Below are 125318 nucleotides of genomic sequence, written 5' to 3'. Positions count from 1 at the left end.
TTGTCTCAGCTCAGTTGGAGCATGGATGAACCCTATACTATATCAACATAGGAACATGGGTAAAACACTATACTTCATCAGTAGGAACATGGGTAAAACCCTATACTGCATCAGTAGGAACATGGGTTAAACCCTATACTTCATCAGCAGAAGCATGGATAAAACCCTATACTTCATCAGTAGGAACATGTGTTAAACCCTATACTGCATCAGTAGGAACATGGATAAAACCCTATACTTCATCAGTAGGAACATGGGTTAAACCCTATACTTCATCAGCAGAAACATGGATAAAACCCTATACTTCATCAGCGTCCGCCCGGAGAGCGGAAGGTCCAGGGTTAGATCCCGGGCCGCGTCATACAAAAAGACGTTAAAAGATTGTACTTGTTGTTACCCTTGTTACTGCGGCATGGTATCTCAGTGAGCTAGCACTATAAATCGGCATCAGTCCGGACTAGTACAAGCAGCCACACACACACATACACGTGCATGCACGTCGCTATATAAGTGCAATAATCTTGGACGCGACGTTAAACCCAATTTCACCTCACCTACACTTCATCAGTAGGAACATGGGTAAAACCCTATACTTCATCAGCAGAAACATGGATAAAACCCAGTATTTCATAAGTAGGAACATGGGTTAAACCCTATACTTCATCAGCAGAAACATGGATAAAACCCTATACTTCATCAGTAGGAACATAGTTAAACCCTATACTTCATCAGTAGGAACAGGGGTAGAACCCTATACTTCATCAGTAGGAACATGGATAAAACCCTATACTTCATCAGCAGGAACATGGATAAAACCCTATACTACATCAGCAAAAAATTGGATAAAACCCTATACTTCATCAGTAGGAACATGGGTAAAACCCTATACTTAAGCAGCAGGAACATGGATAAAACCCTATACTTCATCAGTAGGAACATGGGTTAAACCCTATACTGCATCAGTAGGAACATGGATAAAACCCTATACTTAAGCAGCAGGAACATAGATAAAACCCTATACTTAATCAGTAGGAACATGGGTTAAACCCTATACTTCATCAGCAGAAACATGGATAAAACCCTATACTTCATCAGTAGGAACATGGGTTAAACCCTATACTGCATCAGTAGGAACATGGGTAAAACCCTATACCGCATCAGTAGGAACATGGGTTAAACCCTATACTCCATCAGCAGAAACATGGATAAAACTCTTTATTCATCAGTAGGAACATGGGTTAAACCCTATACTGCATCAGTAGGAACATGGGTTAAACCCTATACTTCATTAGTAGGAACATGGATAAAACCCTATACTTCATCAGCAAAAACATGGATAAAACCCCATACTTCATCAGCAGTAAAAATGGTAAAACACTATACTTCATCAGTAGGAACATGGGTTAAACCCTATACTGCATCAGCAGGAACATGGGTAAAACCCTATACTTTATCAGTAGGAATATTGGTAAAACACTATACTTCATCAGTAGGAACAGGGATAAAACCCTATACTTCATCAGTAGGAACATGGGTAAAACCCTATACTTCATCAGTAGGAACACGGATAAAACCCTTTACTTCATCAGAAGGAACACGGATAAAACCCCTAACTTCATCAGTAGGAACACGGATAAAACCCTATACTTCATCAGTAGGAACATGGTTAAAACCCTTTACTTCATCAGTAAGAACACGGATAAAACACTATACTTCATCAGTAGGAACATGGGTAAAACCCTATATTTCATCAGTAGGAATATTGGTAAAACACTATACTTCATCAGTAGGAACAGGGATAAAACCCTATACTTCATCAGTAGGAACATGGGTAAAACCCTATACCTCATCAGTAGGAACATGGGTAAAACACTGAACTTCATCAGTGTGAACACGGATAAAACCCTTCACGTCATCAGTAGGAACATGGGTAAAACCCTATACTTCATCAGTAGGAATACTGATAAAACCCTATACTTTATCAGTAGGAACATGGGTTAAAACCTATACTTCATCAGTAGGAACATGGGTAAAATCCTATACTTCATCAGTAGGAACATGGGTAAAACCCTAACCTTCATCAGTAGGAACAAGGGTAAAACCTGATACTTCATCAGTAGGAACATGGATAAAGCCCTATACTTCATCTGTAGGAATATGGGTAAAACACTAAACTTCATTAATAGGAACATGGGTAAAACCCTATACCTCATCAGTAGGAACATGGGTAAAATACTTAACTTCATCAGTAGGAACACGGATAAAACCCTATACTTCATCAGTAGGAACATGGTTAAAACCCTTTACTTCATCAGTAGGAACACGGATAAAACCCTTTACTTCATCAGTAGGAACATGGATAAAACCCCTAACTTCATCAGTAGGAACACGGATAAAACCCTAAACTTCATCAGTAGGAACATGGTTAAAACCCTTTACTTCATCAGTAAGAACACGGATAAAACACTATACTTCATCTGTAGGAACATGGGTAAAACCCTATACTTCATCAGTAGGAATATTGGTAAAACACTATACTTCATCAGTAGGAACAGGGATAAAACCCTATACTTCATCAGTAGGAACAATGGTAAAACCCTATACCTCATCAGTAGGAACATGGGTAAAACACTGAACTTCATCAGTGTGAACACGGATAAAACCCTATACGTCATCAGTAGGAACATGGGTAAAACCCTATACTTCATCAGTAGGAACACTGATAAAACACTATACTTCATCAGTAGGAACACTGATAAAACACTATACTTTATCAATAGGAATATTGGTAAAACTCTATACTTCATCAGTAGGAACAGGGATAAAACCCTATACTTCATCAGTAGGAACATGGGTAAAACCCTATACTTCATCAGTAGGAACACGGATAAAACACTATACTTCATCAGTAGGAATATTGGTAAAACACTATACTTCATTAATAGGAACACGGATAAAACCCTATACGTCATCAGCAGGAACACGGATAAAACCCTATACTTCATCAGTAGGAATATTGGTAAAACACTATACTTCATCAGTAGGAACACGGATAAAACCCTATACTTCATCAGTAGGAACATGGGTAAAACCCTAATTTCTTTATCAGTAGGAATATTGGTAAAACACTATACTTCATAAGTAGGAACACGGATAAAACCCTATACTTCATCAGTAGGAACATGGGTAAAACCCTATACCTCATCAGTAGGAACATGGTTAAAACCCTTTACTTCATCAGTAGGAACACGGATAAAACACTATACTTCATCAGTAGGAATATTGGTTAAACACTATACTTCATCAGTAGGAACACGGATAAATCCCTATACTTCATCAATAGGAACATGGGTAAAACCCTATACTTCAGCAGTAGGAACATGCGTAAAACCCTATACTGCATCAGTAGGAACATGGGTAAAATCCTATACTTCATCAGTAGGAACATTGGTAAAACACTTAACTTTATCAGTAGGAACACGGATAAAATCCTATACTTCATCAGTAGGAACACGGATAAAACACTATACTTCATCAGTAGGAATATTGGTAAAACACTATACTTCATCAATAGGAATATTGGTAAAACACTAAACTTCATTAATAGGAACAATGGTAAAACCCTATACTGCATCAGTAGGAACATGGGTAAAATCCTATACTTCATCAGTAGGAACATGGGTAAAACACTTAACTTTATCAGTAGGAACACGGATAAAATCCTATACTTCATCAGTAGGAACACGGATAAAACACTATACTTCATCAGTAGGAATATTGGTAAAACACTATACTTCATCAAAAGGAATATTGGTAAAACACTAAACTTTATTAATAGGAACAATGGTAAAACCCTATACTTCATCAGTAGGAACATGGGTTAAATATTATTGAAATATTCTTTGATTGTCCTTTTTATTTTATGTAATTTGATAGATAAACTTCTGTGATATTGTATCAATACATTGGATGAAAAAAATGTACTTGATTATAAGTATTTTGATGTATGTTTTCTTCCCACATGGATGTTTTGCTCTTTCAATATCATCTGTCCATACCATACATCAGGTGAAGCAAATCTATGTCTTGTCTAACTAAGCAGAGTGAAAGATGTTTTGTACGAATGAAACGAACTAAACTGCATACTTTAGGGTATTCCGACCTGTGCCTCCGTCACATGCCAACAAAGTGAATCCTTACAACATGGAAGCCATAAACAGAACAAACACACAGAAGGCATTGTAAAGAAACATTGTGTTTCATGGTCAAGGTCACTGTAGAAGTGGCCTCGTAACCCTTGAGGGATATCGGAATGTTTTGATCCTGGCATATTTGGGTTTTTATGCTTATGTGTGACACATATTTATTTTGTTGAATCACCTTTCCCAATTTGTCGTGCTTCTGTCCAGTAATAATCTTGATAATTAACTTTAATGGGTATAGAGCAGTCACTAAAGAATGTTGATGATTAGTTGCATGTTGTTTGGGAGGAAGCTGCTCCATCCCATGCCACAGATAAACATTGGGTGAAAGAGTTACACACTAGGATAGTGAGTTCCATCTTCCCGAGGAAAGGGAGTAAAAGTCCAGTTTCCGTTGACTGCAGGATTTGCAAAGCATGTGTTCTGTCAACTGGGCATCGACAGATATTTTCAAAATCTTTTCATGTTTTTATTCAAGGTGCTCAAATGATTTGATGCACTTCTCAAGGTAAGACCCATTTTATCACAATATAGATCTTGATTATAGATCAAATCGTCTTGACTAGGCGCTGCCATTTTGTTTGAAGTGCAAGTGCAATGCAAGTGATATGAGAGGTGAAATCTGATTGGTCAATAGGATGGACAGAGAACGGACATCACTCTTAATAGCGGCTGGTGGCGCTACAATCGACCCACGACGTCCAGCGTAGTTCGGCAAGGCTGAAAACTTTACTTTCATAGTCAGTTAACACCCTTGCCTCGGGAGTTCAGAAGGCAGCACAAGCTGTGAACAACCCACCCCCAGCACCACAAAAGAAGACATTGATGCCATCCACAAGCTGGTACTCAACAACCTCAAGTAACTGAGGTAGTTGAAATCAAGTTTTGCTGATGGATGGGTACACTAACAGTAAGAGCCCACATGATCGACTCAAGAGAATACTACTTCATATTGTTTTGAACGTTTGACCACATTTGACTCAACTTAATCAGACAGGCTGCATGTCATTGTATTTGAAATCTGCAAACAATGAAATTGATGCCTTAAATTTAAGTAACATTTTCAGACAATTACCTAATGGTCCCCACAATATTTCAGGAACCACCATCGATTTAATTCATTTCATCCTAGTTGTTCAATTGTAGGAACGTGTTGTAAAACGTGGACTTTGCAGCTCATGAGGTAAATTCCAATACGTGTGGCTGCCAAGACTTATCATACTGCTACCAACTTGTAGGTCCTCCAATCACTGGTGACTTTATTGTTGACAATAACAACCGTCGTCAGCTATTCAAATATGGGCCAAAATATCATGAGCAGTCTCCTAGCCTCCACCTCTAATGCCCTGTTTACCAGATATAATCCCATCCCAAAGTTCATCATCACAATGATTCCGAGAGCAAACAAGAATCCATGGAGTGGAAACACTTCGGGTCTCTCAATACCAAGAAGTTTAAATAGACAAAAAGCACAAACATCCACGAAGAGTGTTACGGCCACATTCTGTTGGGACATCAAAGGCATGATACACATCGAATGTTTGCCACGGGGAACAACCAGGAAAGCTTAGTATGCTCTTCAAAAAAGGAAACTTGGTGACACTGACTTTCAAAATGTAATATAATGCGATTGTTTTAAAATAGGACACAGAAACCATAATTGAAACACTGTTTGAAGATCAATGTACACAATGTTCAAAACATTAATCGTGTCACCTAGACAGACACACGTTACGATACAGTTAATGTCACAGGGGTACAGAAAATGTCAGTATCGGTTGTGCCCACCATGTGCAGCAATCACCGCTTGACACCGACGACCCATAGATGCAATCAAGTTGTCAACAACACGCTGTTGGATGTACTGCCATTCATGCTGAAGTGCATCAAGAAGCGCCGGAAGTGTTTGGGGCGGTGGATTCCTTCTGCGAACGCTTCGATCCAACTCGTCCCACAGATGCTCAATCGGGGACAAATCTGGTGACCGGGCTGGCCAAAGGTAATGTCTGGATGTTGCTGTAAGAAGTCCTGACTAACACGTGCAATATGCGGTCGAGCGTTGTCCTGCTGGAACTGTCCGCCATGAACGTTGACGTGAGGAAGAACGTAAGGCTGTAGGATCAAGTCTCTGTAACGCACAACTGTCAATGCACCTGCCACATGCACGAGAGGCGTCCTACCACCGTGATGAATTCCGGCCCATACCATGACACTCCCGCCGCCAAATGGGACAACCTGCCGCACACAGTTGGGGGCGTAACATTCACCCCGACGTCTGTAGACATGTGCGCGCCAATCAGCACGTGTGAGAAGGAAACGGGACTCGTCAGTAAACAGTACATTTCTCCACCTTGCACGTGCCCATCTAACCCTCTATTGGCACCAAAGCAGACGGTCCGCTAGATGACGTGGGGTCAATACATGACGTCGAACAGGTCTTCGTGCAAAAAGTCCAGCCTCCCTCAGTCTGTTGCGTACCGTTTGATCTGATATTCTGAGTACCCCAGGGATCTGTGTGGTTGTAGACGTGGCTGTGGTAGTGCGGTCTCGGAAGTGTCGCAGCCGGATGTATCGATCTTGTGCTTGGGTTGTCAACCTTGGTCTTCCTGACCTTGGTCTGTCGTCAACTCTGTTGGTGTTGTTGTATCGGGTCCACAGTGCGGAGATTGTCTGTCTGGATACGCCAAAGTGCCTGGCCACTTCTTGCTGAGTTGCTCCAGCTTGTAATCTCCCAATGGCGTTGTTCCGTTGAGCTGCATTCAGTCTTGGCATTCTGTCACCGCCTCTACTGCCGTTATAAGGACTGTATGAACAGCCGTTGATGTGGATTTTTATACCCATTCAGCAGGGGGGCCTGCATAGCTAAATGCAGGATCCTGTGCTGCACGTTTTTTACAGGCGGTTGCGTTTGGATGAAGCTGTAAAATTGATCCCCAAACGCTACGTTTATGTGCTTTGCATGTGTTTTCGCGAATTATAGACACATCATCTTTCTATTTGACTTATTTGGTTCTCATTTAATGTAATTATTTTAGATATTTGGCAAAAAGTGGTTTTACATCTATGTCAAGTTTCTTTTTTTGAAGAGTATATTATGCTAACATATTGAACAGATTGCGCGTATCTATCAAAGAGAAGCTAGTGTCCCGGGAACTTGGACGTGGTGATCTCCACCAGGGCAATACTCCAGTTCACACCAGTCACGTATCTCTTTACCCATCTGAACTAGAAATGACGGAAACCAGTGAGACTGCCTCATTTGTGTCATATTTAGATCTATGCATAAAGATTCAGATCGCCAAAACACTCTCCACAAGACTGTATGACAAGAGGGATGACTTCAACTTTCCAATAGTCAACTTTCCCCTTATGTTGAGCAAAATACCTGCAACACCCGGCCTTTGGTGTCTACAACTTCTGAGATACAATCCAGCATGCTCTTTCTACCAAGATTTCAAAGAACGTCATACAACTCCTGCTCAGAAGTTGTTTGATCAAGGTTACAACATTCAAGGCCTCAGTACGGCTTTCAAAAAGTTTTATTCCCTATTTTGACTTGAACCATATGTTCCTGTGTATTTTTAGGTGATCATCTGTCTTGACTTTGTACGACTTTGTATACTCATCGTGTCACGAACACCTGGTATCATCACTACTATTGGATAGTGATTCAGAAAAAAACATGCTCATAATAAGGTCGGAATCGTACAATTGATTTTTGAGTGAGATTTCTTATGCATATGGAAATAGTTTGTCGCTTTTATTTACATATCCCAGAGCATATAAAACAATAACCCCTATTCCTCCCCTCATCCCCCCCACAGCTCTATCAGCCAATACTCAGCCATTATCAGCTTTGAAATTAGGAGACTTAATACACGGGGGTTCCCTTTCAGAATTATATCTATTTAACCTTATACATAACTTTATTTACGGGACTTTATGTTAGTCTAGAAAATGTGGAAACGAGCTTCTAATAGTTTACCTTAATGACCAGGTCTGGCCAAAAGTGACTACCACCTGTCTTCAAATTTTAATATAGACACTTGTGTGGTAAGAGCTTTTAATGGGGACCAAGATTTGGTTGCTGCTGTGGAGGGGTGGTTGACAAACATAGATTTGACCTACAAGACAGAGATAACGGACCTAAAGTTTTGTTTGTTTGTTGTTTAATGCCGCACTCAGCAATATTTCCGCTATTAGACGGCGGTCTGCATTTACCGGACCCGTGAAGATCTGGATTTATAGAATAGGTCTTCAGCAACCCACGCTTTCCGTAAAAGCTCGCTGACTTGGTTGATGCATGTCATTTTATTCAAATTGCGTGGATCGATGTTCGTGTGGATGAGGACATGTGTTGGATGTGGCACGTATTTATTGTCAACAGAAACATAGGTTGGTATTACGGCTATTTTACGTGACAGGCACATATACCTTCTTTACTGAGCCTGCTATGTGGATTGATACTATGGTATTCTAGAAGGGACACTGTCGTGTTGTAATGTTGTCCTTACAATAACAAACAAAAAGTGTCAAAACTAGCCGAAGCGCAACAACCTGACACTGCCACATTTTCCAAGGTCATAGTATGTGGCATTGTCGAGATTGTTTGAGACGGAATTAAATGAAATAGAAATGCAAAGAGTTGTTTCCCTGCTGTGAAAACACGAAAAGGACACAGACAATAACGATAATTGAAATAAGTTCTGAATAAAACCTGACCAAATCTTTGTTTTCATTTTCAGCGTAATGGCATTTCTAAGAAGTTGTATTTACAATGCGGGTTATCTGTACAAGCAGGCAGATATTTGGACTTTAACATCAGTAGTATAGGTGATGGGGGTTCTGCCGCAAACCACCCTAGACCCGGCCCGAACTCTTTCTTTGCTTCTGCAGAGGTAATATTTGATGTAAATTATGCGATGCGATCCAATGATCGTCAAGGATCAAGATGCATATCGAGAAAACAATTTATTCTTAATCTCCAACCAGTAGTTTGGATTTGGCACGGAATACTTGGCGCGCTTGCTGTCTCCCCTGTTCTATGAACTTTGTTTTCTCATCTTTACTACTGCCTCTGGTCTTACGAGAATTTGATCGAATCTCCTGCTTCATTGTGTTGTATTTGGTGAGTTCTAACAACACTAAACGAAACTCCTCCTCGGATATCTTTGCATCAGCCAATACACGAATAGCTTTCTTTTGCAACTTACAAGAAATATATTTAAGAGCTATTCCTGCAAGTCCAGGGACTCCGGCTGCTACTTCCATGCCAAGTATGATAGGCGCGGCGATTATAATGGATAATATACCAACACCAGCTTCACTAAGTCCCATGCTAGTTGCTACAAGTGCAGTGTCAACTCCATCAAGAGCATTCCCAGCCCTGCAATAATTTTTATATAATCTAAGTCTAGAATCACACTCCTTCTCTATATGGTGTATAATTTCACTTATTTGATGTAATCAAAATCCATCAACAATATCCATCCTTTCAGATGCTACATCGAGCGCTGGATATAAACGCATAATATATATTATTATATTATACAAGAGTGTTTAATTGGTCGTTCAACAATGTCTTGAGAATATACATCAGTCTTATTAGATGTATATTGTTAAAGAAGTCCAATATAAACGGTAATTGTAATCAGAGTACATTTAGTAAACCTTGTCCATCATAAGTGTCACCTATTTTCGTTATAACACGATCTATCTGCAAATGTCCATTCACAATTTTCATATTAAAGCAAATGATAGGATTATAGTATGATAGATAATTACCTGAAAATGAACTTCATCTATCTGAATCAACTTTGTGGCATGGGTCATGTTCACTGCTTACTTACTTACTTATATTAGGAGATTTTACGTGCGCTTTCCGACTGGAGCGTATTTCGCACACGGGCCCGGCCGGGCCATTTAGTGGTATAAAAGTGGTAGCGAGAGGAGTGCAACCAAGGAGGGGGGTTTAGTGGTTGCTTATATAAAGTTTTGAAATTTTGAGATTTGGAATACATGTCTTGGGGGAGTGGTTGGGACTAAGGGAGTGTGTGGGGGTGAGTTGATGTTTTTTGGATGTTTAGTGTTGGTGGTTTAGTGAAGTTTTAAATACGGTTAATTAGTTCTGTTTTGGTTAGGTAAATGCCTAGGGCTTTGAAGTTTTCTATTTTATTTTGGGGGTTAAGGATTGCTTCTAAGGTAAGAGCGTTATTTGGATTTAGGTTGGTTTGTAATGTTGTACGTTGTGTGCGGTAGTGGGTGCAATGTAGTAGTACGTGGTCTATTGTTTCTGGGTGAGTGCAGTGTGGGCACTTCCCGTTTGCGTGTTTTTTTAGTTTTAGAAGGTGGTTATTTAGTTTGGTGTGTCCTGTTTGGAGTTTGGTGATTATTCTATCGATTTTTTTGGAGGGATGGAGGATTTTTGGTTTGGTGAGGGGTTTTTTGAGGGTTTTTAGGATTTGGGTTTTTGTGTTTTGATAGAGGTTATGCCATTTTTGGGTGATTTTACGTTTGTTTATACTTTTGATTTCTGCTTTAGATATTGGTAGCTTAAGGCTTATGTCTGGTATTTTTAGGGATTGTTTTGCGGCTCTGTCTGCGTTTTCATTCCCGTAAATTCCTACGTGAGCTGGTATCCAGATAAGTTGTATGTTTTTGCCTGCCTCTGTTAGTTTGTTTACGCTTTTGAGAATTTGGTTTATTAATTTGGGGCGGTTTTTGGTGTTTTTGTTTTGGAGGGCCTGAAGTCCGCTTAGTGAGTCTGAGAGTATTAAGATTTTTTTTTGGTTTTTGGTGTGATGGCTGTGGAGCGCCGTGGCGATACCCATGAGCTCTGCGGTGAATATAGATTGGTTGTTTGGGAGTCGGAAGGATTGAGTATTTTTGACTGGTTGGGCTATATGGACTCCGAAACCTGTGTGATTTGTGATCGGATCAGCGGATCCGTCTGTGTATATGTGACACCAATTTGGCCATTTTTGATGGATGTAAGCTAGTGATGTGCTTTTAGCTAGGTTTGGGTCGGTTTGTTTGTTTATTGTGTTGGCTAGGGATGTGTCTATTTTGGGGATTTTAAGTTTTGGGGTGAATACGTTTGATTGTTTGCAGTTTTGTTGTTGGTTTCCTATTTGGTGTTCGTTATGGTAGTTTATTATTCGTTGGGATATTGGGGTGAGTAGAGGGTGTTTTCTAGTTAGTGCCTGGTTTTGGGGACGTATGTTTTGGTTTAGCATGTTTTGGAGAAGGGGGTTTGATTGAGATGCTGCCCAGAAGTTTAGTGTTAAGTGTTGTCTACGTAAATTTAGTGGCATTTCTCCTGTAAGGGCCTGAAGTGATGTGAGGGAGGTGCCATGTTGAGTACGTGTTACTAGTTTGAGGGCTTGATATTGTATTGAATCTAGTTTTTTGGTTAGGGTTTCGTTTAGGGTATCGTATATGGCACAGCCGTAGTCTAGTTTAGATCTGATTAGGGATGTGTAGAGGCTGAGGAGGGTATCTTTAGAGGCTCCCCAGTTGGAGCCGGTTAGGCATCTTAGTGTGTTTAGATCTTTGCTACATCTGGTGGTTAGGTTTTGGACGTGAGCATCCCAGGAGAGATGCTCGTCGAAGATTAGACCTAGGAATTTAGTTTGCTTTTGACATATGATTGGTTTATTGTTTAGTTTGAGGAGAGGGGAGGCCCGTCTCATATTTTTGTGTTTGAATACTATTCCTGTCGTTTTTTCGGAGTTTAGGGAGAAGCCCCATTTGTCTGCCCAGTTTTGTATTTTGTTTAGGGATTTTTGTAGTAAGTCCTGAGATGTTAAGATACTTTTGGAGCGGATCCATAGGGCTCCGTCATCCGCAAATTTTGAGGTGTTTATTTTGGGGGATAAGCCATCAAATAGGTCGTTTATCATTATGTTAAAAAGTGTGGGGCTAAGAATGCTGCCTTGAGGGGTGCCGTTTTCCAGGGGACACTGCTCTGACAAGGCCTGGTCTATACCCACTGTAATTTTGCGGTTTTGGAGGAAGCTTTGGATGTAGTTTACGATTTGACCTTTAAGTCCTATTTTTTTAAGTTTTTGGATTAATCCGTTATGCCATACCATATCAAAGGCTTTAGAGAAGTCCAGAAAGATGCCTGTTGTGTATTGTTTGTTTAGTTGACCGGTTTTAATATCCTGTTCGAGACGAGCGAGGTTATCTAGGGTGGAGCGGCCAGGAGTGAAACCGCTTTGATCTGAGTTTATTATGTTATTTTGAGATAGATAGTGTTGAAGTCTATTTTTGGCCATGGATTCCATTACTTTGCAAAGGTTGGAAGTAAGAGAGATTGGTCTATAAGAGTTAGCTTGGTTGGTTGGTTTACCGGGTTTGGGAATAGGTATGATTAGCGCCTCTTTCCAGGGGGTTGGTACATGGCCTTTTATGTAGATTAGGTTATATAGTTTGAGTAGTGTCTGGAGTAATTTAGGGGGGAGTTTTTTTAATATTTGGTAGGAGGTTATGTCTAGTCCTGGGGCTGTTCCCTTTTTCCTATTTTGGAGTACATAATTGAGTTCTTCTATTGTGTACGGCTGATTTATTTCTAGGGCGTCATTATTTGGGTCTTGGCTAGGTTTGGTTTCTGTTTTAAGTTTTAGTTGGAATTTGTCACTGAAATTGTTATTACTGCTTGTGGCCGAAAAGTGGTTTGCTAGGTTGTCTGCTTTTTCGCTAGGGGTTGTTGAGTTATTTATGTTAGGTGTCTTTTGGTGACGTTTTAGGCCTCTAACGGCGTGGATTTTACGCCAGACCGTTCTGGCGTCTGTACGGTTGTTTAATCCCTCACAGAATTTTTTCCAGTCTCTAGTTTTTGCTATTTTAACTAGGTTTTGTACCTGGTGGTTTAGTTGGTGAGCTACTGGTATGTGGTTATGGTCGCGTTTGGCTTTGTTGAAGGCTGTTTTACGTTTTTGTCTAGTTAGTTCTATTTCCTCGTTCCACCAGGGTACAGAGGGCCTACCCGATTTATTGGGTTTTTTAAAGGGGATTGCGCTTTTGGCTGCGTTTATTATGAAGTCCGTTAGGTTTTGGCAATATATTTCTGGGTCACTATTTTCTAGTTCTACTAGGTTAGCTTGGTTGCATATGTCTTGGAATTTATCCCAGTTAGCCTGGTTGTAGTTAAATTTAGGTTCTGAACTTTCGGATTGATTTGGGACGTTAGTGTTTCCTATGGTTATGTTTATGGGGAAGTGATCACTTCCTAGGGGGGCGTCGTGAACTTCCCATTGGGTACTTTGAGCTAAGTCTGCTGTACATATGGTTAGGTCGATAGCCGACATGTTTTTATTGTTTTTGTCGTATCTGGTAGGTTGGTTGTTATTTAGTAGTACTAAATTATTTGTTTCTATCCATTCTGATATTAGTTTGCCGTGATTATCTAGTTTATCTCCCGTGCCCCAGGAAGGGTGGTGGGCGTTGAAGTCTCCTAGAAAGATGGTAGATTTGTTGCCTATCTTTGTGAGTATGTTTAGATCCTCCGGTTGGATTTTCTGTTGTTGCCAGTGGTAGATGTTTATGATGTTTATTTTTTGGTTTTTAAGGGTGATTTGGATACCATTGGCTTCTAGGTTTGGGGTGTTTATTTTGATTTCCTCGTAGCTTATGTCTTCTCTAATTAGTATTAGTAGGCCACCTGATGCTCTTATTATTTTGGTTTTAGGTCGATCATGTCTGACTATGTTGTAGTTTGGTAGGTGAAATTTGGATTTATTGGAGAATTTAGTTTCCTGGATGCACGCTATGTGTGGTCCTTGTTTTAGTTTAAATCTAGCTTTTAATTCGTGGCTGTGGGAGTTAAGCCCGGCCGCATTCCACTGAAAGATATTTAGGCCTGTCATTATGTGGGCTTTTAGTGTTTGGAGATTACGATTTTGGTTTGGTTTTTGGTTTATAGTCCTGCGATTGCTAGGTTGTAACTATCGTAGAATTCTTGGTAGGTTTGGGTAGTTAGATTTAGTCTATGTGCTACCTGGTGTAGGTTAGTGGCTTTAAGGTCTGGTTTGATTTCTTTAAGCATGTATACTAGTAGGAGTGTGAAGCTATTTAGTTTGGTGGTTAAAGTTTCGGGTTCAGGTTGAGTTTGGGGTTTGCGTTTGCGATTTTTCAGGGTTTTGGGGGCTGAAAATGTTTTATCATTTATGTTTTGATCAGTTGTGGTTTGGGAGTCATCTAGGTTAATTAGATTGGTTTCCTCACTATCCATGGGAGTTGTGTGGGTGTTTGGTTGTGTTGGAGTAGGTGTACTGGGTATTTCAATGGGTTTAGTAATGTTTAGTTTTTCGTGTGTTGCTTGCTCGTGTGTGGTTGTTGTTGCCCTGGTGGCTGTAGATTGTATGGTGTTGGGGTGAGATATGGTAGGTTTAGTGAGTTTTGGTTTAGGTGCGGGTGTGGATGCGGCGACTGGTTTGGGTGTGGCGAATGTTGGCGGGTAGTGTTGGGTTTGGGTGTTTGTGGCTGATGCTTGTGGTGTTGGCATGAGGACGCCGTCGTACGGGCTCTGTAGGTGTGGTTGGTTGTTTGGTTGTGGTGTGGGTAGTAGGGGTGTTCTTGGATGCTGTGTCAGTTTTCGTGTTTGTAGTTTGGCCGAGTCGATGTTTATGTGTCGGTTGGCCTGTTGATAGCTAAGTTTATCTATCACTGAACGTTCGCGCGAGCAGCACTTGTCAGGCATGACCTGATTACCACTGTGTGTCACTACGCTATTTACACCCATGAATAATATACCTACTGTTATCATTATGCACTATTATTGTACAGGTTGATGCATTCCATGTTACCTTGTGATTATATTTGTTCGCTGTTTGGATTCATGATGTATTTTGAGTGATAAGAACAGTGTTTGTCAGGGACTATTTCTTGTATACACTCTTGCATCGTGGCTATTTTTAGACAGTAAGTAGACATTTGATCTAGATAAACAATGACCTAATACACTGGTTATTGAAGATTTTCCGATAACTTTCTTGCTCTAAAATGTTTCAAAGTATATTTCACTTTGGATATTAATGATAATTACACTTGATCGCTATGAATAACTAATTTGATCTGTTTGACATTTCTGAGGTTACGGTGACCTGTCAATTATGTTTACGCTTGGCATAGTGACTGTTTATTACTTGGATGTCCGTTTTCACATCAAAATCATTGATTCATGATAAAGTTTTTTTCTGCAGTCTAATCTAGATTTGCAATATTCAGACACATAGAGGACAACATATACGTTCCCACATTTCTTGCATTTGTACCTGCCATATGATAGTCGTTCTGTGTTATGACATTTCATTGCCGACAGTTCAAGGCAATATTGACAATCTGTTTGTCCGTTTCTCTGTTAATATTTGCCAAGTATTTTAATGAATCGTGTTACTGTCCGAATTATTAAAGGACATATTGGACAACATAAATACTTGGAATGAGGGCATATTTTCTCCTATAGGCCTGTATTTGTCAATGGTCTTAGCGTACGTTTGACGTCTGTCAAACTGTCCTCCCAGTCGCTTGGTCTGAATCTATCCTTGTCCTAAATATCATTGTATCAGATATTAGCACAAATTCTGTTTGTTCAACATGTTCGATCTACTCGGACACTTTGTACAGTATAAGGACAATACCAATTGATAAAAGAAACTGATTGTTTTGTAAATTTCACTTGTAACGGAGATGACCACCAACCAAGATGGCGGCCACTGACACTACGTTGGTGTAAAGATATTGTCCATTTAATTATAACAGATTGTCTCCATGTCCTTATTATTTCTACTGTGTCCTAATTGTATTCGGACAAAAAGGACAAAACAAGGACATTTTGTAATCACTTACTTGTGTTGGAAATGACATTACCTATGCCATACTTGTGATATGAAAGCCATCCAACTTGTGTTCTGATTGGCTAAGAAAGGTCACATGACCTGTTAACTGTGCCTATAAATACGATCACGGGTCAAGGTCTAGGAAACTTCTACTTATCATTCACTTCCACTAGGTACATATTTTGATACCTTTTTCGACCAAATTTAGAAGAAATCTCTTGACATTTTATTACTTAAAATAACATTTTCTCAAAACAATAAAGCTAATATAACTTAATATTATTACTTCTTTAGAGACTAAGCCCTGCTAATTAAATCTAATAGACTTAATAGTAGTTGATCAAAACTGGGGGTATTTATTGGCATCATTTTTCATCAAATTGTTAATAATTTGTGTCCACATTGTTGACATTTAAAACCAAAATTAAACATTAAGTTTGTAAACGCCATTACAAACTTGGACTGCCAAACTTCATCTTTGCTTGTGTTATTTGTGCTTTCACTAGCACCCTAAGGGTGTTACAATTTTGGTGTCAGAAGTGGGATACTAATTTTCTTAAATAGTATCCAGTGGTCTGAATCCACGGGTTGGTCGATTCCTGAGACGATGGCAGAGTCACCAGACCCAGATGTCCTATTCAAAACTATTGATGCTCTGGGGGAATCTCTTAGTGTAGATGATGACCAGATGTCCCAAATCTCCAGTGTCAGCCATGGCTCGAGTCTTAGATCTGTATCTAATGATAGGATACCTATGCGGCAGGGAACTCCGCATCCTGTGGCACAACATTGTCGCTCCGAGGGTGATGTGCTTCTTGGGTGTCCCAATTCATCTCCAAGGAGAGGACATAGGAACAATAACATAATAGCTGATGGTACAACTTACGTTCATAGCCATGGACAAATGTTGTCCCCCAGTTGAGGGACTGATGCCAGACTCATCTGAGTTATCCCATGTAGATGTTCCTGACGATTACTTACTTCTCCCTAGACCCAATCACCCACGGCTAAGACCTATGACTAAAGCAAACACGCAACACATTAAACCAAAGGCAGGTCTGAACTTTCATCCTGACTCATATGATGGTCATGGTTATTGGGAGGAATACCTGTGTCACTTTGAGGCATGTGCTGAGCTTGGCAGGTGGGAAGACCAGGACAAGGTTTTGGCCCTTGCAGCTAGTTTAAGGGGTCCAGCACGTACCTTCTACATAGGTCTGTCTCCAGATGAGAGGAGAAACTATACTTACCTAGTTAGGAAAATTGGTGATAGGTTTGGTAGCTCACGTCAACAAAGTCGTTGGCTCTCCCGGTTAGAGATGAGGCAAAGACGACCTAATCAGTCAATTTCTACTTTGGGCAATGATTTGAGACAGATGGCACAACGGGCTTATTCTAATCTTGATTTAAGGGCTCAGGAAGCCTAAGCTCTAAACCAACTATATAAGGCAATTGAGATGAAATGTAGATGCATGGACCGTGACTGTCGTTCTGTCTCTGAAGCTGTTGATGTCATTGAACGCTATAAGGCTATTATGGATGACATGAGGGAGAAAAAGAAGCCATCTGTGCGTTATGTTAGTCCAGCATCAGCTGAATCACCAGCTGATAAAGGTCAATCCCATGGTCTTGAGATGTATCTCAAGGACATTGCCTCTAGTATATCCAGTCCTGAACACAAGGAGTATGAGTCAGCCAGGTCCAATAGAGAACAAAACACTGTACCTACACCGACTGCTAGAAATTACACCGCTCAGGCTCAGAGACCTGCACGGCGTTGCCTTGTCTGCAACGAAAATGGGCATCTGCTCCAGAACTGTCCCATTTACAATCAGATGTGCCAAATCTTAAGGCAATCTCAGTTAATGTATGCCCAAACGCGGAGGACACAAACTATGCCTCAGATGCCAATGATGCCACCTGCAACTCTGGGATCCAGTATCCACAACAGAGTCAAAGGCAGGCAAACTCTAAGGGACAGGGAAACTTCAATCTGTCAAGGTAGAGGGCCGAACCTTGACAGGGGAACTAAGGCTTAGTAACAAAGCCATTCCTAGAATAGGACAAGTTGGCAAACCTATCCATAAATATGATAATGGTTTCTATGTAACTGGCATCTTAGACACAGTGGAGGTGAGCTTTCTGGTTGATTCTGGTTCCACAGTGACTATTTTGTCTAAAGCAAAGTATGATACACTGGCTTGTAAGCCAGAACTAGCACCATGGACGTCAGATATCCAGGGTGTCAATGGTTCTACACTAGATGTTTCTGGGAAAGCACTTGTTCCTAATGACTTAGGGGATACAACCTATCTTCATGAGGTTGTGGTGTGTGACGTAACTCCTGAAGGGATCATTGGTCAAGACTTTCTTACCAAATACATTAGTAGCATTGACTACAAGAACATGATGCTAAAACAAACCAAGGTTCACAACTGGTCTGTGGAGCTGGAGGGGAAGCTATACTCTCTTGTAGGGTACAAGTTAAAGAGGCGGTCACACTTCCACCTCACTCTGGGTCATTGGTTCCCGTTGTACTTCCTCTTGGTCTACACATGGCTAAAAATGGCATCATCGAGGCATCCGAGGACCTGTATGAAAAACAAAGCATATGTTTAACCAGGGGTATTATTGATACAAAAGCTCCCAGTATTGCTGTTAATGTAGTTAACATGGGGGAGAAGGAGGTCATCATACACCCAAAAATGAACTTAGGAGTATGTGAAGCTGTACTGCCAGAGACAAAGGAACCTACCTCAAGGGCACCTATTACTCCATTTGTTTATGAAATTCAGCAACAGTATCCATCTGCTGTTCCTGATCACTTGAAGGAATTGTGGGAAAGAAGCTCTATACACCTTTCTCCCACAGAATCAGATTCCTTATCACGGTTACTTATCAAGTACCAAGATGTCTTTTCAAAGTCTCCTGATGACCTGGGGCGGACTGGCAAGAGGGAAGCTGAAAAAGTTGAAGTTCACAAGATGTTGGAACATGGAGTTATTGAACCTTCAAAAAGTCCTTGGGCAAGCCCCATAGTGTTAGTGAGGAAGGATGATGACTGCTGGAGATTTTGCATTGACTACAGGCGCCTGAATGAAGTCACGTTAAAAGATGCATATCCTTTACCAAGGACAGATGAGTGTCTTGATGCACTGGCCGGTTCAACATGGTTTTATTGCATGGATCTGAACTCTGGCCTCTGGCAACTGGGTGTTGAGGAAAGTGATAAACCATAGACTGCGTTTGCCACCAGCATTGGTCTGTATCAGTTTACAGTAATGCCTTTTGGTCTCGTAAATGCTCCATCAACATTTCAAAGATTGATTGAAAATGTCTTTGTTGGCCTGCAGTGGGTTGAATGCCTAATATACATGGATGATGTGATCGTTCCTGGAAACAGTGTTCCCCAGTGCCTTCAGAATTTAGAACATGTTTTCCAGAGGTTGTTACAAGCTGGTTTGAAACTGAAACCTTCCAAGTGTTCATTCTTCCAGAAAAGAATAAAATTCTCGGGCCATATTGTATCTGCTCAGGGAGTAGAAACAGATCCCAAAAAGACTGAGGCGGTAAAAGACTGGCCAGCACCTACTCGAGTCAAAGAGGTGAGAAGCTTCTTGAGGCTGTGTTCCTACTATCGGAGGTTTGTGAAAGGGTTTGCTGACATTGCCAGACCGCTTCATAGGTTGACTGACAAGAAAGCACAGTTCAAGTGGACTGACGAGTGTCAAAGCGCCTTTGAAACTCTTAAGCTTGCTTTGATTTCATCTCCCATACTGTCATACCCCATCCTTGGCAAGAAGTTCATTCTGGACACAGATGCTAGTGACAATGCAATGGGGGCAGTACTGTCTCAGGAACAAGATGGGTCAGAAAAGGTTATTGCCTATATGAGCAAAGCAATGAACAGTCATGAGATGTCTTATTGCATCACAAGGAAAGAGCTTCTTGCAGTTGTTAGAGCACTAAAACACTTTCACACATACCTGTATGGACAAGAAGTACTGCTTAGGACTGACAATGCTGCAGTTTCATGGATGAAGAACCTCAAGAATCCAACTGGACAGGTGGCAGGATTGCTTCAAGAGCTGGGAAATTATAACCTGTTGGTCACCCATCGCCCAGGCAGACAGCATGGGAATGCTGATGCCCTCTCAAGATCACCATCTGCCACATGCACAAGGCAGAGTTCTAATCAGAGTCCAAATGATGTTGATGATGATGATGCTGAGCCAGCGCAAGGTAGCATCAAATTTGTTGCTGACAATGCTTCCACAGAGACAAGCAACCATGTCTCACGGGCTATTACAAGACAAAAGTCTACAGAGGGTGGATGCCTCACCAAAGCTGGTCTTCGTCTGCTCGATGGATGGCAGATAACACAACTAAGACAAGAGCAGTTACAGGACAAAAACATAGGTATTCTTCTTACTGCTAAAGAGGATGGCTTGCAAAAACCAGAATGGGATACGATATCCCATCTTACCTCTCCTCTGAAAGTTCTGCAACTAATAGTACCTGAATGAAAAAGGGATGACGTCTTGAGATGTTGTCATGATGTTCCTTCCTCTGGGCATTTGGGCTCTGAAAAGACTTTGGGGAAAGTCTGACAATCATTTTATTGGCCAGCAATGAAAGATGATATATCCACATACTGTTATGTTTGTGACCGGTGCTCTGCCAGAAAATCTCCTACCCTCCAGAGGTCTCCACTGGGTTCATACCAGGTTGGTGAACCAATGGAACGCATAGCAACTGACATAGTAGGACCTCTACCCAAATCTCGGAATGGTAACAGATTCATTTTGGTAATGGTTGACCATTTTACAAAGTGGGTAGAAGCTGCTGCATTACCGGACCAAGAGGCAAAGACTGTTGCCAAAGCCTTTATTGACACCTTTATTAGTTGTTTTGGTGTACCACTGCAACTGCACTCTGACCAAGGGTCAAATTTTGAGTCTGCTATTTTCAAGGAAATGTGAGACTTGTTCCACATTGATAAGACTAGAACAACAAGTTTGCATCCACAGTCTAATGGTTGTGTGGAGCGGTTTAACCACACCCTAAAACAGATGCTGACCACGTATGCAGAATCCGACCAACGGTCATGGGACGAATTCCTACCTCAAGTCCTGATGGCTTACTAAGCTTCAGAGCATTCAACAACTGGTAAGACCCCAAACATGATGGTCTTAGGCAGAGAGACTACTCTTCCAGTCCAAGCTCTGATAGTACGCCCCAAAGATAAGGATCAGGAGCATGAGACCCCCCGACACCTACATCAGTCATCTGAAGCATAAGCTAGTCGACATCCACAACATTAGCAGAGAATGCATGAAGAAGAGAACAACTCACCAGACGCGTCACTATGACCTCAGAGCGAAGAAGCGTGTTCTCACCACTGGACAACCTGTTTGGCTTCTAAATCCAGTTAGGAAGGTTGGCATCTGCAGCAAACTTACTTCACCCTGGAAAGGTCCATATGTTATCCTCAGGAAGTTAGATGATCTCACTTACCTGGTGAAGAAGTCACAACATCAGATGGCTAAGGCAATCCACATTGACAGACTACTTCTCTACCTGGGAAGAAATGTGCCTAGGTGGATCAGCAGACACAAACCAAGAGACTAGGCTCATGATGTTATGAGATTCTGCCGACTGTTGCTGTTAATGTTAGTTCAATAATCATTATTTGTCATGTGACCAAATTCTTGTTGTTCCTCGTTGTTACATATCTGGAGATGTAACATTGGCCACAAGATGAGGAGGCTATGTCATGTTCACGTGTTCCTGACTGAGACGATGATGTTATCCTGGACTGTACTGGAGAAGCAACTTTTTCTCTTGTTCATCTTTTTGAACATTATGGCTTAATGGCGAGTGCAACTCACTGGGACAAATATACCCTTTTACCCAAATATGTGAGAGGGCACCTACCAGGTTATATACATATCTGGAAGTAAAAATCGATATTATATTTGAAGCTTCTTCAGGGAACAGATTTTTGTTGTTGTCAGGGATAATGTTAGGAACAAACAGATGGTGTTGGAACTATGGAACTTAAAGTGGGCAAATTGAACATACTTCACAGGGCTCATCTCCATGAACATTACATGTGATGACTGTATCAACCATGGTCAACTGGTAATATTTTCCAATTTCTTTTGCAGTAATTGGGAAGTTCACATGTTAGTTATGTGATACCGCCTGTGCCTCCAGGAGGGAGCTAAAGAATCATGTCGCGCATGACGACCATGGTGCATTGCGGGTTTTATGCGTTTGATGTGACGACGGAAGAATGTTTCGTCGATCTTGTGATCTTAAGCTTCATGTTCAGGCTGAACATCATGATGAAGGAATCGAGGCAGCCCTACTCACAGAGGCCACAGGGTTTTAGTTTGCCTTACAGCCCAAGAACTACATGCGTATAGTAGATTATACACCAGCTACAGCTCCATCAGCTATCAAAGCAAGGGAGCTTGTTCTACAGTGACAGGATGGTAATGAAGATGAGCACATGCACTGCACGAGGAGGGACTGGGAGATTGGTTGGGACCTCTCCTCTCCGGATGAAGATGTTTTGTCCATCGAGGTCGCACCGGAAGATCTTTCAATAGATGAAGACATCCGCAGGAACCCTAGTGTAGAGGCTAACGATCCGGAGTCCCCAAACATGGAACGCCCAAAATATACCCTCCAGGCTCTACTTGTGGGAAAGGTCTATATAACCATGGATTACCAAGTCAGCAGAAGCCCGATCAGTTGGGTTCAGCTGGACTTGGATCTTACCATATTACAGGACACATCAGTGGGAGAGGTCCTGGCAAGGAACCTTTTTCACTTGGTTGGTAAAGAAGAAGCCCCTCCACGACCGTCAAAGCCTGGGATTCCAGTAGCTCTGATGCGGCTTGTGAAGATCTTGGAAGGTTGTAGCCAGGAGATAAAGTTTGGAATTCGACAAACCATCGTTAGACGGGCTTTCTCCTGGACGTCTAACAACACTATTACACCACATCCCACGAAGCGCCATGCCCAGAGAGAGAGGAGTGCCACAGGTTCAAAGAACTCATGCACAGTGTCTTCATCAGCATCTTCAACACCGTCTTCATCAGCATCTCCATCAGCACCTTCATCAGCACCTTCATCAGCACCTTCATCAGATATTCGACCATCAGCATCCTCTGAACCTAAGATTACCATTGCAAGAACATCACCAACTACGATGAAGAAGGCACAAGATCTTCTGAAGACGGGAGCTATGCCGCAAATCCCATCAGCCAGGCGGGAATGGACCAGACGTGGGAATCCCCTTCACCTGGAAGCAAGACTTCAATCCTTTGGCCACCGAAGGGATGGACGTCCATGACGCCAGTCAAGAAGTTACTTAACTGGGAGTATGCCGTCATGAGATTCGAAGAAGAATTACAGGGGTGCCCACCTACCATAGGCAGACAGGACCTGTTGGATAGATACAACTTTCTTGGACTACCTGGAACTAGCGATGCTAAAGTGGAGTTAACAGAACTACATAAGATGAGACTGTACCAATACAAGTTTCTCGTGATGGTAGCACATGGTGACCAGGAGACAGACCTGCCCCCCACAGCGGCCAAACAAGTTGACATGATGGTTTCTCTAGCCACCCTAAGGGATACTGACCTCGACCCTCTTGTGCAGTAGCTAAATGATGTTCCACTCCGCCTTGATGTTTAAGTAAAGGATTTATCCAAATGCAGGAGTATTTAAGATTAAGAGTATTTAAGAGTATTTAGTGGGATGGGGGAAGTGTTATAGAAGTCCAATATAAACGGTAATTGTAATCAGAGTTCATTTAGTAAACCTTGTCCATCATTAGTGTCACCTATTTTCGTTATAACACGATCTATCTGCAAATGTCCATTCACAATTTTCATATTAAAGCAAATGATAGGATTATAGTATGATAGATAATTACCTGGAAATGAACTTCATCTATCTGAATCAACTTTGTGGGTCATGTTAACTGTTGATAGCTAAGTTTATCTATCACTGAACGTTCGCGCGAGCAGCACTTGTCAGGCATGACCTGATTACCACTGTGTGTCACTACGCTATTTACATCCATGAATAATATACCTACTGTTATCATTATGCACTATTATTGTACAGGTTGATGCATTCCATGTTACCTTGTGATTATATTTGTTCACTGTTTGGATTCATGATGTATTTTGAGTGATAAGAACAGTGTTTGTCAGGGACTATTTCTTGTATACACTCTTGCATCGTGGCTATTTTTAGACAGTAAGTTGACATTTGATCTAGATAAACAATGACCTAATACACTGGTTATTGAAGATTTTCCGATAACTTTCTTGCTCTAAAATGTTTTAAAGTATATTTCACTTTGGATATTAATGATAATTATCATCCAAAACTGGCTCCCACGGGAGATATCGCTTGGATTAGATCAAGAGATATCTACATTGTAGATATCGCTGCAATGAAATAACATCACAATGCCTTGCAGACCATTGTGACGTCACCGGTTACCATGACGTCACAATCAAATGACATCACTAATGGCTCTGCTACTGAAGCTGTAAGCAGTACTTTTTACACTGAAAACACTGCTAATTACTGTCTACAAATTGAAAAAGTTGGAGGAATGATGTTGGATGATAAATAAAATCTCACCCTCGTGTCTTTTGATATCAAATATATCAACACTCGTTGATAAAAGTGGCAAAAATTCTCGGCAAGCCTCGGAATTTTCCCACTTTTATCAACTCGTGTTGATATATTTGATATCAAAAGACACTCGGGTGAGATTCCTATTTACAATTGATCGCACTGAATAACTAATTTGATCTGTTTGACATTTCTGAGGTTACGGTGACCTGTCAATTATGTTTACGCTTGGCATAGTGACTGTTTATAACTTGGATGTCCGTTTTCACATCAAAATCATTGATTCATGATAAAGTATTTTTCTGCAGTCTTATCTAGATTTGCAATATTCAGACACATAGAGGACAACATATACGTTCCCACATTTCTTGCATATGATAGTCGTTCTGTGTTGTGACATTTCATTGCCGACAGTTCAAGGCAATATTGACAATCTGTTTGTCCGTTTCTCTGTTCATATTTGCCAAGTATTTTAATGAATCGTGTTACTGTCCGAATTATTAAAGGACATATAGGACAACATAAATACTTGGAATGAGGGCATATTTTCTCCTACAGGCCTATATTTGTCAATGGTCTTAGCGTACGTTTGACGTCTGTCAAACTGTCCTCCCAGTCGCTTGGTCTGAATCTACCCTTGTCCTAAATATCATTGTATCAGATATTAGCACAAATTCTGTTTGTTCAACATGTTCGATCTATTCGGACACTTTGTACAGTATAAGGACAATACCAATTGATAAAGGAACTGATTGTTTTGTAAATTTCACTTGTAACGGAGATGACCACCAACCAAGATGGCGGCCACTGACACTACGTTGGCGTAAAGATATTGTCCATTTAATTATAACAGATTGTCTCCATGTCCTTATTATTTCTACTGTGTCCTAATTGTATTCGGACAAAAAGGACAAAACAAGGACATTTTGTATTCACTTACTTGTGTTGGAAATGACATTACCTATGCCATGCTAGTGATATGAAAGCCATCCAACTTGTGTTCTGATTGGCTAAGAAATGTCACATGACCTGTTAATTATGCCTACAAATACGATCACGGGTCAAGGTCTAGGAAACTTCTACTTATCATTCACTTCCACTAGGTACACATTTTGATACCTTTTTAGACCAAATTTAGAAGAAATCTCTTGACATTTTATTACTTAAAATAACATTTTCTCAAAACAATAAAGCTAATATAACTTAATATTATTACTTCTTTAGAGACTGAGGAGCCCTGTTAATAAAATCTAATAGACTTAATAGTAGTTGATCAAAACTGGGGGTATTTATTGGCATCATTTTTCATCAAATTGTTAATAATTTGTGTCCACATTGTTGACATTTAAAACCAAAATTAAACATAAAGTTTGTAAACGCCATTACAAACTTGGACTGCCAAACTTCATCTTTGCTTGTGTTATTTGTGCTTTCACTAGCACCCTAAGGGTGTTACAATATTATAGGGCATTGGTATCTTAGTAAGTGAAATGCTCCCACTATTAAGAACTAGGACCCCCACAAGGTTTGTTACGGACCTTCTTACTGACTGAATACTACTACTACAACGTTAACGTTCATGTCTTATAAACCATTCAATTGCTAGTGTTCAATTTGTTGTGAGACATGTCATTGTGTTTGCAATTTTTGGACACCATTTAGTTATTTGTCGGTGAAATCTGCATTGTAGATGTTTCCTCAAATATACTGAACCAAATTCAAAACTTCACAATCCTAAAATTTTAACATTTTGACCAGTTATCAATGTGGGCCCTTATTGTGTATTTAAACAGTAATGGCCACGTATTGTCTTCAGATAACACCCGTTTTTGTGCAGGTGAATCGACCAAAATCATGTGCACAGCACTATAGTGGCAAAAGTGGTTTTTCACGTGCAACTGGTCACGTGGCCATAATACCGCGCGTGTTTTCAGCCATACTTGTTAGCAGTCATTAACAAAAAAAGAAAAACACAAGAAAACAAAAGTCTTTACGGCAATTTGTCATGCCACGCCTTTCACATGTGCAACGTGAACGTGCCATCGGCATGTTGCAGACGGAAACGTCCGTAGCTGAAGTCGCAAGAACGATGGGTTGTAGTCGACGGACTGTTTATGATTTACAGACGCGTCTACAGCAAACGGGTACCACCGCTGATCGCCCTCGGCCAGGTCGACCACTACAAACGTGTGACGTCACATGCAGAGGATCGTCAGATTGTCTTACGTCACCTCCGTAACCGATTTTGACGGCTACATCAACCGGAAATGAACTGTTTAGGGGTAGACTGAGTGCGCAAACTGTTCGAAACCGTCTGAGAACTGCTCACCTTCAAGCATGACGACCATACTGCGGGCCGATTCTGACTCAATTACACAGATGTCAACGTCAATTGTGGGCACAGCGACACTTACGATGGACTCAGAGGAATTGGAATCAAGTCGTCTTCAGTGATGTATCCCGATTTATTCTTCGATTTGCTGATGGTAGGGCGAGGGTGTGGAGGCGCCGTCATGAACGTTACGACCAGTGTTGTGTACAGGAAGTTGACAGATTTCGAGGCGGAAGTGTCATGGTGTGGGGTGCCGTCTGTGGCAATGCACGTTCCAGGCTTCTTGTCATCCGTGGCAAGCTCAACGCTGCTGCTTACCGCGACCAGGTACTGGCACCAGAACTTCTGCCTTTTTATGGCAGCACATGGACCCGGTTTGATCTTCCAACACGACAATGCCAGACCCCACACAGCAATTTTGACAAGGAATTTCCTTCAGAATGCGGGAGTCAACGTCATGGCCTGGCCGTCAAGGTCTCCCGACCTCAATCCCATCGAACACGTCTGGGATGCTCTTGGCAGAAGTCTGCGCACTCTCCAGAACCAACCACAGAATTTGCAAGATCTTGGCACCATTTTGCAGCAACAATGGCGTCGTCTTCCCAATCATGTGTTCACAAGCATCACTAGGTCCATGCGGAGGCGTTGTGTGGCAGTTGTCAACGCACATGGTGGCCATACACGCTACTGAACTTGTGTGCCATCAGATTCTCGTGCTTGGGACTTATGATTTAAACTGTTGATGTTATTACCGAATACCGTAGGTGCTTGGAACAAATTATGGTTACAACCGTTAATTAAAATCCTTCTTTGGACATTAATGATTAAAAATTACCTTCTCTGATACATTTGTCTGTTGTATATCATATATGGGATTACTTTTAAAAATGTGAAGTTTTTAATTTGACTCAGTATATATTTAGGATATTAACATCCGCCCTGTCCATCAAAATCATTATTCATATCGACGACCAGCGACAAGTTTGCCATAACCTAACCAGTGTAAACTGAGACTTGCCACGTGATGCATGAAGTCTGCAACAGCACTTCACAAAACAAAGAAAATATACAACATGAGCCAATATTTTAAGCTTACCGTAATCTAAACTTACCTTCGTGATATTATTAATCTATTTAATTCCTAAAGATAGAAATGTTAGGTCTGGTGAGTATGGAGAGAGAGGACACTCCGCGAACCCACATTGTCGTACAGCAGCCTTTGCAAGTCGAGAGAGGTGAGAAGAGCCATTGCCATGGTTCCTCGTAGCTTTTCTTTGATAGGATCTCTCAGGCAATGAAGCAAATCAGCACAGTAGGCACCGGTAATCGTCTTTTGACTTTCTAAGTAATCAACAAGGATCACACCCTTTAAGTCCCAGAATACAGCGGCCATAACTTTCTTCACTGATCTTGAAGACTTGAATATCTTTGGTACCGGAGAAGTGGAATGGTGCCATTTCATGTATTGACGTTTAGAGTCAGGATCATAGTGGTAGACCCATGTTTCATCACCCGTTATTAATCTCTTTTTGAATTTGACGAAATCCTACTCATTTAGCTCTAAATTGTCTCTGGCAATTTCAGCTCTTTTTCCTTAAGATCAGAATTTAGAAACTTTGGCACCCAACGAGCAGATGTCTTATTCGTCTGTAAATGTTCAGAAATAATAGTTTCAATGGACACGTGGCTTAGACCTGTGTCTACCTTAGACCTGTAATACGTCTTTCTGACAGTAAAAGTTTTTCTATCCCCTTGATTGAAACTTCATTGATGGAAGTTGAGGGACGTCCAGGCCTAGGGTCATCATCAAAGCTTCTTCTCCCAGCCTTAAACATAGCTGCCCAACAGTGGACTAGCTAGGCGGCACTTATCCCCATACACTTGTGACATGCGGTCATGAATTTCTTGGGGAGTACTTTTCCCTACAGTTAAAATCTTGATGACTGCTCCTTCCTTTCCATTTATGTGTCTATTTGGACCCCTATCACGTTCAACTGTCACTAATATACAACCGGCCTCAACAGACCAAATACACGTGCAATGAACTACTCAAACAATGTACTACATTGACCAGTTCACTTTCTTATGGCCCATAGTTGAAAGTTAGTCATGCTTAGAACGTTTTGACCATGAAGAACGTTATTTTCCTCGATTAACTACAGTAAGGCCTTATTCACATACCTTTCATAACAAACAATTCCTCCATTAAATAGATTGTATTGCATGTAAAGATGTTGGACTTGAATGTATGGAATAATTTCTATTTCATTTAATTCCGTCTCAAACAATCTCGACAATGCCACATACTATGACCTTGGAAAATTTTGCAGTGTCAGGTTGTTGCGCTTTGGCTAGTTTTGACACTTTTTGTTTGTTATTGTAAGGACAACATTACAACACGACAGTGTCCCTTCTGGAATACCATAGTATCAATCCACATAGCAGGCTCAGTGAAGAAGGTATATGTGCCTGTCACGTAAAATAGCCGTAATACCAACCCATGCTTCTGTTGACAATAAATACGTGCCACTTCCAACGCATGTCCTCCTCCACAGTGACAGCTAATGTCTGGAGGTTCACTACGAGGGGGTATCAGGTTATTTTCAGCCTTGCAGTCATGTTTGATACATGTCATGTTGCGTAGATCGATGCTCATGGTGCCAGTCACTGGATTTACTGGTCAAGACTCAGTTATTAACTATTTTGTTTGTTGTTTAACGCCCCACTAAGAAATATTCCCGCTATATGACGGCGGTCTGTAAAAAATATAGTCTGGGCCAGACAATCCTCTGATTGACATCACGAGCATCGATCCACGCAATTGGGATACGATGACATGCATCAACCAAGTCAGCGAGCCTGACCACCCGTTCCTGTTAGTCGCCTCTTACCACAAGCATAGTCGCCTTTTATGGCAGGCATGGGTTGCTGAAGACCTATTCTATAAATCCAGATCTTCACGGTCCGGTTACTTGCAGACCGCCGTCTAATAGCGGGAATATTGCTGAGTGCGGCATTAAACAACTAACAAACAAAACTTTAGGTCCGTTATCTCTGTCTTGTAGGTCAAATCTATGTTTGTCAACCACCCCTCCACAGCAGCAACCAAATCTTGGTCCCCATTAAAAGCTCTTACCACACAAGTGTCTATTTTAAAAATTGAAGACAGGTGGTAGTCACTATGGGCCAGACCTGGTCATTAAGGTAAACTACTAGAAGCTCGTTTCCACATTTTCTAGACTGACATAAAGTCCCGTAAATAAAGTTATTTATAAGGTTAAATAGATATAATTCTGAAAGGGAACCCCCGTGTATTAAGTCTCCTAATTTCAAAGCTGATAATGGCTGAGTATTGGCTGATAGAGCTGTGGGGGGGGGGGGGGGGGGGATGAGGGGAGGAACAGGGGTTATTGTTTTATATGCTCTGGGATATGTAAATAAAAGCGACAAACTATTTCCATATGCATAAGAAATCTCACTCAAAAATCAATTGTACGATTCCGACCTTATTATGAGCATGTTTTTTTCTGAATCACTATCCAATAGTAGTGATGATACCAGGTGTTCGTGACACGATGAGTATACAAAGTCGTACAAAGTCAAGACAGATGATCACCTAAAAATACACAGGAACATATGGTTCAAGTCAAAATAGGGAATAAAACTTTTTGAAAGCCGTACTGAGGCCTTGAATGTTGTAACCTTGATCAAACAACTTCTGAGCAGGAGTTGTATGACGTTCTTTGAAATCTTGGTAGAAAGAGCATGCTGGATTGTATCTCAGAAGTTGTAGACACCAAAGGCCGGGTGTTGCAGGTATTTTGCTCAACATAAGGGGAAAGTTGACTATTGGAAAGTTGAAGTCATCCCTCTTGTCATACAGTCTTGTGGAGAGTGTTTTGGCGATCTGAATCTTTATGCATAGATCTAAATATGACACAAATGAGGCAGTCTCACTGGTTTCCGTTATTTCTAGTTCAGATGGGTAAAGAGATACGTGACTGGTGTGAACTGGAGTATTGCCCTGGTGGAGATCACCACGTCCAAGTTCTCGGGACACTAGCTTCTCTTTGATAGATACGCGCAATCATGGAACTCACTATCCTAGTGTGTAACTCTTTCACCCAATGTTTATCTGTGGCATGGGATGGAGTAGCTTCCTCCCAAACAACATGCAACCAATCATCAACATTCTTTAGTGACTGCTCTATACTCAGTTTTTTCCATTTCAATACAAAGGGGTGGAGACCATTAAAGTTAATTATCAAGAAAATTACTGGACAGAAGCACGACAAATTGGGAAAGGTGATTCAACAATATTAATATGTGTCACACATAAGCATAAAAACCCAGATAAGTCAGGATCAAAACATTCCGATATCCCTCAAGGGTTACGAGGCCACTTCAACAGTGACCTTGACCATGAAACACAATGTTTCTTTACAATGCCTTCTGTGTGTTTGTTCTGTTTATGGCTTCCATGTTGTAAGGATTCACTTTGTTGGCATGTGACGGAGGCACAGGTCGGAATACCCTTAAGTATGCAGTTTAGTTCGTTTCATTCGTACAAAACATATCCCATCTTTCACTCTGCTTAGTTAGACAAGACATAGATTTGCTTCACCTGATGTATGGTATGGACAGATGATATTGAAAGAGCCAAACACATTCATGTGGGAGGAAAACATACATCAAAACACTTATAATCAAGTACATTTTATTCATCCAATGCATTGATACAATATCACAGAAGTTTATCTATCAAATTACATAAAATATAAAGTACAATCAAAGAATCTTTCCATAATATTTCATTGACATTTCTGCCAAAACACATTGTGCAGCAGGTTAGCTGCAACAACACATTGTACAACATGTCTGCTACAACAACACATTGTACAACATGTCTGCTACAACAACACATTGTACAACATGTCTGCTACAACACATTGTACAACATGTCTGCTCCAACAACACATTGTACAACATGTCTGCTACAACAACACATTGTACAACATGTCTGCTCCAACAACACATTGTACAACATGTCTGCTACAACAACACATTGTACAACATGTCTGCTCCAACAACACATTGTACAACATGTCTGCTCCAACAACACATTGTACAACATGTCTGCTACAACACATTGTACAACATGTCTGCTACAACAACACATTGTACAACATGTCTGCTACAACAACACATTGTACAACATGTCTGCTACAACACATTGTACAACATGTCTGCTCCAACAACACATTGTACAACATGTCTGCTCCAACAACACGTTGTACAACATGTCTGCTACAACAACACATTATACAACATGTCTGCTACAACAACACATTATAAGGCAAGTCTGCTACAAAACACTACCTTGTTACAAAATATGCTATGTAATGTTTGTCCAATTCTATTTCTTCAATTGTTATTGTACAAGTAAACTCTATATTTTTTTTTTTCAGTTAGCATAAAGACCAGTGAAGAAACTTCAGCTGACAAGGTTGTTTTATCACAAACTTTCAGAATGAAGACTGGTGACTTGTTCATCAGACAGGTAGATCAGGGCATTCAGCTGTGACCTGGCCACACAAACATTCTTTCGAACAGCTATCTGTTCTAAGTGTAAAACTACATACTTCATGACCAAACCTATATTTGGAAATTATTAATCAATAAAGACTGCATTCCCATGAGAGCTCTTATATGTAAGACTGTACCAACACAGGGTAATTTGTATGAGGTTCTTTTCTGACAAACCTCAGTCAACAGAAACAGGTAAACTTGTGTTTAAGGTTGTATTCAATAAAATATCTCTTATATAGCAACGTGCATGCATGTGGCTACTTGTAGTGGTACTAATGGGCCACGGTTTAACATGGTTACCCCACTCTGACACCGACTACTTTACACCCACAAGTCCTTGTATCCACTTATATTAGGAAACAACAAGTACCACCTTTTAATGTCTTTTGGCATGATGCAGATGTGGATTATTCTTTCTTTGAGTTAAGTTGTGATAATATGTGCACACTTATCATGAATAGACAAGGTAGGCATCACACTAGTATAAGATGCTGTAGACCAAACTTAAACCCAACTTCTGAATTAATGAAGTTAATGAAAGGGAAATAATTTTAATTATTAAGAACAACACATCAGGGGAATATACAACCTTACCTTTTAGGCACATTTAATTGTGAATTTCTAAGAGTAACAGTGCCTTTAAATACTGTATGTGAAAGATCAAAACATTCCTATCTAATAACTCTAGTGGCTAAACACCCCACAGCACCAGTCAATAAGATAAACAGCATACTGCTACTGTTGGATATACAGAGGTGTGTATGTATACAGGTGTCACCTGTCACATGTTATGTAGCTGACAGCTACAGATGACACTTGTCATATTACACATGTGACAGCTACAGGTGTCACCTGTCACATTACACAGGTGAGAGCTACAGTTGTCACCTGTCACATGTTATCTAGCTGACAGCTACAGATGACACTTGTCACATTACACAAGTGAGAGCTTCAGGTGTCACCTGTCACATTACACAAGTGACTGCTACAGGTGACACATGTTATGTAGCTTAGAGATACAGGTGTTGCCTGTCACATGTTATACAGTTGAGAGCTACAGGTGTTGCCGGTCACATTATACAGGTGAGAGCTTCAGGTGACACCTGTCACATGTTATGTAGCTGAAAGCTAGAAGTGTCACCTAAGACCAAAGTTTTCCATTGGAGAGCTACTGATATCAGATGTCAGAGGTACACTAGTTTTACACAAAAGTAGACAATATTACAGCTATATAATCTTTGAGGGTAAATAATCAAGTATGGACTAAACACCAGTGGTCACATTGTAACATCCAGTCCCTGAACTGTTGTTAAGACTAGTTATCGTACATATATACTGCTCCCGAGGCAGTTTAGATCCAAATTATTAATCAGCACTTGACAAACCCACACTTGCAGAGCTCTGTGTAACCTTTAGGATGAAACTGGTCACACTGTCCCCAGGACACACCCCTTCCTAACCCTCTCACATACACACAAGTCCTATCACAAGGAACTGTATAAACTTAGTTGACATTCATTTAAAGTAGCTAAAGTTTCTTCTTTACAACTAACCATGTAGCTGCCAAACTTCAATTGCTAAATCCATGCCAAATCTGTGTACATTGTTAAGCAATTATCACAGATAATAGGAGGTCAACACACAATGCTAATATACAAATAAATAGATGGTATTATACAGTACAACCACATAACAATTAATAAACCTTTTCTAAAATCAAGTTATCATAAATTCAGCATATTATCTCCATCATAATAACATTTCTGGCACAGTAAAACAGGTGTACATGGCAAAAAACTACCCAAAGCATATGATATCAGAAGTAACAAAAATATCTTACTATTGTTTATGCATGGAATGGATGGCAATTAAAAGGATCAGTATATAGTAATATTCTCCACCACTACCTGATCAGAGGCAGAAATGTTGTAGGAATTTCAGGGTGCTTCAAGAATTCATGGCCTTAACATCTGTCATATTCCGAGTGGGGAAGGTGAAGAAAGGCCACAACTGCCTGTTGTTCTGATGGAGTTGGCTCATAACCAAATATGGAAAACACAGTTTTTGAAAAAAACAAAATACAAAGAAATCCATCACAGCTGTATCCTGACAAAGTTTTTTGAGAAAGCAAACACAACAACTTTACACCTGCATCATCATTGGACGGAATCACTTCCTTGAATATCACAGAGAAAATAATGAAATAAAATAACACAACCAGATTTACAACAATAATAATCCTACAGGACTGTAGTCAAGTATTCTTAATACTGTATCACACTAGGTATATAATACTTTGATACTGCTACAGTTGTAACACAGACTCAAGTACTGTATTTCAACAATATTTCCTAAAGGCACCTTTTATCTATTAACCAATTATCACAAATTATTGATTGAAAGTCTGTTGTAGAAATTATGCAAAACCTATTGTCTCTTCAGACTTCTCTCACCTTTTGGAGGACAAAAAGACAATTGTAGAATAACATTTCCTGGGAGAGAAAGTGTTTGTAACTATTTTCATAATTAGCAAGAGCCACCAGGAGAGTTTGAATCCCCCAATGTTTGATGAAGAATTTTTAAACTAATCTATTAATTTCTAAATGCACCTATGTTGTATGTCACATTATCACGTCAAGTCACTCCTTTAAGAACGAAAACCAAGAGAAATAATTGACTATAAGTACATAGGAAGCAGACATCACAATCTGTCCTTCCCTGATAGTGCTACAGTACATATTGTTCCCATACAGTAGACTCTCTGTTACTTCATTGGTGGAATTATTTCTCGTCTAAATTACAAAGAAGTTTCAGTGATTGGACATATCTCTCAAAAATACATGTTTTAATCGATGCTTCATTACTAAATCTCTTGTCTCTCTCTGCAGTCATGTGGAGAGCCACAGTCGCATTACACCAGCTCCAGGGAGTCAATATCCAAGTATCAAAACCTAAAACAAACAGAAACAATATAGCTAACTCATGCAAAGATATCATATCTGAATTTTCATACATATTGCCGAAACTCAACAAGTGTATTCAAACAGAGCTATATTAATGTTACATAAATTCAAAGATTCATGAAAACAGTTGATGAAAATGTCTTATGGAGTGATTACTATTCAATTAAAAAAGAGCCTCTATTCATCTGTGTAGAGGTGCACTGCCAGATGTTGACCTCCTAGGTATAACATGATGTGTCCCCCTGTTGACCTTCTAGGTATAACATGATATGTCCCCCTGTTGACCTCCTAGGTATAACATGGCATGTCCCCTGTTGACCTCCTAGGTATAACATGATATGTCCCCCTGTTGACCTTGGTATAACATGATATGTCTCCCTGTTGACCTTGGTATAATATAACATGTCTCCTGTTGACATCCTTGGTATAACATGACATGTCTCCTGTTGACATCCTTGGTATAACATGACATGTCTCCTGTTGACATCCTAGGTATAACATGACATGTCTCCTGTTGACATCCTAGGTATAACATGACATGTCTCCTGTTGACATCCTAGGTATAACATGACATGTCTCCTGTTGACATCCTAGGTATAACATGATATGTCTCCTGTTGACATCCTAGGTATAACATGACATGTCCCCCTGTTGACCTTGGTATAACATAATATGTCTCCCTGTTGACCTTCTAGGTATAACATGACATGTCTCCTGTTGACCTTCTAGGTATAACATATGTCTCCCTGTTGACCTTCTAGGTATAACATGACCTGTCTAATGTTGAACTAGGTATAACATGACATGTGTATAACATGACATGCCTCCCTGTTGACTTCCTAGGCATAACATGATATGTCCCCTGTTGACCTCCTAGGTATAACATGACATGTCCCCTGTTGACCTCCTAGGTATAACATGATATGTTCCCCTGTTGACCTTCCAAGTATAAAATGATATGTCCCCCTGTTGACCTTGCTATAACATGATATGTCTCCCCGCTGACCTCCTAGGTATAACATGATATTGCACCCTGTTGACCTTGGTATAACATGACATGTCCCCCTGTTAACCTTCTAGGTATAACATGACATGTCCCCTGTTGACCAAATAAGTATAACATGATATGTCTCCCTGTTGACCTTCCAAGTATAACATGACATGTCCCCCTATTGACCTCCTAGGCATAACATGTTATGTCCCCTGTTGACCTCCTAGGTATAACATGATATGTTCCCGTTGACCTTCCAAGTATAACATGATATGTCTCCCTGCTGACCTTCTAGGCATAACATGACATATCCCCTGTTGACCTCCTAGGTATAACATGACATGTCTCCCTGTTGACCTCCTTGGTATAACATGACATGTCCCCCTGTTGACCTTCTAGGTATTACATGACATGTCCCCCCGTTGACCACCTAGGTATAAGATGACTTGTCACCTGTTGACCTTCTAGGTATAACATGACCTGTCTCCTGTTGACCTTGGTTTGACATGATATGTCTCCCTGCTGACCTCCTAGGTATAACATGATATGTCCCCCTGTTGACCTTGGTATAACATGATATGTCTCCCTGTTGACCTTGGTATAATATAACATATCTCCTGTTGACATCCTAGGTATAACATGACATGTCTCCTGTTGACATCCTAGGTATAACATGACATGTCTCCCTGCTGACCTCCTAGGTATAACATGATATGTCCCCCTGTTGACATCCTAGGTATAACATGATATGTCTCCTGTTGACATCCTAGGTATAACATGACATGTCTCCTGTTGACATCCTAGGTATAACATGACATGTCTCCTGTTGACATCCTAGGTATAACATGACATGTCTCCTGTTGACATCCTAGGTATAACATGATATGTCTCCTGTTGACATCCTAGGTATAACATGACATGTCCCCCTGTTGACCTTGGTATAACATAATATGTCTCCCTGTTGACCTTCTAGGTATAACATGACATGTCTCCTGTTGACCTTCTAGGTATAACATATGTCTCCCTGTTGACCTAGGTATAACATGACCTGTCTAATGTTGAACTAGGTATAACATGACATGTGTATAACATGACATGCCTCCCTGTTGACTTCCTAGGCATAACATGATATGTCCCCTGTTGACCTCCTAGGTATAACATGACATGTCCCCTGTTGACCTCCTAGGTATAACATGATATGTTCCCCTGTTGACCTTCCAAGTATAAAATGATATGTCCCCCTGTTGACCTTGCTATAACATGATATGTCTCCCCGCTGACCTCCTAGGTATAACATGATATTGCACCCTGTTGACCTTGGTATAACATGACATGTCCCCCTGTTAACCTTCTAGGTATAACATGACCTGTCTCCTGTTGACCTTGGTTTGACATGATATGTCTCCCTGCTGACCTCCTAGGTATAACATGATATGTCCCCCTGTTGACATCCTAGGTATAACATGATATGTCTCCTGTTGACATCCTAGGTATAACATGACATGTCTCCTGTTGACATCCTAGGTATAACATGACATGTCCCCCTGTTGACCTTTGTATAACATAATATGTCTCCCTGTTGACCTTCTAGGTATAACATGACATGTCTCATGTTGACCTTCTAGGTATAACATATGTCTCCCTGTTGACCTTCTAGGTATAACATAACATGTCCCCCTGTTGACCTTGGTATAATGTGATATGTCTCCCTGTTGACCTTGGTATAATGTGATGTCTCCCTGTTGACCTTCTAGGTATAACATGACATGTCCCCCTGTTGACCTTGGTATAATGTGATATGTCTCCCTGTTGACCTTGGTATAATATAACATGTCTCCTGTTGACATCCTAGGTATAACATGACATGTCTCCTGTTGACATCCTAGGTATAACATGACATGTCTCCTGTTGCCATGCTAGGTATAACATGACATGTCTCCTGTTGACATCCTAGGTATAACATGATATGTCTCCTGTTGACATCCTAGGTATAACATGACATGACTCCTGTTGACATCCTAGGTATAACATGACATGTCTCCTGTTGACATCCTAGGTATAACATGACATGTCCCCCTGTTGACCTTTGTATAACATAATATGTCTCCCTGTTGACTTTCTAGGTATAACATGACATGTCTCATGTTGACCTTCTAGGTATAACATATGTCTCCCTGTTGACCTTCTAGGTATAACATAACATGTCCCCCTGTTGACCTTGGTATAATGTGATATGTCTCCCTGTTGACCTTGGTATAATGTGATGTCTCCCTGTTGACCTTCTAGGTATAACATATGTCTCCCTGTTGACCTTCTAGGTATAACATGACATGTCCCCTGTTGACCTTGGTATAATGTGATATATCTCCCTGTTGACCTTGGTATAATGTGATATGTCTCCCTGTTGACCTTCTAGGTATAACATGACATGTATAATGTTGACCTTGGTATAACATGACATGCCCCCCTGTTGACCTTCTAGGTATAACATGACATGTCTAATGTTGAACTAGGTATAACATGACATGCGTATAACATGAAATGCCTCCCTGTTGACTTCCTAGTCATAACATGACATGTCCCCCTGTTGACCTTCTAGGTATAACATGACATATCCCCTGTTGACCTCCTAGGTATAACATGATAGGTCTCCCTGTTGACCTCCTGGGTATAACATGACATGTCCCCCTGTTGACCTTCTAGGTATAACATGACATGTACCCTGTTGACCTTCTAGGTATAACATGACATGTCCCCCTGTTGAACACCTAGGTATAATATGATATGTCACCTGTTGACCCCCTAGGTATAACATGACATGTCCCCCCGTTGACCACCTAGGTATAAGATGACATGTCACCTGTTGACCTTCTAGGTATAACATGACATGTCTCCTGTTGACCTTGGTATGACATGATATGTCTCCCTGCTAACCTCCTAGGTATAACATGATATGTCTCCTGTTGACCTTCTAGGTATAACATGATATGTCCCCTTTGACCTTCTAGGTATAACATGATATGCCCCCCTGTTGACCTTCTAGGTATAACATGATATGTCCCCCTGTTGACCTTCTAGGTATAACATGATATGTCTCCTGTTGACCTTCTAGGTATATCATGACATGTCTCCTGTTGACCTTCTAGGTATAAAATGACATGTCCCCTGTTGACCTTCTAGGTATATCATGACATGTCTCCTGTTGACCTTCTAGGTATACCATGACATGTCTCCTGTTGACCTTCTAGGTATATCATGACATGTCTCCTGTTGACCTTCTAGGTATACCATGACATGTCTCCTGTTGACCTTCTAGGTATATCATGACATGTCTCCTGTTGACCTTCTAGGTATAACATGACATGTCTCCCTGTTGACCTTCTAGGTGAGTTGAAATTGGGTTTAACGTCGCGTCCAAGATTATTGCACTTATATAGCGACGTGCATGTACGTGTGTGTGTTTGTGTGGCTGCTTGTTCTAGTCCGGACTGATGCCGATTTATAGTGCTAGCCCACTGAGATACCATGCCGCAGTTTAACATGAATACCCCACTCAGACACAGTATACTGACTCCGAGCCGACCAGTTCTTGTTTGAGCCCCTTGGTGCCGAGCGCCAGACAGGGTAACAACAAGTACCATTTTTAAACATCTTTTGGTATGACGCGGTCGGGGATCTAACCCCGGACCTTCCACTCTCTGGGCGGACACTCTACCACTAGACCATGGTGGCTGTCCTGTTGACCTTCTAGGCATAACATGATATGTCTCCCTGTTGACCTTGTTTTAACATGACATGCTGTTGACCTCCTAGGTATTACAGGATATGTCACCTGTTGACCTCCTAGGTATAACAGGATATGTCTCCTGTTGACCTCCTAGGTATAACATGATATGTCCCCCTGTTGACCTTCTAGGTATAACATGATATATCTCCTGTTGACCTCCTAGGTATAACATGACCTGCCCCCCTGTTGACCTCCTAGGTATAACAGGATATGTATCCTGTTAACCTCCTAGGTATAACTTGACATGCCCCCCTGTTGACCTCCTAGGTATAACAGGATATATCTCCTGTTGACCGCCTAGGTATAACATGATATGTCCCCCTGTTGACCTTCTAGGTATAACATGATATGTCTCCCTGTTGACCTTGTTATAACATGACATGCCCCCCTGTTGACCTCCTAGGTATAACAGGATATGTCACCTGTTGACCTCCTAGGTATAACATGACATGCCCCCCTGTTGACCTCCTAGGTATAACAGGATATGTCTCCCTGTTGACCTTCTAGGTATAACATGATATGTTCCCCTGTTGAGTACCACACTGCTTACGTGTCCATCAGGTCCGCCCTCTGCCCTGTATACTTCTCGATGAGATGGTCAGCATAGCGCCTCTGGGCATCACTCAACACTGTGGGCTCCAGGCTGCAACAGAGGCAAGCATGACGTTCACGGATCACAGTGTCACAGACATAGCCAGGTAGTCACAGGTATTGGCACATAAATCTTATAGCAATATATCTCCATATGAAGAGCTGTATTGTCATATATATTGCAATATATATTAGGGTCCAAATTACATACATATTTGTACTGTTCAAATGGTACTTCTTCATTCAATAATCCCAACTTCAGATAGAGATATGGGTAGTATGGGTAAGAGACCAACTATTATGTCATCAATATGGAATGTTAATGTAAACAGTGTGTTGTAAATTACTGTATTTACTGCCAACATCAACATGAGTACATGCTTGTCACCACGGTCAGCACACAGACTGCATCACACCTCCAACACTACCAGTATCAGACACTCATCAATGTACTTCTAGGATGCTGTATATATACATTGGGTTTTGTGCGATGAAAATGACTGCATTTCATGAAATAAAGTGGCTTCCCTTAGGCTGTTTGTTGTGTTCAGGTGTTGCCAGACAGTGCAGACAGGGGGAGAAGTGACACAGCCACACAATATACCATACCTCGGATGCAGTCAAAACAAAAGGTAATACTACTTAATATGAGTCCCAACATTTCATTATGCAGAATAGAAAATATAACTTTCAAACTGAAGTCTCATGTGACATATCTTGAACAATATGACAAGTTGACAAATAAAATATATAAAATGTTGTTGCTTTGGTGTTTATTTCCAAATAAACCTCTCAAAATGAAAGTCCCAAATGACAAAAAGAAAAATATAAACAAATTTCTATTCTTCAAACATTCTCACAATTAAGGACTGGTGTGGACATATTATATTCCCTAACTCACAGATAATGTAAAACATACAAGCATATCAAAGGAGATGGCTTTTGAAAGTCAAGTTAGGTCTTGTTTAGTAAAAAATATTATAATTAGTAGATAGCAAATATATAATAAAGGGAAACCAGAAAGTCACATCTAAAAAATATGAAAAAGACATGAATACAGATTTTGAAAACAGTGGTGACTTGTCTGTAAGAGGAGAGAACACACAGTGTCATGGTCCCAGATCATCACACTCCAGGCAGAACAGGAGGAAATACAGATGAACAAGCATCCAAAATTGAACTTGGACAATGAGCCACTAGGCTACCCCACCACCCTGACCTTGGACAGTGACATACACAGGTCTTATATGCCTCTTCACACTCCTATTGTTTAACAAAAAAATGATATTCAAATTTCCTGAAGTGTTATCAATAACAGAGCGAGTCAGTGAATGTTGATTACCTGAAATGTTATCAATAACAGAGCAAGTCAGTGAATGTTGATTAATGCAGTATGGCAGCTATATCATCAAGAGCTGTAAGTCATAGGGTTTGGACCAGACAAATCAATGATTGGTATTATGAGCAAATTGACATGCAATGAGCCAAGTCACAAAGCCTGACCACCCAATCCATTATTGTCACCTCTTACGACAAGCATAGGTTGCAGGAGGCCTGGAGGCTCCTGGAACTAGTGAAGGGACAGAGGCAATACTAGCTAATCTATGCAAATAAGGAAAGAAGGAAGCCAGCAGGTCAAACAGATCACATATACTCATACCACCAGTACACAATACTCACCCCAATTTGTCAGTAATTTCAGCTATTCGGTTGTTTTTGTCATCATTGCCAGATTCTTTTGCTTTTCTGTTTTCAATTATACATTAGTCAATAACCTTTCCAGTATACACTACTGCATTGGGCTGCACTATACAAGCAAACAAAGCCAACACATAGCTAGTTGGGGACCCCCCCCCCCCCCCCCCCCCCCCCCACCCTCCTACCACCAGCAGTGTCCTGTACCAATCCCTCCCTTACACCACCAGCAGTGTCTTGTACTACCATCAGTGTCCTGTACCAATCCCTCCCTTACACCACCAGCAGTGTCCTGTACCAATCCCTCCCTTACACCACCAGCAGTGTCTTGTACCACCAGCAGTGTCCTGTACCAATCCCTCCCTTACACCCCCAGCAGTGTCCTGTACCAATCCCCCCTTATACCACCAGCAGTGTCCTGTACCAATCCCCCCTTATACCACCAGCAGTGTCTTGTACCACCAGCAGTGTCTTGTACCACCAGCAGTGTCCTGTACCAATCCCCCCTTATACCACCAGCAGTGTCTTGTACCACCAGCAGTGTCTTGTACCAGTCGGTCCCTTATACCACCAGCAGTGTCTTGTACCACCATCAATGTCTTGTACCACCAGCAGTGTCTCGTACCACCAGCAGTGTCTTGTACCACCAGCAGTGTCTTGTACCAATCCCTCCCTTATACCACCAGCAGTGTTTTGTACCACCAGCAGTGTCTTCTACCTGTCGGTCCCTTACACCACCAGCAGTGTCTTGTACCACCAGCAGTGTCTTGTACCAGTCGGTCCCTTATACCACCAGCAGTGTCTTGTACCACCAGCAGTGTCTTGTAACACCAGCAGTGTCTTGTACCACCAGCAATGTCTTGTACCAGTCGGTTCCTTATACCACCAGCAGTGTCTTGTACCACCAGCAGTGTCTTGTACCACCAGCAATGTCTTGTACCACCAGCAGTGTCTTGTACCAGTCGGTCCCTTATACCACCAGCAATGTCTTGTACCACCAGCAGTGTCTTGTAACACCAGCAGTGTCTTGTACCACCAGCAATGTCTTGTACCACCAGCAGTGTCTTGTACCAGTCGGTCCCTTATACCACCAGCAATGTCTTGTACCACCAGCAGTGTCTTGTAACACCAGCAATGTCTTATACCACCAGCAATGTCTTGTACCACCAGCAGTGTCTTGTACCACCAGCAATGTCTTGTACCACCAGCAGTGTCTTGTACCACCAGCAATGTCTTGTACCACCAGCAGTGTCTTGTACCAGTCGGTCCCTTATACCACAAGCAATTTCTTGTACAACCAGCAATGTTTTGTACCAGTCCGTCAATTATACCACCAGCAGTGTCTTGTACCAGTCCATCCCTTATACCACCAGCAGTGTCTTGTAACACCAGCAGTGTCTTGTACCACCAGCAATGTCTTGTACCACCAGCAGTGTCTTGTACCACCAGCAATGTCTTGTACCACCAGCAGTGTCTTGTACCAGTCCATCCCTTATACCACCAGCAGTGTCTTGTACCAGTCGGTCCCTTATACCACCAGCAATGTCTTGTACCACCAGCAGTGTCTTGTAACACCAGCAATGTCTTATACCACCAGCAATGTCTTGTACCACCAGCAGTGTCTTGTACCACCAGCAATGTCTTGTACCACCAGCAGTGTCTTGTACCACCAGCAATGTCTTGTACCACCAGCAGTGTCTTGTACCAGTCGGTCCCTTATACCACAAGCAATTTCTTGTACAACCAGCAATGTTTTGTACCAGTCCGTCAATTATACCACCAGCAGTGTCTTGTACCAGTCCATCCCTTATACCACCAGCAGTGTCTTGTACCAGTCCATCCCTTATACCACCAGCAGTGTCTTGTACCAGTCCGTCCCTTATACCACCAGCAATGTCTTGTACCAGTCCATCCCTTATACCACCAGCAGTGTCTTGTACCACCAGCAGTGTCTTGTACCACCAGCAGTGTCTTGAACCACCAGCAGTGTCTTGTACCACCAGCAGTGTCTTGTACCAGTCGGTCCCTTATACCACCAGCAGTGTCTTGTACCACCAGCAGTGTCTTGAACCACCAGCAATGTCTTGTACAACCAGCAGTGTCTTGTAACACCAGCAGGATGTGTGTGTAAAATGTGAACCATGCAGACAACCTGGATTTGTTTCCTCAAGTAATACATGACAGTGGTGTTCCAGCTTGAGAGAACAGTGAGTGTAGCCAGCCCAAACTTGTCAACTTCAGATTAATTTGATGGAGCCATACTTCCTATCAGCTGGTTAATACTCATTCCAAACCTATTAGTTTTTCATTACCCACACCAAGGTATTAGATCTTATTTACAAGCGCAATAACACGTTCAAGCCTTGAGCAGTCTACAGATTCCTTTACATTTACCACTTGATCAGTTTAGTGGATGTTAACATGCAGACAAGAATTACCCCAAATACCTGAGGCATGACCCACGGTATCTAACAAGACATTACTAACTGTAGTAATAATGACTGCAAATCATCTGAAATCTGCCTATTAAGCTAGAAACACATCCAACTATTAATGTCCAGATCAGATGTATGACAGCTAACAGACAGTATAATACTTACAGCTGTAGTTGGTACCAGGACTGTGCTCGAGTGTAGCCTGCTTTCAGGTTGGACTCTCTTCCTCCATCAAGCTCCTCTGTCAGTTTCCCTGTGAAGCGCCGAGCACTGGATGACCTTCCATACACTGGTTTGCCATGACCCGACTTTGTTTCTATGGCAGCATTCTTGCTAGGTGACAATTTAGTTGGTGGTGAATGAGACCGGCCACATCTCTGGAGGACAGGGCTACAGCTTCTCTCTCGTAAATGGTTTAAATGTTCTATCTTCACATTTTTTAGGATCCCTTTCTTAGAATTTGGGCTCACACTATTCCTTTGACGCATGTCATAAACTGAATTAAGTGACACATTGAGTCTGTCTGACGGCTCCTTCCGATCATGGTGAGGTCGTCGAGAGGTCTCCTGCATGCTCCGAGAGAGCCTGTCTGAGACTTCTGTCCCTGGCCGCTGGTACCTGGTGGATGATGACTCAACAACTGTCTCTATCATGTCTCTCCCTGTGTTATAATTCTGACTAGATTCATATCGATTCAAGTCGTCAGTGTAGTTGTCTCCGTGAAGATTATCTTGATGCTGCCTTTGAAGTAAACTTTCTCTAAAACTTCCATTATCACCAGAGCCATTCCTTGAAATCCTGTATGTGTCCTCTGCATCATAATCAGAATAATTGAGTTTGGTTGGATACTGTTGCAGATCTGAGTAGTCCACAAAGGGAATTGGGGACACCAAGGACTCTCTCTGCTTGTCTCGGTAATACTGGACTTTCCGGTGTGGGTAGATCTCCCGGAATGATGATGGCACACCTGGTGACTTCATCATATCCTCTGTGCTGTAGCCTGTGTCTTTACTATCAAGGGTGCTTGACATGTTCAGGGAAGAGTTGAGCTTCACAGGAGTGGATTCCAGTTCATTATTCCATGTACTTGTTCGTCGATGGGCTCGAGATGAAGAGTCCATGGTTTCACGACTTGGGGAAATGTAGTCATCAATTCTGGACCTTCTAGAGTGAGTATTACTCATGTTGGGCCTTGATGAATGACCCATACTTGAAGTCCGGGAGCGGCCTGCACTTGAAGGTCTGGATGAAGGTTGACTGCTTGTCACTCTTCTTATTTCCCTCTCCACCTCATCACAGGCTCCCTTCTCTGTGTAGTGACTCATGATGTCAGCTACCTTGGACTTCTGATTGCTGGCATGGAGAGCATTGATCTCTTCAAACAACTTTGACCTTTCTTGTCTCACTTCCTCAAGGCATGTTCGCAGCTCCTTGATTGTGCTCTGAGCCTTTTCCTGGTTGAACTGTATCTCCTCAAAGTCCTAAAAACATATATAATACATATATTCAAAATGGTTTGAATATTGAATAAGCTGAATTAATAATAAACAAACAAGTTTGTATTCAAATTTCTATGACAACATATGTTGATTACGGTTTCAAAAGAAAAATGTTTCTTGTGCAGCAGTGGGTGTGTCTCTTTAAAACCAGGACATTATAGTCCTTTTCATTTCAAACGTCTAAACATCTGTGTCAGTGTTTCTGAACATGATATCTTGATGTGGGCTATAGTATTAGTGTTTTAGTCACTGCCTCATTCTTTGCATTTAGGAATTAAAAAATACATAAAATATTCTGTAATCTATGTAATCTGCATATAATTAAGATCTGACTTTGCCAAATGGGAAATCATTTGTATTCACCTGTCTAAAAGAATCATTTTGGCTCTCTACTTGAGACAAATTCATCCTGAGACTTTGGTTGACCTGTTTCAGGTCCTCTAGAGGTCTTAGTTCACTGAGGGCATTGTTGAGTGCTGCAGTTGTCTCTTGTAGTTCTATCCTCATTTGATCAGACTCAGCATGAGCCTTTAACACATTCTCTTCCATGCTTTTCACTCTGGCCTCAAGCCCCTCATTCTTGTGACGCTCATGCTCATGGTTGCTACGAAGTTCCATATTCTCGGCTTGTGACTTTGCCAGATGTCTACGACAATCATCAAGGACATCATTTGTCTTAAAAAGCTTTTCTGACACATCAGCTTTGGCATTCCTTAACTTGGCCTGCAGGATGTCGTTTTCCACAATACAACTTGCAAGTGCCTGTTTCAACTCAATGACGTCTTCATCTGACAGCTCCCTCATGGCAATGAGATTCTTCCATCTGTCTTGTCTCTCAGGTTCCAAGCCCTTCACAATGCTCAACTTGTTCCCCCAGATCTCCTGAGTGACACTCCTCACAGGACTGCTGTAACCCAGACTGATGGACCTGGTCTGATCATCATGCTCAGTGTCAACATTGAGATGGTTTCCAGGTAGATGACTATCTCCTGGATCATGAAGGGCAAAGCTTCCTCTCTGTAAACCTCGTATCGGAGACAAGCTACCTGTTCTTGAAGGTCCTCGAGGTGGTGAAGAAGGTCTCGCACTATATCTAGTTTGGTAGCTATCATCCATGTACATGGAGTCGAGAGTGCTAGTGTATCTACTGGGTAGAGGACTCACTCTGTATGAACTGTCTGGAACTGCACTTGACCTCTCCATGTATCTGTCACTTGATCCATTGAATCTGTCAGGTGATATTTCATTTCTAAGCATATTTTCGATATCTCTCTGTCTTTCTAGTGTAGGACTTAATGATCTGCTTCTACTGTAGTCAGGACTGTTCTTTCTTGCTTCTCTCTCATACCTGCTACCTGCTGGAGGAATCCTCCTGGGTAAATCTGGTGACTTTCTTTGTCTTGTATAGATTGGACTCAATGATCTACTTCTAGATGACTCAAAAACCATATGACCATTCTGTTCATGTATATCACTGAACTGACTCAGAGGTTCAATCTTTGTCCCCGTTATCTGGAAAGTCGGCGTCCTCCTCTCACCACAAGGTGATCTGGCAACTGGACTAGCTCGTCCTGCCTCTCCAGAGCCCTCGATTGTTTCAATCTTGTATTTCAATTCCTCTATCTCCTTACACAGCACCTCAATAAATTTGGCTTGAGCTAAGGAATCTATCCTGCTTCCATCATCAGGCAGCTCACTGCGTCCCCTGGATCTCTCCCAAGCTTCCCTTCGAGGCAGGTGACCATAGCTGCCATCAGAGTCATACAAATGTTCTTCATCGTGCAGACCTGGCTCGTGTTGCAGGAGAGTGTGTGGCGAGGCAATGTTTGGTGAGCCTAGTCGGGGGCTGGAAGCAGCAGGTTTCTCTGGTGACCTCTGTAATGGAGACCTCTTTCTGTTGGTTTCTGTCCTATGTAAGTCTGGGTTTCTCCTAATGGAAGCAGAAACAGACAGTTCCTGTAAATGTCTGCCAGATGAAGAAGTGTCAGCATGTTTTGCTTTATCAGTAAGTCTTTGAGAAATGGCAGATTCAGGTCTCCCTTCTCTGTTGGGGTCATTGACATTCTTCACCTTGGTCTGGTCCTTCTTGTCTTGGACCCTTTTACTTCGGAAGTCTTCTTTTGGCATAGTGTTGTCAACTGCCAGACGTGCTTTCTTTATGTTATCAAGTAGTGAAAGAACATCAGGTGGGTCACCTGATTTATTTAATATATCCAACCTCTGAGGGTCTATACTGCACAGCAATGATTTCAGATTGGGAAACATGGGGTGAGACTGAAGATCACTAATTTTAGTTCCACTCATGCTTGCCAAGTTGACATCAGAGGTAGATGCACTTTTCTCAGTACTGGCAGTAAGTTTCGATTGATCATCAGGCATCTCACTATCTGGTATCACCCTACCCTGCCTGCTCTCCTTGTATTTTGTCATTGAATCTGGCTGACTGTGAGATTTGCCTCGAAACATATTCTCAGACCTTCTCCCCCTTTCTCGATCCAAAGAAGACTTGTATACAATACTATCATGTAAAATTTGTCTTGATTCGTGTGACCTTGATCTTGATCTGGAACTTGATCTTGACCTTCCACTAAGACTCTCTAGGTCAAGGTCACTTTGGGATCTGGAAGACTGAATGAGATCTGATGAGCTTGATGGTCCCTGGGACAGCCTATCAAGTGTCTCCTCCCACTGCAGGAAATAATCTCTGGGTCTTTTGATTTTAACATCTCCAGATATTTTCTCAGTTCTACTACCATCAGTCAACATCCCATTGTTTGTATGTGAGGAAGATCCCAGAGCTGCTTGAGATGTTTTAGCATTTCTATCTGAGCTTCCACCTGAGGAAAATCTGGAAGCCTCTGGCTGCAAGTCATCTAATCTGTGTGTCATTGAACCTGTGTCCCTGTCCTCTTCATTCTCTGACTGGGGCATGTGTTCATACACCCGCTGACTGATTGTCTCCTTCAACATACTCTCACCATCCGAGTTCAAGGAAATCGGGGCATCATCATTGGGAGACTGATTCAGCCCATTTCTCTCACTATGGACTGACACTAGGGACGACGCTGACATCCAGTTAGACAGTTCTTCTGCAGATCCATGTTTCCTGGAAGTGAAAGCAGATGGTCCTTTTCCAATACTGTTAGACTTATATGGGGAAACTGACATAGGTTTAAAGATGCCACTTGACTGCTTCTTCTTCATGTGGTCTGCCGTGCAGAGTTCACTGTCCGACATATATCTGTCCTCGTCCTGGTTGGCCTTGTATCGTGTGGGTGGGCTCCTCATGGCATCGGCCACCTCCAGGTTCATGCCCCCCGGAGGCTGTAACAACCCACAATACCATCAATATACACAAAGGAAAGAGAAGACAAGCAAACTAGTAATCTTCTACATGGATATATCATCAGCATGTATAGATATTCATTTATACATCCATACAAATGTGATTGTGACAATTAGTTGACTGAAGTCATGAAAGTGCGCCATGTACTTAAGTTGGTTGACATAATCGATCTGGCATTATTGAGCAAGTGCAGTAAAATTCTTTTGGAAAGAAATTACAAAGAATTTACTATGTGTATGATCGCTGAGGCTGTATCTGATATTTAATATTTTACCTTTGTAAATCTTGAAAAAGCATTTAATGTTCTGTTGTCTCCCCCAACCTGAAAACAAAATAGATACACATAACATACTTATGCAAGCATACATTTCATCTGTTTAATGGCCCGTACTTTTCTTGAGCCAGAGTAGGGAAATAGTGAGGGAAAATGCATCTTGTCAGTAATATAAATGTTGATAAATCACCATGGCTTCACAATATCTCTAACACTTTTATAAGTGACAATAGTTTCACTCATTTCAAGACATACTTTTCTGACTAAAAGATATGTTAGCAAATTCCTCACCAAGTAGAATATCAAGCACATCAGGCATAATAAATCATACCATTGGATGCTGACATCACTATTTAACACACAACCGTGACCTGGGCCTATTTGTGCTCCATGTTACATGATCAGAGTTGCCTCCCTTGGACCTAATAAGTTGGAAATACATGTATAGGCGATTGGTCCTGAGAGACTTATCATTTGGGGGGCAATGTTAAAAATTAATGAGAGTAAATCAAGTCATCAAAATGGTGTGGTCTGAAGAAGAAATATTGGTTTTTCAGATTAAAAATGATGTTTTATTGGTCTGTTTTCAGTCGTACAAATGGGTATCTCTAGTCGCACGTTAAAAGGAAGCCAGAAGCTGGAATGTAAACAATAAACTTGTTTCCGTCCGGTTGCGCACACACCTTCCTATGACATGTCACAAATCTCGAAGAATAAGCCATCAAGCAGGACTGGACTGGATTACTTCCCAGTGGGGATGGCTGGGTGGGAACGTACGACTGAAAACAGACCAATAAAAAATCGTAAATAAAATCTGAAAAACCCATGTTTTAGTCTGTTTTCAGTCGTACAAATGGGTAGAATTCGACGGAACACTGGAAGGAGGGTAGGGAAAGTAATCAGGAAGTGACCTCGTTCATGTCGAATGTACCGAGTTCCTCACCCCTGTAGTGACAATAGAACATTCAACCAGATGCACGGACGAGACAAACTGTTTATCACGAACGCACAGCATGGTTAATGCTCTTTGACACACAACTAATTATCGATGTGACAGGACAACTGCACGCGTCAGTTGAACTGCGATCGAAGTGTGGTCGACGTATAGTTTAGTTACAGAGCAACTCGCAGTATACAAGGTAACTAAAACAGCATGTTTAATGCTCTTCGATCCACAAGTAACTATCAATGAGACAGGACAACTGCACACGACTGTTGAATTGCGATCGAAGTGGTCGGCATATAATTTAGTTTCAGAACGACTTGTCGTATCCAAGGTAACTAAAAATAGCATGGTTAATACTCTTCGACACACAACTAATTATCGATGCGACAAGACAACTGCACACGTCAGTTGAATTGTGATCGAAGAGTGGTCGGCGCATAATCTAGTTACAGAGCAACTCGCAGCATACAAGGTAACTAAAAAATACGATCAGTACTATCAAGTATGGGAAGACGATGCATACACCGAATAACCATAATAAAACAGCCGAAGTACTGCATGCAACAAAAACCATAAGAATGCGTACATTCACCAACAGTTTTTATTGTAACCTGTTATCTGGCACGAAGTGTCGAGCAAAAAGTCCAAAGTGAATAAAGCACAAATTCACTGTCTTTTCTAGGAGATCGGTTGTGCCACTACGAGTGGACCAAACTGTGTGCTCATGTTGAAGCTATGGCTCGAACTTCGTGCAGATGAGAGGAGGTGGGAGGTGCGAGTCCTTGCGCCTCGTAAGCTCTGAGAATGACCGCTCTCAACCAAAAGGAGAGAGTATTACGTGTAATCTCTTTCTTTGCATTGGTTGAGAGCGGTATGAACAGCTGTCGAAAATGTTGTCGTCGCTGTTCAGATCGCTGCAGGGAAATACGAAGCGCACGAACTGGGCTTTTCTGAAAGGCTTGTAAGTCTAACTAGACAGGTAGCGCAGAACGACATCGAGGTCCCAGGCCGGCAGTCGGAATTAATGTGACTCATCTTCAACCATGAAGGCACGTAGAATTTTCTGCAATTCCGGTATTTTAGTGAGCCTGTCGCCCGTAGGAGACGGCTCGTCTAGGTAGAAGGCGACCCTGATCGCCTGCTGATGGAGCCATTCTACGACCGTCTTCATGATCAGTGTGATGAAGTCTTCCCCCTACCGGTAGCTCGTCTAAAGGTAGAAGACTCCGACGACGGTGACGGCGGGGGAAGGGACCTCACTACCTCCCCCGCTGGCTCGCTGTCGACAGCATAGCAAGCCGTTGTAGCTGGTGACGAACAGCAGTGTCCATGGATCCCCAATGCCTGTCTACTACAAGAATCTTGGAGGGCGCTGGTTTCTTGAAGAGTAGCCCCCAATCCAAGTCCCTACTCATGGGTGACGAAAACGGCATGCCATAGATCGGGTAACGCGATGGAACAGGTGGTTTGCTGAAACTCTGCCCCGGCAGAGCAGAGGCAAGTTCTGGTCCATATCGTGAGCCAAGGCTCTGAAGACATCGGGAGGAGAATACTGAAGAGACTGCGGCGTTTCTCCGACCTTAAAGCCAGCACACGTCAGTTTGATATCATCTTTTGATAACTCAGGCAAAAAAGTGAGATAGCCAAGCCATAGCCAGGCTGTCGTCACAATCCATGATTCGACGTCGATAGTGTAGACCTAGATGAAGGTACTGGTGTACTGGTCGATGGTCCATGGACCTCCCACGTAGTCGAATCCTTCTTGGTCGACGCCGTCAAGGCGAGTACCGCCGCCGTGATCTGGCCTATCAAAGCCGGGTCGATATGAAAGTGAGACGAGGGTGACGATCGGTCATTATCTCTACGATGCTGTCTTCACAATCCATCGTCGATGTCGATTGTGTAGGCGTAGATGAAGGTGTACAGGACGATGGTCCATGGACCTCCGACTTGGTCGACGGAGTCGAACCCTTCTCGGTCGACCCCGTCAAGGCGAGTACCGCCGCTGTGATCTCGCCTATCAAAGCCAGGTCGATATGAAAGTGAGACGAGGGTGACGATCGATCATTATATCTACGACGCTGATCTCCCAAAAACTCCCTTCAAGAGCGTCGCACTTCCCCTTGGGGACAAGGGCTACGATCTCTAACTGTAGAAGGACTACGATCCCCATCGTAGTTATCGTCCAAATCGAACTCCCGACGACCTCGAAGGCTACGAACGTCCTCGTGTCGTTTACTGTCTCTCGACGAGGCACTCGACCTGTCGTCCCGGGGCAGGAACAACTTGTAGAGTGGGATCCATGTTCACTGTCGACCTATCGTCGTTTGTAGGACGAGAGACGGACCGACTGGTGACCGTAGTCCCCTCATGGTCCTTGTCACGAGCCGGTCCCGTCGTAACGGGGGTGGCTGAGTGACGCTCTCGATCAACCGATTGACGAAGATCAGTCATGCGGGTAGTATAATCAGCAGGCGAACGGTCACGTGTCTTGTCAAAAACAGAAGTTGGCTGGGGCGGGTCGTTATCAACTGATTTCTTGGGTGTGGCCGACACGCCACCCCCAGGGCCAGATGTAGAGGCTGCAGAGTCCAGGGATCCACCCGATGACCTACTCTGCTTGTAGCGCTGGTCAGTTGCCCACTTCGCCAACGCATGAAGATACCAATTAAAGTTTATTAAAGTGATCACATTCTTTACAACGTTTATCCCACGAACACGTTGAAAAATCCGTCCTTAATTATGCAGGAAGGACAATAGTGAGGATCTACTTTAGACAGTATACTTTGACACGAGGCAGAAAAGCCCGACATGTTGCCACGTGTATAATTAAGTCAAACAGTGAAACACGTGTTGAACACAAACAATGGATTACCAAGGATCTACAGGTAAGACATATTATTATTACTGTATTAGAACAACAACTGTAGACACACGATAAGTACTAGTAGAATACAAACTAGCAGTCTATCGCGAAAGTCCATCTCGAGCGACCAGCTCAGAGGCGCGCTGAGAGATTTGTGACATGTCATAGGGAGGTGCGTGCGCAACCGGACGGAAACAAGTTTATTGTTTACATTCCAGCTTCTGGCTTCCTTTTAACGTGCGACTAGAGGTATGAGATACCCATTTGTACGACTGAAAACAGACTAAAACATTGTTTTACATTAGGCTGTGCTTTATGTGATACTTTAAATATTTGTGAATGCACATTTACTTGCTATGTAGTAAGTTTATAACATTTATGTCAGTGCTCCTTGAGAAAACATGTAGTTTGTGACATTGTCCCTGAATTAATGTTCGCTGTCTGAGAGACATTAATTTATTTCAGGCACTGCATGAGTACTCACCCTCCTCCTGAGCAGGGCAACATAGATCATCAACGTGTGCTCATCCACTGTGCCATCTATGATGTCTGCAGCACTACAACATCAGCAACACACAGTGTCACACAACATAACCAGCAACACACAGGAGAACATAGTCTCACACTGTATAACCAGCAACACACAGTAAAACACAGTCTCACACAACATAACCAGCAACAAACAGTAAAACACAGTGTCACACAACATAACCAGCAACACACAGTAAAACAGTCTCACAGTACATAACCAGCAACACAGTAAAACATAGTGTCACACTACATAACAAGCAACACACAGTAAAACACAGTGTCACACTGCATAACAAGCAACACACAGTAAAACACAGTGCTACACAACATAACCAGCAACACACAGTAAAACAGTCTCACACTAAATAACCAGCAATACACAGGAGAACATAGTCTCACACTAAATAACCAGCAATACACAGGAGAACATAGTCTCACACAACATAACCAGCAACACACAGTAAAACAGTGTCACACAACATAACCAGCAACACACAGGAGAACATAGTCTCACACTGTATAACCAGCAACACACAGTAAAACACAGTCTCACACAACATAACCAGCAACACACAGTAAAACACAGTGTCACACAACATAACCAGCAACACACAGTAAAACAGTCTCACACTAAATAACCAGCAATACACAGTAAAACATAGTGTCACACTACATAACCAGCAACACACAATAAAACACAGTGTCACACTACATAACAAGCAACACACAGTAAAACACAGTGCTACACAACATAACCAGCAAAACAAAGTAAAACATAGTCTCACACAACATAACCAACAACACAGTAAAACATAGTCTCACACTGCATAACCAGCAACACAGTAAAACATAGTCTCACACGACATAACCAGCAACACACAGTAAAACAGTCTCACACTACATAACCAGCAACACAGTAAAACATAGTCTCACACTGCATAACCAGCAACATACAGTAAAACGCAGTCTCAACAGTACACAACCAGCAACACAGTAAAACATAGTCTCACACGACATAACCAGCAACACACAGTAAAACAGTCTCACACTACATAACCAGCAACACAGTAAAACATAGTCTCACACTGCATAACCAGCAACAACGTAAAACATAGTCTCACACTACATAACCAGCAACACAGTAAAACATAGTCTCACACTACATAACCAGCAACACAGTAAAACATAGTCTCACACGACATAACCAGCAACACACAGTAAAACACAGCCTCACACTGCATAACCAGCAACACACAGTAAAACAATCTCACACTGCATAACCAGCAACAACGTAAAACATAGTCTCACACTACATAACCAGCAATACACAGTAAAACATGCTCTCACACTACATAACCAGCAACACAGTAAAACATAATCTCACACTACATAACCAGCAACACAGTAAAACATAGTTTCACACTACATAACCAGCAACACACAGTAAAACATAGTTTCACACTACATAACCAGCAACACAGTAAAACATAATCTCACACTACATAACCAGCAACACAGTAAAACATAGTTTCACACTACATAACCAGCAACACACAGTAAAACATAGTTTCACACTACATAATCAGCAACACAGTAAAACATAGTTTCACACTACATAACCAGCAACACAGTAAAACATAGTTTCACACTACATAACCAGCAACACAGTAAAACATAGTTTCACACTACATAACCAGCAACACAGTAAAACATAATCTCACACTACATAACCAGCAACACAGTAAAACATAGTTTCACACTACATAACCAGCAACACAGTAAAACATAGTTTCACACTACATAACCAGCAACACAGTAAAACATAGTTTCACACTACATAACCAGCAACAACGTAAAACATAGTTTCACACTACATAACCAGCAACACAGTAAAACATAGTTTCACACTACATAACCAGCAACACAGTAAAACATAGTTTCACACTACATAACCAGCAACAACGTAAAACATAGTTTCACACTACATAACCAGCAACACAGTAAAACATAGTTTCACACTACATAACCAGCAACACAGTAAAACATAGTTTCACACTACATAACCAGCAACACAGTAAAACATAGTTTCACACTACATAACCAGCAACACAGTAAAACATAGTTTCACACTACATAACCAGCAACACAAGGTCATCTTTAAATGTTCCTAGATGTAATAGATCATCGTTACTGTGTCTCTCCCAATGTCTTGCTGTTATATTTTGTTTTCATGTCACCAAATAGTCTTGGACTATTTAGTTGTCAAAGTAATCAATAAATGAATTATGACTTTTAAAAATATGGATATATGATTCAGATAATCCAAGTTTTAATGAAATGAAAATAACTGAAAAGCAAATGGGGCACAATGTTAACAAATGACAAACATCTACAATGTTAACAGACAAATGACTTCAGTCTACAATGTCTTATAGTGTGGGAAAATTAGTGCCGGCATCCTTCACTTGTATGGTAACAATAATTGGTATTTCCCAAGACAAAAGGCTTGTTGATGGCTTCATCGTCTAAACACTGCTGTATATCTAAAACACAAATGGTGCTGCTGAAATTTTCGAATTGACCAACACATATCCTGAGGAATTGCCTGTTCTCTTTTTTCCATATTTGGAGTATTCAATTCCAGCTCATTAGTGAGAATGTTGTTAATATTAGGCTGGAGGTGAATAACTCTACCTGATGATATCTCTACTGATAAAATACTTGTATTCCACAGAGTCAAGGAGGTTCGTCAAGGCAGTCACTCGGTCCTGAAATGTATAAAGTCGATCTCAATGAAGAAATAAATGTATTTTCTGAGAAGATGTTCAATACTTCTGAGAGTGTGACATGATGCATATAATAATGCATTCAGTAACTGATCTAGAGTCACTGATCATGTGTCGTCAAAAACGACTTATTTGGGACACAAGCATAAGTTTTCTTTAATAAAGTAGACATATAAAATTCATTGTGCAGGGTATTTTACCTGATTTTGATGTGTTTGAGAGCCAAATGTACTATTGATAGTGTGAATGAATGACACTGTGGGAGACATCAAATTTGTACATCCATTTCAGCATCCTCCATACTAACACACCATGGTTCATGTATTCCCTGTGGCCAATGACCTGCTCAATACTAACACACCATGGTACGTGTGTTCCCTGAGAGGGGAGCTGTGGCCAGTGACCTGCTCCATACTTACACACCGTGCTTCGTGTGTTCCCTGAGAGGGGAGCTGTGGCCAGTGACCTGCTCACTACTAGCACACCATAGCTCGTGTGTTCCCTGAGAGGCCAGCTGTGGCCAGTGACCTGCTCACTACTAACAAACCATGGTTCGTGCGTTCCCTGAGAGGCCAGCTGTGGCCAGTGACCTGCTCCATACTAACACACCGTGGTTCGTGTGTTCCCTGAGAGGCGAGCTGTGGCCAGTGACCTGCTCCATACTAACACACGATGGTACGTGTGTTCCCTGAGAGGCGAGCTGTGGCCAGTGATCTGCTCCATACTAACACACCGTGGTTCGTGTGTTCCCTGAGAGGCGAGCTGTGGCCAGTGACCTGCTCCATACTAACACACCATGGTACGTGTGTTCCCTGAGAGGCGAGCTGTGGCCAGTGACCTGCTCCATACTAACACACCATGGTACGTGTGTTCCCTGAGAGGGGAGCTGTGGCCAGCGACCTGCTCCATACTTACACACAATGGTTCGTGTGTTCCCTGAGAGGCGAGCTGTGGCCAGTGACCTGCTCCATACTAACATACCATGGTTCGTGTGTTCCCTGAGAGGCGAGCTGTGGCCAGTGACCTGCTCACTACTAACACACCATAGCTCGTGTGTTCCCTGAGAGGCGAGCTGTGGCCAGTGAACTGCTCCATACTAACACACAATGGTTTGTGTGTTCCCTGAGAGGCGAGCTGTGGCCAGTGACCTGCTCACTACTAACACACCATGGTTCGTGTGTTCCCTGAGAGGCAAGCTGTGGCCAGTGACCTGCTCACTACTAACACACCATAGCTCATGTGTTCCCTGAGAGGCCAGCTGTGGCCAGTGACCTGCTCCATACTAACACACATTGGTTTGTGTGTTCCATGTGGAACATATACACAAGCAATGCAGAACTTGCAAACAAGAAAGGAAATGTATTCAATACTGCAAGATGACATTACATCACATAGCTGGACACGGCCAAGTTTGGTTAAGATATCGCTCATGGTTTTTGAGTCCTGCTCCGGACACGAAACATGACGGACAGACGGAAAGACTGAAGGACTGACGGACAAAACCCATTCCTATATTTTGTATCAAGATTAGATATTTTTTCAGCTTCAGCTGCAAAACAAGATATTATTTTACAGAAAGCTATGAGCTTGAATTTTTTTAAAGAAAAACACCTTGCAGCTATGTTATTATGATGCATGATTTGGTACTTTTTTGTTAAAAGAAATGAATAGATAGATCAGGGCTGTTCATAATAGACCCAACAACATGCGATGTGAATGTGCTACAGGCTCTAGAAACACATTTAGCTGCGAGATGACAGTGGCCTGCAAACAGTCAATGCTGGTCAGTGTTTGATAGTATGATGTCGCCACCCAATGCTCCTTGAGTCAGCCCGCACCACATGCATGCGTGCCATATGCTTGTGGCCTATTCTGCCCTGCAGTTTCCCTATATCTTGGCATGCCTACCTCGTCATTCACTACGCCATCTCCACTGAACAGTTTCCCTATATCTTGGCATGCCTACCTCGTCATCCACTACGCCATCTCCACTGAACAGTTTCCCTATATCTTGGCATGCCTACCTCGTCATCCACTACGCCATCTCCACTGAACAGTTTCCCTATATCTTGGCATGCCTACCTCGTCATCCACTACGCCATCTCCACTGAACAGTTTCCCTATATCTTGGCATGCCTACCTCGTCATCCACTACGCCATCTCCACTGAACTTCTGCAACAGTTTGGAGAACCAGTTGCCTTGACACAAACTGAAACAGTAGATTGCCTGATGTTGGAAAGAAGCGAGGTCTCTCACCTTATGTATATGCAAGAGGCGTTGGCGGCAAGAAACTAATACTTGTACAACTGATTATGGATAGTTGACAGTAAAGAGGATTTTTTATAGTGTGATGACAGTGAAAATACAGGATTTATGGCAATGATGTAATAGAGGTTTGTATTTGCAGGAGTTAGAGTGAATCCTAAATGAATCCTACTTGAAGGCAAATGTGTTCCTTGAGTCAAACTGTGTTGCCAGCTCCAGCTCGCACCATTCCATCAGGTGCTTCTTGCCGATACCCACACTGCGCTGGTAAGCATTCTGATCTGTGACACAAGGGATAGAGTAGAAACATCACACACACAACAACGCTATACTACGCTACATGGTGGCCTCCACTGTATACGGTGGCCCCTACTGTACATGGTGGCCCCTACTGTATACGGTGGCCCCTACTGTATACGGCTGTCCCTACTGTATACAGTGGCCCCTACTGTATACGGTGTCCCCTACTGTATACAGTGGCCCCTACTGTATACGGTGTCCCTACTGTACATGGTGGCCCCTACTGTATACGGCTGTCCCTACTGTACACGGTGGCCCCTACTGTACATGGTCGCCACTACTGTATACAGTTGTCCCTACTGTACATGGTCGCCCCTACTGTATACAGTTGTCCCTACTGTACATGGCGGCCCCCACTGTATATGGTGGCCCCTACTGTACACGGTGGCCCCTACTGTACATGGTGGCCACCACTGTATATGGTTGCCCTACTGTATACGGTGGCCCCTAATGTACACGGTGGCCCCTACTGTACATGGTGGCCCCTACTGTACACGGTGGCCCCTACTGTACACGGTGGCCCCTACTGTACATGGTGGCCCCTACTGTACACGGTGGCCCCTACTGTACACGGTGGCCCCTACTGTACATGGTGGCCCCTACTGTACACGGTGGCCCCTACTGTACACGGTGGCCCCTACTGTATACAGTGGCCCCCACTGTATATGGTTGCCCTACTGTATACGGTGGCCCCTAATGTACACGGTGGCCCCTACTGTACATGGTGGCCCCTACTGTACACGGTGGCCCCTACTGTACACGGTGGCCCCTACTGTACACGGTGGCCCCTACTGTACACGGTGGCCCCTACTGTACATGGTGGCCCCTACTGTACACGGTGGCCCCTACTGTACACGGTGGCCCCTACTGTACATGGTGGCCCCTACTGTACACGGTGGCCCCTACTGTATACAGTGGCCCCTACTGTACATGGTGGCCCCTACTGTACACGGTGGCCCCTACTGTACACGGTTGCCCCTACCGTACACGGTGGCCCCTACTGTATACAGTGGCCCCCACTGTATATGGTGGCCCCTACTGTATACGGTGGCCCCTACTGTATACGGCTGTCCCTACTGTATACAGTGGCCCCTACTGTATACAGTGGCCCCTACTGTACATGGTGGCCCCTACTGTACATGGTGGCCCCTACTGTATACGGCTGTCCCTACTGTACACGGTGGCCCCTACTGTATACGGTGGCCCCTACTGTACATGGTCGCCACTACTGTATACAGTTATCTCTACTGTACATGGTCGCCCCTACTGTATACAGTTGTCCCTACTGTACATGGCGGCCCCCACTGTATATGGTGGCCCCTACTGTACACGGTGGCCCCTACTGTACATGGTGGCCACCACTGTATATGGTTGCCCTACTGTATATGGTGGCCCCTACTGTATACGGTGGCCCCTACTGTACACGGTGGCCCCTACTGTACACAGTGGCCCCTACTGTACATGGTGGCCCCTACTGTACATGGCGGCCCCCACTGTATATGGTGGCCCCTACTGTACATGGTGGCCCCTACTGTACATGGTGGCCCCTACTGTACATGGTGGCCACCACTGTATATGGTTGCCCTACTGTATATGGTGGCCCCTACTGTACACGGTGGCCCCTACTGTACACGGTGGCCCCTACTGTACATGGTGGCCCCTACTGTACATGGCGGCCCCCACTGTATATGGTGGCCCCTACTGTACATGGTGGCCACCACTGTATATGGTTGCCCCTACTGTATACGGTGGCCCCTACTGTACACGGTGGCCCCTACTGTACATGGTGGCCCCTACTGTACATGGTGGCCCCTACTGTATGACATGGTGGCCCCTACTGTACATGGTGGCCTCCACTGTATATGGTGGCCCCTACTGTACATGGTGGCGCCTACTGTACATGGTGGCCCCCACTGTATATGGTGGCCCCCACTGTACATGGTGGCCACCACTGTATATGGTGGCCCCTACTGTACACGGTGGCCCCTACTGTACATGGTGGCCACCACTGTATATGGTGGCCCCTACTGTACACGGTGGCCCCTACTGTACACGGTGGCCCCTACTGTACACGGTGGCCCCTACTGTATATGGTGGCCCCTACTGTATATGGTGGCCCCTACTGTACATGGTGGCCCCCACTGTATATGGTGGCCCCTACTGTACACGGTGGCCCCTACTGTACATGGTGGCCACCACTGTATACGGTGGCCCCTACTGTACACGGTGGCCCCTACTGTACACGGTGGCCCCTACTGTACATGGTGGCCCCTACTGTACATGGTGGCCCCTACTGTATGACATGGTGGCCCCTACTGTACATGGTGGCCTCCACTGTATATGGTGGCCCCTACTGTACATGGTGGCGCCTACTGTACATGGTGGCCCCCACTGTATATGGTGGCCCCTACTGTACATGGTGGCGCCTACTGTACATGGTGGCCCCCACTGTATATGGTGGCCCCTGCTGTATGACATGGTGGCCCCTACTGTACATGGTGGCCTCCACTGTACATGGTGGCCCCTACTGTACATGGTGGCCCCTACTGTACATGGTGGCCCCTACTGTATGACATGGTGGCCCCTACTGTACATGGTGGCCCCTACTGTACATGATGGCCCCTACTGTATATGGTGGCCCCCACTGTATATGGTGGCCCCTACTGTATGGCATGGTGGCCCCCACTGTATGGCATGGTGGCCCCCACTGTATATGGTGGCCCCTACTGTATGGCATGGTGGCCCCTACTGTACATGGTGGCCTCCACTTTATATGTTGGCCCCTACTGTACATGTTGGCGCCTACTGTACATGGTGGCCTTCACTGTATATGGTGGCCCCTACTGTGTGGCATGGTGGCCCCCACTGTATATGGTGGCCCCTACTGTATGACATGGTGGCCCCTACTGTACATGGTGGCCTCCACTTTATATGGTGGCCCCTACTGTATGGCATGGTGGCCCCTACTGTACATGGTGGCCTCCACTGTATATGGTGGCCCCTACTGTGTGGCATGGTGGCCCCCACTGTATATGGTGGCCCCTACTGTATGGCATGGTGGCCCCTACTGTACATGGTGGCCTCCACTTTATATGGTGGCCCCTACTGTACATGTTGGCGCCTACTGTACATGGTGGCCTTCACTGTATATGATGGCCCCTACTGTGTTGCATGGTGGCCCCCACTGTATATGGTGGCCCCCACTGTACATGGTGGCCTCCACTTTATATGGTGGCCCCTACTGTACATGGTGGCCGCTACTGTACATGGTGGCCTCCTCTGTATATGGTGGCCCCTACTGTATGACATGGTGGCCCCCACTGTACATGGTGGCCTCCACTGTATATGGTGGCCCCTACTGTACATGTTGGTGCCTACTGTACATGGTGGCCCCCACTGTACATGGTGGCCCCTACTGTACATGGTGGCCTCCACTGTATATGGTGGCCCCTACTGTATGACATTGTGGCCCCAACTGTTTGACATGATGGCCCCAACTGTTTGACATGATAGCCCTACTGGATGACAGGGTGGCCCCTACTGTATGACAGGGTGGCCCCTACTGTATGACATGGTGGCCCCCACTGTACATGGTGGCCTCCACTGTATATGGTGGCCCCTACTGTACATGTTGGTGCCTACTGTACATGGTGGCCCCCACTGTATATGGTGGCCCCTACTGTACATGGTGGCCTCCACTGTATATGGTGGCCCCTACTGTATGACATTGTGGCCCCAACTGTTTGACATGATGGCCCCAACTGTTTGACATGATAGCCCTACTGGATGACAGGGTGGCCCCTACTGTATGACAGGGTGGCCCCTACTGTATGACATGGTGGTCCCTACTGTATGACATGGTGGCCCCTACTGTATGACATGGTGGCCCCTACTGCATGACATTGTTGCCCTACTGTATGACATTGTGGCCCCAACTGTTTGACATGATAGCCCTACTGGATGACAGGGTGGCCCCTACTGTATGACATGGTGGCCCCTACTGTATGACATGGTGGCCCCTACTGTATGGCATGATGGCCCTACTGTATGACATTGTGAGGGGGGCGGGGGGTATAACAGGTAGTATAACAGTATGAGGTGTGACTGTAGGGGGTGGTATGGCAGTGTGTAGGGGTGGTATGACTGTAGGGAGTGGGACGGCAGTGTATGGGGGTGGTATGACTGTAGGGGGTGGTATGGCAGTGTGGGGGATGGTATGACTGTAGGGAGTGGTATGGCAGTGTGCGGGGTGGTATGACTCTGTGGGGGGTGGTATGACTGTGTAGAGAGAGGTATGGCAGTGTGTGGGGGTGGTATGACTGTAGGTGGTCGTATGACTGTGTAGGGGTTGGTATGACTGTGTAGAGGGTGGTATGGCAGTGTGTGGGGGTGGTATGACTGTAGGGGGTGGTATGGCAGTGTATGGGGTGGTATGACTGTAGGGGATGGTATGGGAGTGTGGGGGGTGGTATGACTGTAGGGAGTGGTATGATAGCGTGAGGGGGTTGGTATGGCAGTGTGCATGGTGGTATGACTGTGGGGAGTGGTATGATAGCGTGAGGGGGGTGGTATGACAGTCTGTGTGGTGGTATGACTGTGGGGAGTGGTATGATAGCGTGAGGGGGTTGGTATGAGAGTGTGTGTGGTATGGTATGACTGTGGGGAGTGGTATGGTAGCGTGAGGGGGTTGGTATGACAGTTTGTGTGGTGGTATGACTGTGTGGGGAGTGGTATGATAGCGTGAGGGGGTTGGTATGACAGTGTGTGTGGTGGTATGACAGTGTGTGGGGGTTGGTATGACTGTGTGTGTGATGGTGTGACAGTGTGGGGGACTGGTATGACTGTGTATGGGGTGGTATGACAGTGTGGGGGGAGTGGTATGATAGCCTGAGGGGGTTGGTATGACAGTGTGTGTGGTGGTATGACTGTGTGGGGAGTGGTATGGTAGCCTGAGGGGGTTGGTATGACTGTGTGTGGTGGTATGACTGTGTAGGGGGTGGTATGACTGTGTGTGGTGCTATGAGTGTGTGGGGGTTGGTATGACTGTGTGTGTGATGGTGTGACTGTGGGGGGAGTGGTATGACTGTGTAGCGGATGGTATGACAGTGTGGGGGAGTGGTATGATAGCGTGAGGGGGTTGGAATGACAGTGTGTGTGTGGTGGTATGACTGTGTGTGGTGGTATGACTGTGTAGGGGGTGGTATGACAGTGTGGGGGGAGTGGTATGATAGCGTGAGGGGGTTGGTATGACAGTGTGTGTGTGGTGGTATGACAGTGTAGGGGGTGGTACGGCAGTGTGGAGGGGTGGTATGACTGTGTAGGGGGTGGTATGATAGCACGAGGGGGTTGGTATGAAAGTGTGTGTGTGGTGGTATGACTGTGGGGAGTGGTAAGATAGTGTGAGGGAGTGGTATGACAGTGTGTGTGGTATGGTATGACTGGGGAGTGGTATGATAGCGTGAGGGGGTTGGTTTGACAGTGTGTGTGGTGGTATGACTGTGTGGGGAGTGGTATGACAGTGTGTTGGATGGTAAGACTGTGTGGGGCGTGGTTTGACAGTGTTGGGGGAGTGGTATGATAGTGTGAGGGGGTTGGTATGACTGTGTGTGGTGGTATGACTGTATGTGGTGGTATGAGTGTGTGGGGGTTGGTATGACTGTGTGTGGGATGGTTTGACTGTGGGGGGAGTGGTATGACAGTGTAGGGGGAGTGGTATGATAGCGTGAGGGGGTTGGTATGACAGTGTGTGTGTGGTGGTATGACTGTGTAGGGGGTGGTACGGCAGTGTGGAGGGGTGGTATGACTGTGTAGGGGGTGGTATGATAGCATGAGGGGGTTGGTATGAAAGTGTGTGTGTGGTGGTATGACTGTTTGGAGTGGTATGATAGCGTGAGGGGGTTGGTATGACTGTGTGTGGTGGTATGACAGTGTGTGGTGGTATGAGTGTGTGGGGGTTGGTATGACTGTGTGTGGGATGGTGTGACTGTGGGGGGAGTGGTATGACTGTGTAGGGGGAGTGGTATGATAGCGTCAGGGGGTTGGTATGACAGTGTGTGTGTGGTGGTATGACTGTGTGGGGAGTGGTTTGACAGTGTTGGGGGAGTGGTATGATAGCGTGAGGGGGTTGGTATGACTGTGTGTGGTGGTATGACAGTGTGTGGTGGTATGAGTGTGTGGGGCTTGGTATGACTGTGTGTGGGATGGTGTGACTGTGGGGGGAGTGGTATGACTGTGTAGGGGGAGTAGTATGATAGCGTGAGGGGGTTGGTATGACAGTGTGTGTGTGGTGGTATGTCTGTGTAGGGAGTGGTATGACTGTGTAGGGGGAGTGGTATGATAGCGTGAGGGGGTTGGTATGACAGTGTGTGTGTGGTGGTATGACTGTGTGGTGGTATGACAGTGTGTGGTGGTATGACTGTGTAGGGGGTGGTATGACAGTGTGGGGGGAGTGGTATGATAGCGTGAGGGGGTTGGTATGACTGTGTGTTTGGTGGTATGACTGTGTGTGGTGGTATGACTGTGTGTGGTGGTATGACTGTGTGTGGTGGTATGACTCTGTAGGGGGTGGTATGACAGTGTTAGGGGAGTGGTATGACTGTGTGTGGGGGTTGGTATGACTGTGTGTGGGATGGTGTGACTGTGGGGGGAGTGGTATGACTGTGTAGGGGGAGTGGTATGATAGCGTGAGGGGGTTGGTATGAAAGTGTGTGTGTGGTGGTATGACTGTGTAAGGGTGGTATGACTGTGTAGGGGGTGGTATGACTGTAGGGGGAGTGGTATGATAGCGTGAGGGGGTTGGTATGACAGTGTGTGTGTGGTGGTATGACTGTGTGTGGTGGTATGAATGTGTAGGGGGTGGTATGACAGTGTGGGGGGAGCGGTATGATAGCGTGAGGGGGTTGGTATGACAGTGTGTGTGTGGTGGTATGACTGTGTAGGGGGTGGTACGGCAGTGTGGAGGGGTGGTATGACAGTGTGGGGGGGTGGTATGATAGCATGAGGGGGTTGGTATGACAGTGTGTGTGTGGTGGTATAACTGTGGGGAGTGGTATGATAGCGTGAGGGGGTTGGTATGACATTGTGTGTGTGGTGGTATGACTGTGTATGGGAGTGGTATGATAGCATGAGGGGGTTGGTATGACAGTGTGTGTGGTGGTATGACTGTGTATGGGAGTGGTATGATAGCGTGAGAGGGTTGGTATGACAGTGTGTGTGGTGGTATGACTGTAGGGGAGTGGTATGATAGCGTGAGGGGGTTGGTATGACAGTGTGTGTGGTGGTATGACTGTGTATGGGAGTGGTATGATTGTGTGAGGGGGTTGGTTTGACAGTGTGTGTGTGGTGGTATGACTGTGTGGGGAGTGGTATGATAGCGTGAGAGGGTTGGTATGACAGTGTGTATGGTGGTATGACTGTGTATGGGAGTGGTAAGATAGTGTGAGGGGGTTGGTATGACAGTGTGTGTGGTGGTATGACTGTGTGGGGAGTGGTATGATAGCGTGAGGGGGTTGGTATGAGAGTGTGTGTGTGGTGGTATGACTGTGTGGGGAGTGGTATGACAGTGTGTGTGTGGTGGTATGACTGTGTGGGGAGTGGTATGATAGCGTGAGGGGGTTGGTATGACAGTGTGTGTTTGGTGGTATGACTGTGTGTGGTGGTATGACTGTGTGTGGTGGTATGACTGTGTGTGGTGGTATGACTCTGTAGGGGGTGGTATGACAGTGTTGGGGGAGTGGTATGACTGTGTGTGGGATGGTGTGACTGTGGGGGGAGTGGTATGACTGTGTAGGGGGAGTGGTATGATAGCGTGAGGGGGTTGGTATGACAGTGTGTGTGGTGGTATGACTGTGTGAGGAGTGGTATGATAGCGTGAGGGGGTTGGTATGACAGTGTGTGTGGTGGTATGACTGTGTATGGGAGTGGTAAGATAGTGTGAGGGGGTTGGTATGACAGTGTGTGTGGTGGTATGACTGTGTGGGGAGTGGTATGATAGCGTGAGGGGGTTGGTATGAGAGTGTGTGTGTGGTGGTATGACTGTGTGGGGAGTGGTATGACAGTGTGTGTGGTATGGTATGACTGTGGGGAGTGGTATGATAGCGTGAGGGGGTTGGTATGACAGTGTGTGTGGTAAGGTATGACTGTGGGGGTAGTGGTATGATAGCGTGAGGGGGTTGGTATGACAGTGTGTGTGTGATGGTATGACAGTGTGGGGGGAGTGGTATGATAGCGTGAGGGGGTTGGTATGACAGTGTGTGTGTGTGATGGTATGACAGTGTGGGGGGAGTGGTATGACAGTGTGTGTGGTATGGTATGACTGTGGGGAGTGGTATGATAGCGTGAGGGGGTTGGTATGACAGTGTGTGTGGTAAGGTATGACTGTGGGGGGAGTGGTATGATAGCGTGAGGGGGTTGGTATGACAGTGTGTGTGTGATGGTATGACAGTGTGGGGGGAGTGGTATGATAGCGTGAGGGGGTTGGTATGACTGTGTGTGTGATGGTATGACAGTGTGGGGGGAGTGGTATGATAGCGTGAGGGGGTTGGTATGACAGTGTGGGGGATGGTATGACTGTGTGGGGAGTGGTATGACAGTGTGTCCTATGAACCCCTACCTATGTTGTGCAGGCTGTAATTTAGGATGATGAGCCACAGCACGTCCAGGAGAGACTTGATGTCGCCATCTAGGATGTCTGTAACACAAACGTGTGATGACACATCATCAACATATAGATATCACAATGAGGCAATGGTGGCTTCCTACAACACTCAGGGTATCTGGCACCTTCATGAACGTACTCACCCTGCACAGTGAATGTATATTTGATTCCATGGCTTCGCATGTGATCCAGAGCTGCTTGTATCCATTGCTGTTGAGTTGATTCCCCTGACGAGTTCTGAAAGTGGTAATATATTTTCCCTGTTTAAATAGTGGATTGTGGGAACATGTTTTATGTGGCTGTCACTTTTGGTCAGAGGACAGCAGGTTTCTTTCACACTTAAGTCTCCACTACAGGATGCAATTGCTGTTAATGTTTCCTCATGCACAATTCAAGCCGAACCGAGACAATAAACCTGTTGGAGTACTTGATAAAACATACCAAAATAACATCCCCACAAACAATTAAAACCTTAATATGTTTGTATGTAAGCAAGTACAAAAGGTCAGGTGAAATTGGGTTTAATGTCGCATCCAAGATTATTGCACTTATATAGCGACGTGCATGCACATGTGTGTGTGTGGCTGCTTGTACTACACCGGACTGATGCCGATTTATAGTGCTAGCACACTGAGATACCATGCCGCAGTTTAACATGAATACCCCACTCAGACACAGTATACTGAGTCCGAGCCAACCAGTCCTTGTTTTAGCCCCTTAATGCCGAGCGCCAGACAACAAGTACCATCTTTTAACGTCTTTTGGTATGACGCAGGTGGGCATCTAACCCCAGACCTTCTGCTCTCCGGGCAGATGCTCTACCACTAAACCAAGGAGACGGTCAGCAAGTACAAGAAACACTACACTGTTAGTCAGTGTCAAACACATCCACCTCCTGCAACTACAACAAGACCACCACTCAGTACAGGAACTCCATGAACTTCCCAAATACAGGCAGGAGCAATTCATGGGGTTTAGGAACATAAGACAAGTTTAATTATGCGGAACTAATTTCAAAACAACCTGTAGCAAATAGCCTGCTCGTATTTCCCCTTGAAATGTAGCACTTCAATAGCAACTGCATGAGCTGCTAATTTTGATTTGTGCTGTTGTTGCTGCAGTTTGTTCGTTCTGATAACAATCACAATTGTCACCATTCTTTAAGTATGAATTTCACATGCACTTTAACATTAGTGAAATATGATTTGTTTGTTGTTTAATGCCGCACTCAGCAATATTACAGGTGGTAAGATACTAAATCCGTATGTCACACGTGTGTCATACAAGGTTGACCTAATTTTATTCGTTTTGATTGGATAACCGTGACCTCTGTCACATCGGGACTACTTTTTTCATTCATAAAAAATCGCAAGACGTCATTCATTTTGCAACTACAAGGCAGAACTGAAGCAATCTCATGAGAGCGAGAGATATTTACAAACACTTTATTAAACTAAACCAGATAGTCACACGCATCACATTTGGTTTGCACTCTATATGCATAGAGCTTATACAGACATAATATAATCGAGCTATATCCATATACAATGTACGACTACCAATCAATAGATCAAGAGTCCCCATGAGCGTGACGCACCTGACCACTTTCTTAACTTTCAATTTGATTTAACATAAATGGATAAGCGTGGTGAAATGAAGTCAGTTTAAACCATCTGGACAGATATCTTGACTTACTTGGGATGAGCCGCTTGTGCCATCAGTGTCCAGAAGCGTATTTTGTGGCACTGTTTCTGGAGTCGTTTGTTCACGACTGCACAACCAGATCACTCAAAGTGAACATTTCTGATACAAATCATTTGAAAACTCGGCAGAAGTGTGACTGATTTCTGATTATGTGGTCCAAAATAGCTCAAATGTGAACAATAACATTCCCTATCTCTAGCATAAAACGCTGGGAGTAGATCACGGTTGTCTTTTCTTATTCCGGTGGTGACCTTGCCCTTCATTCGAAGCTGTCACTGATATAGCAGACTTGAGTTTGTTGATTTTCATGTCTTCAGTATAGGGTGGTACAGTTAACATGGATGTCTATGGCGAACACTCTAATTTCCCTCTTCCAAAATTGTACAGACATGATATTAATTCAGCTGATAAATCAAGGAAACCATACCATTTTGATTGCACAGCCGGGACACCGGCAGTGCGAGTGACCGACTGTGGGTCTGATATTAAAAGCGCGGCGCTAATGTGACTTTTCAAATTTTCTTATAGGTGTCCTGCGTACTAACAACATGGTGTCTGAATTACCATAAGTTGAAGAATTTCTTCCAAAAGGATTTTTAGCGTCGTTGCTGTTGTTTGCAAACACAACTGCAGGCGCATGTTATTAATGCGATTGGTGTACAGATTGGTGCACAGACTGATCTACAGATTGGTGTACAGACTGATGTACAGATTGGTGCACACATTGGTGTACAGACTGATGTACAGATTGGTGTACAGATTTGTGTACAGACAGGTGTACAGACTGATGTACAGATTGGTGTACAGATTGGTGTACAGACTGATGTACAGACTGATCTACAGATTGGTGTCCAGACAGGTGTACAGACTGATCTACAGATTGATGTACAGACTGGTGTACAGACTGGTGTACAGAGTGATGTAGAGATTGGTGTACAGACAGGTGTGCAGACTGATGTACAGACTGATCTACAGATTGATGTACAGACTGGTGTACAGACTGATGTACAGACTGGTGTACAGATTGATGTAGAGATTGGTGTACAGACAGGTGTACAGACTGATGTACAGACTGATCTACAGATTGATGTACAGACTGATGTACAGACTGATGTACAGATTGGTGTACAGATTGATGTACAGACTGATGTACAGACTGGTGTACAGATTGATGTAGAGATTCATGTACAGACTGATGTACAGACTGGTGAACAGATTGATGTACAGACTAGTGAACAGACTGGTGTACAGACTGATGTACAGACTGATCTACAGATTGGTGTACAGATTGATGTACAGACTGATGCAAATATTGATGTACAGATTGATGTTCAGACAGGTGTACAGACTGATGTACAGACTGATCTACAGACTGGTGTACAGACTGATATAGAGATTGGTGTACAGACTGATGTATAGACTGGTGAACAGACTGATTTACAGACTGATGTACATATTAATGCACAGACTGATATACAGACTGGTGTACAGACTGATGCACAGAATGATGTACAGACTGGTGTACAGACTGATGTACATATTGATGCACAGAGTGATGTACAGATTGATGTACAGACTGGTGTACAGATTGATGTACAGACAGGTGTACAGACTGATGTGCAGATTGATGTACAGAGAGGTGTACAGATTGATGTACAGACTGATGTACAGACTGGTGTACAGACTGATGTACAGACTTGTGTAGACTGGTGTATAGATTGATGTACAGACTGTTGTACAGATTGATGCACAGACTGATGTACAGACTGATGTACATATTGATGCACAGAGTGATGTACAGATTGATGTACAGACTGGTGTACAGATTGATGTACAGACAGGTGTACAGACTGATGTGCAGATTGATGTACAGACAGGTGTACAGATTGATGTACAGACTTGTGTACAGACTGGTGTAGAGATTGTATACAGACTGATGTACGGATTGGTGTACAGACTGATGTACAGACAGGTGTACAGATTGATGTACAGACAGGTGTACAGATTGGTGTACAGACTGATGCACAGATTGATGTACAGACAGGTGTACAGATTGGTGCACAGACTGATGTACAGACAGGTGTACAGATTGATGTACAGATCGGTGTACAGACTGATGTAGGGATTGGTGTACAGACTGATGCACAGACTGGTAGACAGACTGGTGTACAGATTGATGCACAGACAGGTGTACAGATTGGTGTCCAGATTGATGTACGGATTGGTGTACAGACTGATTTACAGACTGATCTACAGATTGGTGTACATACTGATGTACAGACTGATGTACAGATTGGTGTACAGACTGATGTACAGATTGATGTACACACTGATGTACAGACTGATGCAAAGACTGATGTACAGACTGATGTACAGACTGATGCATAGACTGATGTACAGATTGATGTACACATTGATGTACAGACTGATGCAAAGACTGATGTACAGACTGATATACAGACTGATGTACAGACTGGTGTACATATTGGTGTACAGACTGGTGTACAGATCGATGTACAGACTGGTGTCCAGACTGATGTACAGACTGATGTACAGATTGATGTACACATTGATGTACAGACTGATGCAAAGACTAATGTACAGATTGATGTACACACTGATGTACAGACTGATGCAAAGACTGATGTACAGATTGATGTACACATTGATGTACAGACTGATGCATAGACTGATGTACAGATTGATGTACACATTGATGTACAGACTGATGCATAGACTGATGTACAGATTGACGTACACATTGATGTTCAGACTGATGCAAAGACTGATGTACAGATTGATGTACACATTGATGTACAGACTGATGCAAAGACTGATGTACAGACTGATGTACAGACTGATGTACAGATTGATGTACAGACTGATGTACAGACAGGTGTACAGGTTGATGTACAGACTGATGTACAGATTGATGTACAGACTGATGTACAGACTGGTGTACAGACTGATGTACAGACTGATGCATAGACTGATGTACAGATTGATGTACACATTGATGTACAGACTGATGCAAAGACTGATGTACAGACAGGTGTACAGATTGATGTACAGACTGGTGTACAGATCGGTGTACAGACTAACATCACAAGTACCTATAAACATGATAAAGGTCTTGGTTTATGAACCAGACCCTACTTGTCTTCAGTTAATTCAACCCCACACACACTGAACATTGTTGACATGCTGTATATCATTTACAACCACCTGCCATGCCTGTGTTGGTGTCGAGGCTGGTAAGACTGCCTGACTGCCTCTGCATAATGCTGGCTTCACATACCACTACCAATCCACACTCACTTCAACAACCCACACAATAGCAGTGTAGATAAAGCCATATTGCACTCAAGGTAGAAATACCAACAGTCAGTGCCTCACACTCGACTTCAAGAATTGCTCCATTCATTGATCAACCAAGGACATTTTGATTGCTTCAATATCGCTGAAATGAAGTCCACTCCAGTCCAGAAATGATTAGTTGTAATCCTAGAATCCAGTTCCATTGTCAGACTGTGCACACACCAATAAACATACATGGGCACATCAATAAATCATTGGACTGTTCCCTGAGATAAGGTAACTTGAAGAGAGACATTTCCTTTTAGATTTATCATAAGTTTGTGGTGGGATTTCTCAAGACAGGTCAAAACAAGATTCAGTGTTGTTTAAGGCTTTAAGTCCATAAACAATTATGGCATACAGGTCAAACCTTCTTCAATATCCCAGTCAAACTGACCACATGATGAAGCAGGGGTGAGTTGAATTACAGACTAAGGCAGGTTAACTAACATCAGTAGCAGCAGCAACAATCCATACCTCCAGGACATCACATCATTCACTTCACAGTCTCCCCATAGGGTCACCCACTTCACCCCCTCCCCATAGGGTCACCCACTTCACAGTCTCCCCATAGGGTCACCCACTTCACCCCCTCCCCATAGGGTCACCCACTTCACACTCTCCCCATAGGGTCACCCACTTCACACTCTCCCCATAGGGTCACCCACTTCACAGTCTCCACATAGGGTCACCCACTTCACCCCCTCCCCATAGGGTCACCAACTTCACACTCTCCACATAGGGTCACCCACTTCACACTCTCCCCATAGGGTCACCCACTTCACACTCTCCCCATAGGGTCACCCACTTCACACTCTCCCCATAGGGTCACCCACTTCACAGTCTCCCCATAGGGTCACCCACTTCACCCCCTCCCCCTAGGGTCACCCACTTCACACTCTCCACATAGGGTCACCCACTTCACAGTCTCCACATAGGGTCACCCACTTCACACTCTCCCCATAGGGTCACCCACTTCACAGTCTCCCCATAGGGTCAACCACTTCACAGTCTCCCCATAGGGTCACCCACTTCACACTCTCCCCATAGGGTCACCCACTTCACACTCTCCCCATAGGGTCACACACTTCACAGTCTCCCCATAGGGTCACCCACTTCACCCCCTCCCCATAGGGTCACCCACTTCACAGTCTCCCCATAGGGTCACCCACTTCACACTCTCCCCATAGGGTCACCCACTTCACACTCTCCCCATAGGGTCACCCACTTCACACTCTCCCCATAGGGTCACCCACTTCACACTCTCCACATAGGGTCACCCACTTCACAGTCTCCCCATAGGGTCACCCACTTCACACTCTCCCCATAGGGTCACCCACTTCACCCCCTCCCAATAGGGTCACCCACTTCACAGTCTCCCCATAGGGTCACCCACTTCACACTCTCCCCATAGGGTCACCCACTTCACACTCTCCACATAGGGTCACCCACTTCACCCCCTCCCCATAGGGTTACCCACTTCACACTCTCCCCATAGGGTCACCCACTTCACCCCCTCCCCATAGGGTCACCCACTTCACAGTCTCCCCATAGGGTCACCCACTTCACACTCTCCCCATAGGGTCACCCACTTCACACTCTCCCCATAGGGTCACCCACTTCACAGTCTCCCCATAGGGTCACCCACTTCACCCCCTCCCCATAGGGTCACCCACTTCACAGTCTCCCCATAGGGTCACCCACTTCACACTCTCCACATAGGGTCATCCACTTCACAGTCTCCCCATAGGGTCACCCACTTCACAGTCTCCCCATAGGGTCACCCACTTCACACTCTCCCCATAGGGTCACCCACTTCACACTCTCCCCATAGGGTCACCCACTTCACAGTCTCCACATAGGGTCACCCACTTCACCCCCTCCCCATAGGGTCACCCACTTCACCCCCTCCCCATAGGGTCACCCACTTCACAGTCTCCCCATAGGGTCACCCACTTCACACTCTCCACATAGGGTCACCCACTTCACAGTCTCCCCATAGGGTCACCCACTTCACACTCTCCCCATAGGGTCACCCACTTCACCCCCTCCCCATAGGGTCACCCACTTCACAGTCTCCCCATAGGGTCACCCACTTCACACTCTCCCCATAGGGTCACCCACTTCACACTCTCCACATAGGGTCACCCACTTCACCCCCTCCCCATAGGGTCACCCACTTCACACTCTCCCCATAGGGTCACCCACTTCACAGTCTCCCCATAGGGTCACCCACTTCACCCCCTCCCCATAGGGTCACCCACTTCACACTCTCCCCATAGGGTCACCCACTTCACCCCCTCCCCATAGGGTCGGCCACTTCACACTCTCCCCATAAGGTCACCCACTTCACACTCTCCACATAGGGTCACCCACTTCACCCCCTCCCCATAGGGTCACCCACTTCACAGTCTCCCCATAGGGTCATCCACTTCACACTCTCCCCATAGGGTCACCCACTTCACAGTCTCCCCATAGGGTCACCCACTTCACAGTCTCCCCATAGGGTCACCCACTTCACAGTCTCCCCATAGGGTCACCCACTTCACAGTCTCCCCATAGGGTCACCCACTTCACAGTCTCCCCATAGGGTCACCCACTTCACACTCTCCCCATAGGGTCACCCACTTCACACTCTCCCCATAGGGTCACCCACTTCACCCCCTCCCCATAGGGTCACCCACTTCACAGTCTCCCCATAGGGTCACCCACTTCACCCCCTCCCCATAGGGTAACCCACTTCACACTCTCCCCATAGGGTCACCCACTTCACAGTCTCCCCATAGGGTCACCCACTTCACACTCCACACTTCAATCTATATGACAGTGATCTGTAACCAATAGAGTCTAGACCAGGGGCCTGTTCCACAAAGTTATCCTTGCTATGATTGCCGTAAGTCTATGTTAAGGTATAAAATATGGGCATTACTTTCCGCCTAAGCGCTAAGATCACTTTGTTGAGGTGGGCTCTGACAATCTACTGTTTGGTAGAGGTGTAACGATACAGGGGTCGTGATACGATACATATCACGATACAGTGTTTACTGGTACAAGCTAAGCCAAGTTGATGTTTTTCTGCTCTCTTAAAGATGTGACAAGTACAGTTGAAGAAGGTATAAGGTGTTTATTTACTGTTGTAGCAAATTGTCAGCAATACAGTATGTTTTACTGAAACAACAAACTGGCTTTGAAACTGTTAAACGTATTTCATGTATTTTCTTGAGTATAGTGCGCACCAATGTATAATGCGCACCCCCTCTAGCGGGTTCAATATTTTGGAAAAAAAAGAAATTTGAATATTATGCGCAGAAAAAAATTACACCGTACCCCTTCAGCGAAGTCCGGCAAACGAACGGGTGATGAGAAACTTCGTCAGTAGAGATTCGAAATTTGAGATAAAAAATCACCAGACATGTTGATTTACTGTTTAAATTGTACTTTTTGTTCGGCTAGGCATTGTTTTATATCCAGGGATTAAGATTACCTTGTGTATTTTCTCGTAAACTAAGCCGGACACAGCAATCAGCTGTACACACGTTTTCTTGGAATCTACCGGTGATTCTGTCAAGACACACCCAATGATATAACTTTACAGGATTTTAATGCAAGGATCGGCAAAAGTTGTATCTGAAACTATATTTTTATCAGGAATAATATATTCCAATATCTTGTTAATTTAGATGCAGCTTTACTAAACATATTTAAAATAATAATAACCCTAAGCGAAGCAGCTGATCGCTATTGCCGGTTTTATTTTTTACATGGAACCAGTCTGACCAGTCACTGTCAAGGCTCCCGTGCACATGATTGCGAGAATTACGTGTTGATATAGAATCGTCCAACAAAAACAAATATGACTTTTAATGAATCAAAGTATGGTATTTATGATATATGTATCCTTTCTCTGTCAACTAAAGTTCGTTTCAAGGCGTCAATAGCGGTAATCTGACTGTGGTTGCCGTTAATAACGGTGAGTTGTGCGATCGCTTCACACACGATTTCACCAAAATTAATTAAAACAATATTAAAAGGAATTTTGAATAAAATTAATGAAATAAGTTACAAACATAAGTCCAGATATACAAAGAACACTTTTTATAGCCAGACAGTGTAATTACATGAATAATTTGCGAACTTCAGTATGGATTTGTTGACATGGTATTTCCGGTGTTACGTGCTCACGGTAATGTCTTTCCATGGGGGAAAAAACATCAAAACTCATTAATTCGTGTATAATGCCCACGCCCTTCTACACAGCTGTTGTTTTTTTTGGAGAAAAAAGTGCGCACTATACTCAAGAAAATACGGTAAGTAAAACTGTGTTATGAAAATATCGTATGTATCGCGATACATGCTTTCCAAATCGATGCATCGTATCGTGGGCTGTGCATCGGGATACAATACTGTCTCGCCGTATCGTTACACCACTCCTGTTTGGCATCATGAGCATCGATCAATGCAATTGGGATAAGATGACATGCATCAACCAATTCAGCGAATCTGACCACCTGATCCCGTTAGTCTCCTTTAACGACAAGCATGGATCTTCAGGTCCCTGTATTTGATAGGTAGTGTATATAGTGCCTGTATTTGATAGGTAGTGTATATAGTGCCTGTATTTGATAGGTAGTGTATATAGTGCCTGTATTTTATAGGTAGTGTATATAGTGCCTGTATTTTATAGATAGCGTATATAGTGCCTGTATTTTATAGATAGCGCATATTGTGCCTGTATTTGATAGGTAGTGTATATAGTGCCTGTATTTTACAGGTAGTGTATACATAAAGTGCCTTTATTTTATAGGTAGTGTATATATATGCAACTACATTTCATTAATAGTGTTGTCGTTGCATGTTCTAGTGAAGTGAGCAGCTGACAGTCCTCACCTGAACATTTCCCACCAGTCCAGCTGTGTTGGTGAGGATGTCGATGAGTTCACACAGCACACGTCCATTCTGTACGGCAGACACGCCCTCCACATAGTGGCCCACCTCACTCAGGACAGAATTGGCCCAGTTCAAATATACCTGTCAACCAATCAGAAACAACAATACACTTATGATTAAGTAAACACTTACTTTGCAAGCAATACCAATGGTGCTTGACAGGGAGACCAACAATAGCCTGCAGACTGTAGTGTGATGGTAGACAGAGAATGGAACGTAAATACCTCAGCTCAATTCACTCTCAAGTGGACGTGGGCTTTACGTTGGAACACAAATGTAGGATTGTAAATCCTGACACTGGTGATATTTACCAGGTCACATATGCTAGGAGTAATGGGGTTAGATATGACGTTTACTGAAACAGTGCTGCGCATACAGACAAGTCAACATGATACAATGACATAAATCTCTTGTAGGACCTACAAATAACATGCGGAATTTGTCATAGAAAATAACCTATCTAAAAAGTTCTCTGCCTTTTTAATCTATAACACAATACATTTATTACACTTTTCAAGCCTATGAGGCAAGTGTTTTGTTAGGTAGTGTTGACATGTAGGTTGAGGACAATTCATAGTGCCTCCCAAAAATATATAGCAAAAGATTAATACCCAACTTGGTAGTGATGTTAACAGTACATGGTCATGATAACATTTAGTTATTACCGATCTAATAAATGTTCAGTTTTGAGATGATGGGGTATGCAGGTGGTCAGACTTTAAAGAGATGGAAAAATACCTGTGCCATAGTGTAAACACGGACAAACAAACAATAATTGATGACTCAGCATCACCAAAGTCCTAACAAAGATATCGTAGTTAACTAATATTTTGAACACTGGTGACACAGACAGACAGCAGACGCATACAGACACTAAACAGACAGACAGACAAACACACCTGATTCCTGTGAGTCACACGTAGGGCCAGCAGACAACACACTGACTGTCAAGTATTGATTGATTGTAGGACATACTACACACAGAGAAGCTTGCTAGTGATTGGGGTGGAAGGTGGTGAGGTCCCTCCTCTGCACAGGGTGCTGCTACTGCTGCAGACATGTAAAGCTAGGTATATGCAGCAACCACAATAGTCATGCACACTTATGTTCCAGTAAACCTGGACAGTCTAACAGAGAAACTCTATCAATTACCCTGGGCAGTTACACCTTGACTAAATTCTTAATACTGATATAGCAAACAAGAGTTTCGAAATACAATAATATGACTCTGACAACATGGCAGCCATATTGTCTTGTGTGTCACAGCATGTTAACTCCTGCACTACATCATGTACATAGCATAGCTTACGAAGCCATTTCAGCATGTTCAGTGTCTCAACACAAAGCCAATTACCCAGTGTACAGTTGTTTTAAAACAAAAGATGTTTTACATTAGGAACATCAATGACCCTATGTTTGCATATTTCAGTTTAGCACTGTCAAATCTACAGTAATCTGTATTATAGCCATCTGTGAGATACAAGACAATTTTACATCAAGGCAAGAGATAACAAACATGTTCCAAACTGGGTAAATTACGAGTCTTGTGAGACAACAAGTCCAATTAGAAGTGAAACATGAGTGCATTAACAGAGCATGATGGTATGATGATCTAACTGTGGTCTAATATCACCTAGGATAATGATGACTTTGTCTGATCTAGGGTTGTGCTCTGGAAGATTTTGGCTGCCAATAAAAATGCCAACCTGAAGTTGACAATAGTGCTCTGTTATCTCCTAGAAGTAGAAAGAGGCCAGGGACTGCAGACTTTTTGGCCAATCAGACATTTGTATCTGGTAGTGCTGGGACAGGGTAACATGGGTACCCAGGTCGGGTGGGTACTGACTAGGGCCCATGGTTAGTCACGTGATATATTGTTTAATGACAAAATTATCTAGAACTCCATGGTTACACTACAAGTCACTAATGTTCGCATTTCTTTCTGACTATGCACCCAGGGGGGGGGGGGGGGGGGGGGGGGGGTATCCAGGTAGTAATTTTGGACTCATCCCAGCCCTGGTATCTGGTCATGTCCACCTCATATTTGACAGTTACTGTTGGACATCCATGTAAGCAAAAATAAATTAAAATAAAATAAAGGATCACTTTCAAAACAAATACCATATTTTCTTGAGTGTAGTGTGCACTTCTTGCCATTAAACACACCACATTGTGTTTTGATGTTTTTTCCCTAAAGCTAACTAAAGACATTACCATGAGCACGTAACACTGGAAATACCATGTCAACAAATCCATACTGAATTAACCAATTTAATTTTATATGCACTTATGTTTGTAACCTATTTTATAAAATATATTTAAATTTCATTCAATATTGCTTACATTAATTTTGCGAAATTGTGTGTGAAGTGACTCACTGTTATTGACAGCAACCACATCCAGATTACCAATATTGATGCCTTGAAATGAACTTTAGTTTACAGAGAATGAATACCTATATCATAAATGCCACACTCAGACTCATTTAATTCCTATTTGTTGTAGTTTGACTATTATATGTCAACATTACATTTTCACAGGTCTGCAGGAAGTCTTAACAGTGGCGGGTCAAATTGTTCCATACATAAACAATATCCGGCAATAGCAATCAGTTATGGTTATTATTATTTTAAATACATATGGTAAAAACTCCAACTAATGACATAATATTAGAACATATTATTCTGATAAAATAATAGTTTCAAATACAATACTTCCAATCGTTGCATCAATATTCTTTGAAGTTGTATTTTTTAACGGAAGCAAAGTTAGAATGGTAGAAAATGAGTGTGTTAACATGGTTGCCATTTTTCAAGAAAATACATATGGTAATCATAATTTCTGCATATAAAACAATGCCTAGCAGAACAGGAAATACAGTTTAAATGGTAAATCATCATATAAACTAATATTTGATATCAAATTTCACATTGATAGTGACCAATTTACATTTGTTATTACATTGTATCTACAATTTACATTTGTTATTACATTGTATCTACAATTTACATTTGTTATTACATTGTATCTACATTAGAAGATCTCCCATTTCTCTAAATGAGCATGATGAGTCAATCCTCCCCCTGTGGTGTATCCTGTCCGAACTAGCTAGAGTGTGACACTTCAGAGAGTTCTGGTGAACACTGTTAGTCTCATGCAGTCCCAGATGATTCTTAGAAACGATCCCTCTGTGGTGACTTTCTATGCCAAACAAGTAGAAGCATGCAAACATGAAACCGATCCTGTGAAACACCTTAACTTCATAAACTACTTTGGGAAATATTGGCTTTTCCTTAACTATTAGATATGGGATTAAGTCTGGCATTGTAGGATTTTCGAACAGGGACAATAACTAACAATCCGAGCCCACACTAGCCTATGTAAGTACATAACAGAGTCCTGATGAAACCTGTCTCTGGTTTCCAGGCTGCATACCCTGCTGTTCACAACCCAGTGTGGGAGTAATGCAAGGATTTATAGCATGTTTCTTTGTCAAACGTAAATCATTTCGATTGATTCTGAAAAGATGCAGGTATAAGTTTGAGCTGCACTGTTCAAGTGAAAACATAACCAATATTTTCCCAATTGTTCTTACTGTCCAGGTACAGTATTGATAACAGATGCCAACATTATCCAGGTCAGTCATTGATACAGGTCTATAGAGGTGTAGACAGGCTGTCAGTCATTGATACAGGTCTATAGAGGTTTAGACAGGCTGTCAGTCATTGATACAGGTCTATAGAGGTGTAGACACGCTGTCAGTCATTGATACAGGTCTATAGAGGTGTAGACAGGCTGTCAGTCATTGATACAGGTCTATAGAGGTGTAGACAGGCTGTCAGTCATTGATACAGGTCTATAGAGGTGTAGACAGGCTGTCAGTCATTGATACAGGTCTATAGAGGTTTAGACAGGCTGTCAGTCATTGATACAGGTCTATAGAGGTGTAGACAGGCTGTCAGTCATTGATACAGGTCTATAGAGGTGTAGACAGGCTGTCAGTCATTGATACAGGTCTATAGAGGTGTAGACAGGCTGTCAGTCATTGATACAGGTCTATAGAGGTGTAGACAGGCTGTCAGTCATTGATACAGGTCTATAGAGGTGTAGACAGGCTGTCAGTCATTGATACAGGTCTAGTAGATGTGTAAGACAGGGATGTCAGTCATTGATACATGTCTATAGAAATGTAGACAGGCGGTCAGTCATTGATACAGGTCTAGTAGATGTGTAAGACAGGGATGTCAGTCATTGATACATGTCTATAGAAATGTAGACAGGCTGTCAGTCATTGATACAGGTCTATAGAGGTGTAGACAGGCTGTTAGTCATTGATACATGTCTATAGAGGTTTAGACAGGCTGTCAGTCATTGATACAGGTCTATAGAGGTTTAGACAGGCTGTCAGTCATTGATACAGGTCTATAGAGGTGTAGACAGGCTGTCAGTCATTGATACAGGTCTATAGAGGTTTAGACAGGCTGTCAGTCATTGATACAGGTCTATAGAGGTGTAGACAGGCTGTCAGTCATTGATACAGGTCTATAGAGGTGTAGACAGGCTGTCAGTCATTGATACAGGTCTATAGAGGTGTAGACAGGCTGTCAGTCATTGATACAGGTCTATAGAGGTGTAGACAGGCTGTCAGTCATTGATACAGGTCTATAGAGGTGTAGACAGGCTGTCAGTCATTGATACAGGTCTATAGAGGTGTAGACAGGCTGTCAGTAATTGATACAGGTCTATAGAGGTGTAGACAGGCTGTCAGTCATTGATACAGGTCTATAGAGGTGTAGACAGGCTGTCAGTCATTGATACAGGTCTATAGAGGTGTAGACAGGCTATCAGTCATTGATACAGGTCTATAGAGGTGTAGACAGGCTGTCAGTCATTGATACAGGTCTAGTAGATGTGTAAGACAGGGATGTCAGTCATTGATACATGTCTATAGAAATGTAGACAGGCTGTCAGTCATTGATACAGGTCTATAGAGGTGTAGACAGGCTGTTAGTCATTGATACAGGTCTAGTAGATGTGTAGACAAGGGCTGTCAGTCATTGATACAGGTCTATAGAGGTGTAGACAGGCTGTTAGTCATTGATACAGGTCTAGTAGATGTGTAAGACAGGGATGTCAGTCATTGATACATGTCTATAGAAATGTAGACAGGGCTGTCAGTCATTGATACAGGTCTATAGAGGTGTAGACAGGCTGTTAGTCATTGATACAGGTCTAGTAGATGTGTAGACAGGGCTGTCAGTCATTGATACAAGTCTAGTAGATGTGAAAAAGGGCATTCACACGGTACAACTAGTTGTATACAATTTGTTCGTCGCATCGTGTGAACGGGCAAGTCGGTCCAACGTGAGTTCAACGTGAGTTGTACGAAATAGGACATGCTCTATTTTCATGCGACAAGTTGTATGAACGCAGCCAAGCAAAACGCGTATGAAAATCACGTGACATTTACACGTCAATTTGTAAACAAAAATGGCGACGCCGATTCACGTCGGTAACTTCTGCTTTTCAGTATCCTAAGTGTCACCACTCAGTTAAGGACCTATGAAAAGTAGGTACGTAGAATACCACTGTACCAAATTATATATTTTGACATTTGCATCAGTCTAATTCTCCAGGTTAAACTGTTCATAGTGTTATTTGAAACGACAGGCTATGTGACTGTACACTGTCGTGTAGACCAAGATGAGATTAGGTCCATAATATGTTTCTAAAACTTAAAATACATCATACACACAAATACACGTCACAGGTTTAGATTCTGTGGGAAAGTATCTATTATGTGATGCCATTAACAACTATTTTAGGCAAAGCATATGTATCACTAACGACATCTGAAAATAGTGTACAGCGAAAATATTGCCATTTTCGCATTTTACCAATTCACTGTTCTAAATTTATTATTTATTCAAATAAGGTATAGCTACATGAGAATTTCAATTACAAACCATTGGTGTCTGCTCTTTGTCAAAACACCAATCATCATTCCGAAAAGACTCCAATAACCCTATATTCGTTTTCGAAACATAAAAACTCTGGACCGAACCGCCATGTTGATAGCGTTGGAAAATCACGGTTCTTTTCGCGTTTGACGAGTGCCTATCACATCACATGTATTTCACACTCAGCTATGATACATACATCCCTGAATTCATCATACCATTAAGAATCAATTGACATTTTGTCTAAGTCACTAATACAAACGGTCCAAATGAAATCAACCGCAATATTCAAGTGTGAAACCAAATCCTGTGCTCTGAAACCTACCAGTGGGCCTTCTCATTTAAAAAATATGTAAACAAAGCAAACTTCTAGTTTTACTTAACATTTTCTACTATTCCGAGAGATTTAGTCGTCAATTTGTTGCCTACATTAGCTCGGATTATTACGAATATACAATCCTTGCAAGGATTGAGGAATAAATAATAAGAGTCTAGATACTTTTTTTGAAAATTTCAACAGAAATCGTTCCACGTGACGCCATGATATTGACGCAAAATCACACACACTGACGACAGTATTGGTCTGGCTTTCCACGTAGTATCAAGGCGAGAATGGAAACATAAAAACAAACAGAACTTGTTGATTTCAGATTGATTCTGATTACTTAACTTACGTAACTCATTTATGTATGTGTGATCCCAGGATTACGGTAAAATCTACTCCAAACATTCCACGTACTGCTATCAGTGAACTCGCTATGTTTTGATGGGAGGTTACCAGTAGTGATGTCATATTAGTATACGTCAACATCAACATCGTTGTACATATTTGTTATTTCCTTTGAGGTGCGGGTGAACTAGTACACAACGCATTCAGTTCATGAAGTAGTTTACTGTGTCAATCTTCAATTATAATTTGCATATCTCTTCAGTATCTTTTCACCCAGTAAAATAATGCACTGCTGCAAAATGGGTACATGTATGTAGTAGTTTCTAATATAATCTAATATGCCATAGAAAATTATGAAACTCATAAGAAAATTGATATTCATCGTGTTATTCTTCCTGTAAGATGCTTTGTGAATGTACCACACTGCAGCATATACATATTTCCTTTGGGGAATTGTGAAATATTCATTGTGGCAAATTTATATAGACAGGTTAAATAAAACATGCCCTTCATTTCTTAAATTAAAGTAAATGTATACCTGAAGGAAATTCGTCACGTTATATTTTTATTAATGTATAACTCATGTGTGGACAACTATTTGTTTTACATTTGGATTTTATCGTTTAATTGGCGGAACATTGACAGCTAAAGAGTGCCACATGTGCGCATTTCAAAATAGACCACTTGAGATTCCAGGGTGGTGGTGGGTCATGGTCTGTTGGGGTTGGGGTGTGCGTTGTAGGGTGGGGGTGGAGTGTGGGGTTGTGGAGCTGTTGTAGTGATAAAGCCCAACATTGTGTTCTTTTAGTCGAACGAAAATTAGTGGTAATATAGTTGTTACTTTTTTGTGGTACCGATTTCAACGTTTCCTATAAAGTGGGATATAAGCTAAAAGTATCTGGTTTCAACTGGCCAAAGGGCATTTTCAGGATTTTTATAGGTCATTCTTCTATATTATAACGAAATCTGAAATTCTGTGCTGATCCAAAGCAGATGCTCACCACGGACATGACGGATACCGAGTTTTGCAATGACTTAGGTTAAGAATTGCGGAGTTATGTCCCTTTTTGTCTTTGTACATGTGGACATCGCCTTCGTGTTTTGACGTCAAAGCGGAAAATTTGTTTTCGCCACATAAAACAAGTACGTTTTCGTATATAATGTGTCACGTTATACATAATCGTACAAATCTTATATATCTGTCATGATGTTGTTCGGATATAAGACAGTATTTTGTTTCGCTCACAGTTTACATAAAGCTGTCCAATAAAACATTTCGTCCCACTGTACTTTATCTATGTACGATCAAATGTGGCTACATATTTTAGAAGCTTTTTCGTTAGCTAAACAGAAACTTGGACAAAATTTAACACTTTTTGCTTTTCAAACCAGTCTCGAATTTTCCATCATGGGGTTAAAAATTCAATAATATACATGTCCGTTAAATTGCAAAGTCAGAGGTTGGTCCAGTACCGCGCGACCGCAATTCTCATAGCGTTGATTTTTCAAAGCTATGCGTCTGAACATTAACTCGGCAACAAGGATTCCAGCAATAATGTAGTGAATCACAAGCTTTTTGTCAGAGATCTCGCGAGACCCGAGTTGTATGCAACTCGCCGCCGTGTGAATGCCAAGTTGTATACAACTTCAGTTTGTGCAACTTATTGCATACAACAAGTTGTATACAACTAGTTGTATCGTGTGAATGCCCCTTAAGACAGGGATGTCAGTCATTGATACATGTCTATAGAAATGTAGACAGGCTGTCAGTCATTGATACATGTCTATAGAAATGTAGACAGACTGTCAGTCATTGATACATGTCTATAGAAATGTAGACAGGGATGTCAGTCATTGATACAGGTCTATAGAAATGTAGACAGGCTGTAACTCATTGATACAGGTCTAGTAGAAATGTAGACAGGCTGTCAGTCATTGATACATGTCTATAGAAATGTAGACAGGGATGTCAGTCATTGATACAGGTCTATAGAAATGTAGACAGGCTGTAACTCATTGATACAGGTCTATAGAAAAGTAGACAGGCTGTCAGTCATTGATACAGCTATCGGGAGCGATCAACGGCATGGCCCACGATCTGGAAGAATGTTAAAACGTATACTGACCATAAAAAGAAATAGGACATGCCTTGGTTTGGCAAGGAATGTAGAATCCAGCTTAAAAATTTTTTAAAAGTTTTAAAAAGTTAAAAATAAAATTAGGAAATCAAATTCACCTTTAAATAGAGCTCATTACTGCCAAATGTCTAAGAATTATAAAAGGTGTATTGATAAATGGATTAAAAGTTACAAAATACTATACATATCACCTTCCAGAAAAACAATAAATGTTCGCCAAAATGATAGTAATATAACAGAAATTACACCAGATATAGATAGTTTTTACGCCTACTTCACTGAAATTAATGAACGTTCAACATGATACAACCATTGATGACAACTGGCTAGGCAACCTTACATTAGATACTACAGTTCTTAACACTGAGATTTCAGCCGAAGAAATTACATTTGCAATTAAAGGCCTGAAGAGGTATAAAGCTACAGGACAGAATTTTGTAGAGAATGATTATTTTATAAATGCTATTGACACCCTAGTCCCATTTCTTACAAATTTCTTTAATGTTATATTATCTTCTGGACTGTTGCCAGATACATGGCTTACGGGGATTGTGAACCCAATCTATAAAGGAAAGGGCAATCGCCTAGATCCTAATTCATACAGACTTATAACTATATTGAGTTGCTTCGGCAAACTTTTCACCCAAATATTAAATAACAGATTAACTAAATTTGTTGATGATAATAACATTTTAAATCCTACGCAAGCAGGTTTAAGAAAAGGGTTTTCTACTTGTGATAACATCTTTGCAATGCAAATGTTGATGTAGATTTCACTAAAGCATTCGATAAAGTATGGAGAGTTGGTCTATGGCATAAACTTCCAAAACTTTTGGAATTGAAGGAAAGTTTTTCACCCTGGTCAAGAATATGTACCACAACATCAAATCTAAAATTAGCATTAATAACCAGTTCTCTGGCGATTTCATTTGTCATGATGGTTTATGACAGGGTGAAAACCTTTCCCCTCTCCTGTGTTCATTATTCCAAAATGTTCTCGAACAATATCTGCTGAACAATGAGTGTAAATGTGTTGACCTTGGAAATCTGATCGATACTAACCTAACTGTATTTTTGCAGCTCCCAATACTGCTCTATGCTGATGACACAGTTATAATAAGTGATAATCCTAAAGACCTACAAAAATCGTTAAATCAGTTTTCTGACTACAGTGATCTATGGAAGTTAAATGTTAATCTAACAAAAACAAAAGTTATGATCTTTGGTGCTGGTCCTGCAAACAAATTGAAATTATATTTCACTATCGGCTCCGACCCTATCGAAACTCTAGATTCATATAACTACCTTGGCCTAAAACTACACAGGAATAGACGATGTATATAAGCAGTCAAATCGCTGTCAGAAAACGCAACTAAAGCCATGTTCAGCTTACTCACAAAGTCCCAAAATGTTACTATGCCATTAGATTGCCTCTTATCTTTGATGCAATCATCGTCCCTATACTATAATATGGTGTCGAGATCTGGGGATATGAGAATCTAACTATTATAGAAAGGGTACATCTAAAATTTCTTAAATGAGCTACTGGACCGAAAAAAACAACACTCCAAACTTTATGCTGTATAGCAAACTGGGTAGGGAACCACTAAGTATTAAAGTTTATAAACGTGTTATCTCCTTTTGGCATAACCTTGCTTTCACAGAAGTGTATCATAAACTGTTCCAAATACTTGACAAATACATGTATACTATCCATATATAGAAGTCGAAAATGTCCCATGGTTAGAATTTATTAAGAATGTATTAGATAATTGCGGACTATCATATGTATTTCAAAACCCATCGGTATGTTCCACCCCATGGCTTGCCTCAATGGTTGAAAATATATATATAAATCTCAATTCCGTCAGAAGTGGAAATCCACTGCTGAATGAAGCTCCAAAGGGTCGCATTACAAGTACCTGAAGAATCAACCTTCATTTGAGAAATATCTATTGCTCTCAAAATCAATATTTCTCCCTATATTAAAATTCAGAACTTCTAACCATAGATTACCCATTGAAACTGGTCGATGGTTGAACATTCCAAGGGAAGACCGCCAGTGTCCACTCAGTGATTCTATTGCTGTGGGAGATGAATTTCACTATTTATTCCGATGTGAAGCTTTCCACCATCAGCGATATAAATTCCTAAATAAGCATTATCTTCAGTTTCAAAATATGTCCCAATTTAAGAAAATTATGACCACAAACAGTGTAAGAGATCTAAAAGGCCTATCTAAATTCTTTTACAATGTTTACAATACAATTTGTAAATTGTATTGGTATCCACGAATCCTATATTTTTGTATTCTTGTTAAATGCTGTCATTTGGAATATAATAAAAATTGTTAATAATTGTATCTCATGTACCACCGTGGGTGTTTTATTCTGAGAATAAATGAGTTTTGACTTTGATACAAGTCTGTAGAGGTGTAGACAGGTTGTCAGTCATTGATACAGGTCTAGTAGAAATGTAGACAGGCTGTCAGTCATTGATACAGGTCTAGTGGAGGTGTAGACAGGCTGTCAGTCATTGATACAGGTCTAGTAGATGTGTAGACAGGGATGTCAGTCATTGATACATGTCTAGCAGATGTGTAGACAGGGATGTCAGTCATTGATACATGTCTAGCAGATGTGTAGACAGGTTGTCAGTCATTGATACAGGTCTAGCAGATGTGTAGACAGGGATGTCAGTCATTGATACAGGTCTAGCAGATGTGTAGACAGGGATGTCTGTCATTGATACGAGTCTAGTAGATGGGTAGACAGGGCTGTCAGTCATTGAAACGGGTCTAGAGGACGTGTAGACAGGGCTGTCAGTCATTGATACAGGTCTAGAGGATGTGTAGACAGGGATGTCAGTCATTGATACAGGTCTAGTAGATGTGTAGACAGGGCTGTCAGTCATTGATACATATCTATAGAAATTTAGACAGGGCTGTCAGTCATTGATACAGGTCTAGAGGATGTGTAGACAGGGCTGTCAGTCATTGATACAGGTCTAGAGGATGTGTAGACAGGGATGTCAGTCATTGATACAGGTCTAGAGGATGTGTAGACAGGGCTGTCAGTCATTGATACAGGTCTAGTAGAGGTGTAGACAGGGATGTCAGTCATTGATACAGGTTTAGAGGATGTGTAGACAGGGCTGTCAGTCATTGATACAGGTCTAGAGGATGTGTAGACAGGGCTGTCAGTCATTGATACAGGTCCATTAGATGTGTAGACAGGGATGTCAGTCATTGATACAGGTCTAGTAGATGTGTAGACAGGGATGTCAGTCATTGATACAGGTCTAGTAGATGTGTAGACAGGGCAGACAGTCATTGATACAGGTCTAAAAGGCCTCTATAAATTCCTTAACAATGTGTACAATACAATTGGTAAATTGTATTGGTATCCACAAATCCTATATTTTGGTATTCTCGTTAAATGCTGTCATTTTGTATATAATAAAGATTGTATATAATTGTATCTCATGTACCACCGTGGGTGTTTTTTCTGAGAATAAATGAATTTTGACTTTGATACAAGTCTGTAGAGGTGTAGACAGGGCTGTCAGTCATTGATACAGGTCTAGAGGATGTATAGACAGGGCTGTCAGTCATTGATACGTGTCTATAGAAATGTAGACAGGGCTGTCAGTCATTGATACAGTGCTATAGAAATGTAGACAGGCTGTCAGTCTTTGATACAGGTCTATTAGATGTGTAGAAAGGGCTGTCAGTCATTGATACATGTCTATAGAAATGTAGACAGGGCTGTCAGTCATTGATATGGGTCTAGAGGATGTGTAGACAGGGCTGTCAGTCATTGATACAGGTCTAGTAGAGGTGTAGACAGGGATGTCAGTCATTGATACAGGTCTAGTAGATGTGTAGACAGGGATGTCAGTCATTGATAGAGGTCTAGTAGATGAGTAGACAGGGCTGTCAGTCATTGATACGGGTCTAGAGGATGTGTAGACAGGATGTCAGTCATTGATACAGGTCTAGTAGAGGTGTAGACAGGGCTGTCAATCATTGATACAGGTCTAGAGGATGTATAGACAGGGCTGTCAGTCATTGATACATATCTATAGAAATTTAGACAGGGCTGTCAGTCATTGATACAGGTCTAGAGGATGTGTAGACAGGGCTGTCAGTCATTGATACAGGTCTAGAGGATGTGTAGACAGGGATGTCAGTCATTGATACAGGTCTAGAGGATGTGTAGACAGGGCTGTCAGTCATTGATACAGGTCTAGTAGAGGTGTAGACAGGGATGTCAGTCATTGATACAGGTTTAGAGGATGTGTAGACAGGGCTGTCAGTCATTGATACAGGTCTAGAGGATGTGTAGACAGGGCTGTCAGTCATTGATACAGGTCCATTAGATGTGTAGACAGGGATGTCAGTCATTGATACAGGTCTAGTAGATGTGTAGACAGAGACAGGGATGTCAGTCATTGATACAGGTCTAGTAGATGTGTAGACAGGGCTGTCAGTCATTGATACTGGTCTAGAGGATGTGTAGACAGGATGTCAGTCATTGATACAGGTCTAGTAGAGGTGTAGACAGGGCTATCAGTCATTGATACAGGTCTAGTAGAAATGTAGACAGGCTGTCAGTCATTGATACAGGTCTATAAGATGTGTAGACAGGGATGTCAGTCATTGATACAGGTCTAGTAGATGTGTAGACAGGGATGTCAGTCATTGATACAGGTCTAGTAGATGTGTAGACAGGGCTGTCAGTCATTGATACAGGTCTAGTAGATGTGTAGACAGGGCTGTCAGTCATTGATACGGGTCTAGAGGATGTGTAGACAGGGCTGTCAGTCATTGATACGTGTCTATAGAAATGTAGACAGGGCTGTCAGTCATTGATACAGTGCTATAGAAATGTAGACAGGCTGTCAGTCATTGATACAGGTCTATTAGATGTGTAGAAAGGGCTGTCAGTCATTGATACATGTCTATAGAAATGTAGACAGGGCTGTCAGTCATTGATACAGGTCTAGAGGATGTGTAGACAGGGATGTCAGTCATTGATATAGGTCTAGAGGATGTGTAGACAGGGCTGTCAGTCATTGATACAGGTTTAGTAGAGGTGTAGACAGGGATGTCAGCCATTGATACAGGTCTAGTAGATGTGTAGACAGGGATGTCAGTCATTGATACAGGTCTAGTAGATGAGTAGACAGGGCTGTCAGTCATTGATACGGGTCTAGAGGATGTGTAGACAGGATGTCAGTCATTGATACAGGTCTAGAGGATGTGTAGACAGGGCTGTCAGTCATTGATACATATCTATAGAAATTTAGACAGGGCTGTCAGTCATTGATACAGGTCTAGCAGATGTGTAGACAGGGCTGTCAGTCATTGATACAGGTCTAGTAGAGGTGTAGACAGGGATGTCAGTCATTGATACAGGTTTAGAGGATGTGTAGACAGGGCTGTCAGTCATTGATACAGGTCTAGAGGATGTGTACACAGGGATGTCAGTCATTGATACGGGTCTAGAGGATGTGTAGACAGGGCTGTCAGTCATTCATACAGGTCTAGTAGAGGTGTAGACAGGGCTGTCAGTCATTGATACGGGTCTAGAGGATGTGTAGACAGGATGTCAGTCATTGATACAGGTCTAGTAGAGGTGTAGACAGGGCTGTCAGTCATTGATACAGGTCTAGAGGATGTGTAGACAGGGCTGTCAGTCATTGATACATATCTATAGAAATTTAGACAGGGCTGTCAGTCATTGATACAGGTTTAGAGGATGTGTAGACAGGGCTGTCAGTCATTGATACAGGTCTAGTAGATGTGTAGACAGGGATGTCAGTCATTGATACAGGTCTAGTAGATGTGTAGACAGGGCTGTCAGTCATTGATATGGGTCTAGACGATGTGTAGACAGGATGTCAGTCATTGATACAGGTCTAGCAGAGGTGTAGACAGGGCTGTCAGTCATTGATACAGGTCTAGAGGATGTGTAGACAGGGCTGTCAGTCATTGATACAGGTCTAGTTGATGTGTAGACAGGGATGTCAGTCATTGATACAGGTCTAGTAGATGTGTAGACAGGGCCGACAGTTATTGATACAGGTCTAAAAGGCCTATCTAAATTCCTTAACAATGTGTACAATACAATTGGTAAATTGTATTGGTATCCACGAATCCTATATTTTTGTATTCTTGTTAAATGCTGTCATTTTGTATATAATAAAGATTGTATATAATTGTATCTCATGTACCACCGTGGGTGTTTTTTCTGAGAATAAATGAATTTTGACTTTGATACAAGTCTGTAGAGGTGTAGACAGGGCTGTCAGTCATTGATACAGGTCTAGAGGATGTATAGACAGGGCTGTCAGTCATTGATACAGGTCTAGTAGAAATGTAGACAGGCTGTCAGTCATTGATACAGGTCTATTAGATGTGTAGACAGGGCTGTCAGTCATTGATACAGGTCTAGTAGATGTGTAGACAGGGATGTCAGTCATTGATACAGGTCTAGTAGATGTGTAGACAGGGCTGTCAGTCATTGATACATGTCTATAGAATTGTAGACAGGGCTGTCAGTCATTGATACAGGTCTAGTAGATGTGTAGACAGGGATGTCAGTCATTGATACAGGTCTAGTAGATGTGTAGACAGAGCTGTCAGTCATTGATACAGTTCTATAGAAATGTAGACAGGCTGTCAGTCTTTGATACAGGTCTATTAGATGTGTAGACAGGGCTGTCAGTCATTGATACAGGTCTATAGAAATGTAGACAGGGCTGTCAGTCATTGATACAGGTTTAGAGGATGTGTAGACAGGATGTCAGTCATTGATACAGGTCTAGTAGAGGTGTAGACAGGGCTGTCAGTCATTCATACAGGTCTAGAGGATGTGTAGACAGGGCTGTCAGTCATTGATACGGGTCTAGAGGATGTGTAGACAGGATGTCAGTCATTGATACAGGTCTAGTAGAGGTGTAGACAGGGCTGTCAGTCATTGATACAGGTCTAGAGGATGTGTAGACAGGGCTGTCAGTCATTGATACATATCTATAGAAATGTAGACAGGGCTGTCAGTCATTGATACAGGTTTAGAGGATGTGTAGACAGGATGTCAGTCATTGATACAGGTCTAGTAGAGGTGTAGACAGGGCTGTCAGTCATTGATACAGGTCTAGAGGATGTGTAGACAGGGCTGTCAGTCATTGATACGGGTCTAGAGGATGTGTAGACAGGATGTCAGTCATTGATACAGGTCTAGTAGAGGTGTAGACAGGGCTGTCAGTCATTGATACAGGTCTAGAGGATGTGTAGACAGGGCTGTCAGTCATTGATACATATCTATAGAAATGTAGACAGGGCTGTCAGTCATTGATACAGGTTTAGAGGACGTGTAGACAGGGCTGTCAGTCATTGATACAGGTCTAATAGATGTGTAGACAGGACTGTCAGTCATCGATACAGGTCTAGAGGATGTATAGACAGGGCTGTCAGTCATTGATACAGGTCTAGTAGAAATGTAGACAGGCTGTCAGTCATTGATACAGGTCTATTAGATGTGTAGACAGGGCTGTCAGTCATTGATACAGGTTTAGAGGATGTGTAGACAGGGATGTCAGTCATTGATACAGGTCTAGTAGATGTGTAGACAGGGCTGTCAGTCATTGATACAGGTCTATAGGATGTGTAGACAGGGCTGTCAGTCATTGATACATGTCTATAGAATAGTAGACAGGGCTGTCAGTCATTGATACAGTTCTATAGAAATGTAGACAGGCTGTCAGTCTTTGATACAGGTCTATTAGATGTGTAGACAGGGCTGTCAGTCATTGATACATGTCTATAGAAATGTAGACAGGGCTGTCAGTCATTGATACAGGTTTAGAGGATGTGTAGACAGGGCTGTCAGTCATTGATACAGGTCTAGTAGATGTGTAGACAGGGATGTCAGTCATTGATACAGGTCTAGTAGATGTGTAGACAGAGCTGTCAGTCATTGATACAGTTCTATAGAAATGTAGACAGGCTGTCAGTCTTTGATACAGGTCTATTAGATGTGTAGACAGGGCTGTCAGTCATTGATACATGTCTATAGAAATGTAGACAGGGCTGTCAGTCATTGATACAGGTTTAGAGGATGTGTAGACAGGATGTCAGTCATTGATACAGGTCTAGTAGAGGTGTAGACAGGGCTGTCAGTCATTCATACAGGTCTAGAGGATGTGTAGACAGGGCTGTCAGTCATTGATACGGGTCTAGAGGATGTGTAGACAGGATGTCAGTCATTGATACAGGTCTAGTAGAGGTGTAGACAGGGCTGTCAGTCATTGATACAGGTCTAGAGGATGTGTAGACAGGGCTGTCAGTCATTGATACATATCTATAGAAATGTAGACAGGGCTGTCAGTCATTGATACAGGTTTAGAGGATGTGTAGACAGGATGTCAGTCATTGATACAGGTCTAGTAGAGGTGTAGACAGGGCTGTCAGTCATTGATACAGGTCTAGAGGATGTGTAGACAGGGCTGTCAGTCATTGATACGGGTCTAGAGGATGTGTAGACAGGATGTCAGTCATTGATACAGGTCTAGTAGAGGTGTAGACAGGGCTGTCAGTCATTGATACAGGTCTAGAGGATGTGTAGACAGGGCTGTCAGTCATTGATACATATCTATAGAAATGTAGACAGGGCTGTCAGTCATTGATACAGGTTTAGAGGACGTGTAGACAGGGCTGTCAGTCATTGATACAGGTCTAGTAGATGTGTAGACAGGACTGTCAGTCATCGATACAGGTCTAGAGGATGTATAGACAGGGCTGTCAGTCATTGATACAGGTCTAGTAGAAATGTAGACAGGCTGTCAGTCATTGATACAGGTCTATTAGATGTGTAGACAGGGCTGTCAGTCATTGATACAGGTCTAGTAGATGTGTAGACAGGGATGTCAGTCATTGATACATGTCTAGTAGATGTGTAGACAGGGCTGTCAGTCATTGATACAGGTCTATAGGATGTGTAGACAGGGCTGTCAGTCATTGATACATGTCTATAGAATAGTAGACAGGGCTGTTAGTCATTGATACAGTTCTATAGAAATGTAGACAGGCTGTCAGTCTTTGATACAGGTCTATTAGATGTGTAGACAGGGCTGTCAGTCATTGATACATGTCTATAGAAATGTAGACAGGGCTGTCAGTCATTGATACAGGTTTAGAGGATGTGTAGACAGGGCTGTCAGTCATTGATACAGGTCTAGTAGATGTGTAGACAGGGATGTCAGTCATCGATACAGGTCTAGTAGATCAAGGGAATACTTGACAGTGCTCCAGATAAGTTTCAACCATAAGAGTACAGTACTGATCACTGTCAGAACTGATGAGTACCTGACATTGTTTGTCAAACTAATAAGAACTGTACTGATTTTTTGTAGAATTGATGAGTACTGGTATGATATTGCACTGCCATCATTCAAAGACCTTGTGCTGCACATTCAGAGTTTGGTACCAAGCTAATGTAAACATAACCAAGATGATTTTTAGCCAATGGCAATGCAGGATTGGGAGAAAATCCACTTAATGCTGACGCAAAACAACATTCAAGTTTAAGCAGAAGGAAATGTCCAATATGAAAACAGAAGTTTAACAATGTTTTGGAGATCGCCTCTGAGGATAAATAGACAAGAGACAGTAACAATTATTCATGAGAGCATAAAGTAATGTTTGCAGGCACATTTGATATGGTTGTAGTTTGCAATCTGTCCATATTTGACTAGATTTCATCGGTACAATACATTGATACAGTGTCTATCTTGAGCACTGCTTGAGAACCAAACAAAACATACTTAGTAAACTGGAGCTAACTGATTACAAGCTGAGGGAGAAATAGAAGTCAGAAAGTCAGGAAAAAGTATTTTACAATTAACCCTGTTGTTTGGACTGGATACATGACATTCATACTGTGGCACAGAGTAAATACTAGGGAATTGTTACATCCTCAAATAGAATACATTAACTTGTTGCATATTTTCACAACATTCTGTAACATGGTTTTTATAAACAATCTGCATCTTGAATAACAATGTTGAACAGCCCAGTGCAGTAGAAACTATTATTCACCTGTTAAATCGGAGAAAGAGATCATCATTCAATTGAATTTGTTTAAACATAACATTTATACTGAACTTCAAAGATCTAAAGTGTGGAGTATCATGAAACTTGTGTGCAAATACAAACAGCCTCCAGGGCAACAAGTGTAAATGTTAATCTGTGACATGCAAACATTGTGAGACGTTGGACGTAAAATTGACATCTGGTCGTGACAAGGCAAAAGCTGTTGTGTCAGACTAAGAAAAAACAGTTAAAAAAATATTAAATTCTACCTCCTTCTTTGTCATGATGGTGATATCAGCTCCTATTGTTTGTTGGCTTCCTTGAAAACAATCATGATGTAGGGGGTTATTTATGCATCCATGAACTCAAAGGGGAACGTCCTGAAGAAATAATCTAACACAAAAACCTACATCACACAAAGTAGGAGAAACAGATTCAGTTTAAGTGAGTGAGGGAGTGAGTTTTGTTCTACGCCGCTTTTAGCAATATTCCAGCAATATCACTTCAGTTTTAAAACTTTAAATGTCTTTGCACAAGGCCATTAAGCAAGGTCATATGTAAGATAAAATGCACAGTAAAATACATACATGAAGATGCAAACATCAACTAATGAAAGGACCCTATTACGACCCAAACCATTCACCAAATGGGAGATTTCATAAACATACCTGTGAAATATTTTCGACAATGATCAGGCCCACTAAATAGTTTAAAGTTAGGAAGCATCAGGTGAAATCAATTCTGATTAACGGTTAAGAACAAGCAAGGATGTGATAGTGTTTATAATGAGCAGGTGACAATCATGGGATTTAAACTGTGATCAGTAAAAACAATCACCAGAAGGAACAAATGCAAAAAGGGAAGGACAACATACAAGCACCAGACATGGAATACCTTGATGGTGTTCATGTTCCTACAACATAGATGGAGCAGAGGGCGTTGCTAGTTGTCAATTTCATCTTGTCATTTCCCCAACCTGTTAGCAGACATGTGTCAAATCAGCTGATCAACCAAATAGCACTGTACTCTTTTTCAGAAAAAGGCATTTGATGTCTGTAAACCTTTTTGTTATAACCTAAACAAGCGTGTAATTACCTAGTCTACAACAACAACGTCTCCCCAATTAAGCTATTGGCGAATGAGCGATCTGAGCATGATGGGATTAAATCACCGCGTAGGTCACCTTTCTCTTATTACTGCCACAAACGTTTGGCGAGACGCGTTTCTAGCCGTAAGCGTCCCTAGTTACGGGTTAAATTCTGCGTTAAGCTGGGCTTCCCTGATAAAACGAGTACCTAATTTTATCTTTGTTCCGCTAGATTATATTTGAAGTCCCGATAACGGCCATGGTCTTAAACCTTCTCGGACATGATGAGTCGCAGTGGGTGCTCCATACAAATGAATACACGAACTTCGAAATTTGTCGTGCAAAGGAAACGAAACGACCAGTTTCCTAATTTAAAAAATAAGTCAATATCCCGTTTTCTCCAAATTGTTATACAGCCATTCTTGTAAATTGATTTACTGTAGTTTTATGTGTTGAGCCATTAAGCTTATCACGCCGGCTATCAGGGAACCATTTACTCGGCCTTTCTCCTCGCTGTTTAGTATATGGTTGACAGGCCCAAGCTTGCAAGTCCTGGCAACATTGAACCTGACACCACGTCAATCCAGTCTTAATGATCTGCCAAAACACAGTTTTCACGAAACAAATACAGAAATGCAAAATTACCTTCAGAATTGACATTCCGAACAAGCTCCTAGCCTCACGAGGACTCTGCCAGGTATAATCACATGATGACAAATTGAAAAGTGCTCTGAAAGAAATTGAACGCCGGCGGGCTTCTCTCGTCTCACAACAACACCCAAACAAAAGCTGCGTATAAAACTGGGAATGCGACTGCCTGCGACGAATGGAGATTAACGGCTCGACGAAACAACGGATCGTTGACGCGATGCAATGTGCAAGGAAGGTGGTCCATACAAATTGCGAATCTTCACTGTTCATTAGGAGATAAATAAATAATATGTTTTATTATTTTGTAACACTTATAAAATCTATGTCAATAGGAATTATGCAGATTGGCTGCATTAGATTGTACCTTTAAACGTGTTTTGTCCTGTCAATCTCGCGCAAAATGTATAAATGATTGTTCATTGATCAGCAGTGTAGAGCTGTAAAATTTCAAGAAATTTATTTTGACCACGATTTCACGGTTGACTGATAAGTTCAAAGCCTCGCGTACAAGGAATTGCGTAATAGCGAAATATTTTGTTGTGGATGTGAAATCATAGAGGTATATATAAATTGAGTCAATTGAGCAAATTGTTTATCCGTATCAAGTTAGTACTATAAGCGGAGGTTTGTGACGTTTGAAAAGACGACACATTGGAGGGACGTGCAGTGATCAAGTACCTGCAGACTGTTTGGTTTTTAAGTGGTGAACACAGGCTTCATCCATAGTCACAAATCGTTGCCAGAAACTTTCTGGATCAGCTTCAAACAGCTAGATTATGACGAGACAGGTTGAGTTTGTTGGTGATTCTGTCTTCATTGTCAAGGTTTCTGTAATAAAGGAGTGTTTTCTCTCCTGAGAAATGCCTGCTGAATTAGCAGTATGACGCTCAGTCATTCCTTGGTCGGTCATCACCACACTGTGGATTCTCTGAATCATGTCTGGTGTCACTACACAGGGCATGGGCAGCTTTGAATGCTAGTTAGAAAAACAGAATCCCGATGTTCTATTAATGGAACACGTGTTCTTGCCTATAACATTAGTGTGCTGCTTATCATTATAGAACACAGCAGAACACATGCGTTCTAGGAGAGAACGCATGTGTTCAGCAAATAGACCGTATATGTTCCAGAGCACCCATAAAATTAGCCATCAGAATGCCAGTGTTCTGATACACGTAAATGCCCCCAATGCAAGCAAGTTATTTCCATGTATTAGCAATTAGTTTTATTTCAGTAATGTTTCTTGTTGTATTTAGTCAGGCTACATATGAGTTATTATTAACACAAAGTATGCCATGTTAATAAACTATTTATTATTCATCAAACTCAAAATATAACCCTTCTTATACACATTTTCTGTTTTATTTACCAATCTACAAGCCTCTCTTCTTCTCAAAAATAAATATTCCGAAAACACAAATATGGTCGAATTTAAATTTGTCTAACAACATTCAGCACATAATCTCTGCAAATGTGCATGGACTTCTCCCAGGAGAGAACACACGCGTTCTACAACAGATCACAGGCGTTCAGCAATAGAACACGTGCTGCCCGAATTAGAACATTCGTATTCTGTGGCAGAACGCATGGACGCGTCCAGTATTCTGTATTAGAACACATAGATTTAGAGTGTAGACGGGGGTCGTCTTCAAGGCCACACTGCTGCCTGCCGGCCCACCTCTTTAATTTGTGGTGGCATAGGAAGGGGACACACTTCCCTAGTATTGTACTCATATCTTCGTGGGGGACCTTTCCCTGCAAGTACTTGATCACTGCACATTCCTCCAGTTTGTTCACTCTCCAAACGTCACAAACCAATGCTTATTTTACTGACTTGTCACAGTTGAAACAATTTGCTCATTTGTAATATACCTCTATGACACCATGTAATGGCCACACCAAATTTTTCATTATTACACAGTTGCCTCTATGTGTCAAAGTTGCCGAGACACCTCTGCAGGACGGGAGGAGGAACACACACTGATGGGCACGTGCAACTTGGGGTCACCTCGCCGCACCAGCAGTTATGCATGACTTCCCGGTTTTGATAAAATAGCATGTACATACTAGCGGAAAAAGTAACTGTGCATCATATAAAGTGGTGCAAATGTTATAACAAGCAATCACGGTTTCAGCTTTGACAATACATGGGGTATCTAACACACCTTTCAAGTTCTCAAAAATACTGGCCAGCCGTGAAGCTCGACTGGGCTCTGATTGTCCGCCATTACGAGAGAGAGAGAGAGAGAGAGAGAGAGAGAGAGAGAGAGAGAGAGAGAGAGAGAGAGAGAGGGAGGGAGAGAGAGAGAGAGAGTAAATAAGTATATATGGGGTTATGCATGTTGAAGGGGATCAGGAGAGGCCTCTGCACCAGCTCATGACAGCCTCGAGGGTCCAGGAAGGGACTACCCGATCATTGTGCGCTTCAGACTTTTCAGTTGGTTAAAGGTCCCTTACAGGAGGTCTTAAACCTATTATTTGGCTTAAGTGTATTTAAGTCCTTAAGAAAAGGCAGAGATGAAATGAAGCTGAATTTGGTTTTATCCCGCTATGGTGTATATGGCTGATTGAAACTCATATGGACAGCTTGAACCCATGATGTGCACACTGACAGCCCGCCGTGACGCAATATTAGCTGACCCACTTTTGCCATACGCGGAGACAGATTAGAAGTTGCACGAAACACAACGCTGCATAAGTATTGATTTTGGTACCAAGAGGTTTTACTGTGTAAGGTGTCAAATTGCTATGAAACGTAAGGATATAGCCAAGGCATTTCAATATCTTGATAAGGGATAGTGAGTATAAGCGAGTCGTGTGTACTCCGTAAATTACGATTTATAAAAAAAGGAGACTCGAAAATGCAGTCCGAAACACTCTTAATCCACATATAAATGTTCTACACATCATCTGCAGATGATGTTTTGTACATCTTATCACGCAATGACAGCCGCAGAGATGTTTTCTTTAGATGTCAACTAGTTTTGCCGAAGATAGTGTCCATTGCTGACATAAGCCCCACCCACTGTGGGTTTAAGGGCTCCACCCACGTGGGCAGCACAGTGGATCTACACGTCTTAATCCCGTTGTCTAGAGTCGTTCCACAAACTGATCTTGTAGTCTACAACTGTCAGGCCTCTGTGTTAAATTATAAAAGTTGCCATAATCCTAGCGCCGCGACCACCGTGCAGACTGTTTCTAGGCATAGATATCCGTGACGGAATATATAGTGTTGTTGCTTTGTTGTGCGTGTTGTTGCTTGACGCTGTCAGCAATATATACGCTATGGCCATCTATGAATAATCGAGTGTGGACCGGACAATATATGTAGTGTTTGATGTTCTGGGCAACGTCCAATGCCGTCACGGCACGTTGACAAACACCAGTCAAGTCCTCGAGCCTGATCCATTCAGTCTTCCCTTACGACTAACATATGTCAGCAGGGACCTTTTCTAAACCGGAATCCCTACGGGGTAGGTGGTTTGTGAATTATCTGTATTTGATCGCTCTGTGAGTGACACTTGGCTCTTGAAAGTACATTCAATAGTTTCGATAACCTATCAATCTTGACTCCGTTCCAACAATGCGACGACAGTAGTCACAGTATCTTAAAGTTTCGATTGCTTAGTAGAACTGGTTCAGGGCTACTTTACCTCGTTGTTTCAACAATTGATTGAAGCGGGAGTAAAATATGCTGAATTCCTCCCCTTAAACATTAATCGTAATTTCACGTGTTATCATTACTGGAGACATATCTTATATTCATGGGTAGGGGTTGGGGTGGGGTGGGGTGGGGTGGGGTGGGGTGGGGTGTGGTGGGGTGGGGTGTGTGTGTGTGGGGTGTGTGTGTGTGTGTGGGGGGGGGGGGGGGGGGGTTGGGATTTCCACTGACGTTCGATTTTCCTAGATTGTTGACTAAGCGCATATTTAGCCCACCTGACTGAAAGTCAAGTGAACGTATGTCGTCAGGCATCCCTCGTAGTCGCATCATCTCCCCAGGAAGCACTAGACCGATGTAGCTTTAATTTCACATGCTTGTTCCAACCAATGATGCCATCTCAATGGACTGTTCAAGAGATTGTCAATATGTCCGCCTCATCTGTATTGGAAAAAACTAGTTTTGCCCATTACTCAGCCATTTTTGAAAAAGAAATTGTAATGAAATTTGGAACAAGTGTAGTTAGTAACGGGGCTCAACATATATGTTCCGCTTTTCCAATGTTTTGAAGTTTGATCTCGATGTAACCTTTGCATTTCGACCAAATTGCAAGCTGAACTTTCTTATGGCCAATATACATCTAACTCTTTTTTTTCAAAATGGATTTCGGTATATGTGTAGTTAGTAGTGGTGCTCAGCACAGATCTTCCATTTTTGCGATATTTTCCATTTTGACCTTTATTTGTCCTTCATACTTTGTCCCGGCTCTTAATTCTCTTCAAATACGTTTCCTCAGACTGTACACATCATCTCCTCCAAACCCACAAGACCAATGCTTGTCCCATGCTTGTTCCCACCAATCAGGACAATGAATGTCCCATGCTTGTTCCCACCAATCAGGACAATGAATGTCCCATGCTTGTTCCCACCAATCAGGACAATGAATGTCCCATGCTTGTTCCCACCAATCAGGACATTCGAATTTGTTCAAGAGTTTAGAATCCGATTTCCAATATGGCCGCCTCGTCAGCAGTGTAATGTTTGTTTAGTTGCAACACATATGTTGGGGGGTATTTTTGCGGTGTTTTTCTTTTTGCAATATTTCAAATATGGGCCTTGCGTTGACCAACAATGCTCTTAAATTAAAAGAGTCATATTTGAATGAGGTAGCTGCACTTTGGCATGTATGTTTCTCCGTATGATGATATCATGTCTTGTTTAAATCATTTAATTGTAGTGTTGACTTTTAGTCTTCAGTATTTATGCAGATTATATCAATGCTGGCCGCAACCCCTTTTTAGTGTCTGTCTTTATTGACATTATAAATGTTGACTTCATATCCATGTGAGCTACAGTGCAGTGGCACTATTAAAAAAACAAACAAATACAACATAGTCTAATACCTGATAAAAATTAACACAATTTCTTTTGGGCGTGCAGCATAGATATACACTGCGAGACTTGAATAATGATCCTATATCTGCTAATATATTAAAGGTAATGACTATGAACGGTAATGTTACGGTATGGTATCACTATAGTGTTACGGTATAATAATACGGTAGGGGTACAATAGTGTTTATGTGGTGTTATCCTGAAATGTTACAGTTTAATCTTACGGTAGTATTACGGTATAATATTAGGTAATGTTACGGCATAGAGTTACGGTGTAACATTCTGGTAGTGTTACCGTATAGTATCACCGTAGTGTTACGGTACTATATTTCAGTGTCACAATATAGTGTTATGGAAGTGTTACGGTATAACGTTAGGTTAGTGTTGTGGTAGTTAGGTTATGATTAATAATCATCACTGTCCACCATCAGCAAAAACATATTGTTCCATTGATGATTCATTTAGATTCTTCTTCCTTGAAATGGTCATTATATATTTACATGTGTGACCATCTCGCCCTATTATATGTTGCTGCTCACATCAGTTCATTGTGTAGACATTACTTCTTTGTACTTCAGTCCGTTACAAACAACTGGCAGTCAACCATCTCGAATATTATTCAAGGTTTTATTAAAAATAAGTTGTATTACAAAGCTGATAATATATATGAATAATATGGCAATGTGATATATAACAATATGCATAACAAGATATTAGCTGTGTTGTCTGACAATCAGTGAGGGTCGGGAGTGTCGGTTGACGGGTTTTTTTTATGGATTCGTTGGATGAAATCAATAAACAATTAAACTAATAAAACATTTAAACCACATTAATGCAAATATATCTCGTTTCTGTACTTTTAGTTATAATAAACAAGATCTCTAATACATTAACAGACCTATGCAAACAACACCTTCTTGGTGCAAACAACACCCTCTTCGTACAAACAACACCCTTTTCGTGCTAACAACACCCTCTTCGTGTGACAAGATAACAATCAAAAACATTATGTACATAACAACTGTAACAGATAATAATACATCTCTTATATACAAGGCAATGCTTATTCCCTTACACTGTTCAAAATATGCATGTGCTAACCTTCATTCAGCAGATACAACTGCCGATACAGCATTTACATTAAATACTTGTAGTATATATTTATCATTTTAACATTTGGTTTGGGGATTGCAAACAGCAGCTTAGTTAAAAAGTCATAATGACTGGACATGTACATGCATCTTTATTCACGTTGACCCCAAATAAACATCTCTGCCAACCAATATCGTATAGTGCAAGAAGTATATCCATATCATAGAAGGTGAATATTGGGGCATGACTCTTGACCTTCTTCCCGTTGCAGCAGTGTCAGAGAAGTCATAGCGCAATCAGTTGTCACCTTGCTCAGCTACTTTACCAAGAATTACTCTTCCAAACCGTGTCCACACATGTCCACACATCCTCGTACCACAAGCACAAGTCTCTTCTCTCTATCTCTTTACCGTGGAGCCACCAGCACATACTAGTCTCTTCTTTCTATCTCTTTACCGTGGAGCCACCAGCACATACTAGTCTCTTCTTTCTATCTCTTTACCGTGGAGCCGCCAGCACATACTAGTCTCTCATCTCTATCACTGTATCGTGGAGCCACCAGCACATACTAGTCTCTTCTCTCTATCTCTTTACCGTGGAGCCACCAGCACATACTAGTCTCTTCTCTCTATCTCTTTACCGTGGAGCCAGCAGCACATACTAGTCTCTTCTTTCTATCTCTTTACCGTGGAGCCACCAGCACATACTAGTCTCTTCTCTCTATCTGTTTACCGTGGAGCCACCAGCACATACTAGTCTCTTCTCTCTATCTGTTTACCATGGAGCCACCAGCACATACTAGTCTCTTCTTTCTATCTCTTTACCGTGGAGCCACCAGCACATAATAGTCTCTTCTTTCTATCTCTTTACCGTGGAGCCACCAGCACATACTAGTCTCTTCTCTCTATCTCTTTACCGTGGAGCCACCAGCACATACTAGGCTCTTCTCTCTATCTCTTTACCGTGGAGCCACCAGCACATACTAGTCTCTTCTCTCTATCTGTTTACCGTGGAGCCACCAGCACATACTAGTCTCTTCTCTCTATCTCTTTACCATGGAGCCACCAGCACATACTAGTCTCTTCTCTCTATCTCTTTACCGTGGAGCCACCAGCACATAATAGTCTCTTCTTTCTATCTCTTTACCGTGGAGCCACCAGCACATACTAGTCTCTTCTCTCTATCTCTTTACCGTGGAGCCACCAGCACATACTAGGCTCTTCTCTCTATCTCTTTACCGTGGAGCCACCAGCACATACTAGTCTCTTCTCTCTATCTGTTTACCGTGGAGCCACCAGCACATACTAGTCTCTTCTCTCTATCTCTTTACCATGGAGCCACCAGCACATACTAGTCTCTTCTCTCTATCTCTTTACCGTGGAGCCACCAGCACATAATAGTCTCTTCTTTCTATCTCTTTACCGTGGAGCCACCAGCACATACTAGTCTCTTCTCTCTATCTCTTTATCATGGAGCCACCAGCACATACTAGTCTCTTCTCTCTATCTCTTTACCATGGAGCCACCAGCACATACTAGTCTCTTCTCTCTATCTGTTTACCGTGGAGCCACCAGCACATACTAGTCTCTTCTTTCTATCTCTTTACCGTGGAGCCGCCAGCACATACTAGTCTCTCATCTCTATCACTGTATCGTGGAGCCAGCAGCACATGTCAGTCTCTCGTCTCTATCACTGTATCGTGGAGCCAGCAGTACATACTAGTCTCTCGTCTCTATCACTGTATCGTGGAGCCAGCAGCACATGTCAGTCTCTCGTCTCTATCACTGTATCGTGGAGCCAGCAGCACATGTCAGTCTCTCGTCTCTATCACTGTATCGTGGAGCCAGCAGCACATGTCAGTCTCTCGTCTCTATCACTGTATCGTGGAGCCAGCAGCACATGTCAGTCTCTCGTCTCTATCACTGTATCGTGGAGCCAGCAGCACATGTCAGTCTCTCGTCTCTATCACTGTATCGTGGAGCCAGCAGCACATGACAATCTCTCCTCTCTATCACTGTTCCGTGGAGCCACCAGTGGTCTACACACTGTCCGCACCTACAGTGAAGCAACCAGCAAATCGTGATCATACATTAAAGAGATTTAGCTTGTGGTCTTCCCCACAATTCTAACACGAGGCTCTACACACTTCGTCTCTACGGTGTACGAATGGTCCATGATATACTGTCAATGTGTGGATGCAAAGGTGACTCCAATTGGTCACACATGATTCCAGAGTACAGTCTTTCTCCAGATGCGTCATCACAGTATGGTCACACAAGCGCATGTTTGATTTGACTTTCCTGAATACTACAAATGGAGGTTAATGGTCATACATATTCCAAGCATAACCTCTATGTACACTGTCTCTGGGTGTATCATCACACGGTGTACCGTGTTCCTCAGCTTGAGGGTGACGCCGATGTCCGCAATGTGTATCTCCAGGTCATCAACATCAACTTTTACCTCGTATCCCCATCACTCTGTCACTCACTCCTATACACCGATTTCCCTCTAAAAGGAGAGTTGTGCATGTAGAATGCTGTTTCTCTCATCCGGCATCCTACTCTCTAGTGTCACCGATTGCTCTACATGTTATTCTGCCTCGTCTACTATGGCATAGAGAGTGAAAAGTCTTATCAACATATCACAGTCATAGAATTCATCACAATGTCGTTGGGTTCAGAAAGTATTGTGAAAACATCATCTTGGTAAGGTCCGGGCTGCACTGTCCTTCTCGGTCACGCTACTGGCTCTCTGCAGCATGGACTTGATGGACTTAATCCTTGTCTTCGTCTCTGTATCGAGACAGTAGTCATCAGAATCCTTACCCTTACAGTAAGCTTTTTCTGACACCCTACGCATGATATTTGACGAGTTGGACGACTTTGCAACTGGTCTCTGCACCTTAGGGAGAGTACTTGGTGGTGGGGGAGGTGGGGGTGGGGGAGGAGGCACAGTTCCGGGAGGGACAGTTCTTGGTACTGAGTTCACTACTTTCGGCTTGGGTTCATAGATATGGTCAACAGGCTTCTTTTCTATTGGACTGCTAGGCTGAGATACTGACTCCTCTTTCTTTGGTGATACCATGAAGAAGGCAGGGTTTGCAAACGGAAGAGATTGTTTGATCAGAATATCTTGTAACGCCTTAATCTTTTGCCCACATTTGGGTTTACTGCTATCATTTGATGACCTGGAATCGTCTGAACTGTCATACGGACTAGGGATATCGTCATCAGATGACTGGCTCAGTCGTTTTGTGACAGACAGTCTCCTCTCGGCAGCTGCCTGTCTTTCCTTTTTGATACTGGAGGAGTCAAACACCGGGTTGCACGTTTTCTTCTGGGTCATAAGCTTTCCTTTCCTGGTGAAAGTTCCCATGCTGATGCTTTGTCGCATGATGTCAGCAAGAGATCCCGAGCTGATTGTAATCTCCTGCTTTGTTTGTCCTCGCCCAGGACTTCTCTTGAGTAGGTCCGCAGATGTGGCACTCATTTGTGGAACCATGTCAGTATCCTCGGCATCAGACTCGTCAGCATCACTGACAATTGTGATTTCAGAGTACAGGTGGTCGTCTTCAGATGTGGAAGGTTTGGGCCCTTGGTTCTGAGATGACTGAAGATAAGCATGATTTCCTCTAGACTTGTAACGATGGACGTTGGGGACAGTGACTCCTGCTTCATCATCACTTGAGGAGGTGCTGCTCCACTTCCTGGAGTGACCCGGGGGGATGTCCAGACTCTTCAAACTTCGGCTTTCTGCTGTCGGAAGTGAAAATCGAGGAAGGCGTTCTCGACTAGCTTCATCAGAACCATGTCCATCTGTATTTTCACTGATCGAAAACAAGCCGGTATCATCAGAGTCGGGGAGACTATTCTTGGCTAATGGCTGACCATCGTCGCCACTCATGTCATCACTGGAAACCACGTTTGGAGGGTTTCCATTTTTAGGTATATGCAGTTGGGCCACAGTAGCAGTTACCTCAGCATCAGAACACATAGAAGAGGATCCGTCAGAGTCCCTCATGGCAGAATCAGATGATCCATCCCAGCATTTCTTGTTGTGTGACTCATCAGAACTAGACGGTGTATAGCCTGTCTTGTCCTCAGCATCTGAGTGAGCGGAAATGCCGGATTCATCAGCGCTATAATCTTCCTCTGGTATCACAGGACTGTTTCTTTTGCTATCCTCATGGATTGGAGTCAATCCTGACCCACCTCCACAGTCCCTGGTAATGTCAATCATGGAATGAGAGGAGAACACCGTCTCGGCCTCCTCATAGATGCTGTTCTTGCCCAGACTCTTGGCTCCGACCCTGCGACTGTAGATGGACATACAGTCCGACTCCTCCTCTTCCTCCTGGATGTCATCAAGCGACGTTTCGCGACTCCCCTGACGGAAGCCATTGTACTCCTGGATCAGGCCCAGCGGTGACCGGTGGTTGAACCTGTTCACAGGAAAATGGCGGTTCAACGAGCGAAGTAAAAGACCCACTAGCAAAATTTCTCATACACGTGCTCATACACATCATTTTCAATGTTCATATACATATACACGCTTTCTTGTAAAATACAAAGTTAAAAACTACATGAAATAAAAAAGTTTACACTTAATATATGTTCACTGCGAGTAATGAAGTAACAAAACACAAACATATAGGGATTTGTGGAATTATATGTCTCACATCCGAGTTAAAAACAGATTGTGTTAATGATGTCCTTCACTTGCCTGTCTATGTCGTCGATGTCCAACTCTTCTTCAGCCTCGATCTGGTGGATGCGGGTTGGGTACTCGTGTTTCTGTAGAGGAAGGCTGATTGGGCACGGCCCTGAAATACACGGGAGGAACAGAGTTATCTCACTGTACACTATAATATCAGGTTAGCGGGCTATCTGCTTATTTTAACATAGATATATGGTCATAGTTATAACGATCACAAATGCAAACACATAGAGACCACTTACAGTGACATATTATTTTATATTCATAATTGTCTGTTTAGTTATCATCAGTGGCGGCTGCACATTAAAACCGTTATGCCTTCTTTGGCATAAAATGGGTTGTAATCAACATGGCAATATCAAATTCATATCTATTCTTATGCACTCCGTGATCTAATGTTTGAAGATGTAATGAAGAAATATCGATCATAATCATTTTCAAAATAAGTACATGTGTGCCAGTCGGGGATTCATGAAGAACTGTGTGTTAGTCATTTAGTTCAACCATACCATATACAGTTGAAATACTGAGCCCTATGTAATGCAACTTGTATTAACCCACTGATTGCAAACGGAAAGTATTCAGTTCCTAACTTGGAAGAATCTTGCTTCTAACAACTGTGGTGTATGTTAATTTTGTGCAAAGAAATCATGCAAATAAAAAATGTATAAATAATTCAAACCCAAAGCCACAGCAACTCTCCGTGTCACTATCATGGTGTCGTTCAGCAAACTATGTACCAGTATGTAGCTGCTGAGCTGCGTCAGTTGATTGGATCTTAAATTATGGTTCAGGAGGAGATGCTATCTCGATATTGAGTGTATTACAACATCAGATGGTTGGGAGTTTGTTCTTGACGATCATTTGACACATCCTGCTGTTCGCTTCTCCAGGATCGGGATGTAAGATAGGACGAGGATGTTGCTCACCTACATTTTTGACAATAATGGCTTCTTTGCGGGTGATTTTCGAGATTAAGGTGCGCTTCCGCTCTTTCTCGGCCGCCGCACATAATTGGAAAGATCAACGTCAAGATAACTATAAGGCATCTGTCTACAGTCGTTGAAACTGGCGTCCGTAACTCCTTCAAATATCTACTATTACATTTCTCGAATAACCTATCATTTGGAAGGCTACATGATTTGCATAACACTGTCACAGCTTAAAACAAAGTCCATTTTGATGCTGTGGATTTTGAAGAGAGTTGGGACCGTCCCGAGATTCCGGCACAGTCGGTGAGATTTGCACGGGATTTGCATGCATGCGCAACATAGTGCATACAACTGGGGCACCGGAAATCTTGCTTGTTGCTCAGAGGGTCGGCGACGCTGGAGGATTGTGTGAGCACGGAGTACTAAGCAGGTGTCTGCATACCGCTATGTCGTGGGGAAGGGTGGACCTTTGCCGCCAGCTAAATGCTTGCATCACCTTCTTGACACTAAATGTACACTGCTGTGCAGGCGCAGCTTGTACTGACACTTGTTAATACTAAGTATACGTTCAGTTCTCTATTCCTATAACGATCTTACTGAAGCATTGGGAAATAAGAGGATGAGATTCGCTAAATGTAATGTTGTGTTTGTTTGTTTGTTGTTTAACGCCGCACTCAGCAATATTTCAGTTATATGACGGTAATAATGGAGTCGGGACCAGGTAATCCAGTGATTGACACCATGCTCATCAATTTACGCAGTGGGATACGATGACATGCATCAACCAAGTCAGCGAGCCTGACCACCCGATCCCGTTAGTCGCCTCTTACGACAAGCATAGTCGCCTCTTACGGCAAGCATGGGTTGCTGAAGACCTATTCTCTAGCCGGATCTTCACGGGTCCCTAAATGTAATGTATTGTATGTAGAACCGAACAGTTCAACAATGATGATAGCACAGTTCCCGAAACGTTCATCTATCAAATGTGTTTTTGCCCACTCTGAATGTTGAAACAGAAGCCAACAGGAGTGTGACTGACCCGGGGTCAATGTTTGCTCAAACCTGTAATCGCCTTAGTCTGGGACTGCGTGTGGTAAACATCAACAGCCATAATGGAGACTGAAATCGGACGATGAACCAACAAGAGCCGCAGTGAGCAAGCCTTGGCTGCATCTCTGGGAGCTTACATCGGCCACCTTACAGAAGTCAGGCAAACTACATGTAAAGCTGGAACCTTTCTACACAAATATACCACAAGTTCAAGGTAGACATCACACATAGTTACATGATGCGCTTACACAGGTACAACAAACAAACAAACAAACAAACACAGTTTTTCAACGTGTAAAATCTGAGCACTATGTGCTTGTTAACATATAATCAGTATATCATGTGACAATTTACAGATGATCAGAATATCATGTACCAGTTTACAGGTGATCAGAATATCATGGACCTCTTTACAGACGATCAGAATATCATGTACCAGTTAACAGATGATCAGAATATCATGTGACAGTTAACAGATGTTCAGAATATCATGTACAACTAACAGATGATCAGAATATCATGTGACAGTTTACAGATGATCAGAATATCATGTGACAGTTAACAGGTGATCAGCATATCATGTACCACTAACAGATGATCAGAATACCATGTGACAGTTTACAGATGATCAGAATATCATGTGACAGTTAACAGATGACCAGAATATCATGTACCACTAACAGATGATCAGAATATCATGTGACAGTTTACAGATGATCAGAATATCATGTGACAGTTAACAGATGATCAGCATATCATGTATCACTAACAGATGATCAGAATATCATGTGACAATTAACAGGTGATCAGAATATCATGTACCACTAACAGGTGATCAGAATATCATGTGTCAATTTACAGATGATCAGAATATCATGTGACAATTTACAGATGATCAGAATATCATGTACCACTTTACAGATGATCAGAATACCATGTACCACTTTACAGATGATCAGAATATCATGTACCACTAACAGATGATCAGAATATCATGCGGCACTTAACAGATGATCAGAATATCATGTGCTAATTTACAGATGATAAGAATATCATGTGACAGTTAACAGATGATCAGAATATCATGTGACAGTTTACAGATGATCAGAATATCATGTACCACTAACAGATGATCAGAATATCATGTGACAGTTAACAGATGATCAGAATATCATGTACCAGTTAACAGGTGATCAGAATATCATGTGCCACTTAACAGATGATCAGAATATCATGTGTCAATTTACAGATGATCAGAATATCATGTACCAGTTTACAGATGATCAGAATACCAAGTACCAGTTTACAGATGATCAAAATATCGTGTACTAGTTTACAGATGATCAGAATATCATGTACCTGTTTACATATGATCAGAACATCATGTACCACTAACAGATGATCAGAATATCATGTGACAGTTAACAGGTGATCAGAATATCATGTGACAGTTTACAGGTGATCAGAATATCATGTACCACTAACAGGTGATCAGAATATCAGGTGACAATTTACAGATGATCAGAATATCAGATGTTGCAGAACGTTACAAACATTGTTTGGCATTATGATTATTATTTTTTGGCTCGGTTTCTGAAAAATACCTATTACAGTTGAGCAGAAGCGTTTTTCTCTAGTTTAGCCATTCAGTCGAATGTAATTAAAATTTCATAATTATGAAACATTCTACTAACGATAGACTCGATCTGAAAACGTGCACATTGTAACCGGATGGTCTCATTGACTAATAATCATGACGCGTGTCCCCATTAAAGCACTGAGCAAAGATTAAATAGCAGTATACGTACAGTGACAACAACGCCACAAAATGTTCACGGACGAAATATGCCCTTTACAAGTTACTCGAAAGCACATAACACTCCTTGTACAGGGGCTCCAGTGATTTGAAAAGTCAGCACCTCGCAAAGATACGTCACTTATATTTCCAGACGCTAGTGACTTTGGTTCGTCCCAGATTCCCTTGGTTATGAACACTGGCTTGTCAGGATCGCAAACATGCTCGTGTGTTAAACCTCTGTTATCTAAATGCAAAGACGTCCCTTCCTCATTAATCTGACACGACACACCTGAAATACTGTGACCCGTGGCGGTGAAACCAACTCATACGTCCATATAGTATATGTACACATAACCTTTTTGCATCATGGACTGAAACATCACTAGTCAGCGCTAGGTGAAACTTGTCGTAAGTAGTATTATTCTGTTGAACTCCGACTTGCAACAGTATCACCATCAAGCTCTGTTACACGCTCACACGATGACAGTAAATACATTGCTACATACATTCTTATAACTTGGGCTTTTGGCTACATCTAAAACACATTACTGCCACTACTTCTTTCGATTGTATATCGACATGAAAAATGTACATTGAGCCTGTATGTTAAGAGGATTTGTCCCAGTGCATTGTCTAACCGCGTTTATGTTAGACCTGTAATCTGTGGGCTTTCTACAAATTCTGCAGTTACCAGATAAAAACATTACCCTTAAAAAGTTTGTCACGTGTATTTTACAATGGGTCTAAGGAATAGTCCAGCACACAAGAAAGTAAACATGGCGCCGGCCAGAGCTGAGCGGCCTCTGGGGCACACACAAACGCCGACTCGAAGGTGAAGTTCACCAACAGTAATTATGGATTAGTGCTCTTGTGTAAATATTAGGCTGTAAGAACAGCAGAGTGGCACATACTCGAGAACTTCAAGGTCTCCTTGTTTGCACGTTGTGACCCTTGGATTTCAGGGTCAGTTTTTATACGATTAATGTTACCATTTAATGATTCTGCAAAAATGTGAGAGATCTTCAAGGATTAACATTCATATCAAATGTTTAAGATTCAAGAGGAAGTGTTGAAATATGTAACTGACAGTACAATCTTAGATATGTGTCTGACCAGAAAAGTGTTACAACTTTAACCTTCCTTGGCACATATTATTAGTCTATCTGTCTCGATGTGGGGAAATGAATGGTCAAAGATAGCACAGTATCCACGTGTTTCCACCACACATGACTGGGGCATCATGTCTCCTCTATATCACTCCAAAGAACCAAAAAATAACTTTTTATAGAATGTATTGTATTTACTATATGTTTGTGTGCCTATCTCACAGTGTTCCCTACAAGCTGTCCTCGCCCAGCCGAGACAATGGGTATGGTGAAGCATGTTGGTATTGCCTCATGTGTACCTACTCTTGGGGCTGTTCGTGTTATTGCCAACCGTATTGTAGCATCTATATACCGTGTTGTAGCATCTATATACTGTGTTGTTGCATCTATATACCGTGTTGTAGCATCTATATACCGTGTTGTAGCATCTATATACCGTGTTGTAGCATCTATATACTGTGTTGTAGCATCTATATACTGTGTTGTAGCATCTATATACCGTGTTGTAGCATCTATATACTGTGTTGTAGCATCTATATACCGTGTTGTAGCATCTATATACTGTGTTGTAGCATCTATATACCGTGTAGTTGCATCTATATACCGTGTTGTAGCATCTATATACCGTGTTGTAGCATCTATATACTGTGTTGTAGCATCTATATACTGTGTTGTAGCATCTATATACCGTGTTGTTGCAACTATATACCGTGTTGTAGCATCTATATACTGTGTTGTAGCTTCATATACCGTGTTGTAGCATCTATATACTGTGTTGTAGCATCTATATACTGTGTTGTAGCATCTATATACTGTGTTGTGGCATCTATATACCGTGTTGTAGCATCTATATACTGTGTTGTAGCATCTATATACCGTGTTGTTGCATCTATATACTGTGTTGTAGCATCTATATACTGTGTTGTAGCATCTATATACCGTGTTGTAGCATCTATATACTGTGTTGTTGCATCTATATACCGTGTTGTAGCATCTATATACTGTGTTGTAGCATCTATATACCGTGTTGTAGCATCTATATACTGTGTTGTAGCATCTATATACCGTGTTGTAGCATCTATATACTGTGTTGTTGCATCTATATACCGTGTTGTAGCATCTATATACTGTGTTGTAGCATCTATATACCGTGTTGTAGCATCTATATACTGTGTTGTAGCATCTATATACTGTGTTGTAGCATCTATATACCGTGTTGTAGCATCTATATACTGTGTTGTAGCATCTATATACCCTGTTGTAGCATCTATATACTGTGTTGTAGCATCTATATACTGTGTTGTAGCATCTATATACTGTGTTGTAGCATCTATATACCGTGTTGTAGCATCTATATACCGTGTTGTAGCATATATATACCGTGTTGTAGCATCTATATACTGTGTTGTAGCATCTATATACCGTGTTGTAGCATCTATATACCGTGTTGTAGCATCTATATACCGTGTTGTAGCATCTATATACTGTGTTGTAGCATCTATATACTGTGTCACGAGCCTGACCTTGGTAAACAAGTGGTCGATATCATGAGTAACGAGGATCTCCGCCGGGAAAGTAACATTCAGATCACACATCATAACCGTCCTCATTCTAGTCGTCTGGGACTACACTACACTTTATTACCCGGCATTAAAACTACAGTTTAGATAAAGAAGTATTATAAAACATTTTGTGAACTGCCATATACTTTCTTTTTCATAAAATGTGATTGCTACGGCTATCGAAGGCACAACAGGTGGAAGCGGGTAATGTATTGCGTTGAAAATGTTGTACTTGAGTCAATACCTACGCGTCTAACATACCTATTATTGTAATGATCCATCGGTTTCTCAATATAGTTTTCATCCGCTAGTTTTCACTAATGTTCACAGCTATGATACGAGGGCTTGTCAACACGTTCTTAGGCTAACAAACAAAATCAACAATTATGAATTGTTTTTCTTTTTTCCCAACATAATATCAATGCTTTGAATGCACTTCTCTTTTCGATAGTGATGCGTTTCAATTCCATTGTCTGGCAAGTATGGATGGTGGGGTAGCTCTTCGGACCCACAATGTCGAGAGGTGTGAGAAGAGGAACTCCAGCAGTCAGCATTCCTCGCCGCTTTTCTTTGATAGGATCTCTCAGGCGACGAAGCAAATCAGCAGAGTAGGCACCGGTAATCGTCTTTTGACTTTCTGAGTAATCAACAAGGATCACACCCAGAATACAGTGGCCGTAACTTTCTTCACTGATCTTGAAGACTTGAGTTTCGTTGGTGCCGGAGAAGTGGAATGATGTCATTCCATGGATTGACGTTTATGCTCGGGATCATAGTGGTAGACCCATGCTTCATCACCCGTCACTAATCCCTTTTTGAATTTAACGAAATCATCCTCAGTCAGCTCTAAATTTTCTCTGTCAATGTAAGTTCTTTTTTCCTTAAAGACCAGAATTTAGAAACTTTGGCACCCAACGAGCAGATATCTTATTCATCTGTAAATGTTCATGAATAATAGTTTCAGTGGATACATGGCTTAGACCTGTGTCTTTTGCAAGTTCAGCAATGGTAATACGTCTATCTGACAGTATAAGTTTTTCTGTCTCCTAGGTCGAATCTTTCATTGATGGAAGTTGAGGGTCGACCAGACCTAGGGTCATCATCAAGGCTTGTTCTCGAAGCCTTAAACATAGCGCTCCAACGTTTAACAGTGGACTAGCTAGGGCACTTATCCCCACACACACGAGGACATGACTTTCTTGGGGAGTACGTTTCTCTAAAGTCAAGAACTTGATGACTGCTCGGTACTCGTTCCTTTACCATTATGTGTCCATCTGGACCGCTATGACGTTCAACTGGCTGTCACTGATATACATACAGCCTCAACAGACCAAATACACTTGCAATGAACTACTCAAACAATGTACTACATTGACTAGTTCACTTTGTTATGACCCATAGTTGAAAGTAAGGCAGGCTAAGAACGTTTTGACCAGCCCTCGTATAGATACATTTCGAACTGCCCCGTAAGTCCATGGTTAGGGTTACCACAAACAGTCTTCATTTCAATATCCCGCTGGATTCTCTCTGCTGTGAACGGTAACCAGTTAAGCTAGAGAACCACTTAAGAGTTGTTGTGAAAGTAAACAAGGCATCACGTGCATTCGGGAAGGACAGATAGGAAACGCGCGTTTCAGCATGTCAGACATATTTCTGCTGGAAACGAAGAAAGGAGTATCGGACATATTTGTTTAGAAAGACAACGCGTGTTTAATTTGTTTAAGACCGGCTCATGTTCTATCTGTGTATATCACTTCGATGATCTCCGAGAGGGCGTTGGGGACAAGACAGAACTGAATAAATTTCATGAATTTCTCACAGCTAACTTCATTCGAACAAATTTGATTATATGCATTCTGTTGATGCTCCCACTCCTATTGAGAACACAGAATCCAATGGGTTTTTTGTGGCCCATTCATCACAAACAGCTGAGTCATGCAAAAGATTGAGCAAAGTAGTTGATACTCAACTAGATGACGTTGGACAAAGTAGGTAGTGACCTACCGTGGAACAGAAATGATTTATCTACATGGAGCAGAATTCATAATTCATGCTTTTGAAATAAGAAAAATAGTCAACCAATGTCACCTAATAACGAGCAATCCATGGGAGGATGGTCAACCAATGTCACCAAATAACGAGCAATCCATGGAAAGATAGTCAACCAATGTCACAAAATAACGAATAATCAATGGGAAGATAGTCAACCAATGTCACCAAATAACAAGCAATCCATGGGAAGATAGTCAACCAATGTCACTAAATAACGAATAATCCATGGAAAGATAGTCAACCAATGTCACAAATAACGAGCAATCCATGGAAAGATAGTCAACCAATGTCACCAAATAACGAATAATCCATGGGAAGATAGTCAACCAATGTCACCAAATAACGAGCAATCCATGGAAAGATAGTCAACCAATGTCACCAAATAACGAGCAATCCATGGAAAGATAGTCAATCAATGTCACCAAATAACGAGCAATCCATGGAAAGATAGTCAACCAATAGCACTAAGTAACGAATAATCCATGGAAAGACAGTCAACCAATGTCACCAAATTACGAGCAATCCATGGAAAGATAGTCAACCAATGTCACCAAATAACGAATAATCCATGGGAAGATAGTCAACTTATGTCACCAAATAACGAGCAATCCATGGACAGATAGTCAACAATTGAAACCAAATAACGAGTCAATAAATAACCAAATTGTCAAAAAGATATTTATAGAAATTAATTTTTTCTTTTTTCTTTCAAGCACAGGTTTCAGTCAATTTGTCAAATATTCTGCCTGATATTTCAGTCATTTTGTAAAACGACTGTAACATAAACTCAACAACAAAAGTTCCCGTGACACCAATATTTTAGTGTATTTTTCAAACAAGTAAAGTTTGGTTTTCAATTTTGTAGTACATGTACGGAATCTAGTCACAAAAACGCAACTGCTACAGAAAAGCATGCATTCCATGCAAAAGTTGACTTTTATGCAAGCCCCATGCATTTCACTACCCAAGAATGGGTATAAAACATGTGCGTTAACGGGATTCCATATGCATTGTTTGGCATCGTGCTGACAACAACCACTCTGAAAAACAACAAAATTACGCAATTATTCAACATAACGAAATGCCACGCCTGTCCGATAATGAGCGTCTGCGAGCCATTGGTATGCTTGAAACAGGATCGAGTCAACGGGATGTTGCAAGACAATTTAACGTCCACAGAAACACCATTTGGTGTTTATGGCAACGTTGGCAACAGACGAATGCAGTCAGAGACCATCCTCGGAGTGGCAGGCCACGCGTAACCAATAATCGACAAGACAACTGGATTCGAACAACACGCCTACGAAATCGATTCCAGCCAGCAACATTGACTGCAAGAAGCATCCAAAGCCTTCGACAAATATTTTCACAAACCGTACGTCGTTGCCTCAGATGTGCAGGGGTTGTCGCCAGAAGACCCACCAGACGTCCCATTTTGACAGGAAACCACCGTCAAGCACGTCTACAGTGGTGCAGACAGCGTCTATGCTGGACGGCCATGCAGTGGGGACAAGTTCTATTCACTGACAAGTCTCGTTTTAACCTCAGCCACAGCGATGGACGGATTCGAGTGTACCGACGTCGAGGTGAACGTTACGTCAATCATTGTGTCATGAAAGAAGATCGGTTCGGGGGCGGCATGGGGCGGCATGGGGTGGGATTACAGCAAGACAGAAGACCCGTTTGATAGTGGTAGAGGAAAATCTCAATGGACAGCGCTACCGCGACGAGATCATCGGCCCTGTTACTCTACCGTTTTTGCATCGTTATGGCCCAGGCATTACCTTTCAACATGACAACGCCCGGCCTCATATTGCTCGACTTGTTCAGGATTCTCTTCAACAAAACAACGTGAATGTCATCCCCTGGCTTGCTCGCTCCCCTGGTCTCTCACCAATCGAGCACATGTGGGATGAGATGGATCGGCACCTTCGACGTCAACCACGTGTTCCACAGACACTCCAGGAACTTCGAAACATGCTGCAGCAGATATGAACAGATATCCCACAGGACATTGTGCGACGCCTGGTCCATTCCACGAGACGAAGATGTGTTGCTTGCATCGCAACCAGAGGTGGACACACACGCTATTGATTCGTAAATTGACATTTTGCCATGTTCATGTTTTTTATGAATTCACGCATTTTCTGAAGTCAGTATGGCAAATTAAACCATTTGAACACTTACAGGAGTCTTTTTTCTGTTGCATACCGAAATTATTTCAGATTTGGTAAGAAAACATAACTTTGCATTAAATCTTATTCAATGTCACAGGAACTTTTGTTGTTCAGTATATATACCTATTTATACGTCACGGAATAGTTATACTTAATGTTAATTAATAATATGTCCTGTGCCCTATGCCTGTGACACTTGGTTCATCGGGTACCTATGATAGATATAGAATCTAGGAGAAGATGTAGAGTCTACGAGGATATATTGATTTTAGGTGGTGTATTGAGCTAGGATGCGATATAGAGCCAAGGAGGTGATAGAAAGCTTAGGAGGAGATATAGAGCTGAGGATGTGATATAGAGCCTAAGAGGAGATATAAAACCTAGGAGGAGATATTGAGCTAAGTAGGATATATAAAGCCCAGGAGGAGATATATAGCCAAGGGGGGATATAGAGTCAAGGGGGAGATATAAAGCCTAGGAGGAGATATATAGCCAAGGGGGGATATAGAGTCAAGGAGAAGATCCAAAGCCTAGGAGGAGATATAAAGCCAAGGAGAAGCAGGCCGCGAACACAACACGACGCAGTAGCTGGTGAATACATATATATAAGAAATAAACGACGATTGGGAGTTATTTATTTCCTGTATGAGATATCAACATTATGTTGGTTGGTTGGTTTGTTGTTGAACGCCGCACTCGGCAATATTCCCCCTATATGACGGCGGTCTGTAAATAATCGAGTCGGGACCGAACTATCCAGTGATTAATATTATGAGCATCACTCACGCTATTGGGATCGAAGACACGTATCAACCAACTCAGCGAGCCTGGCCCTCCGATCCCGTTAGTCGCCTCTTACGACAAGCATAGTCGCCTTTTACGGAAAGCATGGGTTGCTGAAGACTATTCTACCCCTGATCGTCACGGGTCTCAACATTATGTACAGCCTCTTTAAGGATGATGATAAAATGTACAAGCTTTAACAATATTTACCCGTATTTAAATAATGATGACTCCCTCAATTGAATCCGACCACGGGAAGTCCATTTTATACACAGGTGGGTACTTCCCCCATATCCTCTCAATCCTCACGTCGATTACCTGTCTCTTTTCTCCCAATACCGATTGTCATATTTCTCCCGCTTTGGGACGCAATCGTTCGGCAATCGCGATTATCTGCGTTGCCCAGTTACATCTATGGGGAACGACTCACTAGATACTCCCCTCACAAAAATAACGTCGTCAAAAATACGACGTCATCAAGTTGCGAGCGCATGTTCGAATCTCTAGAAGACGTCATGATACAACGATGTTTTATCGTGAATCAAACCACGTCATTGTTCTTTGAGATTTATCGCGTAGCTATCACCAAAGCACATTCAAATATAACAAAAGAATTTAAAGAGCCTTATCAACGAGAAGATGGTAATTGGCCAAATGTATATATACACAATATAATTTTCCTGAAAGCGTATTCCAATTTACGGAGATAATAACATCAACTGAAGTGCGATGGGTAGGTGATATTATCGGAAACCTACCAAAGGCGTGTGGAAATGGAACAGCAAAATTGGGTACCTGAACATATTAGGTAAATTCCATCCGGTTTGTTCATTTAATCACAGATAGATAGACAGATAGATAGATAGAGACGAATTTCAGAAAAGAAAGATTTTTTTTGTAATGTAATCTCCTTCTGTTATGGAATACATACAAATACATTTCAGCTCAATTAACCAACTTCTGGCAAATGTGGAAGATGCACATGAACCAATAAACTAAGTTTGGAACGACTCTCATTATTGTCACCAACACTAACGTCAGAAAGGAGGAAAGTTTGGTAAATGCCCAGATGGCCTTATTTAGACAAATGGAGAATCTCACTCGAGTGTCTTTTGATATCAAGTAAATCAACATGTGTTGATAAAAGTAGAAAAACTCCGACCCTTGTCGAGCAGAAAAGAGAGAGAGTACAGTGTGTATGGGGACTAGTAGAAGCAGAACGGAGTGAGTACAGTGTGGGTTGTGACTAGTAAAAGCAGAACAGAGTGTTTAGTGTGAGTTGGGACTAGCAGAAGCAGAACAGAGTGAGTACAGTGTTAGTGGGGACTATTACAAGCAGAACGGAGTGAGTACAGTGTGGGTTGTGACTAGTAGAAGCAGAACAGGGTGTTAAGTGTGAGTTGGGACTAGCAGAAGCAGAACAGAGTGTTTAGTGTGAGTTGGGACTAGCAGAAGCAGAACAGAGTGAGTACAGTGTTAGTGGGGACTATTAGAAGCAGAACGGAGTGAGTACAGTGTGGGTTGTGACTAGTAGAAGCAGAACAGGGTGTTAAGTGTGAGTTGGGACTAGCAGAAGCAGTACAGAGTGTTTAGTGTGAGTTGGGACTAGCAGAAGCAGAACAGATCGAGTACAGTGTAAGTGGGGACTAGTAGAAGCAGAACAGAGTGAGTACAGTGTTATCGGGGACTAGTAGAAGCAGAACAGAGTGTTTAGTGTGAGTTGGGACTAGCAGAAGCAGTACAGAGTGTTTAGTGTGAGTTGGGACTAGCAGAAGCAGAACAGAGTGAGTACAGTGTTAGTTGGGACTAGTAGAAGCAGAACAGAGTGAGTACAGTGTTAGTGGGGACTAGTAGAAGCAGAACAGAGTGAGTACAGTGTTAGTGGGGACTAGCAGAAGCAGAACAGAGTGTGTACAGTGTTAGTGGGGACTAGTAGAAGCAGAACAGAGTGAGTACAGTGTTAGTGGGGACTAGTAGAAGCAGAACAGAGTGAGTACAGTGTTAGTGGGGACTAGTAGAAGCAGAACAGAGAGAGTACAGTGTGGGTTGTGACTAGTAGCAGCAGAACAGAGTGTGTAGTGTGAGTTGGGACTAGCAGAAGCAAAACGGATGAGTACAGTGTTAGTTGGGACTAGTAGAAGCAGAACAGAGTGAGTACAGTGTTAGTGGGGACTAGTAGAAGCAGAACAGAGTGAGTACAGTTTTAGTGGGGACTAGTAGAAGCAGAACAGAGTGAGTACAGTGTTAGTGGGGACTAGCAGAAGCAGAACAGAGTGAGTACAGTGTTAGTTGGGACTAGTAGAAGCAGAACAGAGTGAGTACAGTGTTAGTTGGGACTAGTAGAAGCAGAACAGAGAGAGTACAGTGTGGGTTGTGACTAGTAGAAGCAGAACACAGTGTTTAGTGTGAGTTGGGACTAGCAGAAGCAGAACAGAGTGAGTACAGTGTTAGTGGGGACTAGTAGAAGCAGAACAGAGTGAGTACAGTGTCAGTGGGGACTAGTAGAAGCAGAACAGAGAGAGTACAGTGTGGGTTGTGACTAGTAGAAGCAGTACAGAGTGTTTAGTGTGAGTTGGGACTAGCAGAAGCAGAACAGAGAGAGTACAGTGTGGGTTGTGACTAGTAGAAGCAGAACAGAGTGTTTAGTGTGAGTTGGGACTAGCAGAAGCAGAACAGAGTGAGTACAGTGTTAGTGGGGATTAGTAGAAGCAGAACAGAGTGAGTACAGTGTTAGTGGGGACTAGTAGAAGCAGAACAGAGAGAGTACAGTGTGGGTTGTGACTAGTAGAAGCAGAACAGAGTGTGTAGTGTGAGTTCGGACTAGCAGAAGCAGAACAGAGTGAGTATAGTGTTAGTTGGGACTAGCAGAAGCAGAACAGAGTGAGTACAGTGTTAGTGGGGACTAGTAGAAGCAGAACAGAGTGAGTACAGTGTTAGTGGGGACTAGCAGAAGCAGAACAGAGTGAGTACAGTGTCAGTGGGGACTAGTAGAAGCAGAACAGAGTGAGTACAGTTTTAGTTGGGACTAGTAGAAGCAGAACAGAGTGAGTACAGTGTTATCGGGGACTAGTAGAAGCAGAACAGAGTGTTTAGTGTGAGTTGGGACTAGCAGAAGCAGTACAGAGTGTTTAGTGTGAGTTGGGACTAGCAGAAGCAGAACAGAGTGAGTACAGTGTTAGTTGGGACTAGTAGAAGCAGAACAGAGTGAGTACAGTGTTATCGGGGACTAGTAGAAGCAGAACAGAGTGTTTAGTGTGAGTTGGGACTAGCAGAAGCAGTACAGAGTGTTTAGTGTGAGTTGGGACTAGCAGAAGCAGAACAGAGTGAGTACAGTGTTAGTGGGGACTAGTAGAAGCAGAACAGAGTGAGTACAGTGTTAGTGGGGACTAGTAGAAGCAGAACAGAGAGAGTACAGTGTGGGTTGTGACTAGTAAAAGCAGAACAGAGTGTGTAGTGTGAGTTGGGACTAGCAGAAGCAGAACGGATGAGTACAGTGTTAGTTGGGACTAGTAGAAGCAGAACAGAGTGAGTACAGTGTTAGTGGGGACTAGTAGAAGCAGAACAGAGTGAGTACAGTTTTAGTGGGGACTAGTAGAAGCAGAACAGAGTGAGTACAGTGTTAGTGGGGACTAGCAGAAGCAGAACAGAGTGAGTACAGTGTTAGTGGGGACTAGTAGAAGCAGAACAGAGAGAGTACAGTGTGGGTTGTGACTAGTAGAAGCAGAACACAGTGTTTAGTGTGAGTTGGGACTAGCAGAAGCAGAACAGAGTGAGTACAGTGTTAGTGGGGACTAGTAGAAGCAGAACAGAGTGAGTACA

At 42.5% G+C, this 125318-nt stretch overlaps 1 protein-coding gene across 7 annotated transcripts; it reads right to left on the bottom strand.

Moving 5' to 3' along the window:
• Positions 1-31744: 31744 nt before the first annotated feature.
• Positions 31745-99302, bottom strand: LOC124113706. 7 transcript variants are annotated; one of them, XM_046474190.2, is made up of 14 exons: positions 99170-99302; positions 78514-78654; positions 68709-68802; positions 68521-68598; positions 59782-59890; positions 59484-59553; positions 57252-57325; positions 54511-54583; positions 50215-50262; positions 46958-49918; positions 45261-46576; positions 42646-42711; positions 40925-41017; positions 31745-35584 (listed from the first exon to the last, which is right to left on the bottom strand). In XM_046474190.2, the coding sequence occupies exons 1-14, from the start codon at positions 99182-99184 to the stop codon at positions 35578-35580; spliced, it is 5145 nt and encodes a 1714-aa protein (XP_046330146.2). In that variant the 5' UTR covers positions 99185-99302; the 3' UTR covers positions 31745-35577. The 7 variants fall into 7 exon arrangements, with proteins under 7 accessions (XP_046330146.2, XP_048243070.1, XP_048243071.1 ...); XM_048387113.1 differs by lacking the exon at positions 42646-42711; XM_048387111.1 differs by lacking the exons at positions 31745-35584; positions 40925-41017; positions 42646-42711 and adding exons at positions 44188-44762; positions 98332-98413.
• Positions 99303-125318: the final 26016 nt, after the last annotated feature.

Source organism: Haliotis rufescens, unplaced genomic scaffold (genome assembly GCF_023055435.1).
Source record: "Haliotis rufescens isolate VD_foot unplaced genomic scaffold, xgHalRufe1.0.p SCAF_66, whole genome shotgun sequence".
NCBI classification, from domain to species: Eukaryota; Metazoa; Mollusca; class Gastropoda; order Lepetellida; family Haliotidae; genus Haliotis; species Haliotis rufescens.
This window is presented reverse-complemented; position numbering and strand designations above follow the sequence as displayed.

Coding starts and splice junctions, on each gene's coding strand:
- LOC124113706 (XM_048387111.1), bottom strand. Junction 59,554..59,781: donor AGGAACACATTTGCCTTCAA/GTAGGATTCATT, acceptor CTACTGTTTCAG/TTTGTGTCAAGGCAACTGGT. Junction 49,919..50,214: donor CTTTTTCAAGATTTACAAAG/GTAAAATATTAA, acceptor GGGTTGTTACAG/CCTCCGGGGGGCATGAACCT.